Source organism: Halichoerus grypus, chromosome 10, assembly GCF_964656455.1.
Source record: "Halichoerus grypus chromosome 10, mHalGry1.hap1.1, whole genome shotgun sequence".
Taxonomy (NCBI): Eukaryota; Metazoa; Chordata; class Mammalia; order Carnivora; family Phocidae; genus Halichoerus; species Halichoerus grypus.
In genome coordinates, this window is record NC_135721.1 from 51,874,109 (window position 1) to 52,018,287 (window position 144,179).

The 144,179-nt window shown below is 41.5% G+C and overlaps 3 protein-coding genes across 14 annotated transcripts in view; 2 read left to right on the plus strand and 1 right to left on the minus strand.

Moving 5' to 3' along the window:
- The first annotated feature begins 995 nt into the window (after positions 1-995).
- On the plus strand, positions 996-58,243 carry GFPT1 (glutamine--fructose-6-phosphate transaminase 1). 2 transcript variants are annotated; one of them, XM_036088474.2, is made up of 20 exons: positions 996-1,182; positions 13,274-13,381; positions 15,730-15,837; positions 20,717-20,842; positions 22,232-22,290; positions 23,803-23,937; positions 25,333-25,394; positions 26,570-26,649; positions 26,853-26,906; positions 29,801-29,906; positions 31,938-32,101; positions 33,031-33,126; positions 36,708-36,805; positions 41,206-41,326; positions 42,187-42,344; positions 48,317-48,431; positions 48,699-48,826; positions 49,599-49,766; positions 50,410-50,571; positions 51,865-58,243. In XM_036088474.2, the coding sequence occupies exons 1-20, from the start codon at positions 1,176-1,178 to the stop codon at positions 51,907-51,909; spliced, it is 2,100 nt and encodes a 699-aa protein (XP_035944367.1). In that variant the 5' UTR covers positions 996-1,175; the 3' UTR covers positions 51,910-58,243. The 2 variants fall into 2 exon arrangements, with proteins under 2 accessions (XP_035944367.1, XP_035944369.1); XM_036088476.2 differs by lacking the exon at positions 26,853-26,906.
- A 10,545-nt stretch (positions 58,244-68,788) lies between these two features.
- The window catches only part of LOC118533304 (uncharacterized), a 187,285-nt gene continuing 111,894 nt past the window's right edge, over positions 68,789-144,179 (plus strand). For 3 of the 11 annotated variants that reach the window (XR_013441760.1, XR_013441755.1, XR_013441756.1), the window contains exons 1-3: positions 68,806-69,012; positions 69,833-69,971; positions 123,224-123,331. Coding sequence is in view for 1 of the 11 variants with exons in the window: in XM_078056457.1 (XP_077912583.1) it covers positions 68,884-69,012; positions 69,833-69,971 (268 nt within the window). In the remaining 10 variants the exon portion in view is untranslated. Of the gene's footprint in view, positions 69,013-69,832; positions 69,972-123,223; positions 123,332-144,179 lie in introns of all 11 variants that reach the window. The other 8 variants (XR_013441754.1, XR_013441758.1, XR_013441752.1 and 5 more) reach the window with 6 other exon arrangements.
- The window catches only part of ANTXR1 (ANTXR cell adhesion molecule 1), a 223,709-nt gene continuing 192,951 nt past the window's right edge, over positions 113,422-144,179 (minus strand). The window contains exon 18 of the mRNA XM_078056455.1: positions 113,422-117,369. Coding sequence (XP_077912581.1) covers positions 117,109-117,369 — 261 coding nt within the window. The 3' untranslated portion in view covers positions 113,422-117,108. The remainder of the gene's footprint in view (positions 117,370-144,179) is intronic.

The window sequence follows — 144,179 nt, forward strand, 5'->3', positions numbered from 1 at the left end:
TTGATCCTAATCTAGAGCCATTAATAGTTATGATAACCATCTACATTTGACTAAAGATACCATTTAAATCTTCCTAGAGCAAATGCTTGGATAATAAATTCTCAGAAACATCATCTCTCTCTGATTAAGTCTCTCTTGGCAGGAGTGGTGCATTAATTCACAGAATGAATCGTCAGTGAGTCAAATGTAAGGCTGTCAAATCTGGGCAATTCCTAGTCTTCTCAGGTGGGCCATCAGAAGTCCGGGCCAGAAGTTTCACAAGCCCAGGAGCACAGTGTTGTATCGTTGAGCTTTACCTTCCCCCCACCCCCGAATCCGCTCTGCCAAAATCTGGGGGTTAGGGAGGCAATGAATGGGAGTGGGGTGGGGTGCGGAGGGCGTTTAGAGGCCAAGCATATTACACAGAGCTTAAGTCCGGAACTGAATTGCCTGTCACCAGAAAGACTGGACGAACCTGAACAGCGCTTTACATCAAGAATTTTGGTTCCTTTCCTCCCTACGTCATTCAGTTTTCTTTGCAATTTTTCTTCAGCCTTATGTCCCTTTCCAGCCTGACTTGTTTATTTGTTCCCCAGAACCCCCTTCTCAGGCCTCCCTCTTTCTTCCCCCTTTCTCCGCCGCTTCGTAGCCTGGGGCCTTGGGTTGCATTGGGCGCGTGCTCCAATGCTATTTGCTTTGCTGACAATTCCATCCTCCTCCTTCCTTAACGTTCCGTCTTTCCCTGCCAGCCGCCGAGTTTCTTCCTCCCCCACGGCGTGGTTCCTCCAGCTGCTCGCCCGGGGGCCGGGCGGCTCCAGGAACCCCAAGCGGATGCGACCGCTGGCTGCTGCCACGTCTCCGCCGCCAGCAGGCCAGCGCCTGCGTGGGCTCGAGGGCGGGGCGGGGCGGGGCGGGGAGGCGGGAGCTGCGCGTGAGCGGCGCGGATGCGGCCCAATGGGATCCGCGGGAGGCGGCGGCGTCGGCGCGGTGCGCGCCGAGGGGCGGGGCCCGTCGGCAGTTGCTGGCGAGCCCGGGAGGCCGAGAAGGCTGTCGTTGCTTCGGCCGTCGCATCCCCGAGGGAGTCGTGTTGGTTTGCCCCGGGCCCCCAAGCTCGCCGATCGCCCCCGAGGCTCGTGTGTGCTCATCCGACCTCACCAGCCGTTCGCCGCTCGCCCGCGGACCGTGCCTTCTGCATCATGTGCGGTAAGGGGGCTGCGGGCGGGGGGCGTGTTGCGGGGCGGTGCTGGGGTGCGGTGCGGGCGCCGCCGAGGCCGGAGGCGCTGGCGGGAGCCGGAGTGTGAGGGTGTGAAGTCTGGGTGCTGGGTGCGGAGGCCGGCCTCTGCGAACGGGATGGGGGTGGTGGACCTAGGAGGGCACCTGAGAGGAGGGCGGCTCTAGAGTGGATCTGGGGGGCCAAAGGGGGCGGTTTTTCGCGGAGAAGGGAACCAAAATGTAGATAGATGTCTTGGAAAAGGAGAGAGGGCCGAGGGAACTGAGGTGTGGAGCGGGTTGCCTTCAAGAGTCCGTCAGGTGAGTGAGGCAACCTGTGGAACATCAGGTGAGATCGCTTGAACTTATCTTCCTTTCTTCTAGGTTTTATCTTTTTTAAAAATACTTATTTTTAGTTGCTTTCTTTCGGGCGGGCCCAATAGAAACAGAACTATATACAGCTAGAATTACAGTGGCATTCCACACAATCTTACTTCCTGCCACCCCGTCTCAACAGAAACCATTGCTAATCAATAACTTGGTGAATGGGCTTAGACCTAATCCTGTGGTGGAAGAGGCCCGAAAGTGACCGTAACATGCGTTATCACGTGCACGTGCACCCATTTAAAACACCTATGAACAGTGTTGGTCCACATTTAATAAATGTTTTACCAAGAGCAGTTAGAACATATGTCCTTTTATTCCATGTTTCGGGACTTAGTAGTTTTAATATTTCCTAAAACTGTTAGTAAAGGGGATTGTCAGAATTATATCTGAAATGATTGATAAACTCCAAAATAGGTATTTACTTGGCCATTGTTGGTGGAAAGTATTCCTGCGCTTTTATTGAAATTTACAACTAACCTTACAGTTGGAAGAAGGAACGTTTTTTTAAGGGAAGTAGGATTGTAATAGAATTGAAGCTATCTGGGAAACTTACTCTTCACAGCCTTTTGCAAGAATATCCTGGGGGGAGGTGGCTTGTACTCATTAGTGTATATTTTTCTTGTATTTAACTTTATGATAATTTCAGCTTCTGAAAATGAGGAGCAGGTTTAAATTTAGAGTAGCTTAAAAAAAAACTCAAAACAGAAACATCTATAAATAGTTTCTGAAATTATTAGATTAGAGCTGACTTTGGAATCAGTTATACTTTTGCTGTGCCTAGTTAGTAGAGTGGTTTTGAAAAACATTATTTAGGTTGTAGCTGCGAAGTAGTGAATTTGCAAACTGGTTAATCCCCAAGATGCTTCATTTGGTAATTAACTTTTCCTGAATGATGAGGTGTGTGCCTAGTTAAGTACGTGGCTTTCTGGTTGCGGGTCATTTCGTCTTCTTCTTCATCTTGTTTCAGGAAAAAAAAAAAAGTACCATAAAAGAAAAAATCAGATTTGCTTTAGAAAGGTTCAGATAAGGGTGAGGCTTTGGGGTGGAGACTAGATAAGTAGGAGTTTTCACGCAGCCAACATCAACTGCTGAGGAAACACACCAGTTATAAAGAAATAGTATTTGAAACATTTCCAAGGTCCTGCTTTTAACCCAGAACAGAGTTTTGCATGATTCCAGGAATAGAGTTCAGAATTTATTTCCTCTTTAATGTAAATTCTGAAACTTAACTGTTAGAAGAATGACTTATTTCTTTTCTTTTTTTTTTTAAGATTTTATTTATTTGACAGAGACACAGAGAGAGAGGGAACACAAGCAGGGGGAGTGGGAGGGGTGAAGCAGGGAGTGGGAGGGGTGAAGCAGGCTCCCCGCTGAGCAGGGAGCCTGATGCGGGGCTCGATCCCAGGACCCCGGGATCATGACCTGAGCCGAAGGCAGACGCTTAATGACTGAGCCACCCAGGCGCCCCTGACTTAATTTATTTTCTTCCCATATCTCAATCATTGAAATAAAATTTCTAGGCAGAGGAAGTGAGTGGGAATGAGATTAGATAGGAAAATTTAGAGGTTTACCTTCTTTTTCATTTTAATTTAATTCCAGTGTAGTTAACACAGTGTTACATTAGTTTCAGGTGTACAGTGTAGTGATTGAAGGATTCCATACCTCACTCAGGGATCATCATGGACAAGTGCCCTCCTTAATCTCCATCACCTATATCACCCATCCCGGACCCATAGAAGTTTACCTTCTGATTACCTGCTGCCTATTCCAAGTTTTTCTAAAAGATTATTTTGTTTCAACACTGTACAGTGTTGAAGCAGAAGAATGAAGGCAGAAAATTCTGTGATATGCTTTTTCCAATCAGATATACTGATAAAACTGTCATAATGTTTACCAGCTTATGTTGGGATGTTAATAGTGTTAATCAGGAAAAAAAAAGATTCTGCAGTCAAGTAAATTTGGGAAGCAATAGATTAAACAGTGTTGAAATGGCTTTTTTTTTTTTTTGGAAGGTTTCTTGGAACCTTTAGTGGGCTAATAAGTGTTGTAAATCTCCCAGAGAAGAATAGTGTGCCTGTTTTCCAAATTTATTTTATCTTCCTCTTATTCTTGGTTCTTTAGAATACACTTTGTCCTTTTTTGTTTGTACTACCTTTTGTTTTGGTGAGAGAATGGCAAGTCACTTAAGCTACCCACAGCTTTTAACAGATTGTACTGTTGTGGTTTTTTTTGTTTTTTGTTTTTTTTTTAATAAATGTAGGGTTATACCGTTCTTTTTTTCTTTTGATTTTTTTTATTACTCAAAACTGCATTTTTAAATTTAGCTTTCTGACTCTGTGCTTGTTCCTTCAACACGTTCAAAACACTGTTCTCCTCAGTAAGCCCAGCATGCCTGATCCAGTCACTGACACAACACACATGGAATCACCGCAGTCTCTGCTGATGTGTTTTTTCCGTCTTAGACAACCTCATAAGAACTGTAAGTCTCACAGCACAAACGCCTCGAAAGTTGGCCTGGGCACATGCCACATGTGGATTTTGGTGCTTTTCCAACCTCCTTGGTATAAAGGTAAACAGTTCTATTACCAGGGGTTTGGGACAGCCTAGTTTTGTTAGAGGCTGTATTTTGGACAGCCTGTGATGGTATGTCAAACATGGGACCATTCTTGGGGCGCCTGGGTGGCTCAGTCGTTAAGCGTCTGCCTTCGTCTCGGGTCATGATCCCAGGGTCCTGGGATCGAGCCCCGCATCGGGCTCCCTGCTCTGCGGGAAGCCTGCTTCTCCCTCTCCCACTCCCCCTGCTTGTGTTCCCTCTCTGGCTGTGTCTCTGTCAAATAAATAAATAAAATCTTTAAAACAAAACAAAACAAAACAAAAAAACATGGGACCATTCTGAATGCCTCTAGACATTGTCCCTGGAAGAGCGGGTATACGCTCTGATCCAATGGTGTATATAAATGGAATTTTTGTAAATGGAGCCATATTTAAAAGCAGTAAGGGAGCTTATAATTTAAAAGTATCCTGAAATGAATCCTTAAAAAGATTTTTGTAATAATACTATCTAATAGCTTTGGAGGTAATTGAGGGATGCTGAGGCTGGCTACTAGGATAAATCGTAAAACCAATTCTGTTAACATATCCTTGGAAATCATACTGGATATAAAGTAGTTGTGAAAGAAAATAATTTATTGCTTAATAAGTATTTCCTCAATTGTGTTCCCTGTAAAGAGAGAAGTTAATAGGTGCTGGTTATGAGCAATAGAAGGTGGGAAAGAGTTTTATAACACAAGTGTGGGAAATTCTGCTTTTGGAGATTCACAATTAACAAGATTAAAGTTTCTAGAAAGTTCTACAAATAAACCTGTTAACTTTAACTCAGTATTTCTTAAACCTTTAATTATGGAACATTTCACCTTATCCCTATTTAGCATCCTGCAAAATAGTGTTCTCTTTCTGTGGTTTAGGAATTTTTTTTTTTTTTATGTTAAGAGTATGTTTAATTTTATAAAGGAATTTTTGACTGTACATTTCAAGTACCTAGAAAGCATTAGAAGATATTTGAAGTGATGGCTTTATATAGTTGGTGCTTTGTCCTTCGGAGAGATGACTAACATAAGGGAATTGCCTTCAAGGAATTGCTGTCTGGTTGAAGGAAACAGTGAATACGCAGGTGCAACACAAGGCATGCAACAGGTGTGAGTGTTAGTAGGCATTTCTTGTTCATTGTTCATTGCCATGTTATGGTCTACAAGTGGGTTGAATAGAAATTCAGAGACTAGTTAGGGGAGGAATGTTCCAGGTAATGGGGCAGTACCTTTTTTTTTTTTTTTTTTTTTTAAGTAATCTCTACACCCAGTGTGGGGCTCGAACTTAATAATGCCAAGATCAAGAGTCGCATGCCCTGTGGACTGAGGCAGCCAGGCGCCCCAGCAGCAGTACTCTTAGGTTGAGGAATAGTGCCAGCTGGTAGAGAATTAGTGCACTGTGAGAGATATCATTGGTGGCATTTACCCAGCAGTGAATGGAGGCAGAAATAGGTTGAGAACTGTTGCCATGGGGTTTGAAAGAAGAAGTAAACATTCCAGGAAAAGGGGCCAAAGAGCAGTGATTAGAGGCAGAAGAGTTCCAAAGTAGTGTATTGACTTGGACAGAATCTACAGAAGTAGAAGATCATTCATGTTTAATATTGCAGAGAGAAATTAATTGCATTTGGCTGTAAAGAAATGATTAGAGAAGTTGAATATATGAAGGCAGAGGAACCTGAGTTTGTGTTGAGGAGGAGGGCATGCATACCAGCAGAGGAGGGAGTATTGTGGAACTGAGGTCCCCTGATAGAGTTGAAAAGTTGAGTTCTAGAGCTGTGGTTCTTGACCTATAAGCTGTGAAGTTATTATTGGTTTTCACTGATTGATTCATACTCTAAGCATTGTCTGTAAAGTTGTACAGAAGTTGTTCTGGATCACTGGATAATTAAAAATTCAACCCACTATTGTGTAGGATCCTCAAAATATTTTGATGTAATAAAAGGTTCTGTTTTTAGACAGTTGAGGAATCGCTTATCAAGAGTTACAGGTAGGAGAGACTGGCTTCAAGGAATAGTGTGTGAGAAATATTTCTCTATTTCGAGCTCATAGTGAAGGATAAGGCACCCTGGAGTGGGTTTGCCCAGAGGGAGGGGCCTGTGCCTTAGCTGTTCCAGTGGCGTCTGGTGAGCTCTTTTTGGCCCTTGACAATCCAGGGGAGAGGGTTGTGGATCTCTCACCAGGCTGTATCTGTATCCACAGCGTGTCTCCAGGGTGAACAGCCTCTGGCATGTTGGAACACTGTAGGGAGGGTGAGAGGGTATATACTGTTAAGATGAAGATGAAAGCTTCAATTCTGTGAGAATCTGCCAGAAATTGAGAAACTGGGAAGAGAGAAATGGAGTAGTCTAGATTCTAGTTTTAGAATAATATCTGGGGAAGTTTGAAAGTTGGTCAAGCAGTGAATTAATAGGATTGGCCAGCAGTTGGGAGGGCCCATACAAAAGTGGGCCTGAAATGGATGGATGGACTTGAACTGGATGGACTCTGATGTAGGCCTGCTCAGGGACTCGGGAGTAAGAGCATGGTGGGCCCAGAGGAGCTGACTTGTGAGGATGCTGGAAAGTTGTGGTCTGATGGGATTGGTTAGATGGAAGTGGGAAAGATGGAGTGTTTGAAGGGTTGTGAGCAGGAAGTGCATGCTTTTTCTCAGGAAAGAGGATGCCGTAGGTAGGCTGTGAGGGAGTGTGTAATTAGACATGTCAGGGTTTGAACAGTGCTTTGAGTTCCAGAGTGTTAAATGTGCAAGAGAGAAGTGTTACGGAGCTCCTTCCAGTGGCAATGTGTATTTACAACAAAGTAGGGGACACTTGAACCAGCATTTATAAATAGGGAAAAGATTTTAAATAATTAAAAAACACTAATAATTGAAATTCCTCATTGTGTCACTCTAAATGTTATAACTTTTTCTTGGTGTTTTTAGGATTGTAGATAACATAATCTCAATATTTCCTCTTTTTAAAGGAACCTTGTGTGTAGGATATGCCTCCATGATTAGAGTATTGAATATGTTTTATGATAAGCATCAAGTTTTGATGTGTATACGTTTAATTGCAGCATTGTTTGTAATTACAAAGAGTTAGAAAAACCTCAACAGGAGGGAAATGATTAGGTAAAATAAATCTATTATGGAGTAGTACGCAGCCGTTAAATAGAATAAGGTGGATGTGTATATACTGACATAAAAAGATATCCAACATTTTAAGTAAAACAATATAGATAGAGTCATCACATTTATGTGTTAAAAAAAGTGCCCTCTAAAACCATGTACATCTAGCTTTATATATGTATAGCTAAAGGACTGTACATATACGTAGGTTCATAGCTGAAGGATTGGGACAGTTTGTGTGGGATTAACAGTAGATACCTCCCTTGTATGGAGATGGAAAAAAGATAGAAAAAGGAGAAAAAGGAGATTTTCACAATTTTTTTAGAAAGATTTTATTTATTTTATTAGAGAGAGAGCACACAAGCTGGGGAGGCAGAAGGCAGAGGGAGAGGGAGAAGCAGGCTCAATCCAGAACCCTGGGATCATGACCTGAGCCACAGGCAGACACCTAACCAACTGAGCCATCCAGGTGCCCCAGATTTTCACAATTTATTCTATAGCATTTGTGTAATTTGAATCTTTAAAGATGATAATGAATGAAATAGAACTTGCATTATAAGAAAAATTTAAAAATGAAAGTTAAGTGGCATTGCAGATGGATTTTGATTCAGAAACTAAAATTTACAGAATGAATTTGAACACTTATCACTGATAAATTACAATGTCTGAGGTCTCAAAATATTGAAGTTGTCAAGGGAAAAATATGTAAAAGTATTCTTATTTACAAGGACATAAATTCAACCAGGCATATGATCTTTAATAATTTAATTAGTCAGCTAAGTTGCATTCAGTTTTCATTTCAGGAAGGTTTAATGGCCTTTCAACCAAGTGTGTGTATGATCCAGGTCATGTCTGAATATTTTGTTAGGCAAAGTGCTCATTATTGCTTTCATGTTGTTGAATTTAAGTTGCAGTTTTCCAAGAATGATGCCTGTAGGAGCAAACATCTGCATCATTTAGGGAGATATTTACTTCAAGAATATTCCATTAATAAGAAAACTTATATCCTGGAAGCTTGTGGTGATGTAGAAGTGGAAAATCTCCTGTGCTCCGTACAGCTACTGTGTGTGGTATTGGAGCAATTAACCCAAGAGCTGCAGAGAGCTGATTTTTAGGCTTTTAGCAGTTAACCTAAAGCAGAGCTGTTTATGGGAGGTTTGAGAAGACAAGTCAAAGACCTAAAATGGGGTTCATTCTAGTGATTTCTACTCTAATAAGCACCATTTTGAGTTACGAATGCCTCCCTTGTGAACATGCCCTGCATGCCTGATTGGCTGGTTATTTGCCATTATATTTTCCCAGCTACCCCATGAACACACATAACCCACTAATCTTATTAGGTGCACTGTTTAGGGGTCACGGGTCAACAGTCTTGGCAAGGGGCTGGTCTGTTAAATTGACAGGTTCAGTCTCTTCTTTATCTCTCATTTCTCTAAGCAAGGATGGTTTAGATTTATCCTCTTCCCCCTCCCTCCCCCCCCCGTTTTTTCTTCACCCAACTCTGTTACTTTTTCTTAGAAAACTTCTCTACATAGGTTGTCCTTTTCTTCCTTTCAATTCCTGTCTGGTTATATAGGGAGAAATGTTGCTCCAATTTCTTCCTCTGTTCCTCCTCTTCTTTTCTTTGTTCCAAGAGTGAACCAAAAAATGACAGGGATGATTATAGATAATAGTAGTGCTTCCTCTCAAGGAAAAGGCAGGTTTTGAGTTGGAACATGATATATGGTATTTTATTGAATCTAAGATCCCACTGATTGGGAAATGCACCATTATTTTATAGATCAAAAAGAAAGAGAATATGAGTCTTAAAATCAACACTGTCAATATCTGAAAAAGTATTCTGAAGATGCTTTCAGAATATGATAGGCTAGATGATCTAATTATCTTTACCAGTGACAATTTTAACATCACTAATAAGGGACCTATGGACAATATAAAATGCATACATACATTGTGAATAATTCTTGCTTCCATACTTTAACCTAACTCAATCAAGTCTTTAGATCTATCTTCCAGTCTACAGGAAATAGAAGGAATAGAGGAATTGGTTAGACTATACTGTGTGGAAACAGTTAGACATAGCCGGAAGGTGAGACATTCAACAAGAAAATTGGCCTCAGCTTGCCAGTAAGTCAGTGTCTTGGGGAAAACAGGGCAGTAGGGGAGAGACCATTCTGGATTCAAAGAGACTTTTGAGACATAGCAATCAAATGTGAGGTATGATCCTTTATTATATCCTAGAATGAACAAATCAGCTGTAAAAGACTTTATAATAAGGAAATTTTATTTTATTTTTTTTAAAGATTTATTTATTATTTGAGAGAGAGAGTGAGCGAGTACAAGCGTGAGCAGGCGGGGGGTGGGCAGAGGGAGAGGGAGAAGCAGGCCCCTCACGAAGCAGGGAGCCTAACGGGGGGCTCAAGCCCAGGATCATGACCTGAGCTGGTGGCAGATGCTTACCTGACTGAGCCACCCAGGTGCCCCAGGGAAATTTTAAATATGAACATTGTATCAGGTGGTGGTAGCATTATCTTCTTAGGTATGATAATAATGCAATTTTGCGGAGCGCCTGAGTGGCTCAGCCGAAGCGTCTGCCTTCGGCTCAGGTCATGGTCCCAGGGTCCTGGGATCGAGCCCCACGTTGGGCTCCCTGCTCAGTGGAAAGCCTGCTTCTCACTCTCCCTCTGCCTGCCACTCTCTCTTAAATAAAATCTTGAAAAAAAAAATGCAATTTTGCAGAAAAATGTCCTCAAATTTTATATGTTACTTTGCTTTTATTCTTAACAGAATACAATTGACCCTTGAACAACATGGGGCTTGGGGTGCCTACCCTCACCCCCCTGCAGTGGAAAATCCGAGTGTAACTTTTGACTCCCCCAAAACTTAACTACTCATAGCCATGTGTTGACTGGAAAGCTCACCAATAATATAAAGCTCAACCAAAAACATTAATACATGTTTTGTGTGTTACATGTATTATATACTGTATTCTTACAAAAGCTAGAGAAAAGAAAATGTTATTAGGAAAATCATAAGGAAGAGAAATACATTTACAACACTGTACTGTATTTATGGAAGAATTCACACATAAGTGGACTTGTGCGGTTCAAACCTGTGTTCAAGGGTCAACTGTACTCTGAAAATAATAAGGCTCTTCACCAGGTTTCCAATTTTAATTTGGTAGATACACTGTACACAGAACAAAATCATGTAAATGTTGTAACAAAGAAATGAGCCCCAGAAGTGTAGTGTGTATAGGTATTTAAAAAATGTCAAATTCAGCTGGAATAGTTCTAAAGCAATCAGAAGAATTTTCAGAAACTACAGAACATCTAGCAGGCAAGGACTGTAGATGTCCTCAAATGTCAGGCAATATGTCGCCCTTGTGCTGTCACTTTCCACTTCCTAGTAATACGTGTTGCTGATCAATCATGGCTTTCCTTCCTGTTTAGGAAATGGGGCCACTGGATCAATGTTTTCTACAGCCACTACCAATTAATAACTTGGTACTTGCTGTGAAACCTATTTTACCGCCTCTCAGTCAAACCCATTCATTTTGCAGAGGGGAAGCCGAGGCAGGGTGGTATGGTGGAAGGTTTGAGGACATACATGAGTTAAAAGAGTCACAGGATTTCTTCAGTGCCAGAGTACTTTATGAGCTAACAGATGTTTAGTGTGAATTTTATTAGTTTCTCAAATAGTTACCATTTTAGAAGTTTGTTTGGAGTTGGGTATTTAGAAGATCCCTTTCGCCATGAAATGATACTCAGGATCTCAAGAGCAGCACACTAAGCTAGTGTAAACCAGAGATTGAAGTTAGAAACAGTATCAAAGTTGAATGCTATTACTGAGTTCCATGTATTGGATATCGTGAATTTAATATTGCATCACTCTGAATTTTCTTTTAAAAAAATGTGTTGAGTCTCTAATTTGTCTTAAGAACAGTTGGTTTTATATCAGCATTTAAATTGACTTTTTAAAAATTGTTATTCACTTATTATATTTAATCTTTAATTCTCCATATGTATTACTTGTACCATCATAATTACATTTCTTAAAAAAAGAGAGATGACTTAGTAGTGAGTTTTCTGGTTTGTGCTGCATTATTGGGATTTGGCAACTCTGGATTTCCTCTTCAGGATTTCCTAGAGCCCCTCAGATGGCAAACAGTTCCTAGCAGTGTAATGTGTTTTATTGTTTAGTGACTTTCAAATGAGCTTGATTGTATCCTCCTTTAGCGGATTATTTAGCTGATGCTCATCACTGTGGTAGAGAGTAGACTAGTTGAGAATCAGTGTTTCATTAGATCATTTATATTACAGTCTTATTTTGGGAGAAGATTCATCTTCTGTGAATTCGTTTAATCTGTATCAAATGCCAGTGACCCGTGGTGGGGGAAAGTGTAGACTACAGAGAAGGTTCATTTATAGTCGGGTTATTAGTTGAGTTCATTTTCCAGATATTTATGAAGGCGTAGCAGTGACAATAGGAACTGCAGCCCTCATGCAGGGTTGTGGTGCTGTGCAAGTGACATGCTTGTACGTGATAACTTAAAAAAATCTTTACAAATGTAAGGCTTTAAAAAAAAAATGAAAGGGGCCACCTGGGTGGCTCAGTTGGCTGAGCGACTGACCCTTGGTTTTGGCTCAGGTTGTGGGATTGAGTCCTTCGTGGGGCTCCACACTCAGCGGGGAGTCGGCTTGAAGATTCTCTCCCCGATTCTCCCCCCACTTACTCGTGTGCTTACTCTCTCTCTCAAATAAATAAAATCTTTAAAAAATAAATGTATGCACAAAATACAGGATTTCTATAGTGTTTGGTCTCATACTGCCTATTTTGGGAAAGTTCAGACAGTTGTTTTCATTTTGTTTGGGATTGTAGTGTTAAATGTGGAGTTCCTTTTTTTTTTTCTGAAGAGCATGATAGTTTATCTGAAAAAACTGCACTGTATCAATCATGGTGATCATGCACATGATGGCTTTTTGTTGGATATTGACATTATGGTATTTTTTTTTTTAAGAATTTACTTATGAGAGAAAGAGAGAGTGAGCATGCACATGCACGAGCAGGGAGGAGAGGGAGGAGAGGGAGAAGCAGGCTCCCTACTGAGCAGGGAGCCCAATGTGGGGCTCGATCCCAGGACTCTGGGATTATGACCTGAGCCGAAGGCAGATGCTTAACAACTGAGCCACCCAGGCGCCCCATGCTGCTGTTTTTAAAATGTGGATTTCCTTTACCTGTGTTCTGCCTGTTTGCTTTTCTGGTTCAGTTCACATTGTAGTACTAGTCCTTTTATTCTAGTTTTGCTTTTCCAAATAAGTGCTCCTTTTTTATGAATTCTCAATAGATGTTAACATTTATCATAATAGTTGTTTATCTTTTGGTAGTATCTGGTGAACAAATGATTCATCCAACAAATGCCATTTTCCCTTATGAGGATTATATAAATATTTTAGTCCATTTTCCCCTATTATTAAATTATTTTGGTTGTATTTTTCACATCATTAATATTTATTTATGTTTATTCTTATATGTTACTGATACCATAATCATTGGAAATAAGAATAACTATTCCATTTGCCTAGTTTTGTAGGGTCCGTATGTTGCTTAAAATACTTATTTCAGAAAATGTTTTCCTTTAAACAGTGCTCAGTACATAAGACATAAACCACAAATTTGTTGATTGGTTAATTTTTGAAGTTAAATTTTACTTGACAAAGTGGCAGTGATGGAAGATATGTGACTAGCCTTATAAGCTTCTTTGCAAACGCTAAACATTTATTTTGACAGTTTTGCTTCAGTCTTTTATACTAAGGAGAAATACCCCTTTGTAAAAGTTTCACCACCTTTAAATAATTTGAAGTGATAATTTTTCTTTTTTAAAGATGACTCTAGCTTCATATTTCTGCACATCTTAGACATAATTATGCAAATTAGGATTTTTTCATAATTATGTCAATTTTGCTTCATTAGTCGTATTTTTTATTAAATATTTGTTCATTTGCAGGTATATTTGCTTACTTAAACTACCATGTTCCTCGCACAAGACGAGAAATCTTGGAGACCCTAATCAAAGGCCTTCAGAGACTGGAGTACAGAGGATATGATTCTGCTGGTATTTCCTTTTAAAAAAAATATAAGTTTTGCATGATTCTTGAATCTAAATAAAGAGGTTTTTTGTATGTTTTGGTTGACTAGATTCTTTAGTAATATCTGTTTTGAGCCTTTGTCATGTTTAAAGGGTTTATACATATAATTTCAGTAGTATTACCATTTCTACTACTTCTTAAGGATATCTGCCTTTGTTAAGAATGTTAACTGTAAAAACATAAATCACCTGGGGCATTCTCATGGTAGAACACAGTTCTTGAAGGTCTTATTTTATAAATTATCTTTTTTCTTTCCTATAATTTCTTTTTCTCCAAGGATTCCCTGATGTTGGCATATACACTTAACCTGAGATTCTTCTACCTTAAATAAATGACAAAGCAAATAAAAATAACTTTTTGTCAACTTTGTGTTCTACTCTGGCTCCTTTCCTTAACTGTGTCAGGGGTCCCCGCGACCGCCCTTGGTTCCGGTGACTCCCGAGGACGACTGAGCATATAGTGGAACTCATAGCTATGATTTATTACAATAAAAGAATACAAAGCAAAATCAGCAAAGGGAAATGGTGCATGGGGTGAAGTCTGGAGGATAATGAGGCACAAGCTTCTGAGAGTTCTCTCCAGTGGAGTGACACAGTGTGTGCTTAATTCCCCAGCCAGTTGTGACAATGTGTGTGAAATGTATATCAGAGAAGCTCATTAGTCACTCAGTGCCCACGCTTTTATTGGAGGCCGGTCACATAGACACCCTCTGCCTAATGCGTACCAAAATTCTAGACTCCCAGAATGGAAGCACATGTTCAGCATAAGCCACATTGTTTGCACAGTTAGGTGCAGTAAGCCATTCTTAATCAGTTAGGTAACCATCCTGAAATCCAAGTTCCCAGACGCCAACCAGGGGCCAACTTTGCAAGCAGACCTTTCTAAGGAAAGTGGTGTCAGGCTTGCTCTGTTAAGTCTTTATTCTTGATATGGCCAAATGTAATAGGCGTTTGTTTCGTATGACTTTCCTCGGTTAATAGAAAGTGAACTCTTCAGCTCGTTTGTTCTTAAAATTCTCTCCTTCCTTAGCTTCTCTGACAACACATACTCTCTTCCTAACATGCTGATTCTTTTCTGTCTGCTTTGAGGGTTCCTTTTCTTCCACTTTTTGCTTAAATATTAATGTTCTTTCAAGATTGTTTCCTAGGCCCATTTTTCTTACTTTGTATCTTCATGGGTGAGCTCTGACTTCATCAAGCTCCTATATGTCGGTGACTTAACAACCCACATGAATTTCCAAGCCGCAGACCTGTATTTCCAACTGGCCCTTAGAAATTTCTTCCTGGAGAAACCATGATACTGTGAACTTTGCACATCCAGAACTGAACTGAATACACTCCCCATTCTGTTCTTTCTGTGTTCCTTTATTCAGCAATCATTCAACAAGTGAGCCTAGGAGGTATCCTGGACTCAGGCTGCATTCTCACATTGCATCCAGACAGTTCTACCCGCAATATCACTGATCTCTGTCTTCATCACCACCGTTTGGTTCACGGCCTCCTCATTTTTGCTTGGCTATAGCTAGATCTTTTTTTTTTAAAGATTTTATTTATTTGACAGAGAGAGAGAGACAGCGAGAGCAGGAACACAAGCAGGGGGAGTGGGAGAGGGAGAAGCAGGCTTCCAGTGGAGCAGGGAGCCTGATGTGGGGCTCGATCCCAGGACCCTGGGATCATGACCTGAGCTGAAGGCAGACGCTTAACGACTGAGCCACCCAGGCGCCCCTATAGCTAGATCTTCTGACAGCTGGTTTCTTCTTCTCTTTCTCCCCTTCAGTCTGTACTCTGTTTCCAAAGAGAGTTTTCGAAACATTTTTGCCATGTGATTTCTTGATTTGAAACTACTCAGTGCTTTTCCAGTACCTTCAGGTCACTTTTTCAAATTCTTTAGGAACTTTAGAATTTTGAGTAGTGTGTTTCCTGATGTTCCTTCCTTCTTCCCCTTCTGAAGTGGGTGCTGACCTTCTGTGTTTCTCCATTGTGCTCCAGTTGCCACCCAACCTGTAGGACTTGTTTTTCTTTTTAAACCTGTCGCACTTTTATTATAACTCAAACCCACACTGTATTGTAATTATTTTTTCCCTGTCTTCTGAATAGACTGTTAGAAATTTGAGGGAAACAATGGAGTTATTTTCATTTTTGTTTCTAGCAGCTATTGTGTTTCTTGACATATAATAATAAGTTATCAGTAAATGTGAATTGATGAACAAATGAATTAATTAGATGAAAAAATAATTTTTAATTAAAAATTTTGCCTCACGATGATAATCTAAGTAAGTTTCTAAATCTTGCTTTTCTGCCTCTCGATGATTTAGGTGTGGGAGTTGATGGTGGCAATGACAAGGATTGGGAAGCTAATGCCTGCAAGATCCAGCTCATTAAGAAGAAAGGGAAAGTCAAGGCACTGGATGAAGAAGTTCACAGTAATGTACTTAGTTTGAATTTTGTCCCCCCTCCCCTCCCTTTGCTTCCTTCTCCCTTCCCTACCAAATTCTCTTTCTTCCCATATTTTGGGGTCCATTTTAAGTATAGTGGTATTTAAAGTTGAGGGGAGGGAAGAAAGGTAGTTTTGTTATTGTCTCTACTAGTGTACCATGTACCTTAGTTTCAGAAATGACCATATTAACTAGGGAAGGAAAATAGGTACATTGTGTTCATAGCAAGCTCAGTATCCTAAAATGAAGTAAACACCATTCCTGAGGAAGGACCTTTCATAGGACAAAAGGTATTTTTAGTGGTGCCCTTATTCTAGTGTCTTCACTTGGTTGTCTTCACTTTGGAGTAAATGCCTCCTTTGGACATGTAGTCAGTCTAGATGACTGTTTTTAGTAGATCTGATATAATCAGGTAAGTGTCATGTTTTTCCTTCAGGATTTTCTTTCCTGTCATAAAGTAGTTGTCCAGAGATACATGCTTCATTAAAGAAGATATACTTCTCAGTATTTAGTTCATAACATTATGCTTATACATTTTAATTTGTCACAGGAAACTTAAAAACAAAAGCTTTGAAGTAAATTGACTGGAAAAAAAAAAAAACATTTAAAAAAAATTTTCCACAGGGGCGCCTGGGTGGCTCAGTCGGTTAAGTGTCTGATTCTTGATTTCGGCTCAGGTTGTGATCTTAGGGTCATGAGATCGAGCCCTGCATCAGGCTCCGTGCTGGATGTGGAATCTGCTTAAGATTCTTTCTCTCCCTCTGCCCCTACCCCACTCTGTCTCTCAAAAAAAAAAAATCTTCCACAAAACCCAGGAAACAGGTGTTTTTATGTACCTGCTCAAATGGATGCCACTGTAATCATGGTAAAGGAGTGCAGGTAGAAGAGGAAAATGATGGACTTAGTCACTTTTTTTTTTTTTTCCGCATAAGCTGAATGTTTAGCTTTGTAGTACTTGCTGAACATACTTGATCAATACTTATTTTGCATGGATCGTGGGTAAGATTAGCTTAGGGATGAGGCAGGCACCCAAATAACTATACCTCAAAAACTGTAGTATAAATATTCGACCTACTGTGTGTACTGCATCCTGTATACCAGGCTGATTATAGTAGTTTCCGTAGGTGAGAATAAACAAGTTGCTTAAGGATGCAGGGGAGAGCTAGTTCCCGCTTGGGGTTGGGGTTGGAGAGACTTGGTATACGGAAGGAATGGCTGCTGATTCCATTTGGGCTGTCAAGGTGAGAAGGGAGGACCTCCTGAGTAGAATAGCACGGGCAAAGGTAAGAATAGGGAAGCCAGCTTTGGTAGAATGGTGGGTAGTCCTTTTACTCTGCATTGTTGGTAGATGAGTGTGGGAGGCTAGAAGACAGACTGTAACCAGAATCACCATCTTTGCATATCAACATATTGAAACATGCCGCCTCCTGAAGGAAAGTCAAGAAGGGAGTCAAGAAATGGGAACTTGCAGACATTACTGGTGAATTTGTCATAAATCACTTTGAAGAGAAAGCTGGCAGTGTCTAAATGGGAGGTGCCTGTACCCTGTGACCCACTGCTTCCATTCTTGGGTATCTCCTTGAAAGAAGCTATGGACAAGGAGACGTGACAACAAGATTCGTTGCAGCAAAATGTAGAAACAGCCTAAATGTCTACCAGTAAGAGAAGGGAGATTTAAGAAAACACAAAAGAATACTAGCATTTGTGAACACATGTTAGTGTATTAGATGTTTAGAGGCACAGGTGGGCAAGCTCTCCATCACCTTGAGAACCCCCTGGGGAGGAATGGCATGAGGCCAGGGCATAGGGGAGGCATCAGCTGCCTCCTTTTATTTTAGGTCTTAGAATCTGAAGCACGAAATGGTTAGATGTTCACATCTGTTAACTCTGGGTGTGGGTATTTGGATGTTTGTGGTGTTCACTTTATCACTCCTAGTAAGTTTCAGTGTTTGACCTGTTAAGACTTCCTTTGAAGGAAGTCATCAAAGAAAAGGCCATGATATTGGTTATTGGTAACTTCTGACTTAGATGGTACTAGCTAACATTTATTGTTGCTTTCTGTGTCCTAGGCACTCTACTAAGTGCCTTACTAGTCCTCAGTATAACCCATGAAGTGGGTATTATCATCCTCATTTTGCAGATGAGGAGATTGAAACACAGGAGTAAGTACTGTCCAGAGGAAGAGGTGCTGTCATTAGATGGTGTCGGCAGTAAAGGCAGTGAAGTTTGGGGACAAAGGAAGGCTGCTATTTGTAACAAAAATTTAAGATTTTTAAAATATTTTATATCATAAGATTTAAAGCATGAACTTTAGGAAGGGTCAAGGATTGGGAGTCATGATATATCTATAAAACATGAAATATTTGTTAGAAATATGCTTATTGTCATAGTAATGATTTTTTATTAGGCTTTAGATAATTTTCTTTTGGCAACAGTGAAATAGGTATGATAATTACTGTGAATTTGAATTGGATTCAGTCTGTAGACTCTTGTTATTTTCTTCAGTGTTGCTTGCCAGCATGGCCACGGGGTGGGGGTGGGGGGTGGGTGCCTTGATTATAATTAGCCTAATAACAAAGTAGTCAGATGTTTTCATTGCTTGCATTAGCCTGTTGTGATAAACAGTAATACTTTACTTTTCTGGAGGTTATTTATCAGGTCACCTTAGTTATTCAGGACACAGTTAAGCCAGGAAAGAAAACATTGATGATTTTATCTGTTGGTTGATTGAGCCATCCAACAAAAATTTGAATAACTGCCCTATATAGCTTATTGCTTGGGATTCAAAGATAATAAGGCAAGTTGCTGCTTTTGTAGAACTTAAATCCTGGTAGAAGCCAGGTTGACACATGTCATAAATGTTACAATAGTACAGCAGAGTATACCATTGTGGTTTTAATTTCCGGCTCTGGAGTCAGCCGGACTTGGGGTCACATCCTATTTCTGCTTCCTATTGGGCCTAGGGCAGGTTCTCTGACCTCTTAGAACCTCAGTTTCTTTATCTATAAAATGGGGACAAGAGTACCTAACAGAGCCTTGTAAAGATTCAGTAACAAAATGAATATTTCTTAAATACTCTGTTCCAGCCATTGTGCCAGGTCCTGGTGACACAATAGAGAACAAGATAGGCAAACTCTCTGGCCTGATGGAGCTTACTGTCTAGTGAGGGCCAGACAACAAATATATAACGTTAGTTAGTGATTAGTGCTATGAAGAGAAACTATAGTAGAGGTGCCATGTAAGCAGAGAATGCATTATTGTCTGAAGGGGGAAATTTTAGGCAGAGGGAACACCCAAGTGCAAAGACTCTATGTGGGCATGGCCTTACAGCTTATAGCTGAAAGTCAGTGGGCTAGAGCACAGTAAGTGAGGGGGAGAGTGCAGGAGATGAGCTGGAGAGGAGACTGAGGACGAGGTCATGTAGGGTCTTCAGAAAGATGGATTTTACTTCATGTGCCATGTGAAGCCATTGGGAAGGTTTTGCATTAGGGAATTGACATGATTTAATGGGATCATTTGGTTAGTGTGCAAAGACTAGATTGTACAGAAGGAAGGTTGGACATTGGGAGACCAGTCAGGATTCTGTTGAAGTAGTTTAGTTGATGGTTGCTTGGGTCATACTGTTAGGGATAGGGCAATGAGAAGTCTTAAGTCCTAGCATCAGGTAAGTTCTCAGTAAATCCTGGGTGTTGTTATTTGCAAAAGGTGTGTTGAGGGCTTTAAGGGGTGATGGGCGAGGTGGGGGAATGAGAATGTAAAGGCAGCTGGGGCCAGATGGTGGAGGGCCTCGTACCCACAGAAAGGCACTGGGGCTTTATCTTGTGAGAAAATGGCTCTCTGGCTCTATGTGAGAATTTGAGGATCTTTTTATAAATCCCCGTGAGCAGGATTAAGATGATTCATATGGGTAGCTAGGAATGCAAACCACTTTTTAAGCAATGGGCATCTGTTCAAGGATTTTAAGCATTGTGTTTTGATCACATTTATGTGTTAGAATGATGTCTGATTAGCCAGTATAAAAACCATAAAGACTGTGCTAAAATAAAACGCAGGGACTTTCCTATTTGAGACTTCTGAGCAGTTTGCTCTTCTTAATTTAGGCCTAATTCTCATAGGCTTGGTTATCTGGTTTCTTTGCCAAATGAATTTTATATTTAGGAAATCAGAAGGGGGGCATTACTAGTAAATACTAGAACTGCCTTTTTTTTCCTTCGGAAAAAGCAGGAAGAGATAGCTTATAGGGAAAAGGAATCAGAATAGCTGCTTTTCAAGATAAAGGAACATCCTTTATATAACCCCATACTTTCATGGTGTTCTATTCTCAAAGACTATTCTTTGATTTTAGAAGCTCTCCATAATTGCAGTTTATATTGTGAGATATGTTTACATTCACTGAGGACCAAAGAAATTGCAGTCATAAGGTTGTATGGCACTGAGAATGTGAATTTATTTTTACATGTTTAGTTAAAGCAGTACTGATTTTTTTTCAAGTCAGAGATTAAATATAGATTAAAAAAATCACATTAACTTTTTTTGTCCATAATCCTTCAGTTTAAAAATTATCAAGTCTTCAGAAAAGTGGAAAGAATAGTGCATTAACCACCCATATACTTCATCTAGTTTTACCAGTTGTTAGTACTTTATCACATTTGCTTTATCTCGCTGGTTGTTATTGGATTCATTTGCCCTAAATATTTGAGCTGCATTAACTCCTGAATCTTTTAATTACTATTTTGAATATGGCTGATCGTCAGTTTCAATAATTGTATATTTCAGGTGAGCAGCACTGTAATAATTATATTTAAATATACCTTCTCGCATTATCTCTACAGCGTGATTTAGTAATGGAATTTTTCATATTCTTCAGAACAACAGGATATGGACTTGGATATAGAATTTGATGTACACCTTGGAATAGCGCATACCCGTTGGGCAACACATGGAGAACCCAATCCTGTCAATAGCCATCCCCAGCGCTCTGATAAAAATAATGGTATGGACACATTCTACATGCTTTGGAATGATTGTAGAGGGGTCAATAATGGGAGAAGAATGAAGGCTCTTATGCTTTTGTTATTTTAATTTTTTTAATCTAGAAAGTTTCAGACATATTCACAAGTAGAGAGTATGTAGAACCAGATGTGTCTGTCACCCAGCTTTAACATTTATTAATACATAGTCCGTTATATTCTCTATAACCCCTCCACCCAGATTATTTTGGAAGCTCTCCCTTTGTCTCCTTTTTCCTTGCAGATTACTGTGGTGTTTGTCCTGTAGGTTTCCCTACAGTGTAGATCTTGCTAATTGTATGCATCCATGGTATCATTACCATGTTTCTCCATCTCTTCTCTTTACTATAGATTGGTATGGTATTGATTTACATCTGGAGGTATATGATGTTTGGGCATTTTTCTTTTTGTATTATTAGTGGCCATAGATGATCATTGCCAACATTAATTATTTCTTTAGGGGTTTGTAAAATGGTGATAGTCAAATACTCTCATTCCTTTTTCACTTATCTCACATACTTCTATAAAGAGAAACTTCTCCATATCTAACTGCTTAGTTACCTAGACTTAAAGATTATGTATAGGAAAGGCAGGATAAATGTTTGATTTTTTTTCCACTTTATTTACCATTTTTCAAAAATGAAGTGGTTCTAATGTTCTAAGATGAACGAGTTTCTTTTATTATTATAAACTCATGGATTTAAAATATTGCATTTATATTTTTCAGTTATTTAATCAAAAAAGATGAAAATTATCCCACTCCATATGTATTTGATTTTGGAATACTGTTTTAACATCAGCTTATCTGACATGTTAAGAATTATCTGGACCTCACCTAAGTAAATTTCACTATAAATCTGAATAACTGGTTTTTCTTATTCTTTAACTTCAGTTCTTAAACTCGTTTAATGTAAATCAGGTAATTGTTTTAGTTTGAAAGTCTTTCACTTTAAACTTAGGAAATTTTTATGCATAAAAATGAATGAACAAAGAAGCGAGAGTAATAGTTATATAATTCAGCCTTCTTGTTTTGCAAATGAAGAAACAGGCCCAGGAAATTTGCCCCTTTCATATGGTGACATTGGGTTTAGTAGTTTAGCCACAAATGAAGTTGATGTCTCTAGACCCCAGTTTATTATATTTCCCCTCTATGTCCACGTCCCCAGCACTGTGTGCTTCCACTAAACCACATAAATAATGCTGCTGATCTACCCGAGGATAATCTGATAATGAAAAGTAGAAGATACTTGATTATACTTGGAATTATAACATGTGACAAATTTTTTGACTTGAGAAAAATCTGACAGTACTGGCTATTTATAATGTTTACCAGCCTATAATTTTTTGTCATCAATAATTTTTATCTCTTTTAGAATTTATTGTTATTCACAATGGCATTATCACCAACTACAAAGACTTGAAAAAGTTTTTGGTAAGTAAAGTGACCCAAAAAGACACAGGCTTTGAGAAAGTTCTAATGAAAGCAGTGAAGTGGTTTGTTGAATTGTGCAGCACCATCTAGGTATGATCAAATAATGGTTACAAGGGTATGTGGTTTACTGGACTTGTCTTTGTTGACAGTGAAATAGTTTTGTTTCTTATGTGAATAGGAAATAATTATTGGCTTTATTATAAATGACCCCAAAACTCGAATAAAATTGGAATTTGGGGTGGGGAGGACATCTTTTGCATTGTGAGAGACCTTATCATTTTTAAAAGATTCTGGGATACATAAGAAGAATTAGGACAGATTAAATGAAGTTTCTCTGCCCTAAATAGCCATGTACTATATAGTAATAGTCATAGTGATGACCTTCATGAGTGCCTCTTGGGGCTGTCCAATGGAAATTTCTGCGGCGCTGGGAGCCTGTATCTGTGCTGTCCAGTATAGTAGCCAACACCCACCTGTGGTTATTGGTCTGCTGTGACTGAGCAACTAAATTTGAAATTTTATTTCATTTTAATCAGTTTAAATTTATTTTTATTTTTTTAAATTAAATTTTTAAAGATTCTATTTTTATTTTTTTAAGATTTTTTATTTATTTGTTTGTCAGAGACAGCGAGAGAGGGAACACAAGCGGGGGAGTGGGAGAGGGAGAAGTGGGCTTCCCGCGGAGCAGGGAGCCCGATGTGGGGCTCGATCCCAGGACCCTGGGATCATGACCTGAGCTGAAGGCAGACGCTTAACGACTGAGCCACCCAGGAGCCCCTAAAGATTCTATTTTTAAATAATCTCTGCAGCCAATGTGGGGCTCAAACTTACAACCCTGAGAGTAAGAGTCACACGCTCTACTGACTAAGCCAGCCAGGTGCCCCCTAATCAGTTTAAATTTAAATAGCCATATATATGGGGCGCCTGGGTGGCTCAGTCCGTTAAGCGGCTGCCTTCTGCTCAGGTCATGATCTCAGGGTCCTGGGATTGAGACCTGCGTGGAGCCCCAAGTCGGGTTCCCTGCTCCTCAGGGAGTCTGCTTCTCCCTCTACCCTCCCACCCCCCCCATGTTCTTTCTCACTCTTGCTCTCTCAAATAAATAAAATCTTAAAAAAATTAAAAAAATAGCCACTATAGCTAATGACTATTGTGTTGGATAGTGCAATTTCATTATCCACAAAGGAATCATTATATTCATTATGGAATTATTGTTTTGTGACTGTTATATATTATACTTTAATTATTTAAAATGTTATTTGTATGTGGCATATATATAGATTTATATAATTATAAGTGTATATTCAAAATTACACAAAATACCTCACCATTTTGGGTACACTATGATTAGATGGTGACTTTAATTTTGAACAATGGGTAATGGGGTATGGTGTTGAAAAAATATTAGAAATTGGTTAGTGAAATTTTTGAGGAAAAAAATTCTATAGAAAAGATTTGGATATCATGACTATTTCCTTAAATGTGTCAATTTTTTTTTTCCCTTTCTAATTTCAGGAAAGCAAAGGCTATGACTTTGAATCTGAAACAGACACAGAGACAATTGCCAAGCTTGTTAAGTACATGTATGACAATCGGGAAAGTCAAGACATCAGTTTTACTACCTTGGTGGAGAGAGTTATCCAACAATTGGTATTAAACCACACTTTATAATTATTGCCAGTGTTAATCACAACAAACTCTTAAAATTAAGATAAGCAGAAACTATACTAATTTCTTAAATATTTTTGGCTTTTATTTCCTATATATATATTAATATTCAGCTTGAATAATTTTGAGAGACTGTTTGATTGACCCCCTTCCTTCCCACACACTTAAAATTCTACTTCTTTCACTATAGGTTAGTGTCATGGGAATTAAAAATAATCCAAAATCAAAGAGTTTGTCCAAAAGCTATGTGCGCGCACACATACACACAAACCTAAACATACCACCCAAACATGAATACGATAGACACAGTTGGGATTCATCTCTTTCTTCCTGCTCACTCAAGTATTCTTTTCAGTCAGTAACTTAGCACAAGAGTAGCTTCAGTAAAATGCACACTCTACCCTGGGATAATGTCTGCATGTCTCTGAGCCAGTATAGTCAGCTCCTCGTTTTCCCTTATGGGGACTTTTCCTTGGCCTCGTAACACCGTAGTAAAGTATTTCCCAGCCCAAGAAAAAAATGGCCTTCTTTTTGATCCCATCCCAGTTGTCCTAGTTAAAGATTAAAGATACCAAAGATCCACAGAAGTCCAAATGCATTGTGATTTCTGCCCCCATCCCCATTCATAACTCTAGTTTTCCCATTTAAAAGCCCTTCACTTCTTTCTGAAGGTCTCACCCTCACTTCCTCCCTCTACTCAAATCTGATGATACCTGCAGCAAATGGATGAGTCAGGAAGATGGAGAAGATAGAGGCCTGTTCCTTCCCTTTACTCAAGGCAGAGTACTGTGCCTTTCCAGCCTTTTCTTGTTTCTACTCATTATATAACCCAGTCTGTGTTCTCTCCTACCTCGTGTTCCTCTTTTATTCACTCTTGATTGCCTTAGGCCCGGTCCCTGAGGAGGTTGGTTTGAGGAGGTGGTATGATATGCATGTTAATAATTGTGGTTGTGTATATTTTTATCTCCAGTATCAAGGTCAACAAGCATGGAAGTTAGCAGTGGTGTAAAATCACTGGACCGGAAAATAGGTTTTGGATATTGAGCTTGGAATCTTTTCTAATTCTCTCTTCCCTGCATTCTAACGCATAGTATGGGAGATAGGATGTATCTGTTGAGAAATAGGTACAAAATAGTCTGCTGGGGAGCTATTATCTATTGAGTATATTTCAAGAGTGGGCTTGGTTAAAAAGTGTGTCTTGGATACACCAAAGCTCAGGAATAAGTGTCTACCGAAATTTTAGACTTGTTTATAACCTACTGCCAAAGAGCAGCGTGTAAACAAAAAATTTCTGTGCTGAAGCCAATATGTTTTAGGCATTTCACATTTGATAATTGATTATAATAAATATTGCTAATGCATTTTTTTTCCCTCTAGGAAGGTGCTTTTGCACTGGTATTTAAAAGTGTTCATTTTCCTGGCCAAGCAGTTGGCACAAGGTACATACAAATTTAATAATGACTAATAATTATATGTATTTTGAAACATCTGAATTATAAGTTGTGTTTTCTGTACACAATGATTACCCTTTCACTGTAAAGACTTGCCCTTTCTCAGAGACGTCATGTGAATATATTTATTTTCATATGTTCTTCCTTGTCCGTTTTTCACCACTCTTCCATTTAACAGAATCCGTTAATAAAGCAAATATATTTTGGCATTTATAACTGGCCTTTTATCTGTAGTGGGATACCATGGTTACTTTGTGAATTTGGATATTGAGTTTTCTCTAGTTTCAGGCCCCAAACATTAACTTTCTCCATATTTTTTGGAAGTATATATTCTAAAAAGATTCCTAGATCATTGTACCATCATTACTTTTGCGAAGCTGTTTAGGCCTGATCATGACGTCCTTTTTAGTAGGACAGTGAGAAGCCCTAATACTTGGCAAGAAAGCTGTTTTTTTTTTAGAGATTTTATTTATTTATTTGACAGAGAGAGACACAGTGAGAGAGGGAACACAAGCAGGGGGAGTGGGAGAGGGAGAAGCAGGCTTCCTGCTGAGCAGGGAGCCCCATGTGGGGCTCAATCCCAGGACCCTGGGATCATGACCTGAGTCAAAGGCAGTCGCTTAACGGTTGAGCCACCCAGGCGCCCCGAAAGAGCTATTTTTAATATGAAGGCAAGGTGACTAAGGAGAAAGTGCTAAACATTCATCAGAATTCCGTGTACAGTTGAAAGGAAGGTTCCATTTGACATTTTAAAAAGGAGAAACATTTCAAATACACTGTTCTAGAACAGGCATTGGCAGACTTTTCTGTAATGGGCCAGAGAGTAAATATTTTAGCCTTTCTGGGCCATATGGCCTCTGTAGCACCACAGTTTTGCTGTTGTATCTGAAAGCAGCCATAGAAAATAGGGAAAAGAAAGAGCATGGCTGTGTTCCAGTAAAACTCTTGTGTAACAAAAATAGATAGACTTGGCCTCGGGAGCACAGTCTGCTGACCCTGTTACTATTTTTTAAAAATTGTGTTTATGTTATTCTTTTGTTATACCTGAAGTTGAGCTTAGAGGGAAAATTTAAGCATTATTTGACGAGTGTTGGCTCATGAAAATTTATATTTGTGCATTATTTATGAAAATGATTTAATTCTGTGTAATTTTGCACTAACAGACGAGGTAGCCCTCTTTTGATTGGTGTACGAAGTGAACATAAACTCTCTACTGATCACATTCCAATACTCTACAGAACAGGTAAAAACTCTTCCTATGTCATGCCAAGAGGAAACTATAAATTTGAGTGCAGTAGATATAAAGAATTGTGTTCATTAAATTGAAATAAATGCCTCTTTGGTCAGATCCACACATATGTGTATATAGTTCTGTCTAGATATGAAAAGGATTTGTTGTTGTGATTTCTCTGACGAGGAGAATTTTTTTCTGTTGTATATCCTTAGCTAGGACTCAGATTGGATCAAAATTCACACGGTGGGGATCACAGGGAGAAAGAGGTGGGAAATGCACTCTGCATGGATGGGGAGGAATTTTATCCTCTTTTGTTCATTCTTTACTAATTCTTTGTTCTTGGAGTGAATGAATGTGCTGGGCCTCTAAAAATGTGCTTTTTTATGGGGGAACATATTTTGACATTTTTCTAATTTGCAGAGTATATTTTGTCTGTCTGCTTTTGGCATTTAGAAAACCGCTTTTGTTTTTTGAAATTTCTGAGATTTGAAATTATAAAGTTTTTTTTTAATTAAAATCGTGTAAGATAACATTATTATAAATAAGATGTTTAGATTGGGAAAAGAGCATTGTGTGCTAGGCTGTTGTAGATTGAATTCAGTGGTAGTTATTTAATTTATCCTAACTTTTTACTAAATTACGTTTAAATGATCTTTATTTTATGCATGACATTTTACTTTTAGATTTACATTCAACATCTTGATTGCCTTGTTTGAAGTTGGAGTCTTTTTTTGTTTGTTTGAAGTTTATTTTTCTTTATAGGACTTTCAGCCATACAAATTCTGGATCATTTTATTGATATAATTAGACAGAAAACAAATGGCATGCTCTTTTCATTTACTTATCATTAAAAGATTTCCAAGTAAAAGGGAGTGGTAAATTCAGAAAATTGAAACCCATATTATTAACGTATAATTCTTGGTTTCTTGAAAAAAAATTAGCAAAGGACTCTAAACCTGTTCATCTTTAGATAGTGGCTGCTTTAGCTCTTTTATCTAAAACAGAAAGTTTGTTCCTTAATGTAGCCTTCAGTCATGAAATATTAGGATTTCTTCTTACCCTCTCTCTCCTTCCCTTTTCAGAAGAAAAACTAGTTTACCAGTAAGAGTACAGGATTTTGGATCCAGAGTTCCAGATTTCTGTTAATAATCCTGCTCTTGAATACATTACTTTTATGTTACCTTGTACATTTTCTTAGGCTGCTCTTAGAAAAAAAAAAATGGAAAAACGTTGGCTAAGGTCTTAAGAAGTTAGAAGAAAAACTTAACATGAGACATCTTTTTAAGATTATGAATTACATTTTAGTAACCTTTATTTCTCTAGCTCCTAGTAGGTAGATAATGTGTGGCTCAGCAAAGTTTAGTTTCAAAAGTTTAGCCTCTTATTGAAGAGTCTGTCTAAAGGGGGCTTTTAGATTTTTGCTATTTTCTCCAGGTGTAACTACTGACAAAATAAGGGGGGGGGGGGATGGTAATGATTGTGTTCCACTCAAATCAGATGAGAAAATCGATGTACGGCAAAACATTTTATAGATTGTAACAGCCCTATAGGTATCAGGTGGTAATGTTCTTTTCATTTAAATAGGCAATGATATCTTAATTCCTTTTAGGTATAATAATAAAATATACCTTGTTACTTGAAAAATAAATATCTGGAGAAGGAATGTAGTGAAACTTGACACCATCAGGGCATTGTATAACTTAAAGCTGGTTGTATTTATTTTGAAAATATCGGTGCCTATCCTTCTGTATATTTTTTAATTCCTGATGTAATTTTTTACATCAGGAAAATTCACTCTTTTTGATGTGCAGTTTCATGAGTTTTGTCAAGTGCAAACAGTTGTATAACCACCATGATCAAAGTACAGAACAATTCCATCCCCATGAAAGTTCCCTCCAGCTGGAGCCTTGTAGCCAGTCCTTGTTCCCATACCCAGGCCTTGGCAAACACCGATCTGTTTTCTCTTTTTGTAGTCATAGGATGTCATCTTATACGTATTTTTTAAAGTGTGATACCTTTTTTTGCTATCGAATTTGGATGGAAAGAGCTAAAGAACTGTTTTATTTTCATGTCTAAAACACATCATACTAGCACGATTGTGGAGGACTTTGGATGTACATTATAAGCAAGTCTTTCTAGACGTGCATTTTAGAGGATAGATACAATATGAATTTTTACAAGTATATTTATTGTGTCCTCTGGCCATTGTGTCCATAGTTACAAGGTCTGTAAATGTCCTGATCTCAGAAAAAGGTGCTTTTTTTTTTTTTTTTGGTCTCTGTGACATTTATATAGTCTTCAATTAATGGATTCCTCCCCCTATATTTGGCTAATTTGTCAAACTTCACTTTGCTTTCCAGTTTTGACTTTTGTTGTAAATGAGCAAAAAGGAAAAAAATTCTTCATTCATGACTTGACAAATAGAGCTGCCGGAATTCTAAAGTTCTAGGATTAAAAGGATATTATTATTGTAGAAGGACCGTATTTTATCCTAATTTAAAAGAAATGTAAGAAAACCCAATTTTAAGAAAGAAGAGGTTCTAGGTTTATGATATTTCCGGTCCTTAGCAGTAGGTGCCACATATGGTATATGATGGTTAGAGAATTATAAGTATCTTTGTTTTGTTTTGAAATCAGAATTAGTGTAGCCTACAACTTGATTTGTTGTGCTGACTTACTGTTAAAATCTAGAGTTTTAAGATAATAAAAATTAATATGCCATCAGTCTTCATTTTATTCATTGCACAATTTTGATATTTTTAATGTAATTTTTATGATAAGCTAGTTACATAAACTTATATGTATTCTATCAAGTTTTGTATGAAGTTAAATTAAAATTAGGTGATACATACTTTGAGTGATATTAGTGAATTATTTGCCTTTTACCTGGAAAAGAAATATTCTGTTTTAAAAATTTGTAATGTAGCACTCTTACCTGCCATGCTCTCTTGGATAGTTGCTGTTTCACTCTACACCTTGTGTCTGTTGTTCTTGTTGGCTTTTTGCATGGAAATAAGGTGATCAACCTAGCATCTTAAAGTTGCTGAAATTATTTTGTGTTGCTATGGTTTTTTGTTGATTTTATAGAAAATTAGGTCTATTTACACATTGGCCATGGTTTCCCACATGATTGCTGATTTGTGTTAACTCCGTGCTCTAGGGAAGGACAAGAAGGGAAGCTGCAATCTCTCTCGCGTGGACAGCACAACTTGCCTTTTCCCTGTTGAAGAAAAGGCAGTGGAATATTACTTTGCTTCTGATGCGAGGTGAGCTTCCTTCATTGGTTCAGAAAATTTTAGTAAAACTTCTCATGTTACTGAAACCAAAAGTCATTTTGTACCTATCTAGTCATCCCATGTGGGAGAATTTTGTCGATTAGGGAAAATGTAGGTGTCCTTTTTGGAGATGGGGTTCTAAGAATACTTTTCCTCTCAATTCAAAGCCCCTAGGTCAGTTTACTGAGAAAAGAGAACAGTCCTTGAGACTTGTTCCTGCATATTTACTCTGAGCTCTTGTATTATTTTTCCTCTTCTTTCTGGAGCCTTACCCAGGTTTTTATGGGGAGGAGAGATTTTAGATTGGGGAACAGAATGGCTTAGTGTCCCACCAATTACAGTATGCTTGCTAAACCATTATAGTTTTAGTCCAATAAAGACACTTGCCTTTTTTAATTAGGAAGTAATTTGCAACATAATCATTTTTATAAAAGAAATAGTACTAGACTAAGACATTTAGAGCGAGAAATACCGTGGGATGCTTAGATGCATTTATAAATGGAATACTAACAGTGATGAGGATCGAGTGGAATCAAGTTGCCAGCAAGCATTTGAGTCCTTCGTTGTGCCTGAAAGTGAGGGGATCTGAAGATGAGAAAGTGTCGTAACTTAGGACTGCTGGGAATGCATCATCTCTGTGGGAGAATAAGCTTCACTGTTTCCTAATCTTTGCAGGAGTGTAGTCAGTGCTAGGATGTATCATTGTTGTCATTAAGTATGTTTGTTACAGAATTGACTGTTATGGCTTTAATAAACTGGAAATTGCGAAGCTTATCATCCTTTTGTCATTCACTCATACGTTCATATTGAACATTCTGAGCAAAGCCATGTGCTAGGCTTAGGAGATAATTGTGAGTAAAAATAAAAATATACTTGTCCGAGGAGGGTCTGGCTGGCTCAGTCAGTGGAGCCTGTGACTCTTGATCTCAGGGTTGTGAGTTCGAGTCCCACGTTGGGGGTGGAGATTACTCCAAAAAAATAAAATCTCAAAAAAAAGATATATATGTACATATATTATAGACACTTGTCCTTGAGGAGTTTTTCCTTAATGGAGAAGACAAATTTTAATCAATCATACAAGTATAGAATTCCAACTGTGACAAGAGCGACAGAATGCCTGTAACAGGGTGACTTACCCTCCTATGGGTGAATTTCTTTAAGGGAGTGACACTTGAGAGGTAAGGAGATGTTAGGAGTTAGGTGAAGAGGTAGAGGGAGGAACATTTTCTGCAGATCAGTCTGTGAAGGCTCGGGATGGGTGTGAGTATGGCTGGAACAGAGAAAGTTTGGTGGGAGAGGAGGCTAGGGAAGGAGGTAGGGTGTGTTAAAGTGTTTTGTTGTTTTCAGAAAAGCCAAAGGAAAGCCATTAAGTGGTTTGTTGGGTGAGAGAAATGTTGGTTTGAGTTACCTGTTGGTACTCATTTTGGCAGAAACAGAGAATGGATGGAGGGGGGACTGTGGTTGGATAAGTTAGCAGGTTGCTGCAGTAGTTCAGCCAAGAGCTGATGGTAGCTTGAACTGGCTTGTGGTCGTGGACATAGAGAGAGGCTTTGAGAAATATTTAGGAGTTAAAATTGAAGGATTTTCGGGATAGAATGAGGAGGAAATAGCCACGGTTTCTGATTTGATCGAGTCTAATTTGGTTTAGGGTGCTGCACAGAGATCCTTTTGTTCATTGTCCACAGTCACTGCCCACTGCCCTGTAGGGAATGGCTTTGGTAACCAGAAAGTGATCAGAGATACTGCAGGATGATAGATTTGTATTTTTTATTTTATATTATTTTTAAAGATTTATTTATTTATTTGAGAGAGAGAGAGAGAATCTCAAGCAGAATCCCCGCTGAGTGCGGGACGACCCTGAATCATGACCTGAGCCGAAATCAAGAGTCACATGCTCAACTGACTGAGCACCCAGGTGTCCCAAGTTTGTATTTAAACTTGGTCTGTGTGTCCTAATGATAGTTTTATTTATAATAATCATCCTTGATTATTGATTGTAATATCTTCTTGAACATTTTATAGCGCCGTCATAGAACATACCAATCGTGTCATCTTTCTTGAAGATGACGATGTTGCAGCGGTGGTGGACGGCCGTCTTTCTATCCATCGGATTAAACGAACTGCAGGAGACCACCCTGGACGAGCTGTGCAGACCCTCCAGATGGAACTCCAGCAGATCATGAAGGGTGAAAGTTTTTGTCATGTGGTAGCTTGGTGTTCTTAATGGAAAGGAGACCTTCTACTTGCTGTGGTAGTGTAGGAATCTGGTGACACAGTGTTGACTGAAATCTTCCACACGATTAGTGAGGGGAGAACCCCAGGAAAAGGGATGATTCTTTGGAAAAATTACCTGCTGGTCTTAAAGTAGTTCTTCAGACTAATTCGTGGTTTGTTGTTTCTAACATTAAAAAAGAGATTTATTGTTTAAATAGTAGTTGATATTTTTAAGATACTTTATAAGCATGGTTTGTGTTCTGTTCTTTATTCCTCTCTTATTCTTTCTGTGCTTCAGTTTTCTCATATATAAATAAATGGGGATAATAGGACCTGCCTCATTAAGGTTGTTTTGAGGATGAAGAGAGCTAATTTATGTATAGAGCCTTCAGAACAGTGCCTGACACACTTAGGCCTACATAGTGTTTGCTGTTGTTAACTGTTAAGATTATTTGCGGTCATGATTTTTATTCTCCTTTCTGATGGGGTTGAGGTGGGCTAAAAGCTAACATTTATTGCATAACTGCTACATGTCAGGTCTCTCCTATATTAACACACTACAGTGCTATGAAATAGTTGCTGTTCTTATTTTACAGATGAAGGAATTTCCCTAGAGCCATTTAGGTGTTCAAGGATAGAACCATAATTTGAACCTAGATCTGACTCAAACTTAAGTCTGTACCCCTCCTCTGTTTTGTTCTAACTGCATATTTTAGGTATGAAGTTAAGAAAGCGCGTTTTCCTCATTTTTCTTCACATAGGGCAAAATGTCATATGTGAATATTGTACTCTGTTGCATGAGCTCTGTTTCATTTACTGAGATTATGTCACAGAAGGTAGACTTTAGTTGGTACAGATTTCTTAATTACATAAATTAATGATATAATTTATGTTACTTCAGGCAACTTCAGTTCATTTATGCAGAAGGAAATTTTTGAGCAGCCAGAGTCCGTTGTGAACACGATGAGAGGAAGAGTCAACTTTGATGACTATACTGGTAATTAAATTCACATTGTTATTTCGGAGCCTCCTGCGGGGTTTGGCCTCAGCAGCCTGAAAGCTCAGTGTCCTTGATAGCCTCACAGAAAACGGTGGCTGCCAGCCGCCAGCGGTGCCCTCTTACAAGCCTTCCCGTATATTATTCCACTGAAGTGAGGTGCACCTAGAGTCGTCAGAGACGTAGAGACAGAAGGTCGATGAGTGGTTGCCAGGGGCAGGGAGAGGGGACGAAGAGGGAGTCATTTAATGAGTGTAGGGTTTCAGTTTGGGAAGATGAAAAAAGTTCTGGGGACGGATGGTAGTGATGGTTGCACACCAGTGTGAATGTGCCTAATGCCATGGAGCTGTACACTCAAAAATTGTTAAAATGTTAAATTTATGCTACGTATATTTTACCGCAACAAAAAAGGGGAGATAATAACTAATGGTTGCCAGAGGCTGAGGGGACGGGGGTGGAGAGTGATGCTAATGGCTGTGGGGTTTGGGACAGGTGATGAAATGGTCTAAAATTAGATAGTGGTGATGGTTGCACAACTCCGAATATACTGAAAACCACTGATCGTACACTTTAAAAGGGTGAATTTATGGTGTATGACATATCTTAATAAGGTGGTTATAAAAAATGTAAAAACTGGCTAGAAAGTCACAATTGAAAATTGTCAATTAAAGGAGTATTAGCATGATTTTGCTGGAGGGGGGGATGTCCTCCAGTGTATCATTAAAAACATTTAACTTCTTTTCACTTCAGAAAACCTTTATTGGGCACTTGCTATGTAGCAGGGATTGTTCTGGGCACTGTAAATTCCAAGAGTAGTGAGACCTGGTCCTCTCTTTGGGAAGCTTGAGATGCAGTTGCCACTTAGGATGTTGTCCTGTCTGGGCTGAAGCGATGGGGAAGGGGAGAAGAGAAGCAGGACGTGTATCTGCGGATGTGGGAAGAGGGGGCTGTTAAAGGCCGTTGAGCCGGAAGAACTGGGAGAGCAGCAGTAAGGGCCACCTATGGTATTTATGGAAGAAAGATCTGGAAAAGGATTTATTTCACAAGGGAAGACAGATAAACTTTCAGAAGTTCAGAATTTTAAAAAGCACTTTTATCGATGTTACCTCCTTCATAAACATTCTATAATACAAACAGGATAGCTGTTATCTTTTTTTATTGTTAAGGAAATTGACGCTCTGTCAGTTTGATCGTCTTGCCAGAGGTCACATTGCTGATCCTTTGTGGAGCCAGACTAGCCTCTGGTATTCAGCAGTGTTCCTGAACATGCTCCATCCCTGCTCCTGTCCTCTGGGCACTCTTGCTGCTTCTATTTTTGTTTTTTTTTTTTAAATTTTTTTTTTATTTATTAGGGAGAAAGGGGGGGAGGGAGAGAGGGAGAGGGAGAAGCAGACTCCCCACTGAGCAGGGAGCCCGATGTGGGGCTCGATCCCAGGACCCTGGGATCATGACCTGAGCCAAAGGCAGACCATTAACCGACTGAGCCACCCGGGCACCCTCTTGCTGCTTCTAGTAGCTGTGGCCCACCTTATTAGAATTAGGCTTTTCTCGAAAGCATCATCCATTCAGACCTTGGATGACTCCATTCAGAACTACCTCAAACCTCCTTCAGTTAGTAGGGAATTTGCTGGTTTTTAGGGAAATAGTTGTCACCCAGCTAATCTCACCATCTTACTTCCTGTCATTCTTGGTCATCATCTGAAATACACGTCTCTCCGATTGTCTGCTTTTATACTGAGTCATCTCCAAACTGATTTGCCATTGCATGACTTTAACCCAGCCTCTTAATATTGTTTGCTTTCTTCCCAGACCTTTGCAGTACATGCCAAGGTCTGTGGAAGAATACTATAGGCAGGGGTGCGCTTGGTCAAGGGAAGAACAGCAAGAAGGCTAGTCTGGCTGCAGTGCTTGGGTGGGAGGGACAGTACTAGGAGATAAGGTCAGAGTTAAGCAGGAGACAGGGCATGTGGGCACTTGAAGACATAATAAGGAGTTTAGATTTTATTCTAAGTTGGGAAGCTGCTGAAGCTTTTTGTGGTTGTTTTTTTTTTACTTTGCTGATTTTTTAAAAAATAGATATAATATGCCCTCTTAGTATTGAAATTTAAAAGGGAGACCATAAAGTTACTCAGAAAAATAAAAAGCAAAACATATGCTTTGGTTTTATATTATGACCAATGAAGGTAGAAAAAAGTGTGGGGAGACAGCAGGGGCAGAATAGACAGATGGAGGGTGTGTCAGAGGCAGGAGGATGCTGCCCTGGGGGCGTGCATGTCTGTCTTCTCAGACAAGCCACACAGTGCCTTGGAAGTATATTCACTTGGTGGGTGCTCAGGAAATATTAGTAAATGGATGTTGAATGAAAATTTCTCACAGGTAGAAAACAAGCCTTGTGTTGAAGTATTTTTACGCAAGATGCCCTTAGAAGAACCCATAAATAGCCATAGGGACAGAAAGAGGACAGACTCATTGGAAGGTTTTGAGATCATTTAATGTTTTTATTTTTATTTATTTATTTATTTTTTAAAGATTTTTATTTATGTTTTGACAGAGGCACAGGGAGAGAGGGAACACAAGCAGGGGGAGTGGGAGAGGGAGAAGCAGGCTTCCCACGGAGCGGGGAGCCCGATGCGGGGCTCGATCCCAGGATCCTGGGATCATGACCTGAGCCGAAGGCAGACGCTTCATGACTGAGCCACCCAGGCACCCCTCATTTAATGTTTTTAAAGAATCATTCTAAAAGATGATTTTATTCAGGCTGTGTGTGGAGGACAGGCTCTAAGAGGCGGGGATAGAAGAGAGAGTAGTTAGGAGAGTGTTGCTCTGGTCCGGGGCGGAGATGTTGGACTACATGATGGAAGGCGCGCTCACAGGACCTTTGGGGTGGTTGTAGAGAGGGATAGGAGCAGTTGAGGGCACTGCCATCTGGTTCCTGGGGGTGGCATTTACTGAGATGGGAAAGACTGAAAGGAGAGGGGGTTTTTCTTGTGTTCAGAGCACTGTTCTGGGGGTAGGGGGAACACTGTTCATGTGGGAAATGAATGTAACTAAGTCCATTTTTTCCCAGGTAGCTTAAAGAGATATAATCAGGTATAATAAAATTCACCATTGTTGGTGTATAATTCTATAAGTTTTGACAAACCTCCACCACGTGATCATAACCCTAACCTCCACAGCAGCCAAGATGAAGCACAGTTCCATTGCCTTCCATACCCCCTGTGCCCCTTTGTGGTCAGTCCCTTCCCCACCTCCAGCCATTAGCACCTAGTGTTCTCTCGTCTGTGCCCCTGTGGTTTTGCCATTGAGATAAATTGTAATCTAAAGAGAGGAATGGAAAAATGACCAGACAAGGTAGAGTGAGATAAAAACTGTAGGTGTGTGGGCCTGGGAGGGGGTAAGTAACGTTAGTTACAAGTTTGGGTCGGACAGTTTAATTTAGTTTTCAAAACCATGTATAATTCTTTAAAATGGTACTGTTGTTTCCCAGATTGGCAGTAGACACTCACGAAAAGTGATTACCTATTTCCTGTGGTTCTTTCCTAAATAATTATATTCACAAATTATATTCACTTTTATTTCAGTGAATTTGGGCGGTTTGAAGGATCACATTAAGGAGATCCAGAGGTGTCGGCGTTTGATTCTTATTGCCTGTGGGACAAGTTACCATGCTGGTGTAGCAGTAAGTGGCTTCTTAAGATTTTAACTGTTTGATGTTGGGTATCAGAAGGTGTCTGTAACACACCATGTAAAATTATGCTTTCTTAAAACATGATGTTACCTTGTTATGTTGCTAAGACAAAAATCAGGAAGGTTGGGGCAGAAATGTTAATATAGCTGCTTGGAATTATTTATCAATGGAAGATTTGCTTTAGAAAGATCTTTAGATATACAGGTAGACCTGCAGTGACTTCATGGAAGGCAAAGATTGGGAAAGTTTTTCTGTAGGAGCAGTCATTAGGTTTGGTTATCATTATTTTCTTGGCTCAGACAGATGGCTGGTAACATGTATGAACCTCAACAGGATTTTACTTGGTAGGCACATTTCTGCAAATGAAGGAAGTCTGCTTCTTGTCAGACTTTGTTCTTTATATTTTTGGAAGCTAAATTAAAAAAAAAAATTATTTAGATTTTTTTCTAGTTTTACTGAGAAATAATTGACATCATTGTCTAAGTTTAAGACCTATAGCTTGATGGTTCAACTTAGATACATTGTGAAATGATGGCCACAATAGGTTCAGTTAACATCCATCTTCTCATAGAGGTACAGGAAAAACAATAGAATAAAGGAAAGAAATTTTTCTCTGTGGTGAGAATTCTTAGGATTTACCATCTTAACAGCTTTCCTATATATCCTGCAGCAGTGTTCGCTATAATCTTCATGTCGTACATTACACCTCTAGTGCTTGTTTATCTTATAACTGGAAGTTTGTACCTTTTACCACCTTCCTCCAATCCCCCCTCCCCCCACCCCTACCTCTAGTAACCACAAGTCTGATCCCTTTTTCTATGAGTCTGTTTTTGTTTTGTATTGTTTTTTAGATTCCACATATAAGGGAATCATACAGTATATGTTTTTGTCTGTGATACTTATTTCACTTAGTAAAACGCCCTCAGATCCATCCGTGTTGTCATAAATGGTAGGATTTCCTCATTTTTCATGGCTGAATAATATTCCTGTGTGTGTGTGTGTGTGTGTGTGTGTGTGTGTGTGTGTGTGTGTACACCATAGCTTCTTTATCCATTCAGCAATTAGGGACACTTAAGTTGTTTTTGTGTCTTGGCTTTTGTGAATAATGTTGCACTGAACATGAGGGTGCAGATACCTTTCCAAGTTAGTGTTTTGTTTACTTCTGGATATACTCCCAGAAATGGAATTGCCGGATCATATGGTAATTCTATTTTTAATCTTTTGAGGATCCTCCATAGTGTTTTTCATGGTGGCTGCACCAATTTACATTCCCACCAAGAGTGCACAGGCATTCCCTTTTCTCCACATCTACACCAGCGTTTGTTAATCTCTTGTCTTTTTGATGATGGCTATGCTAACAGACATGAGGAGATATCGCATTGTGGTTTTAATTTGCATTTCCCTAATGACTAGTGATGTTGAGCATCTTTTCATGTACCTGTTGGCTGTTTGTATATCTTCTTTGGGGAAATGTATATTCAGGTCTTTTGCCCATTTTTTAATTGGGTTGTTTTTTTCAGGTGAGTTGTATGAGTTCTTTATATGTTTTGGATATTAGTTCCTTACCAGATACATGGTTTGCAAGTATTTTTTCCTGTTCTGTATTGTGACTTTTCACTTTGTTGGTTTCTTTTGCCGTGGTTTGATGTAATCCCACCTTTTTATTTTTTATTTTGTTGCTTATGCTTTAGGTGTCATATCCAAGAAATCATCACCAAGACCCATGTCAAGAACTTTGTTCCTTTGTTTTTTTCTGGGAAGTCCCTGGTTTCAAGCCTTACATTTAAGTCTTTAATCCATTTTGAATTAATTTTTGGGAAGCTGATATTCTGTATCAAAGATGTATGTTGGTTTTCAGTGCAGAAGCTTAGGAGTATAATGGTCTTTTAGTCCAATAAATCAGGATCCAGATATAGTTTTCTTATCAAGACACCATTTATAATGCTGTTGTGGTCAACTCCCGTAAGTACAGAAGACCCTTACACATTCAGTTTCTACTTCTAGAGTTGATTCCAAAGTTTATGACATAGTGATTTGGGGGCAAAAATATCTATGATCTGCACTTGTGGGAGCCAGTCATGTAACTAGTGATGGAAACTGGGTGGTTGTCCAGCCCTTGCATCTCAGTTCTCTAACCCACCCACTTCTCAGATCACATGGTCTAAAAAGGAAAGTCTAGGCAGTATTGAAGGGGAGAGTTCTAAGAAAGTGCTTGTTTCGGGGTGCCTGGGTGGCTCAGTCTTAGTTAAGCGTCTGCCTTCGGCTCAGGTCATGATCCCACGTTGGGCTCCCTGCTCAGCGGGAAGCCTGCTTCTCCCTCTCCCTCTGCTGCTCCCCCTGCTTGTGCTCTCTCGCTCTGTCAAATAAATAAATAAAATCTTAAAAAAAAAAGAAGAAGAAGAAAGTGCTTGTTTCAAACATGGGGAAAAAAAATAAAGACATGAGTGTAAATGAAGGGATTGGCCAGTTCCCTGGTAGCTTAGATCTGTTGTTACAGAGTGAGCCCTCTATTCAGAAATTTAAAAAAATGATTAAATGTTTCATCTAATGCTAAACCTGAATTTTAGGGCAGAAAGTATATGCTATGTTAGAATTCTCCAATTATGAAATTTGAGAAAATGTAAGGTTTGTTTTGTTTTGTTTTTTGGTAGATGCTGAGACTACTATAGTTAACAAACATTAGAAGTCCCTTTGGGGTTTATCATACAAAATAGTGTCGTCAGTTCTATTGTATCTGGTTTTTGGTTTTTTTGGTGGACTCCAAAGTGAATGACACATATGCATAAATGATTTTTTAATATATGTATCCTGAAGAATAACAATCAACTAAAATCATTCTAAGTATAGTTTGCTTTTCAAAATGTTATTTGTCTCTCAGTTTTTACAGTGACATACAATAGAATTTTTAACAGTATATTCTTTTAAGATGCAAATATGTCATGCTGTGTATTTATAAAGAGTTGCTTCCACTGAAAGAAAAAGACATTTATTAGCACAGATACCTTGAGATTACTTTTGTGGGCTATATTTTAAAATATCTGGTAAGTTGCTAGATTGGTATCTTTCTCTTTTTATTTTGAAGAATATAATTTCAGTGTAACATTTATATTGTAAATGAGGCGGTAGAGTTTGATTTTTGTTTGTTTGAGGAAAAATGTCCAGCATTTTAGGGTCAGTAACTTATTTATGTATAATTAGTTAAGTAAAATACAGCAATGGAAAAGATTAGTTAAAAATAAGATTTTATCTTTGAAGACTTTCTGTAAGTGATGTTATAACGTTGTTAAAAAGTGCCAAACCAAAGTTATAGAATAAAACCATTTAGTTTACTTTTGTGGACAAGAAAGTTAAAGGGATATGAAGTAAGGAAACCTATATGTTCTTTACTCCGGTGAAGGAGGAATGCAGTGATGGGGCAAGAGATGAGTGGGGCCCTTTGCCTAAAGAAGCTTGTGATCTCCACTACAACGAAATGTATGCATCTGTAGGGCCTAAAATTTTTGCTGCCTAAAATTTATTTTTTTCTATTGTTTAATTTTCACATTTAGAGTAAAAGGAATTGAATTAGAATGGAAATTAGTAAAAAAAAAAAAAAATGCTAAGGTGCTGTTTGAATAGAAGCATACTACCCCCTACTTCATCCTCCATCCTACAAAATTTAGAAATAGTGGGCTTTCTTAAACAAGAGTTCTAAAGCGTATTGACTTTTTTTGGAAACTACTAATTTATGAATACATAGTATTTTTTTAAAAAAGATTTTATTTATTTATTTGACAGAGACACAGCAAGAGAGGGAACACAAGCAGGGGGAGTGGGAGAGGGAGAAGCAGGCTTCCCGCGGAGCAGGGGGCCCAGTGCGGGGCTCGATCCCAGGACCCTGAGATCATGACCTGAGCTGAAGGCAGACGCTTCATGATTGAGCCACCCAGGCTCCCGAATACATAGTACTTTTGAAGTGTTTAATTTTTCACGGGGTGTTTATATACCTGTGGTTATCTCATTTGAAATCTCTCAGTGACTTGGTATTGTATGAATTGTCATTTCAAGATTAGAAATTGGGAAGTTAAAAATAATATACAAGCTAACTCAGAACAGTGCTTTTTCTACTTCTCGAGACAGTTTATTTGTGTAGGTGTATTGCTTTTAAGAATACATGCATTGATAACTATCCAAAGAGACTTGTACTAAAATGTTAACAGTGCTTATATCCTGGCTGGTGGGATTTTGATTATTTTTTATGCTTTAATAGGTATTGTTTATATTTTCTAACAATGCATGTGTATCATTTTTGTAATCAGAAAAAATAAAAAGTGTACACTGAATCCAAATAGTCCTGTGAGAATAGAGTATTTGAAGTCAGGTGATATGACCAAGTCATCTTTTCTGTGCAGACACGTCAAGTTCTTGAAGAGCTGACTGAGTTGCCTGTTATGGTGGAGCTCGCCAGTGATTTCCTGGATAGGAACACGCCAGTTTTTCGAGATGATGTTTGCTTTTTCATTAGTCAGTCAGGTATGCTAATTTTAAAGACTTGAAGGAAAAGGAAGTCATTCAGTTATAGCATATCTTGGCAAAAACTGATATTTAATGATAAACAGGTATTGCAGATGACCTGACAAATATAGTAATTTATATTGATACTATGTAATTCTCTATGAATTAGTAAAATTAACACATTTTATACTCAAGGAGCTGAGTTTTCAAAGACAAAGAAGGAAAGGAGATCCTAAAAAGTAGGAACTTACTATTCAAAGTTTTACAAATTTATTAAAGTGCATGTTTTTTGTTGTTGTTTTAGACTTATTTATTTTAGAGAAAGAGCGTGCATGCGAGCTGTGGGGCAGTGTGGGTGGTGCAGAGAGGGGAGAGAGAGAGAATCTCAAGCAGACTGCCCGCTGAGCACGGATCCTGATGTGGGGCTCGATCTCAGGACCCTGAGATCATGACCTGAGCAGAACAAGAGTCGGACGCTCGACCAAGTGAGCCACCCAGGCACCCCTAGTGCATGTTTTAAATTTTACTTAAAACAAATGATACTGTTGGGACACCTGGGTGACTCAGTTGATTAAGCATCTGCCTTTGGCTCAGGTCATGATCCCAGGGTCCTGGGATTGAGTCCCACACTGGGCTCCTTGCTCAACGGGGAACCTGCTTCTCCCTCTGCCTGTCGTTGCCCCTGCTTCTGCTCTCTCTCTTCTTTCACGCTGTCTCTCTGGCAAATAAATAAGTAAAAAATCTTTAAAAAAAAAAAAAAAAACCAAAAACCAAAATAATACTGTTGAAAGTGAAAGTGAAACTTTTTTGTTTTTGCATCTAAGAAACAGTGTCTGCTGACTGCTCTGTGTGTTACTTTTGTCTTCCTTTTTACATAGGTGAGACAGCAGACACCCTGATGGGTCTTCGGTACTGTAAGGAGAGAGGAGCTTTAACTGTGGGGATCACGAACACCGTGGGCAGCTCCATATCGAGGGAGACAGACTGTGGTGTTCACATTAATGCCGGGCCCGAGATTGGTGTGGCCAGCACAAAGGTAAGTTCCTGACTTAGTTCTCTTGGTTATCTAATCATAGTACTGGTGGAAACACACTAATCCATACCGTATAGTTCATTTGTTAGCACTTATAGAACTCCTGTAGTTTACCAATCATTGTAATTACTGTAAGGTTTAACGGTTAATAGTAGATAAAACACTTATCTTTCCGTCCCTCACTCCCATCTTAAGAGGTTAAAAGGGACAAGTGTATATAACATACATGCTGGCTGTTTCCATTCATCACTTATATTCCTCTTGCTGGTGCAGCGGGGTACATGGTAAGTCTGATGTCCTTCTTTTATTAAGTATAGTAGGGAATTAGAAAAATAACAGATTAGAAACCTCCAGCTTAATTCTAATCATTTTTGACATTTTAATTTACATACTCATAGCTTCTAATAAATATACGAAAATATACATATTACCTGTGAAAGTTTGTAAGGGGGTGTACACTTTTTGGTATAAAATTTGCCGATTTAAAAAAATTAAAATGAGTATTATATGACAATATCTGTTTCTCCACTGTACCTGTGGAGACTTAAAGCACCTTTTTTTTTAAGGCCTATTGAGACTATTTGGCTCTTTGAAATTGGAATATCCATAAATTTAGTATTAGTAATAAAAATAAGAATCTTAAAATACGAAAGATGTTCTCTTTCCACAGTTGTATTACTCTTTATGATTTCAACATTTCTGGTTTTCTGCTTAAGCATAATATTTACTGCTGATGGTCTAATAGGACGTGTAGATACTGGTGGATTTGATTCTAATTAAGGGTGTGTGGAAGATGATGTTAACATGTACAGAACCACATTTGAATTTTTTTTTTTTTAATTTGTGATTCTTATGTAAAAACTCTGAGGTTTTTTGTTTCTTGGTTACTTTGATGTTGCTAACACTATAATTTACAGAAAGCTGAAACCTGAATTTTCTCCATGTGGTAATTAAAACATGTAAGATGTTTGTGCTTGGGTTTCCATTCTGTGCCTGAATAAATAACCAGCTGCCCTCAGCAGCAGCTTATGGATTTTTGGAACAGTATCCAGACAGCTTTGATCAGGGATTGGAATTCCAAGGCCCCTTTATTCACAACACATGGTGAAACAAGGCCTTCACCATAGTATATGTGGGATATGGGGCCATACCACTGAATGGGTGCTCTTGACTTACCTTTTTAAAAATCTTTCTTGAGTCTGTGTTGGTGGTATAGTGGTGAGCATAGCTGCCTTCCAGAAATCTTGCTTGAACTGTGAGCTGCCAGGGGAAGTACAATTTTTTTGATTTCTAATTCTATTGTTCACAAAAACTTCAATTTTCTCAACATTTTATTAAATTTATTTTTAAGATTTTTTATTTATTAGAGAGAGCACAAGATGGGGCTGGGAGCAGAGGGAGAGGGAGAAGCAGACTGCCCACTGAGCAGGGAGCGCAAAGTGGGGCTTGATCCCAGGACCCTGAGATCGTGAGCCGAGCGGAGGGAAGCAGATGCTTAACCATCTGAGCCACCCAGGCGTCACTTCTCAACATTTTATTATGATTATTTTCAAACACACAGCAAAGTTAAAGGAATTTCATATTAACACCCATATACCCATCACCTAGATTCTACCATTTTTTTCAGCTCTATTGAGGTATAAATTTCACCACTGTAACATTCACCAATATTCAGTGTATAGTTTTAGTAAATTTGGCTGTGTAACTGTCACCACAGTCCTGTTTTAGAAGACTAACTCACTTGAAAAAAGTTCCTTTTTGCCCTTTTACAGTCAACCCCCACTCCTACCTCTCAGCCTCAGCCCGAGGCAGCTACAATTGCTTTCTCTTGCTACACTATGTCATCTTCCAGAAATTTCTTATAAATGGGATTATATAATACAGGTCTTTTGTGTCTGGCTCCTTCTGTTTAACATATGGTGAAACAAGGGTTTCACCATTGATGTTTTTGAGGTTTTTTTTCATGTTGTTATTTCTAGCAGTAGCTCCCTTTCTTGCAGGTCCTTTTTTAAAAATCTTTTTATTTTGAAATAACTATAGGGTTTATAGGAAATTGCAAAGATAGTAGAGAAGTCCATGTACTTCTTACCCAGTTTCCCCCAATGGTTATGTCTTTTTTTTTTTTTTTTTTTTGGTTACATCTTGTATAAGAAAAAAAAGCATCTTTTTCATAGCACATATTTTAATTAATGTCTTTAAAAAAATAGCTCCCTTAAAAATTTTAGTAAGTATGGCAGTTTAGTCTTACTTTAATTTTTCTTGGACTCCAAAGTAATTTTGTTTTCTTCAACTGCCTTAGACATTCTGGGCTTGGAGTTAGAAAAGTTTTGCAATGTTTAGTCATAGAGCGTTTCTGAATGGCAAATATAAGTTTATATGTTAATAGGTGATCAAAGAAGTTCATCATTGGTCCTAATCCCTGGCCCTGTGATGGACCTAGCCTAAGAATTCTATAATCTTGTTTATAAATCCCGAACTTCACCTGAAAAACTCAGGGGTAGAGAGATTACTAAGTTTCTCATAATATCAGACCATAGACAGTTTGATATTTCTGTAAGAATTGATGGGCATAAGTGTGCAGATGTAGCAGTTTTTTATGTTATTGCAGGTGTTTAAAATTTAACCACAGTACTGACTTATGTTGATTTTTAAAAATAAACTGATAATAAGCTTTTGGCTGAATATAAAGTAAAACCAAGTTTAAAAGTTCAGAGTCAACATTTTCCTGGTGAATTCTTTCAAACCTCAGTAAATTCTAAGTGTGAGGTGTAACTTACTTTTCTCATAATTGGTTTTCTGGTATATATTGGTGAAATGAAAACCATGAAATTGGAAATTAAGCTGTAATGGAAATGCAATGGAAAAATGTATCCGTTAAAGCTATTTAATATTTATACTTAAAAATCAGTGTTGAGATGTCTTAAGTCCAAATAAGGAAACATTACTCTGTAGAGTAATATTTTTAGTCACGGGCTCGAGGAACTGGAACTCATCTGATTGGTTTGAGTTGGAAAGAGTTTAGGTATGCCAGGGGTCCCAGATATTGGGTCTCTCCCCCTGTCCTGATCATATGTTTTGTGATTAATTGGTTTATTGAAAAGTAAGCGTCAGTAGGAAAAGGTAGACTGGAAGGGATTGCAATTTAGAATACAGATGTGCTCATTAGCCTGAAGGCAAGAAGACTGCAAATCCACACTGGTGCTATGGGGAAAAAAATCCCAACCTTCTGGTAGATCACATCATAGCACAGGGACAGGTAGCTGTGGAGAAATGTATGAGCAGCTGACCGCTGTGAGGCTCAGCAAGAGGAAGTAGGGAGTCTCATTTAACTACTGGGAAGGTCAGGAGCATTAGCAGATAGTGATTTCATTATACAGGAGGCTCATTATCCTCCTATTATGACAGGAAAATAGTCACTTATGAAGTGATTCCTTATCCAGAGAAGAGTAATAGAAATTCAGCCTGTAATCTACAAGAAAACCCAGAATAAATTTCCTAAGTTAAAATTATACATAATACTGCAGCTGGCCACACCACAATAGTCCTAATGATTCAATAATAAAAATATAAATAAGAAAACATATGCCTGAAATGTAAAATTTAGTTTCTTTAAATAGCTGGTGAATTAAAAAGGTATCAGAACTACTGTAAAAAAGACTTAGTACAGGGGTGCCTGGGTGACTCAGTCAGTTGAGCGTCTGTCTCTTGATCTCAGCTCAGGTCATGATCTCAGGTTCCTGAGATGGAGCCCCGCTTTGGGCTCTGTGCTCAGCAGGGAGTCTGCTTGAGATTCGCTCTCTCTCTCTCTCTCCCTGCCCCTGTCCCGCCCTGTGCGTGCATGCTCTCTCTCACATAAATAAATCTTTAAAAAAAAAAAAAAGTAAAAGGAAACCCAATAAAGCAGAAGGAGACTAATAATAGAGAAGAGTAAATGAAATAAGATTCTCCTTATTTGCAATTGATATGATGGACTCCTGTAGAGCTTAAGAATAGCAAGTGAAAGATTTCTTAGAATGAGGAAGAATTCGTATAAAGTGTTTTATATAAAATATATACAAATATTTTCTCTATTAACTGACAGTGGCTACTTCGAAGAGATATGGGGGTGTGTGTTTGGAGGCGGGATTCTATTTTCAATAGCCATAAAAATGCTTAAAAATAACTTTACTAAGCACTGTATAAGATGCTCCATAAACACTTGTTGAATAGATGAAAACTATATAACTTTATAGACTTTTAGGTTTTTACCACAAATTGATAGAAATACCATATTTCTGGATGGGAAGATTGTTTTGTAAAGAAATGGCAGATCTGTGGGACAGAATCAGTTCTGCAACGTGACTCTAGGGTATCAGAGGACTGAGACTATAGGAAATGGCACAAGCCAATAGAGAAAGGGTGGGCGAAATGGAGGGAAAATTGGCTATGTATAAGAATAAAAACACAAGTTAACACCTTGCACTAAAATCAATTTCAGATGGACTAAAAAGAAAGAAATCAAAAAGAGACAATGAAAACAATAGAATTAAAATTTAATAATACTTAACTGATGTTAGGATGGAAGGATTAAGCTTAAAAATACTACTTAAAAGTTAAAAAAATAAAACTTTTAATTTAATAAACACCATTATAAAAGGTTTAACCCAAACTGGGAAAAAGTATTTGAAACATAACAGTAAAGACCTTCTTAACACCAGCTAAGAACAAACAAAAAAACCCAAAAACTCCCAAGTCCAGAAACAAGAACATATAGTCACTTCTTAAAAGAGAAAACATAAATGGCTGATGAACATGAAAACAATCTTTTCAGATTTAAGATATGTATGATAAAGTAGTAGTGAGAGACCATTGTCTAGCAGACAAATGGTATAAATTTATTAAAAAGATAGTTTTCAGTATTGCAAAGAATGTGGCAAAACACTCATCTCTCACATTCTCATACAGCTAATGGGAATGAAAATAGTCTTGGTAGTTGACTGCATGTTTTAAAACATTCACAGTTCTCTATCCTAGGAAAATAAATGTCTCTTAGTTCAAGCTTTTATCAGTAAAAGTTTGTTTTGAGCCTGTGTGTCAGGCATTATGCTGAATGCTTTACGTTGGTCTCATTTAATTCTCATGAGAATCTTGTAAATGTACCTTTAACAGATGGGCCATCTGACACCTAAAGAGATGAAAAACTACTCTGGTTTCAAAACTGCATATCAAACACTAGTAAACAAGAAAGAAGGCACTCTTCCTTGGGAAAGTGCTTGCGATTAAATTAAGAATAAGAGCAAGTTATAAAATTATACTTACCAATTAATTTTCTTAACCATTTAAAGAAAGAAGAAAGGCAGTAAAGATTAGGAGGCGGTATTCACAAATGCTATTAATATCATGTTATTAAAATGTAATTATTTGTAAGAATGATGATTATTCTTATTTCTACCCACTTTTCTACAATTAAGGTTAAAAAATTTTTTTTGAGCTGAACTGGAAAAAAAAAAAGGTGGGAGTGAGGAAAAAGCAATAGGCAAAGGTGAAAAAAAAATCAAAGAACAATCAAAAAAAAAAAAACCAAACAACCAACAAGTACCTTAGGGAAAGTCCTTCAATGCTTTGCTTTTGACTTATATGAAAAACCTAATCTGGTTATGCATGTGCAGATTTACACTCTGCTCACCTTCCTTTGCATGTTTCTGTTCCTTTCTGAGGGTGTTAGGGATTTGGTAAGCATCCAGATTATAAGGAACTTTTGTATTTGGAAATAAAAGTTAAGTCATTTGTTCAAATTCAGAAAAGGAGAATAGTGATAGATTTCCCAAGTACTGGTTCAGTTTGCTGTCAGCTAACACTGTTTTTTTTAAATGGACAATATATATTTATAAAACCAATCGGAGGGAATTCTTTATTTTCATCTTTTTTTTTTAATTAAAAATTCCAAGTTCTTAAAATGCAACTGCAACTAGTTCTGCTTTTCTGTGGTGTTCCAGGCTTACACCAGCCAGTTTGTATCCCTTGTCATGTTTGCCCTCATGATGTGTGATGACAGGATCTCCATGCAAGAGAGACGCAAAGAGATCATGCTTGGATTGAAGCGGCTGCCTGGTACGAAGATCTCACACAGTAGATTTTTATTGTCTAAGGGAGTGGCTAATGGGTGAAGTCTCTTCTTGTCCTTGAAGCTGTGGCTTTTAGCTACTTAGTCAAAAAGATCTTTCTTCTTTGGCACCTATGTGTTTAAAAATCCTTTACTGATATTACAGAATAGAAACATTGGTCTTTTGTTGGTTGCTGCCAATATATCATTGTTATTATATCGGTTCAGTTTATTGCCCTTTTTTCATAGACTTTGTTAATATTACTTCTTAACAGATTTGATTAAGGAAGTACTGAGCATGGATGATGAAATTCAGAAACTGGCCACAGAACTTTATCATCAGAAGTCAGTCTTGATAATGGGACGTGGCTATCATTATGCTACTTGTCTTGAAGGGGCACTGGTAAGTCTTCTCACTTATAATTATGTCTGTGGACTTAAGGACCTGGCACATAGTCATACTTTTAGATCCAGTGAAATAGGTGGCACTTTTGAAAATGTCTCTGTATTTATGCACTCTGATTTGTTATCTTGAGAAAGGGTCACACAATATTCAAAAGTGAATATCAAGAAAAGTACATTTTACCACCATGATTTGGGTTTAGCAAGTTACTTGGGTTAATTTGTTCTCCAAATGTTAATAAATAAAAGATTAAATTCTCTAGGTGTGGGATTTCATTGAAGTAAACATGAGGCAAGTAAAAGAACAGTTACAGAGTAATAGGAATATATTCATGATCACCTAAAATCTTCACAAAGTTTTTGTGGTTTTAAAATTTCTAATTAATGAACAAACTTCCAGTTACTTGTTGATAGTTCAGAAATAATCTATTAACCTATATTTACAGGTCAGAGGTCCTTTTATACTTTTGGATAAATAGTGACTTCAGACAACAGATTTTTTTTTTAAGATTTTATTTATTTATTTGACACAGAGAGAGATAGTGGGAGAGAGCACAATCAGGGAGCGAGGGAGAAGCAGTCTCCCCGGTGAGCAAGGAGCCCGACTTGGGGCTCGATCCCAGGACACTGGGATCATGACCTGAGCCGAAGGCAGATGCTTAACCAACTGAGCCACCCACGCGTCCCTGGACAGCAGATGTTTTATGTAATATTTACGTAAGAATGGGTTTTTGAATAACAGACTGAAGACTAATCTAGTTCTTTCCTGTTAGAAAATCAAAGAAATCACTTACATGCACTCTGAAGGCATCCTTGCTGGTGAATTGAAACATGGCCCTCTGGCTTTGGTGGATAAGTTGATGCCTGTCATCATGATTATCATGAGAGATCACACTTACGCCAAGTGTCAGAATGCTCTTCAGCAGGTGGTTGCCAGGCAGGTAAGTATGGGCTGCTGGGAGGGTGCTGGGAATTATCTAAGAGTTGGGTCACTAAAGCTTATTTGAATTTCATGACATTTAAAGTGATAGACCAGTGCCTAGTGGGAGGCTTACAAAACATGTTGAAGTTTACGTGTGAAGAATCTGAGATACTCAAGAGTTTTGACAGGACCCAGCTCCTAGATCTCATAATAAGCAGAACCAAGACCAAAACTGAGGTCCTAGTCTCCAGATCCTCTCCTCTCTCTTAGTGTATGCTGCTCCCTTTTAAGTTAATATTCTTAAAAGTATATTTCAGGAGAAACTGGATTTTACGTTAATATTACAGGTGTTGTGCTTAACTGCATTTTCTTCAGATCATTTGGCTTTTCTATAAAGCCCTGAAGATATTACTGTCTGGTAACTGAGCTCGGTATTTCTCAGTTGTGTGAGTTTAAACAAATTACAGAATCCCACAAAGTTTCCGTTTCCTTGGCTGCAAGTGAGCTCAATCTGAGTTATCCCTAGGATTGTGAGTCAGGGAGGCCACGTGTATATGTGCAGTGCAGAATTTGCACGTTCATGTGCAACAGCTCTGCCTTTGCTTACCAGTGATTGTGTGTGTGTGTGTGTGTGTGTGTGTGTGTGTGTGTTTCTTTCCCAGGGACGCCCAGTGGTGATTTGTGATAAGGAAGATACCGAGACCATTAAGAACACAAACAGAACAATCAAGGTACCCCACTCAGTGGACTGCTTGCAAGGCATTCTCAGCGTGATCCCCTTACAGCTGCTGGCTTTCCACCTTGCTGTGCTGCGAGGCTACGACGTAAGTGATGGGCCCCTGGAGAAATCTTGAGTTCACGTTTTACCTGGTTCAGTCTTAGTTTTCCTTCTAAATTTTTAGCAGTAGCATTTGAGAAATCCTTCAGATATTTATCTGTCACCTGTTACATTTGCACAGCCCAGTGTGTAGGTTACGTCATAACCTTTTCTTACCCGCTGAACCTGAAGGAACCTTGGAGCCTACCTCTATGATTGGAGATTTACCTCCTTGGGGAGTCTCCATGTGTTTTCTGTTTCCTTCCGGGTGGCTGGCAGTTCTTTGTTTGGGACGCCCCTGCACATTGCAGGATTTAGCATTCCCAGTCTCCCGGTCATCATGACAGCCCAACGTCCTGCTCTTACACACAAATCATAAGTCACTACCGACTGGCATTTCTAGTAAGAAAGGATTTAACGTGGGGAATTGGGCTTAAACAGACATTAGATGGCCTGGGGAAAGGCAGGGGAGGGAGGCCCCTGTGCCATCCGCCAGGGTAGGAATTGCAAGGAGCCACTACTGTTGGGGGTCTTGGCTGCTGTAGCACCAGGGTGGGCCACTGCCAGAAAGATTCGTGGAAGCTTTTGGCCAGTCTTACATTAGCTGCCTGAGGCCCGTGACCCTCCAGGTGGGCTGCCCCTTTTATAGAGGACCAGAGAAGCACTTCCTGTGCTGAACTGGCTCCTTTAGAATGCTTTTCCCTCATTTCAAGATTCTTAAGATACATTATTTGACTCTATTTTCTTTTTTTTTTTTAAAGATTTTATTTATTTATTTGACAGAGACACAGCGAGAGAGGGAACACAAGCAGTGGGAGTGGGGGAGGGAGAAGCAGGCTTCCCACCAAGCAGGGAGCCCGATGTGGGGCTCGATCCCAGGACCCTGGGATCATGACCTGAGCCAAAGGCAGACGCCCAATGACTGAGCCACCCCGGCGCCCCTTGACTCTATTTTCTTCTTTCTTTCTTTTTTTTTTTTTAAAGATTTTATTTATTTGACAGAGAGAGCACAAGCAGAGGGGGAGAGAGGGAGAAGCAAGCTCCCTGCTGAGCAAGGAGCCCGATGTGGGACTTGATCCCAGGACCCTGGGATCATGACCCGGGCCGAAGGCAGCTGCTTAACTGACTGAGCCACCCAGGCGTCCCTTGACTCTATTTGTAATGTTAGTTTTTTGTAGTCTGTAATTAAGACGGTTGAGGAACGTGTTGTTTTCTGGTTTTATACGCAAAAGTAATTTGCTTAGTCACTGCTCCTCTCACCCCAATCTATACAGTCTTTCAAATATTGCTTCTTTTGCAGGTTGATTTTCCCCGGAATCTTGCCAAATCTGTAACTGTAGAGTGAGGAGCGTCTGCAACTCTGGGCGATTGAGCAACACAAGACACCTTTTGTATTTAACACCTTGATTTAAAATTCACCCTTTGAAGCCTTTTTTAGTAAATCCTTATTTATATATCGGTTATAATTATTCCACTCAATTTGTGATTTTTGTGAAATTACCTCATATTTTTCCAGTAATTTGTGGGGGAGTTTAAATAATGGAATTTATATTGGAATCGTTACCACAGAGATTTAGCTCTCATTTTCTTTAAAGGATGCTGGGTGTTGGATTTCTGGGCCCTTCACTTCAGTCTGGGAGAATTGTGTGTTTTTAGAATAATTGGCCTTTGTTTTACCATGGTTCTATTCATTCAGCCCAAAGAAAGTGTAGTACATTTAATTTGGAATATCTAAAGCCAGTGGCAATGTATGCTAATGGTTGGACATTTAATTAAGGTTTTGTTAAGTTTACATATAAAGAGAAGATGCTGTGATTTGTTTTTAAATTTGTGTTTTGTTTTTAAATCAAACTGTAGAACTTAAAAACTGAAAGCTTTTCTTGGTGGGATTTCTATGTAAGTTAGGTTAACCTGAGTGTCTCAGACCTGTTGCTTGTTATCTGGAGGTCGAGTTAATATAGGAAGCTCGAGTATGGTAGTACATTGGTTTTCTCCACTCTTAACAACAAGTATTTGCACAATTTCATAGCAGAAACTTTAAATTTGAGCTGCTTTGGACAACTGACAACATATTTTTTCTTGTGAAGATGGGGGACCTCCAGGTGGGGTGTCCTACTCCTAGTTTTTCCATCTTCTAAAACTGATTTTTATTTCCTTGTATCTGTAGTTTTTTGTTTCATGTGTTTTTTTTAATGACTTGTTCTTTGAAATCACCACACAATGTTGCTGTCATATGTCTGAGATTAAATCAGTACTGATACATGTAGAATTCTCTAATTTTTGTCCCGAGGAAAAATTTCCTGCAGTGAATTTTAACTTTTTACTGCCTTTTTGCATAAAACTAGTACCATCCTGCCAGTTGGAAGTTCTTTGTAGTTTGGAAGATTTGCAAGTCTTTTGACTAATCATTTATTTGACTGTAAAGGTATATGCTGAGCTAGGCTTAGAGAAAGCTATATGCTTTACACTGATGCTAGTGAAGGATTGCATCGAATATAGTATTATTTCCTAGGTATATTTCTCTATTGTCTGTGTTCTACCCCTGAAATATATTTAGGAATGAAGAAGATACAAATAAGTAAAGTGATATCAAGGTGCCTTCAGCTGGTTTACGTCAGAAATGGAAATTAACATTTTAGATTAAAATAGAGTAGAATATTAGTTTGACATCCAACATGTTGTGAGTAGTAATTTCTTTACGGGGCTTTTTGGCCAAATCTTGGGGGTTATAGGGCAGTGTGTTTGTGTTTTGGTGAAGTCCTTCTCTTTCTAGAGTTTTTGCCTTTCAATTGTGAAGGTAAGATATTTAGCATAATTATTTAAGTAAATTCATGTTTTTTCTTTGTGTTTGAATTTCTTGGTGAGGTTAAGATTTTCTAATAGCTATTGCTGCAAGGGGAGCACAGAATTCTGCTTGTGTATTAGGGTTAGAAAAATACTTTGCATATTTTGAGGTACTTTGGAAGGACTGTCCTCCTAGGTGGAGACTAGAAACCTGTTTGTTTTTAAAAATAAAATAAGGTTACTATTGATATCATATATATATGTAGCTACTATAGCTATATTTATCCATTTTAATTGTTTCTGAGATTATTTTGTTTAGGCCTGCTAGTTTTAGTATGTGTATAGTGTCATTTCTTATGTTAAATTAGCATTTTGTGTCTGTGATTTGTATGGGTTTGTAGCATTTCTTAATGGTCTGAAGTTTGAGTCAGCATTCTAAGTGAACAAATACGTGAAGTCAATCATTAGTTTTCAATTTCTCTTTTTCTCTTCCTCTTTGTCTGTCTGTCTGTCTCTCTCTCTCTCTCACACACACACACACACACACACACACACACACACACTTACACTTCAAACTAGGATAAGTTCTGAACTGGATATCAAAAGCTGATATTGAAGAACAAAGAAGTGATATTTTCCAAATAAACATGGTTTCTCCTTCTTGTCCCTTCTTGCTTCTTACTTTATTTAATGTAGTGATTTTAAAATGCTTTTATGTATTTATTATGAACACAAAAAAAAGATACTCTAATGAGGCAAATCACTAATAAGTGTGCATGTCCAGTTAAAATGAATGTAATATTAACAGATAAGAAAATCTGATTTTTCAAGAAAGGTATGCTACAAAGGAGTCTTTTATATAAAAAGTTCTTTCTTGTAGTACATTTAAAGTTTAAATTCACTCATATGTAACTTAGAGTTCCTTACCTCAGCCATGAGCCCTTTTTAGGCTGGGGTCATGGGTAGCATCTCATACATGGCCCAGTAAATGATGGTTACTTTGCAGTCAGTTGGCTTTTCTGTCTTTTTTTAATTCCCTGTGTCAGGAATGAATGGGAAGAGGAAAATTAACGTTCACTGTTTTTAGTGTGCTGTAATTGTGTCAGCATCCTTTTATGGGCAAGTCACTGTGCCAGGAACTGGAAAGGACATCTTGTTGAAAGCAAAGTCTGCTTGTTGGGCAGACTTACCAGTGGTGAAGACCAAGATCATTGCGAGGCATAGGGTGAGGGAGTGGAAAAGGGGAGGTGAGCTGGGTTGTTAAATAATGGTCCAAGTTTAGGGGCGTATAATGTTCACAAGAGGTGGAAGATGCATTTTGTAGAGTGCACTCTTACCGCACACTGCGTAGACCATCTATCTGTGGTACGCTAAGGAAGGTAAAGGCGAAATGCACAAGGGAGAAAGAAGCAAGCATCAAATACTACTCAAGGGGAGTGGACACAGGGTGGTGTGCAGCTGGGGCTGGGGGTTAAGAGAGCTAACACAGATTTTCTCTCTTAGTTTTGTGAAAAGTTGTTTCTAAGATGATACCGTCTTACCCTTCTGAATACAGGTCTGTTGACTTAAGCTAATCGTGAGGACAGGAGGAAAAGGAGCCCTGTTTTGTTTTTTTTTTTAGCTCTTTGGTAATGTTCATTTGGCACTTACTTATATTGTCTTCAAAGAAGGAAGACCAGCTGAAATGTTTGCTTTAACAAACATATTTTAAGAAGTCCTTTGGAGTCAGTGTTTTATCTGTTTAAAAACTTAGGATATACTGTAACAATAAAAGGGAAAGACTAATGTTAACTATTGTATGTGACAAGTGATTTTTCTAAAAAGCACAATGTCACTGAAAAGTATTTGTCGAAAAAGAAATCATAGCTCACATGGAATTTGTGAAGGCCAAAGAAATGGAAGGGAATGGTAAAGGAAGGTATTTTAGCCTTATGTCCACATATTTAGTGGGTTTTGTTTACCAGACTGCCAGGTAAGAGCGTCTTCTTCATGAAAACGTACTGCAGATTACTTTCTTTGTTCTTCATGTTAGAATCTCAAGTTTAGAAGAATTAACACATCAGTTTTTTCTCACAATATTTAAGGATTATTAATATATCAGTATTTCTCTAGCTTGGTGAGTTTAACCATATCTTCAGATCTATGACATGACAACAAATAGGACTGATAACATTTGCTTTGAACCAATAATTTCCAGGCTTAAAATGAAAATCGTAGTTGACTAGCAAGATTGTAAAGTTATGCTGTATTAACTTGTAAGTCTGTAATAGCTTGATATCAATGTTATGGAATCTACCATAAATGATGGCTAATGAGAATGTTTTAGGAAATTCTTGAATTACCTTTCTTATGGTACTCAGAATGAATACAGAAATGATCCTGTTAGCTTTTTAAATGTTCTGTGGTTGACTTTTTGTGTTTTTTTTGTCTTTTTCTTTTTTTTTTTTTTTTTGCTAAAATAAAACTTTTGGTATTTGTTTAAATTATACTGCTTGTGAGCTGGAGATTTTAGAATCTTTGCTTTGTTTCAGTTTTCTGCTCTTTAAGATAAATGTGTAGTTTACTGAGCCATTTGGTCATTTCTTCCTCATGTCTTTTAAGTCCAATAACTCTAACCTTGAACTGTGAATAAATTACCAAAAGTTACTGAGAATTGCATTTTGAAGCAATTTGCCAATATTTGAAGTGTATACATGCTTGTAAGTGTGTTAAAGATTGTATTGCACTAAGAATGTAGCCAGTGTTTAGTTGTTAGTAAACTTTTCTGATGCTAGAATTCATTACTATTGCTTTTTAAAAGTAGAGATGATTGGATAAATATAATCAAAAGTTTCACATCTCCACTCCAACTTGCCAATTGTTTTAGAAAGGATCATTAGATAAAACAAAGGCTCTACTTTTTGATGTCATACTCCATAGATATTATACCTTCTCAAGTCTTGTAAAAATTTTTTGCGAGAATATTGTTTCTAGCGAATTTCTAGTGTATACAGTGATCAACAGCTTTGCGTAAGTGAATTGATAGTTGCAAAAGAAGGATATTTAAGATGGGTGAGTAGCAAGACTGCATGTACTCTAAAGTTTCTGTAGTATCTGGCAATCTGTTAATTATAGAACAAAGATTCCTTTTACAGGATCCTTTTATAAACAGCAAGAGAAAATCTCTATCCCTAGTGCTTACAGCCCTCGCTGTGTTCTGCAGGAGACAGAGTTATGCCAGGGTAGTTTGAATGAATAGCTGTGCTGTTTTGCCTTCTTGTAGATCCAAGCCCAGTCTAATCTCTGTCTCAGTGTTGCTGTGCAGCAAAGCCTGGGGCTGCCAGACAGCGTGGGTCATTTTTTCCATGGGCCACATTTTGGCATAAAATCCAGCTTTACTTTTATTAAACAGTTATCTTTGAATTCTCCTCAGTTGGCTAGGAGTATTTACTGAGTACTTACTAAAGGCCAAGAAATAATTTCCCTGAAAATTTAGAGGCCTGTTTTTCATTGGAGTGGCATTTAAGAAAAAGAAATTTTTAACTTTTTTGGATGAGGAAAAGAAGTAAGAGTTAAGTTTCTCTCATTAATCTGAAGGTAAATAGTTCTCGTTCATTTTACAAAATGATGTAGGAAAAAAATGATGTAGGAACTTTATTAGCTTAAACATCCTGGGGCTATAAACTAATCTTGTAATAATATACAGACAGGTTGCCAGGTTATAGGTTATTTAACCATCTTACCCTTCCCTGGAAGTATGTGTGTAATAAGATAAATTCATTATTCTCTTTTTGGTTAGCATGTGTACAAGAGATTATTTCCAAGATTGAAAGGCCACGTTTTGAACTTCATACTAACATGATTTATTGGCTCAAATTCCAAGATTCACGTATGTGTTTTCTTATATGTATTTCTCCTAATGCTGTTATGTAGCCATATTTTCCTTTTCATATTTCAAGAGATTTTTGAAAATGAAGTATGGATGTACAGTTGAAAATATGGAATAAAAAATGGAGCTTGTAAACAATTAGAGAAATGCTTTTTGGATAGAGTTATAGTTCTTTCCTTCCACTCACTTATCAGTCTACCTCTGTTTGTATAAGATTAAAAAGACTGTTTATACATATTAGGATGAAAGCTTTTGGCATGTTTTCATATGCTTTTAATTTCTGCAGTATACTGAGTGATTTAGAAGCATCCAACAATTTAAAAGCCAGAGCCTTAATAAGGTGTATCCTGGAACTCACAGCTGTTGCACACCCTGGGGAGTCTTTAGGAGCTCATTTTTGCCTCTACCACTCAGCTTTATGTGTTCCGAAATGGAGGTGAATACAGCGAGGTCTTAGAAGGAGAATTGCCAGGATATTTATGGAGAATTCTAGATTCATTATACCTAAAGGGGAAATGACCCCGTGGTTCTTAGCTAATACATTCTTAATTTGTGGGATGCAGAAGTGGCTGTCCATTAATTTTAGGTTGCCCTACAACATCCAGGCTGCAAAGGTCCACATGTACCAGGGTCACTACAGTTTGTTTCTGCCAATAGCTCCTTTCAGGTGACACTCTTGTCCTCATAATGTCCTCACTGATGCCAGTGTGGCATTCTCAGTCATGGATGTTCTGTGGCAAGTTCAGTGTGAGATGGACTTGTTAGACAGCTTGGTCTTCAAACAGTGCCCCTAATGGGATGGAGAATTTCTGAGACAATGAACGCTGGTAGTTCTCGGGCAAGGGAAATAGTAAATTCAAGTTTCTGGTAGACTTGAATACAGGTAGCCCATTCGATTCATGGGGGCTTTTTTCCCCCATTTGCTTTGTATGTAGAGTTATTTTGAAATATTGAGCATATTTGCTTTGACTTTTATCTCTTGCTTTCCTAATTTTGTATTTATCCTTTGAATAAAATGTAAACCCAATATTGAATTTACTTTTACTGCTGCTATGTAGAAACCTAGGAACTGTGGGAAATCCTTGTAAGATTTTTATCTCATGTTCTTGGTTATTAACTTGGAGCCATGTACTGTTACTAAAGTCCAAAGTATTTATTTGTTTGAAAGAAACGAATTAACTTTAAAACTTCTTAATATGTAGGGTTTTTGTGTTTTTTGTTGTTTTGGGTTTTTTTTTTACGTTTAAGTGAAGTGGCCTCTGCAAGCAGAATTGACTTTACTGACACAACATTAATAACTTAAGTGCTTTGAGTTATTTTCTCAGCAGAGACATATTTGTGTAAATTTGCTTGAGAATGCCTGGTTCCAGGAGTGAAGGGGACAGAATCTGGAGTTCCCCAGAACAGACAAAAGCTAGCTGACTTGTAGACACATTGGTCTCCTCAACTTGGCCTTCCTGAAGGGTGACATTCCTATGTTAATTGTCCTCAGTTCCTTTGGGCTCAATATGCTGAAACTGAGAAAGGGCAGCTCTGAGAATGTTGACATCCTATCAGAAGATAAGGCTGATTTTTAAGTTATTTTTTATTTTATTTTATTTATTTATTTTTAAAGATTTTTAAGTAATCTCTACACCCTAGGTGGGGCTTGCACTTATGACCCTGAGATCAAGAGTCACATGCTCCACCAACTGAGCCAGCCAGGTGCCCCTTAAGTTATTTTTTAAATTAAAGAAATCTGTCATGGCTTGGCTTATGCCCAAATAGGATGCCTCAAAACTTGGATCATTATTTAAATGGACAACGCTTCACAAAACAGTCAGTTCTTGCTTTTCCCTTCTTACCTTGGGCTGCCCAGTGTCCTGGGTACTCTAGGTCCATAGATCATATGAGAAGGGCTTGTGGACAAATGGGCTCTGCTTAAATGACACATAATATTTCTCATTGCTTAAGCACAATGACTTTGCCATAGGAGTTGCTTAATAAAATGCTTGCTGACCTTAAGTTACACTCTAGCATTTTTATTATTTTTTCTTTCAGTGCCTTTACTTGCTGAGTTACGAGTTTGATCAGGAAATCATAAATCACTACCAACTGGCATTTCTAGTAAGAAAGGATTTAACGTGGGGAATTGGGCTTACACAGCCATTAGAAGAAGGCCTGGGGAAAGGCAGGGGAGGGAGGGAGGCCACTGTGCCATCCGCCAGGGTAGGAATTGCAAGGAGCCACTACTGTTGGGGGTCTCGGCTGCTGTAGCATCAGGGTGGGCCACTGCCAGAAAGATGTTTGGAAGCTGTTGGCCAGTCTTACATTGGCTGCCTGAGGCCCATTAACCTGTCTGCAGTTTACCACCGGAGAATCCTTATTTCTACTTCTCTTTTCCAAATTCTGTACAAGTGGCTCTCGCTGGTGAAATCTAATTGGAACTCTGTGGCTAAGTATCCAGTAGAAGGGAGAACTTATATATCGACCAGTGCAGTTCACCCTTTGGATTACCCAGCATCTCTACTCACCCTTGTATCCATATGTAAATTTCCAAAGAAGAGAAAGAAGAATATCGTGGTTTTGCTTGACATGCTGCAACTATCCCTGTTGGAATAAAGACACACCCTCTTCGCAAGAAGAGAAGATACATTTCACAGATTTCTCCCTATGAGATGTTCACTTTTCTCCCTTAGTCACAATCCCCCTTGATATAAAAGTCATATAGTCTGGGGCACCTGGGTGACTCAGTCGGTTAAGCATCTGCCTTCGGCTCAGGTCATGATCCCAGGGTCCTGGGATCGAGCCCCGCATCGGGCTCCCTGTTCAGCAGAGAGCCTGCTTCTCCCTCTCTGCCCCTCCTCACTGCTCGTGCTCTCTCTCACAAATAAATAAAATCTTTTTTTAAAAAAAGGTCATATAGTCTTAAGTAGAATAATTAGAAGGGGGGAGGGGGCAAAGTTAATTACATAAATGTATATATATCAAGAAAAGACAACATACTAAGCCCTCATTTGTACAACTAGTCAAGAGTATATAGTTTATGTAAATCTATACAAGTACACACACATACAAATATATACATTTTCTCTTCCATTACCCATTTTGTGTTCCCTTTGCCCTCAGCAAGCACCCAGGTCGTTATGACTCTTGGCCAGAACTTTTTGCTTCTCTCTCTTTTAGCTAGGTTGGGACCCTCCCTCCCTTCTCCATTCTTGTACCTAAATTGGGGGCCCATGTGTGTAGAAAGGTGGCAGCAGGAATTTCTGGCAATATTGTAGAGATAGCATGAGGAAATTCCCGAGATAGAAAAGTTAATGCTGGATAGAAAAGACAAAAGCAAACTCAAGGAAAAATTCTCCAAAGCAAAAAGTAAGAAAGCATTACTTGGAGAAGTATGGAAGCCCATGGCAAACCTGGGAGGGGGGCGTCTGTTGATCTCCCAGCGGCTAGATCTTTTCAATGCTAATGGGCTGCACATGGGGGCCAGGAGACAAAGCCACAGTCTGAAGAAAGGAGGGGAAGTCAGCAAAATGGAAAACATTCTTGGCAAAAGAGTAACCCAGGAAGTATGTCAGAGAGGGTTATGACGAGGGGAAAAAGCCTTGGTTGTGGTGGGTGGGGGATGAGTCTCCCACGGGAATTCCTTACCACAGCTAGACCCCAGGCAGGTTTTGTGTCCATGTTGGCCCCACCTGTTTGTCCTAAAAAGCCTCAATCTGAGAGATTATTCACAGTGACCCTGAGTTGATGGAGCCCTCAGGCACCTGGCAGAAGCAAACCTGAATGTTCTGGAGCAATGAACTTGCAGTTACAAGCCTCAAAGCCTTCCCATGAGTATTCCAAGAAACAAGCTCAAAATGCAAAATCACAAACATGCTATCCTAAGTGAGAAAAAAATGACAAATGACAGAATCAAATTTATAGACTATTGCTCTAAGTGGGAGAGAGATTTGACAAAGAAGAAGCTGTCCGGCATTTTGACCACAGAGGCAGATTCGGGAAGGGTACACAGCCACCAGAAGCTGAAGAGACAAAAAATGGATTTTTCCTTAGAGTCTCCAGGGGGAGTGTGGCCCTACCAACACCTTGATTTCAACTCTGTGATACCGATTTTGGACATTTGGCCTCCAGAACTGTAAGAGAATAAATCTGTTGTTTTAAATCACCAAATGTGTGGTAAATTACTACAGCAGCCGCAGGGAAACAGATTCAGAGAACTTGCACATTTTTGTTGTATTTATTCCTAGGTACTTGATAATTTTCTTATAAATGTTATTTTTTAAAAAAATGTACAAAACAAAAAATTTACATTTTCTAGCTCTTTTTTTGATGGTATAGAACATTCAATGAAATTCTGTATGTTGACTTTGGTTTGCTGCAACTTTGCTAAATTCGCTTATTTCTCAGTGGATATTTTCTATGTGCACCATTATGTTACCTGTGAATAATACCGGGTTTGTTTCTTCCCTACGAATACTTACACATTAAAAAAAATTTTTTTGCCTTACTTTGCTGCCCAGGACATCCAGTACAATTTGAATAGAAATGGTAATGGGAACTTCTTTGTACTTCTAATCTCAAAGGAAAACTTTCAACGTTTTACCATTAGGTATTATATTTGCTGTAGATTTTTGTAGACACCCTTTATCAGGTTAAGGAAATTTTTTGTTGTTTTGTTTTTTGTTTTTCCCTATTCTTAGTTTGCTAAGAGTTTGTTTGTCTTTAGATCCTATATGGCTGCTTTATCAAAAGCTATTGACATCACATTATTTTCCTCCTTTAATCTGTTAATGAAATGGGTTTGTTGCCTTCCTAGGAGAAATTCAATCTGGCATTTTTAGGCTTTAAATTTCCCCTACAAATTGCTTTACGTTGTGATGTGTAATATTTGGGTTGCTCATTGCAAGATATATTCTTATTTCCATTATGAGTTCTTTGACTCATAGGTTACTTAGACGTGTTTCTTAATTTTCAAACATACCATTCTGGTTACCATTTTGTTATTGGTATCTAACATGGTCAGAGAACATGCCCTGAGTTATTTTAATCTCTCCAGTACTTGCTTTTAGTATGGTATATGGTCAGTTTTTTCAGGTGTTGTGTGTGTGCTTGAATTTAGTGTATGTATTAATGCTGTTGCTGGAATGGTATTCACTAGGCCCATTAGGGTTGTCAGTTGTGTTGGTCAGATCTTCTATACCCTTGTCGGTTGTTTTGTTTGCTTGTTCATTCGGTTCCTGAGATAGGTGTGTTAACGTCTGCGATGGTGGAATTCTCCCATCTCTTCTCATGCAACTGCTTTGTAGATTTCTTCTCATATATTTGCTTTACATATTTTGATGTTATAATGAGATGTATGCACACTTAAAGCTATTGTTGATGAATTGAAAATTTTTCTTATGAAAGAACCCTCTTTGTCCTCTAGTTATAAACTTTTACTTTAAAATTCAGCTTGTCAGGGCACCTGGGTGGCTCAGTTGGTTAAGTGACCGACTCTTGGTTTGATCTCAGGGTCATGAGATGGAGCCCCACATCAAGCTCTACGCTTAGTAGGGAATCCGCTTGGGGACACTCTCTCTCCCTCTCCCTCTGCCCCTCCCCTCTGCTCACTCTCTCTCTCTCTCTAAAATAAATAAATCTTTTAAAAAACGAAATAAAATTCAGCTTGTCACCGAGTAATATAGTCACAGCAACTTTGTTCTGGTTAATATTTGCATGATACATATTTTTCATCCTTTGATTTTCAGCCTTTTTGTATCCTTATGTTTTAGATTTAAACTCTTATAAACAGCATATTATTGGAGTTTTAAAAATCCAATTTGAAATGTTTGTCTTTTAAATGGATCATTTAGTTAATTTACATTTAAAAACATACCTTAGGTTCATATCTATCATTTTATTTTGTGCTTTTCTTTTTGACCTGCCAGTCCTGTTTGGTTTCTCTCTCCCCCTCGCTCTTTCTCTCTTTTTTGTCTCTTCTTGGATTAAATATTTTTTCATCATCCCATTTTTTCACTTCTGTTTGTTTGGATATTACAGTCTGTTTTTGTTCTTTTGGGGGTTACTGTAGAAATTACAATATTCATTTATTAGGAATCAAATTCTAAAGTTAATCTCCATTGTCCTTGCAGATTATGGAAGGACTTGAGGAAATTTTAACTTCATTTCCCTCCTCCTAATATATGTTAACATGTTATTTTTAACATATATTTTAATTATATTTTTTAATTTAACCTCATAAGACCTTATTATTTATACAATGTTCATTTAGATTTATCCTCATTACAATGTCCAGCAGCTGTTTATCTCTTTATATTCATGGGCCAACCTGCTTAAGTCTGTTGTTTAGACCATGGTATGGGAAGGAGCACAGTGTGCCCTGCAGATAAGACTCTGAGTGAAATAATAAGAGCAAAAGTACCTTGCATATTGTGGTATTGTGGTTTATAATAAGAAATATATATTTGGTTTTTCATCCAGTTTCTGGCACAGAGCTCCTAAAATTCTTGGAATTTCCTAAGTGATAAGTGTCCTAAAAGTGTCGTTTGTTATGTTATTGAGGTGACGTTTGGAAAGCCCCTCGGTCACCTAAGGATAGGGGCTGGTTACCAGGGGAAACAATCATGTGCTTAGGTGATTGAACTTTATCAGTTCCATCCCTTGATTTCCAGGGAGGGGAGTGGGGCCTCCCCTCCAGCTGAGCCAATCAGCATGGCTAATGAATTAATCAGGCCTTTGTGGTGAAGCCTCCATAAAAACACAAAAGGATGAAGTTTAGAAACCTTCAGGGTTGGCGCACCCAGGGCGGTGCAGGGAGGGCGGCGTGCCCAGAGAGGGCCAGGAGCTGCAGGCCCCTTCCTACATACTTGCCCTATGTACAGTTCACTTCATCTGGCTGTTGATTCATATCCTTTAATATCCTTTGTCATAAACCGGCTGTCTAGTGAGTATATAGGTTTCCTGAGTTCTGTGAGCCGCTCTAGCAAATTAATTAAACCCAACGAGGGGGTTGTGGGAACCTCTGATTTGTAGCCAGTCTGGTCAGAAGCACAGGTGACAGCCTGGGAACGCAACTGTCACGTGAAGTGGGGTTAGTCTTGTGGGACTGAGCCCTTTCCCTGTGGAATCTGATGCTGTCTCTGGGTAGATAGCGTCAGAATTGAGTTAATTGTGGGGCGCCTGGGTGGCTCAGTCGGTCAAGCATCTGCCTTCGGCTCAGGTCATGATCCTGGGATCGAGCCCCACATTGGGCTCTCCACTCAGCAGGGAGTCTGCTCCTCCCTCTGACCCTCCCCTCTCTCGTGCTCTCTCTCTCTCTCTCAAATAAATAAAATCTTAAAAAAAAAAAAAAGAATTGAGTATTTGCTTGGTGGTGTGGGGAATCCCCCTGCCCCCCCAAACACATTGGAATTTGTATCAAATCATTAATATAGTTCAAATATTTACAACACTTTGAAGAAAGTAATGATGCAAAAGGCCTGATTTATGCAGAAGGTTATTCAGCTTCTCTTCCCGCTCCTCAGTTGGTGCTAGAACTAAGCAGAGTCATCATTTTCTTGGTGTGATGCCTGGATTGAACACACCAGGGTAGGCCAATTTGCCGTTCTCTAAAAGTCATTTTTGGCTCCCACCTACCCTGGGTTGAGTTGGAAACGTGTGAATTGAAGCCTGAGTTGAGAATGAACTGGGGCCTTGAAGCTCTTAAACACTTATTACTTGAGAGAATGTGTATGAAAGGACTTTTAATCCTGTAATATGTGTAACATATGTAATACATACAGCATATGGAAGGTGGAACTTACCAGAAATGTGAATGGGAAGTAGGTAATCGAGAGAGAAGGTACTGCATATTCTAAATTAAGAACTTTATGTGTAACATATGTAATACATACAGCATATGGAAGGTGGAACTTACCAGAAATGTGAATGGGAAGTAGGTAATCGAGAGAGAAGGTACTGCATATTCTAAATTAAGAACTTTATTTTTTTTTTTTTTAAAGATTTTATTTATTTGACAGAGACAGCGAGAGAGGGAACACAAGCAGGGGGAGTGGGGGAGGGAGAAGCAGACTCCCCGCTGAGCAAGGAGTCCCATGCGGGGCTTGAAGGCAGACGCTTAATGAGTGAGCCACCCAGGCGCCCCTAAATTAAGAACTTTAAGAAGTAAGCAAAAACTATAGCAAGCCAAGTTAAAAAAAAAATCCAAAAATTTGACCAAACTTAGTTAATAACTTTAACTCGATTTATTGCAACATCATTGTATGTCTGCAGGTCTGGTTTCCCTGGTATCTTGAGAACATTTTGGGTCAAAGTCATACTTGATGCTCAGCCATAAGTCTCAGGCTTGAAAATAATTAAGTTCTTGATTCCAGTTAATTTTATGTCTTTCTCTTATATTATTAATGCTCCTGTCCTTTTGGAAATTGGAATGTAGGATGCAATATGGCAAATGTTAAGAAGTGGGAAAAGCTGCTGGAAAATGATCTGATGTCAGTTTACTTTTGTCTTTGGAGCCGAGCAATCCTTTCCCCAGTGCTTGAGCCAGGCGGCAGACAGGAGGGTGGCTGTCCCTGCTACATTCACTAATGGTCGCTCTTGGATGGATGAGGGGTCCCCACTTGGGTATAAGTGGGTCAGACATGTTTGGACATGCCTGAACGGGGGGGCTGGGCCCCCCGGAAGCCTACTTGGGTGGAGGCCTGTGTAGCCTCGTGTGGATTAGACAGGATGACTTTGAGCTTAGCTGCTGGAGAAGAGCCAGGTGCCCCCACCTGGACCAGCCCTTGGATATGTGCTTGGGTTCTTTGGATAGCAGGGGCATCTTCCGCTAAAAGTGTCAAGAAGACAGTGGGTACAGTAGTCTGGTTTCGGGCGCATTCACTGAGCAGAACACAAGGGAAAATAAGGGGTTCTCCACAGCTTCACCACACACCTCCAAATGGCCTGGCTGCCAGGCAGGGTGTAGAGGTGACAAGCGAGCCCTGCAGAGACAGGCTACACTGCATCTAGCAGTGGATCTGTTCAGGGGCACACGACACCTCTTACTCAGCAGCACTTCCTTGGAGGCCAGAGTCCCCCGGGAGCGGGTGGGAGACAAACCCAGGGCCAGTGTGGGTTATTGCTGGCCATATGTTGAGGTTATTTCATTGGCCCTGCAGGCCTGTGGGGCCCAAGGAAACTTGGGTTGCATAAAAAAGGAAAAGTGTACTGTAGTTGGCAAACAAAATGTGTCTTTGTGTGTGAGACCGTGTGTGTGAGAAATGAGCTTTCATTTAGAAGCTTTGGCAGTGGTTTCAACCGGTTCCCCAGCACTTTTGAAACGATATTTTCTGAGCCTGGAAACCAAGCAGGCAGATCATGGAATTTTGGCTGGGGATGTTTTTTTAAAAATGTAGGCTAGCAGCGAAAAAGGAGGCGGGAATTTGGCTGGGAGGCCTTTCTGGGCTGCAGAGCAAACCGAGCAGGGTTACCATGGTGGTGCTTCTACTGTTTATATAAACAAAGGTTTTTCCTGACAAACATACTTCATATTTAATAATCCTCAATCCACAGGGGCCTCTGCTCTTTGTGTGTAGCTAGTTCATGCCATTTGGACTTGGGTAGGATTTCATTATTGTGTGTGGGTTTTTTTGAGGCACCCAATACACTTCACAATTAAGTGTGAAGTACTGAGATCTGAAGTGCAAGGGCAAGAGGTGTTTAGTGATTGGAAGAGAGATTGACCTGCCGTATGAAAGTGTAAAACAGACCTTCCGTGATCTGAAGTCTACTGGACCAGCCTCCACTGAGCATTCGGAAGCACAGGCCTGTACTCCCACTACCTAAATTCTTCATCTCTCTTGAGACTGGTGCCCGCCCAGTCACACTTCATATTGCCATTGCCTGAGATGTCACCCTCTTGTTAGCCCATATCCAATCCTTTGTGAAGTCTTAACAAGCTCTTGTAAGAGGACTCATTTGGTTATGAGTAAAGAAAAATCCTACTCTCTTGCACTGAAGCACAAAAGCAGATTTATTGGATAGTGTCACTGGAAAGGCGGGGTGGATCTGGCAAACCTCAGGAAATGCTGGATCCAGCTTACATGCTCATTCCTCTAGAGGGTCCCAGATTCTGGCACATCAGACACTATTTGCTCCCCACAGTCTCCGGGAAGACTCAGTCCTTCTAGAAACGTAAGGTATGAGATAAGGAACTTAAAGAGTGCTTTCAGGCACCCTTTTTCTAGGAGCATGGAGTGACCAGGAATCTCTGCAAGCTTGGGAAACGCTGTTTGCATTTTTCTCCCTCCTGAATATCTGGACATGTCTCTAGGCCTGTTCAAAGGCTCAGCAGCCTGTGGGCGTCTCTTCAGCTCTTGCCTCATCACTGCCTCCTGGGGTCTCCAAAGCCAGCAGGGAGCCTGAGGATCCATGTCGAACCATGAGCTCCAGACTTCTCTACTGATGTCCCTTCCTGCGTTTCCCTAATGAATAAACTGGTTCTATTCTAAGGGTGCCAGAGTGCATGATATATGTCTGCGTGGCACCAGGATTCCAGTGATCCAGATGAACCCCAAAAATGTCTCCTGGGTATCCCCAGGGGCAGCCAATCTGCAGTCTATCTGTTAGCTTATTTCTTCAACTTCAGGGTCCCTTAGTGTTCCCCACCACCCCGAATGACACAGGCATTTCAGAAAGTCCTCAGGAGTTTTGCTCATGTTTTTGGGAACAGATCCATTCACGTCTTCTGCCAGGTCTAGTTGGATGTCTGCCATGGCTGTTGTGCCCCCTTCTTGGGGCCAGTGTGCCTGGCTTCATGAGCTCCTCCCCAGTCACCCCAAAGTTCCAGACCCTCAATGTACTACAGGGCTCAGTGCCTGGAGGGGGTGAGCCTGAAACACCACCATGATGTCCACTGTCTCATCCTTTGCTGTACCATCTCCTTTTCAAGTTTCTTCTCCAGGTACCCCCATTCCCCTCTCCCCACGTGAACACCACCCGCCCTACTATTCCAGGCTTCTATACTCACTCCTTGCCATTTTAACGGGTGACCAGCCAGGCACAAAGAGACCTCCAGAATCAGAGTTGGTTGGTGACCACCAGTGCTGGGATCCAGATGTCCTCATTCTCTGCTTTTCCCCTTTACAACCAATTAACACTTTCTCGGCAAAAATAGTATCCGAGAGTACTGTTGATTTAAAATGTTAAAAAAAAGGCACCTAGCCAATATAGCAAGGATTTTAGTTTTGATTCTAATTTGGGAACCGCGGGGGGCGGTGGAATAATACTGAAGGGCTATTTGCATGAGGGCCCAAAGGAATGTCACTTAGGGTGAGAGGGAAAGGGCAGCTTTGAGCTCAGGGGTTACTGAGCGGCAGAGCTTTATTCCGCGAGGGCCTTGGCCAGGGGCCATGCTAGAGGGCAGAACTGAGTACTGGGAAGAGAGGGAGTGCAATGCTCAGAGAAAGGGTCACCTTATGTCACTGACTGGCCCAGACTCCCTCGGATTTGTTGAACTAATTGGTTTGAACTTGCCCGGGTCCACAGTATCCACAATTCTGCAGATGGGGTTGAACCAGAAAAGTGCTATTTTGTGCTGTTATGTGACCCTCTCGTACCACCCCCGGGGAGGTGTGACGGGGGTTGGGGGGAAGCACAGTCTCGCTCGAGAGGACCCAATAAAGCTCCCTGGGGGAAACCGGAATGGTGCCCAGGGCGAAGACAGTGGCCGTGACGGCCAGAGGCCACCAGGGGGCAGTGCCTCCCCGGCCAATCTCAGAGCGGGCACAGTCCCACAGCAGTCGGGAGGAAGGAGACAAATGCGGCCACCAGGCAAGGCCCTTTCTCCCTCTTTCTGTCCTTTCCCTCCCTGCGGGGCGCAGCACGCCGGCCGTACCGGGGCGCGGCGCGTCCGGAGCCCGGGCTGGAGCGGAAGCGCAGGGCCGCCCCGGGGAGGCAGGAGCGCTGCGGACCGGGGCGCCCTCGGAGCCCTCGTCACCTCTCGCTGCGCGCGCGCACCGCGGCCTCCCTCCGCGCCTCCCGGAAAACTGGGGAGCAGCCTCCGGGCGTCAGGCGCTTCTCAGGCCCTGTGGGCGCCGGCCGGCCGGGATTGGGGTCCAGGAAGGGAGGGGCAGAGGTCCCCCCGCGGCTCCTCCCACGCGGCCGCCGCCGCCGCCGCCACCACCTGTGCCCGGAGCCCCAGACGCACCCGGCGGAGCGGAAGGTGCTGAGGCGGCCCAGACCTGCCTCCGGGAGGGCGGCTGACGGGGCCTCCAGGCTGGCCACAGACTTTTGTCTCCCGCACCCCCGGGTGTGGCCGGGACAGCCGGCAATGTGGCCGAGCCACAGAAGCCGCAGAGGCGCGCAGTCACCACAAGGGGGCGTGTGGAGACTCCAAAGGGCCAGTGGTCGCAGGGACCGGCGCTTCCTGGCGGCCCCAACCCGCCGCAGTGACAGGGCGAGCACGGTGCTGCTTTGGAGCAGCTCCCTACCCCCTCCTGGCTCGGAAAACCCCCCCGAGTGCCCTGAACACAGAGAGAGTCGCCTGCGAGATGCGGCCGTCCTGCCGCAGGGTCAGGGCAGGGGTGAACGAGCTGGTGTCCGCAGGGCACGGGCCCCTCGGCTGAGAGCTGCGTTTCTCTCTGTCCTTTAGATTTCTGTGGTTTCTTTCCGACTCCTTGACTGGATCCAGGAAATGGCTGTGGCCTGGGTGAGCGGGGCCTGGAGTCCTGGCTTGCTGGGGAAAGAGGAGCCGCGGAGAAGTGGGCTCCGGCTGCTGGGTGACCGCTCAGGTGCGTGTGTAAAATTACGCGCTGCATTTACACGCGACACGCCCTCCTACAGTTGTGCAAAGCCCCATGCCTTCTCCCTTTCCTGCCTTTTGCTGGCTAAAGCCCATCTCGTGCCCACCATTTTAAATCCTTAGGAAGCTGGTTTTGAGAAGAGAATTCGGGAAGCTGACACAACTACCTCTCGCAGCCGGAAGGTTGCGCTTTTGCCATTTGATCGTAAATTGCAGTTTTCTGGGGCTTTCTAGTTCAGGTGTTGAAAGCAAGAAAGTGAAATTTAACTGTAAATATCTTTCTCCTTAAAATTGTCTTCTTATGCCTGTTTTCTCCTTGGCTGCTACCCCTTTGGCACAAGGAACACAGTCAGCCAGGCTGGGCGGATGTGTCAGTGCACAGCCCAGTGGGGACCAGAAAAGAAGGTTGGTGTCCCCAAGGCAAGCGCGCCGTCTGCCTCAGGACCCTGGGCTGTGGTGTGACCAGGGCACCGTTGTCTTATGAACTGAGAAAAGGAGGCAACACTGAAAAAGAACAAAGGCCTTTATTTGGGTTCTCGGGATTGCAGTTTGGGCGGAGCACAGATTCTGAGGTAACCAGAATCCTGTGTGAGGAAAGCAAGGATTTTTTTATGAGAAAGAAGGAAGGGGGTAATTACATGATTTAGATAAAGAAGAGAAACAAAACCCCTTTTCATTTGGTGTGGACTGGTTGAGCTGCTTCTGATGGCGATCGTATTGATTATTTTATTGGTGCTATCAAATGAAACTATCCCTGGTATGTATTAATTAGCTTTACTGTCCTCATATGATCTAAATGCCAGTTGCTCTGCTGAAATTTTATGAGCAACTGCTTGTAAAACTATTGCCGCTTCTGGCCCAGTTGAAGAGTTCATTAGTTGGAAAAGAAAACGGAACTTCAAAATGGAGTCTCCTATGTCCAGAAGTTTATACAATTCCACAGTCTCTGGCTGGAGCTAAAATGAAGGTCCAAGGGGAGCAAGATTTCTGCCCTGATTTGGAAGTTGGGTCTGCTGATTCAAATGCTTGCTTCTTGCTCAGTGAGCAATGCCCCGGGGCAGAGAAGGGCGCTGTGTGGCCTCTGAGGCAGCCAGCTTGTGGGCTCATCTTTTTTTTTAAGGTTTATTTATTTATTTATTTGACAGAGAGAGACACAGCAAGAGGGGGAACACAAGCAGGGAGAGTGGGAGAGGGAGAAGCAGGCTTCCCACGGAGCAGGGAGCCAGACGCGGGGCTCCATCCCAGGACCCCGGGATCATGACCTGAGTTGAAGGCAGACGCCCAAGGACTGAGCCACCAGGCGCCCCGCTGTGGGCTCATCTTCATGGCGGGCTTGGAGTAGCTGGCTTGGTGGCGGTCTGGGGGAGAGCTGATCTGACTGAGAGGAGCTGGGCTAAGAGATGCAGGCAGGGAGTGCCAGCCACATCCATGTGTAGGTACAAATGGGTCAACCGTGCCTTGGCCTTGATCCCCAAAATGCCTGAGCCACTTGCCATTGTTTGACCGGTATTGTGTGACTTGAAGCAGTTTCCTACTTGAGTCAAACCACGTTCCAGTCAACTTCACAGCCCCCTGCCCACGCAGGGCCCCGGCCTCCACCCCCACGGCTAGCCTCAACTCTCCTGAGCCTCACTTGGCGCACTGTCGTAGAAGAGCCCGTCTCAGTGGTCCTGGCTCGGCCTCCACATCGCATCAGTATGAGGCTGCCCTGGCCTGGAAAACCGGACACGGCTGTCTTTCCTGCTATCCCCTGCAGAGGGGTGGGGAAGCTTTTCTCTTCGTGCCAGCAATGCAGCTGAAATCAGGCTGACATTTTGAAGAGGGCTGTACCGGAGGCCTGGACAAGCGGAGGGCAGTGAGATGCAGAGCGTCCTGCGTGTCCCCCCCACCAGATGTGGGGGCTCTTTAGGGCCACCAGCCCGTCTTCGGGAGCATCTCCCTGCAGCAATGTAATGGCCATCCTCTTTCCTCCCAAGGGTGGGCCCTGTCTATACTCACTGCACCCAGGCCTTCAAGCAGGAGAGAGAGTGGAGACTTGACTTCACCCCTGGGACAGAACTTACTTTGTCCCCAGGCCCAGAAAGAAGAGGAAATGCCTTTTCACTGCAGCTTGGGACTCAGATCCCCTCATTCCCTGTGCGAGGATCTGCCTTTCCCAGGACATCTGACAGAGAGGTTGCTCGTCCAGTTCTGGAGAGGGATAGCAGCCCCACTGGAAGGATGGCCCTATAAGGTGGGCACCGCAGGGCCGAGGTGCAACAACAGCCGCGTGGCCTGTATCCGTGTGTGGAGAATGGCACGAATCCAGCCCCTGAGCATCAGGGAAACTCACGTTTGCCCAGAACATCCACATTCAGGTTCCTGGTGGCTGCCCACTTCCCCTCGGGATCACGGATGGACCTTGGCTGCACACAGGTGGTTTTCTCAGAAAAAGGCGAATCTGCCTCAGGGCTGGATTTCAGTATGGACTCCTGCTTTGGACCCAAACTGCTTGGAGCCTTAGGATGTAGCTTCTCTGGAGCTTAAGGCCTCTAGGCTCAGGTCCCAGCTGGAGCACCACACGGGGTTCTTTGCTCATGTCTGTCCCCTTTTCCCCACACCAGCAATTTTAAAGCCCTCCATTCCCTTCAACCTCCTATGGTACCACTTGCTCTCTGTTCTTGGCAGCTACCCTAATTTCGGGAGAAAATAGAACCAGTAATGCACCTGCCTCAGGTTCCAACAACATAAGTACACTACACAACATAACGACGTAACTACACATAACTACACAGGAATAGCAGCTCCCGGCCTCTCCCCCCCTTTCTCCTGTCACACTGGAGGAGGCTTGCTGTCCTACCAAACCTGGCTCCCCCATATTCAGACCGATGGCTGTGTGGGAGGCAGCCTTTAAAAAGTCTTTGGTTCTGTCTTGTCCTCTCTTGCTCCTTGACTTACTTGCTCTCCTAGAAGCAGGCTGCCATGTTGTGAGCTGCCCCACGGAGAGGCTCATAAAGCAAGGAACAGATTTCCTCAGTCCAAGAGCCTGAGAGGAACTGAGTCCTGCCAGCAACCCTGTGAGTCAGCCTGGAAGCAAACCCTCCCTCAGTCAAGCCTTCAGATGAGACTGCAGCCCCAGCAGACACTTTGACTGAGAGCCTCTGAGCCAGAGGACCCAGGGAAGCCCATCCAGATTCCCAGCTCACAGGAACTGTGAAATAATCAGTGTTTAGAACTATAAACTGCTAAATTTTTGAGTAATTTATTAGACAGCTATAGATAACTAATACAGGGGCTCTCAGGCTTGTCAATTTTTCAGCCCTGAAAATTTTGAAAAAATTTCGGGATCCACATAAGTTTGCCTCCTTTTTATTTTCCAAAATACATCTTGAAAAAAGACAACCCATTTTTACTTTCCTTAATATTTTTATAAAAGAAGGAGCACTTTTTCATTGTCATGATTTTTTTTTTTTTTAATCACAATCACAGTGTTGTTTGCCTACAATACAATTCATCCATTTATAATTTGAGGAATTTTGATGACTCTAAGTAATTGTATACTAACTTCCATCATTAGGATATGGAAGGGCTTCCTCATCCTAGAAAGTTTTCTCATGCTCCTTTACAGTCAGTCCCCTCCTCTCAACCTGGGCCTCACTCAACCTTTGATGTGCTTAAGAGGAAATACATTTGAATATAAAAAACTTAGGAAGGCTGTCATCTCAAAATAAAAGGTGACATTTAAACTGAATACATTTAAATTTGTAAACCAAACTTTAATCCATTCATACATGGCCTCATTTACTCCTAGACTGATGGCTTTTCTGCAGGCTGTTCTGCCATCTGTATTAGGAAGCTAGGCTGCTCTCACACAGTTCCTGATGCAGGGGCTTAACTAAGACAGAAGAGTTTTTACTCCCTCACATTCTGTTGCAGAGGTAGGTGGGCAAGTTAGGGCAGGTGGAGGCCCCACTCTACAAGGTCAGGGTCACCCAGGAACCCAGGCCAGGGGGCCAATTTGCCAATCTCTGTGAGTGATGTCCTTCTTGGGTCCAAAGTAGCTGCTGCAATTTCCCAGCAAATAGGAAGGGAGAGAATGTGCAGAGCAAGTGTCTTTAAGGAAAAAACCCTGAAATGTCACTTGTAAGTTTGGGTAGTAAAGCATTGGCTCAAATAAGTCAGATGATTACACCTAGCTGTATGGGAGGCTGGGAAACATGACCGTCCTGGGAAACCAGTGCCCAGTTAAAAGCTGGAGGATTCTGTTACTAACCAGAAAAAGGAGACAGCAGGATCCTTTTTCTTCTAAACTGTCAACCTCTGCCTGTCTTCGGTTCCAACCATCAGCATTTCAAGTGTTTCTCATCTTTAAAAATACCTCCTTGGACTCCTCACACTCTATCCCTTTCCTCCTAGTCTGTCCTCGACCTGGCATACCTCTGAGACCCCGGGGTCTCATTTTTGTTGAATTCATGCTTCCCAGTGCTTCCCTTACTGGATGTTTCTTTAGCTTCTAACTTACTGATGTTCTTTCCTTCATTCATTTGCTATCATAACTTCATATTTATTTGTTTTCTATTTTTTAAAATTTTAATTCCAGGAGAGTTAACACATAATGTTAGAATAGTTTCATGTGTACAATGTAGTGATTCAACACCTCTATACATGACTCAGTGCTCATCACAGTAAGTGTACTCTTAATCCCCACCCTGCCCTCCACCTCCCCTCTGGTAACCATCAGTTTGTTCTCTAGATTTAAGAGTCTCTTTATTTTTCTTTTGTTTTGTTTCTTAAATTCCACATATGAGTGAAATCATATAGTATTTGTCTTTCTCTGACCGGCTTATTTCACTTAGCATTATACTCTCTAGATCTGTCCATGTTGTTGTAAATGACAAGATTTCCTTCTTTTTTTAATGGCTGAATAATATTCCATTGTGTGTATATATACAAATGTATGTATACACACACACACACAATCTTCTTTATCCATTCATCTATCAATGGACACTTGGGCTGCTTCTATAGTTGGCTACTGTAGATAAGGCTGCAATAAACTTGGGGGTACATATATCCTTTCAAATTAGTGTTTACATATTCTTTAGGTAAATACCCAATAGTGTGATTACTGGATCATATGGTAATTGTATTTTTAATTTTTTAAGGAACCTCCATACTGTTTTTCATTGTGGATTCACCAGTTTGCATTCCCACCAATAGTGTATAAGTGTTCCTTTTTCTCCACATCCTCATCAACACTTATTGTTTCCTGTATTTTTTATTTTAGCCATTCTGACAGGTGTAAGGTGATATCTCATTGTGTGTTTGTGCTTTTTTAAAAGATTTATTTGAGAGAGAGAGCGAGTGAGCACACGTGTGTGTGCTTGAGCAGGTGTAGGGGCAGAGGGAGAGGGAGAAAGAGAATTTCAAGCAGACTCCCTGCTGAGCGTGGAGCCCAATGCAGGGCTTATTCTCACAACCCTGAGATCATGACCTGAGCTGAAATCAAGAGTCAGACACTGAACCGACTAAGCCACCCAGGCGCCGTGTGTGTGTGTGTGTTTAAGATTTTATTTTATCAAAGATTTTATTTATTTATTTGACAGAGAGAGTGCAAGAGCACAAGCAAGGGGAGTGGCAGGGAGAGGGAGAGGGAGAAGCAGGCTCCCCGCTGAGCAGAGAGCTGGATGTGGGGCTCAATCCCAGGACCCTGGGATCATGACCTGAGCCAAAGGCAGACGCTTAACCAACTGAGCCACCCAGGCGCCCCAAGATTTTATTTTTAAGTAATCTCTACACTCACCATGAGGCTCAAACTTCCAATCCCGCAATCAAGAGTTGCATGCTCTACTGACTGAGCCAGCCAGATGGCCCTCATTGTGGTTTTGATTTGCATTTCCCTGATGATGAGTGATGTTGAGCATCTTTTCATATGTCTATTGGCCATCTATATGTCTTCTTTGGAAAAATGTCTATTCATGTCTTCTTTCCATTTTTTTTTTTTTAAAGATTTTTTATTTATTTATTTGAGAGAGAGAGAATGAGAGAGAGCAAGCACATGAGAGGGGGTAGGGTCAGAGGGAGAAGCAGACTCCCTGCCGAGCAGGGAGCCCGATGCGGGACTCGATCCAGGGACTCCAGGATCATGACCTGAGCCGAAGGCAGTCGCTTAACCAACTGAGCCACCCAGGCGCCCTTCTTTCCATTTTTAATTGGATTATTTGTATTTTTTTGTGTTGAGTTGTATAAATTCTTTATATATTCTGGATATTAACCCCTTATCAAATATGTCATTTGCAAATATCTTCTCCCATACAGTGGTTGTCTTTTCGTTTTGTTGATTGTTTCCTTTGCTGTGCAGAAGCTTTTTATTTTGATATAGTCCCAATAGTTTATTTTTGCTTTTGTTTCCCTTGCCTCAGGAGATGTGTCTAGAAAGATGTTGCTACAGCTGATGTCAGAGAAATGACTGCCTGTGCTCTCTTCTAGGATGTTTATGGTTTCAGGTCTCACATTTACATCCTCAGTCCATTTTGAATTTATTTTGTGTATGATGGAAGAAAGTGGTCTAGTTTCATGCTTTTGCGTGTAGCTGTCCAGTTTTCCCATCATCATTTGTTGAAGAGACTTCTTCCCATTGCATATTCTTGTCTCCTTTGTCAAAGACTAATGGACCAAGTAAGTGTGGGTTTATTTCTTCATAACCTCATGTTTAAAACATTCATTTAATCACTCCTCATTAGTCCCTGCTCTAGGTGACTCCTGCTGCCTTTTGTCATCTCCCAGCAAGTCCCAGGGCACCCCTCTCTGGTCTTCTTTCATCTGCACACTCACCTGAGTGGATCCACTCCCAGGATAGGTCAGTTAGGATTGTGTTTGGCTGCATGTGATAGTAACCCAACAAATGGTGGCTGACAGAAACAGAGGGCTTATCTTTCTCAGGGAACAGGGAGTGTGGGGGCAGGCCATCAGTCCAGGGCTGACTTTTACACACCTGCTTTGCTAGCCTTCATGCATGGCTCTTTTCTCTCTGGCACAATAGGCTGCCACGTCTTCAGGCATCACATCTGCCTTCCAGGTCGGACAAAGAAGACGGGAAAGTGGCAAAAGGAAGATGCTGGCTGAATGTGTTACATTTCATCAAAGCTGTCTTTTTCTGATTCCCCCCAGAACTCGTGTTTCAGAACCAGGTCCGCAGCCTCTTCTAGCTACGAGAGTGTCATGGGAAGTGAGAAGTCTAGCCAGGCACAATGCAGACCTGAAAAACAAATCAAAACAAAACAACAAACTAGCAGTATTAATAAGAAAGAGAAGAGATGAATACTGGGTGGGAAAGTCGCAGTGGGCACCACTCATGATGTTAGCACCTATCTGCTGACAATTCAGAAATTCATATTTTCTATACAAATGCCCAAGGAGCACATGAAACAATCACTCATCATCAGGGAAATGAACATCGAAACCACACGGAGATACCACCTCACACCCATTAGGATGGCTACAGTGAAAAACAACAGACACAAGTGTTGGTGAGGATGTGGAGAAACTGGAACCTTTGTGCCTTGCTGATGGGAATGCAAAATGGTGCAGCTATTATGGAAAGTAATATGGCAGTTCCTTAAAAAGTTAAGTGAATGATTACCATATGATCCAGCAATTACTTGTCTAGGTATACACCCAAAGGAATTGAAAACAGGGACTCAAATAGATATTTGTACAACCATATTTATAGTGGCATTATTCACAGTTGCCAAAAGATAGAAGCAATCCAGATGTCCATCGACAGATGCATGGATAATCAAAATGTTGTATACAGTTGGCCCTTGAACAACATGGGTTTGAAATTAGTGGGTCTGCTTGTATGCAGTTTAAAAAATAAATATGGTACAGTATGGTAAACGTAGTTTCTCCGACGATTGTCTTAATACTTTTTTCTCTAGCTTACTTTATTGTAGGAATACAGTATATAATACATATACAAAATATATGTTAATTGATTGTTCATGTTATCAGTAAGCCTTCTGGCCACCAGTAGACTATTAATAGTTAAGTTTTTTGGGGGTAAAAGTTATGTGCAGATTAAAAAAAAAATTTTTTTTTTAAAGATTTTATTTATTTGACAGAGAGAGAGATAGCGAGAGCAGGAACACAAGCAGGGGGAGTGGGAGAGGGAGAAGCAGGCTTCCCGCCAAGCAGGGAACCCGATGCAGGGCTCGATCCCAGGACCCTGGGATCATGACCTGAGCCGAAGGCAGACACTTAACGACTGAGCCACTCAGTCGCCCCCCCAAAAACATTTTTTTGAAAGTAGGCTCCACATCCAGATGAAGCCCAGTGCAGGGCTTGAACTCACAATGCTGAGATCAAGACCTGAGCTGAGATCAAGAGTCAGATGCTTAACTGACTGGGCCACCCAGGCACCCCTATATGTGGATTTTCTTTTTACTGTGCTGAGGGTCGGCACCCCAACCCCCAGTGTGTTCAAGGGTCAACAGTATATGTACAATAGAATAGTAATAAATCTTGAAAAGGAATGAAGTTCTCATCATGCTACAACAGGCATGAAACTTGAAAATATTATGCTAAGTGAAAGAAAGACATAAAAGGACAAATGTTGTATGAGGCCACCTATATGAGGATCCTAGAATAGGCAAATGCATACAGACACGGGGGAGACTAGGGCTGGGCAGTTACTAAGGTAGTGACTAAGGGCTGGGGAGGCAGAGGGCTGGGGAGTTATCACTTAGTGGACACAGAGTTCGCTTTTACAAGATGAAAAGAGTTGTGCAGATGGATGATGGTGGTGTTTGCACAACAGTGTGAATGTGCTTACTGCTACTGAATTGTCCTCTAAAAAATGGTTAAAAGGGTAAATTTTGTGTTATGTATATATTACCACAATGAAAAAAGTCCTTATCTGCAGTATTGAACTCCCATGATTTCAAGACCCATTTATTCAGGTGCTAGTCATTTTAATTTGGAGATCTCACCTCCAAAATCTGCTCAGAACTGAACTCATGACGTCCCACACTGTGCTCTAAATTTAGCCCTCTGAGAACACACTCACAAGCTTAGTCACTGGCCTGCAAAGCTTTGCACGCCAGGACGGGAGGGACAGGAGCTCCGAGCTCCCTGCCACGAGGGAATGGGAGGGTCTGGACAGGCTCCAGCCTCAGCCTCAGGCTCATGGGAACTAACCTCCTCTATGGCCCTTGGCTCCTTCAGGCCAGCCCAGATTACCTCCCCTCCAACAAACATACAAACAAACAACTGCTTCCTCTTTTCCTTCTGGTGAGTTCCTCTTTGGAGCCCTTGGTGTCTTTTCCCAATTTGATCTTCAGAGAAGACCATCCATCCTGTCCTTGTTGCCAGGTTTGGGACAAGCAGCTGGGCTCTTCTTTGGCATGCAGCACTCCCTTTTTCCAGAATGCTGCCTGTCACAGAATGTCAGAGAGAAGAAAGCCTTGTCAAGCCTCCCCGAGTTCTGGCACACCCTTTCCTCAGGACCAGGGGTTTACCTGGGATGTGATGGATCAGCCAGTGTCCGTCCTGGTCCGCTCTCATGCCCGCACCTGCTGTGAGACTTGTTGAATAACCCTAGCCTGAGTCTGCAGGTCGCTGCTCTGTGCATCTGTGCAAAGAGGTCATCCACTGCCTCCTATGAGAAGGAGGGTTTTCTCCAAAGGGACTTGCAGTGTCTGCCTAAATATGGAAGAGTCAGTCGGCATAATGTGAAGCTTCCCGCATCCCCTATCCCATTTCTCCACACACAAATTAATTCTCAAGTTGAGCCATCTGAAAGCCGCGTTCTAAATTTACTGGGAGACGTGCTAGTTAACAGTGAGTTTGGGAGAAAAGATTTAGCTTCGGGGATCATTTCTGGTTGTATCTGGTATGGGCAACAGCTCAGGCACATATACAATTTCATTAATAACCACCGAAGGCCAGATCGGAGAGTGGATTTGTTATCTGTTGCTGTGTAATAAATGACCCCAAAATTTAGTAGCTCAAAACAACAATATTTATTATCTCACAGTTTTTATGGGTCAAGAATGGCTTGACTGGGTCCTCAGGCTCAGGGTCCCACAAGCTTCAATCAAGGTCCCACCGGGGCTAGCGGCATCTCTAGGCTCAGTTGGGCAGGGTCCTCTTCCAAGTGTACTCAGTGGTGGTTGGCAGGATTCAGCTCATTGATGGCAGTCGGCCAGAGGCCACCATCAGTTTCTTGCCACGTGGCCCTCCCCATGGGGCAGCTCACAGCGTGGCAGCTGGCTTCATCGGAGCAAGCAAGCTAGAGGAGCCAGAGAAAGTGTGAGCAAGACAAAATACCATCTTATAATCTCAGAAGTGACATCCCATCACTTTCGACTATTTTCTCCTAATGAGAAGTATGAAACCAGGGGACGCCTGGGTGGCTCAGTCAGTTAAGGTCAAGATCCCAGGGTCCTGGGATCAAGTCCTGCATCAGGCTCCTTGCTCAGCAGGGAGCCTGCTACTCCCTCTGCCTGCCGCTCCCCCTGCTTGTGCTCTCTCTCTGACAAATAAATAAAATCTTTAAAAAAAGTGTGAAACCAGGTCTAGCCCACATTTGAGTGGAGGGGCTACACCCCTCCAGGAGGTGGGGGTTCTTAGGGAGCCATTTTAGAAGCCACCCACCACAGAGCTCTCTTCCGGCTCAGGATGTTTCATCTTGCAGGGAACTTTGATGGATCAGTGAAACCAATGAAAGATTAGGTGGATAAATAAGCTGACAAATCTTTGAGCAGCTCTCCCCGGTTCTCTGCAGCTGTCTCTCCTACTAACATTGATGTTTTTAAGCACAGATGGTGAAGTTGCAGAGAACTGGAAGGACAAGGTTTCCTCCTTGGACTTTGAAGAAGGAGAGAGCGCTTGTTCTCAAGCTGACTTTCCTCTCCTTGTCTGACTAGCTCCCCGTGGTTTGGCTTTGCTCTGTGGTTTGTTCGCATGGCTGGGCAGGGAGATGGCTTAACCCGCCCAGGCTCCTAGGCAGCATGCAGCCCTGGCAGGGCTGATTTCAAAGTGAATCATCAGTCAGAATAAGCCATCACCAACGTAATGAGCAGAAACCCATGTCTTTGCTACAGATGCACTATGATAGATCATACTCTATGTTTTTGCATGAGCTGTTCCCCATCTGAAATGCCCTCCCCACCTTGCCCATCCATCCTTCCAGGTGCTCCTTCATGAACCTTCCCAATGATTCCTGTCCGCACAGCGCCTTCCATTTCTTCTCTGCAGTTGCAGGGCAGCTCATGTCCGTGCCACCTGGTTTAGTTCCTGGTTACATCCTGCCTCGTGAGGTTCTTTATTTTCCACGTGTGGGCCCTCCTGCCCTGCCTCCAATGAGAGGCCAACTTCTCCAGGGCAAGAACTGCTGTCTGATTTCCTCACCGATACCCAGCCCAGGGCGGAGCTCACTGATATTTGAGGGCAGAGGCCCAGTCAGGTCTCATATTTCGAGCCTCCCCAAGCTCCTTGCGCTGTACCTGCCCGCGGCAAGCTTTCCCTGAACTAGTGGAAATTGGATGTGTCTGTGGCATCTGCAGGGACGGCGCCTGTTACGGAGGAGGATGAGGGACAGGACTGTGGCCTCTCCCTCAGGCAGCAGTGCTGTGGGCAGAACTCGCTTCCACTCACATCCCACTCTGCTCCTTTCACGTGTCCTGGTCCACAGGGTCCCTGTGATGCCGGCATTCACAGGGCATCTCGGTCAGGCCTGCTGTCCTGGGGGCCCTGGGGTGCATTGCCCACGTGGTGATGCCCGGCCTGGGGAAATCTCTCCGGCTGGGAAAGGAAATCTGAATCTTTACTTCTGGGCAAGCAACTCCCAACATTCCTGCCTTTTGGAAAGGGTGGTTGTTTTTCTGCTTTGAAGGCAGTCGAAGGGAAATGTGGGAGGCGCGGCCTGGGGGCTGGATGGGGCGGTCCGGGTGCAGTGCTGCGGACGCGGGAGTTGGCCTCTTGCAAGTTTCATCCTGTGGATTCTCTCTCCAGCTGTGCAGGTCCAACTCAGGGGACAAGGCCTAAAGTGTCCTGGTGCCTCGGTTTGCCGCCGGGAACGGGAGGCTCTGTGGTCCTTCTGGTGGAACTGGGGCTCCCGTGACTGTGACTGGTAGCGGGGGGGTGGGCTGGTCCAAGTATTCCTCACGTTCTCCTGGGCGCGGCACCTACAACCAGCGTTTACTGGGCACCCACTGTGCTCCCGGCTTTGGGAGGGTGGACACTGAAAACACACAGTCCAGGATGGTGGGCCTTGCCCTGGAGGAGCCCTCGCAGCCTGAGGGGAGGAGGAGAGGGTGACATCAGAGCTTTGCATCTCTTGCTGTGGGGGCTTGGGGCCTTGAGGAGGGGCCACCTCTGGCAGGAGGCAGCAGGGAAAGCCAGAGGAGGCCACGCTTAAGCTGGGTCTTGGCAAGTAGGAATTTGTTGCCTGGAGCCGAGGATTTTTGACAGAGAAAATGGACTGTGTGTAAAAGCCCAGGGGCCTGACATTGCGCAGTGCGTTTGGGGATGCAGAGTGGGTTTGGCCGGGCTATCGTGTGAGGCTTTCAAGCAGGAGGGAAACATTCAGGCTTGTGTTTTGGAACGATCACTGTGTCTGGTGTGGAGGGAGGGCCGGGGGGCGGGAGAGCAGTGGGCACGCCTGTAGATGCTCTGGAGCGACGCTGTGAGAGGATCGGGGGAGCAGGAGGCCATGCAGGAGATGTGAGGGGAGAGCGGCCAGGGTTGCTGCTGGCTGTTTCGTGTGCATGCGTGTGCACCTGTGCACGTAGGAGTGCGTGCGAGTGCACACGCGTGAGCGCATGTGCCTGCACGTGTGTGCACGCGGGTGTGAGTGCGTGCACGTGTGCGAGCATGCGTGGGGACTGTGCGAGGGTATGAGAGAGAAGAGCTGGGGAGCCGACATTTAGTGACCTTCGTATTGTATGCTTAATTGTACGTTTGAGTAAACTGAGGCTCTGATATGTTAAACAACTTCCTTTCTTCATTCAATGAATATTTGATCACCTTCCATTTGGAGGGCATATTTTCTGTATTTTGCCACTTTTAGTCCTTCTGGAAACATTTTAAAGGAGTTACTATTATCTCCTTATTTTATAGATCGGGAAACTGAGGCTCAGAGAGATAAAAATCCCGATAAGATTGAGTGGGGCATCAGGTACTCTACATGGCGACCGTGACAAATGTCAGCTGGGACTCTTTCAGACACATGGGCTTCTCATTTTGGAAACCCCAAGTCGTTTCCCTCTCTCTCTCTTTTTAACAAGGGGGTAATCTGGGTGCCTTTCAGAGTCCTCCAAGGATATAGGCAGGAAGGACTGAGGGGACAGGTAAGGATTTCTTAAAACAGTAAGAAGTCTATCGGCACAGCGTCCTCCTTCCGGCACTTCCTCTAAGATGGAGGCGGGAGCAGCGAAGGGGCAGACCGGATATCCGGGCGGGGCGGAGCTGTGGGGATGGGGAGCCCCGACGCTGGCGTGTGTTAACACGGGGTTAAGTGGAAGAAGGAATGGTCGCAATACATGCCGTAAACGAGCCCTTCTCAATTTGACTGTGAATCTTGGCCACCCTGCTATCTTGTTAAAGTGCCGGCTGGGGCCTGAGATGCCGCGTTTCTAACGCACTCCCCGGGGCGGCCATACCACAGCGTCTGGACGGCGCCGTGAGCAGCAAAAGATTGTAAAGGAAAAGAAATCAAGGTGCCCGCGGTTAATGAAGAGGGAACATGGACAAGAGTCTGAGGGAGAAGAGAATGGGTTTTGTTTTGGATGTGTTGTCCTGGGGGCACTCACGTTTTTCCTGCGGGGAATGGCGTGATGACCAGTGGGGTTAGCGTTCAGTGAGAGGCCAGCAAGAGGTCAGCGAGAGGTCAGAGGTGAAGATGCAGATCTGGGTCAGCTCCACCTTGGAGGTTAGAGTGGGTGCCTTGTGGGAAATGAAATTGCTTAAGGGGAGAGAGAGAGAGAGAGAGAGTGAGAGAGTGAGAGTGAGTTTGTGAAGAGAAGAAAGAATAGGCACAGGATCTGAGACAAGACATTTAAGATGGTGGAAGAAAAGAGACCAGTGAAGCCTGACCAAGAGTGGTTAGAGTATTAGGAGAACAATCAGGTCGGGGGACAGAAACCAAGCGAGAAGAGTTGGGAGGAGAGGGAGTGCTGGGTCCTTCTCTCCCCTCCAGACCCTCCATGCCCACTCTCTCACAGTGCCCTGAGCCCTGGGAGGAGTGCCTGCCACACTGCAGCAACGGGCCCTGAGGAGGGCAGGCAGGGTGTTGGAGGGAAGGAGGAGAGCTGGAGAGTGTACTTGCCAGGCTCTCAGCCACCATCGAGGCCTCTGCTCCTGCTGGATGGCCCTCTCACACACAGCCGCTTGCTCTGGTAGCTCTTCTCTGTCACTGGCCCCGGGGTACTGCACCATTCCCTCTGACTAAAGGGACTACTGATAGAGGAGTGGGCTGGTTTGAGAAAGGCAACCAAGCTCGTGTACCGTCCATATCCTGTTTGGACCATCCCCAATATGGCAGGGATGGTCCGCAGCACCAGAGGTTGCCAGAGGAAGCCTGGAACCAGGACATAGCGTTTTGCAATTGAGAGCTTTCCTTGTATCTCCAGAGCCATTTCCCAAATATGATGGGCATAGTGAGTTGAGGGTTGAACGAGACTTGGGGAAGTGTAGACTACTCCTTCAGGAAGTTATGAAGAGACTGAGGGAAGCCAGGCCGTCGCCAGAGGGAATCCTGGAGTTGAGGAAGGGGAATGAAGGGCTGGAGACCCTGGAGCCCACTTACAGGCAGACAGGAAGGTGCTGTCAGAGAGGGAGAGATGGAAGATGGATGATGGGTGGAGGGGTCCTGGGCGTCCGAGGCCTCAGGATCAATACACGATGTGGAAGAGTCAGCTTTGTAAAGGAGGAAGCATATTTCCTCAGATGTGGAGGAAAGGATGGGTGGGTGATGAAACAGGGACTTTGTGGAGGGCAAGGGGCATCGGCAACCCCCCCCCCCCCAGGTGCTTTGATTTTTTTTACTGACAGAGGAGGCAGACCTCCAGCTGAAAGTAAAGGGGGAAGGGCTGGGGAGGAAGGTTAGTAAACACTGTTGTCAGGAGAGACACCAGAAACCTCTGGAGAGAAATGAAAGGAGAGGTAGCAGCCAGGGGGCCTTTTCCATGTTCTGTGGTCCCTGATCTCTTCACCGTGTGGGCACCCTTTATGCATTTGCCCATGCCTTCCCTTCTGACAGGGCTTCTGCCACAGCAGCCTGCAGTGGATGCCCTGTACTTGCGAGGGCTCTGTCCTTTGTGGGGCAATTACTTGTCTTTCAGAATTTCTCCTCCTTCCCCACTCTCTTCCAACATGGTATCTGCGTGCAGAGCGAAGCGCATGAGTCCTCCTCAGTTTGCTTCCTGGCTCTGGCTGACCTTAGGAAGCAGCCTCCTCCTCTCAGATCTATGGACATCTGTCTGCAATTCACTCAGCTCACCAGGGCACAACTCTGGCCCAGTCTGGAATTCCAGATGCAGGGCCTACCTCCCTCTTACCTTCTGGAACTCTCTTTTGAAAGGGAGAATCTGATTGGCTCAGCCTAGCCAGTGGGTTGGTTTCTCCCGGGCGAGGTCTCCACTCATGTTTCCATCAGCTCTGGCCCACCTGTGGGGTCAAGTGTTACAAACATGGGCCCACAGACTCACCCTTCAGCAGAAATTGTGGCTGGTGTATGAGCAAGTTTATATAAGAGGCTCTTAATGAGATTAACACCCTCAAAAGAATTTAGTGCATCAGGCTTTGGATTGATGTGAATGTAATTGTTTCAGGAAAATTCCTTTGGTTATTTCTCTGGGATGCTGAAATCTCCCTAAGGGATAGCAAGGAAGTAGCTAATGGCTCCCCAAAGATACTGCACCATGAGGTGGAACTCCTTAAGAGAAAATAAGTGAGTTTTCTCATCCTTCCTATTTTCTTTATGACTCCAGCAGACAGATCTGACTGGTGGGGATGTGTATTCAGTGGAGGAGGTGGTGGAAATTAAACCTGTGAGTGTTCACCACCGATGCCTGGCCAGAGCTCCAGTTCCCATAGACAGAGAAAGCTCAAGATCACAGGCCTGTCTGGGCCTCACAGCTCAGAGAAGAGGCTCCAATCTACTCTTTCTGAAATAGTGGTGAGGTTTGGAAAGAGGTTGGGATTTGGAGTTGGAGGGTCTCATCTGAGCCCTCACACTGCACCATAATTTCAGGTGAATTTTTATCTCACTGAGATGATAATTTTCAAGAGACAGCATCTCCGGATGGATAATACATTGGGTTAAATTCCCACTAAGGTGTGAATTGACAGATTACTCAAACTTTCCCTTGGAGCCAGTTTTGACTCTAAGGACAGTATTGAGCTTTGAAGAACAGGAGTGAAAGAAATACCACGAGAGGAAGACGTCAGTAAGGCTAAAGGCCAGGAGTTCTGTGAAGGAGATTTCTACACAGTTAGTCTGGGGCTGATTATTCTCAAGCCTGGGCGTATTGGTGTGGTGCCCACTGGGCTTTAAACATTCGTGTACATGTAGCAGAAAACCATCACTGGGAATGTTGGTAAGGGGTTTGTCTCTGTAATGGACTTCAAAACCTGGGGTCTGTTTTTCTTGACCTTCCTTTCCTGAGATACTTGCTGACTTTCCTCTTGACTTCCCACACCAATCCTGTTTGAAAGTGATCATTTAGAACACGGTCAGAGTACTTCGCTATGACCCTTTAGCCTGCTGACCCCTGAAGGTATGTGTTCCCTCCACAAAGAGCCAAGATCCCTGGTTTATTGCTATTTTTCTTTAAAAAATAAAAACACAAACTTGAGGAGCCTCTTTCCCAAAGCAACAATATAACAACAACAACAGCAACAACGAAGAGACCTGTCAGGTTTGTTTCTTAAGACGACAGTACTTCAGCAAGTGTCACATGCTCTGTGTTTCTTTTGTAAAAGATTCCTGACTTAATGTCTCCCCAAGGATTTTGTGAGGATGATCTCACCCTCTGAAACTGGCAGAGAAGAAGCATTCCGATTTCGTTCCAGCACAAGAACAGAAAGGTGGTTGTTAAGCAGAAATTGTCCAGTCAGTAATCAGACAAGCCCAGCCCCTTCTTCCCAAAAAGATTCTGGCCAAATTCTGAAGATACTTTTTGCAGGTAGGATCTATCCTAGATCCCAGCGTCATCTGCTTCTGGTCTCTATAAGAGGTTTTAAGGCCTGGTTGGTTTCTGGGCCTCTGTGAAGGAAAAGGGGACCCAGGAGGAGTGGGCTAATGTGGAATCCTTCCTACTACATAGAAATATGGGATAAAACAAAAACCAAATGAGTTCAGTTGCTGGAAATGAAGAGGGAATGGAAAAACATAGCCGGAAGTGGTGAGTGGTGCTGCAGAGAGCCAGGGGTGTGGGTGTGTCTGTCTCTGCTCTTATTAGGCTGGGGTAGGGCCCATGCAGAGATGAGAGTTAAGGCCTTGGGCCTGTGCCATGGAGAGGCCTGAACAAGAAAGCAAAAAAGGTGGGGCAACTGCAGGGCTGACCTCTCCATGAGAGGAGGACTAGGAAAAAAAAATCCATCCATTGAATCAGGAAGATGTCAGGAAAGTTTGCCTCTGCCTGGGTTCTGAGTAGAAAAAACAAAAGCCTTTTGAGAAAAAATGAAATCCCAACGTTATGCTTTGAGAGGTTCTGGAGACTGAATGTATCCTGCCTATGAGTTGTGGATATCCTAAATTAAGAAATGCACATAAAAATTATGTTACTGGTAGGATACATGCAGAAGCAGTTGGAAAATCACTCTGGTCATAGGAGAGCTTGATTTAGCTCAGTTGAAGATGAGCTTTCAGTAAAAAATGATAAAATACCTATTGAAAGATCCACTATAAACAAGAACTTAGACACACAACAAGCAGGAGGATCAGCAACTCCAAACTTGAGATCATAGAAATACAATCTGAAAGAGACCATTGATATAAGGATGTTTAAACGATTAAAGAGATAAAAGGAAAATGTAGAAGTCACAAAGAAAGAATAACACTAATGAGAAAGAATGGGCATAACGCTGATAATAAAACATATTTGAGTTCATGTTCAGTTTAAGAATCAGTAGCCTGGGGCTCTCGGGTGGCTCAGTTGGTTCAGCGTCTGCCTTTGGCTCCTGTCACGATCTCAGTGTTCTGGGATCGAGCCTCGTGTTGAGCCTTGCATCGGGTTCCATGCTCATCGAGGAGTCTGCTTGTCCTTCTCCTTCTCCCTCTGCTCCTCCCCACCAATTCCCCCATCCCCTCCCCCCCGCTCATGCTTGCTCTCTCTCTCTCTCAAAAAAAAAAAAAAAAAATTAGGCTTAAACTGAGGAAAATAGGTTGCCACCAGTCAACCAACAAATCAATAAAAACCCAACAACATCCTCTGAAACTCCACTCTCCCCACCACCAAAAGAACAAAACCAAAAAGTACAAAAAAAGTCCAAAAGTCAGAACTTGGAAAGAGAAAATGGGAGGCACACATCTTGTCCTGGCATATTTCAACGCACTGAAGCTTAGCATGGTTTATGTACTCTTGTAAAATGTGCTAGCTAGCATCAGGATTATCATGAGAATAGGAATGTAGACACTAAGCTTGGTTGCCTAGGACACCAAAATAATCTTTCTGTTATAAAGACATGATACTAGAAAGAACTGGAAATGCTGGACCAGCAGGGTTCCTGTGAGCAGCCCCATAAGAGCAAACAGTGGGAGAGAGTGAATGAAGAATCTGAGTGGAGTCATGAGATGGAAAAAAGTTATTTATTTATTTATTTTTATTTTAATTTTTTTAGTGTGTTTTTTAAAAATTGTACAATTGTTCAAGTCAAGCATACATAGTAGAGAACTTGGTACTGGACATGCCTGATAATCAGCCACCATCAGTATAATGAATCGTTGTTAGCTTTGCCTCCTCCACCTGCTCATGTTCCACCACAGTATTGCTAGAGACAGTAGAGTCCACTCTCTTGTTAGTACCCTGAGCTTGGTTGGGATTATTTTGGTTGTAGAAAAAAGCCAAAAGTGGGGGAGGAAAAAAAAAAACCTGTTATTGTTTGAGATGATATGATGGCCAACATGGATGATCCATGAGAATCTATAGGCAAAATATTAGAAATAATGAGAATTAAAAAAGGTTGCTGGGAACAAGATTTATATACAAAATCATCAGTAACAAAATCTAGAAAATTTAATTAAAAATACTATTTACAATAACAGCAGCAACAACAAAAAACTGTGAACCCATATAAATAAATATAATAAGAGTGTGCAAAACTGTTATGGAAAAATCAAAACAATTTATTGAAAGACATAAAATAAGACCAAAGTAGTTGGAGACAAAATACCATATTCATGGATAGAAAGACTTGGTAGCATAAAAGATGTCAGTTTTTTGTCTAAATTAAATTAAAGTTAATTCAATTCCAATGAAAATTCCCAAGAGAGTTTTTCATAGAACTTGACAAAATAGGTCTAAAAATTCAAACAAAACAGGGAAGTCCAAAAATATCCAAAAAATCTTAAATCATGATGATAATAAGAGGTTTGCCCTACCAAATTAAAAAAAAAATTATACAAAGCTATATAGTAATTTAAAAGTGTGATACTGGCATAAAGGTAGAGAAATCTACAATGAAACAGAATAGAGAGTGTAGAAACAGACTCATGTATATTAGGAATTTGGCTTATGTCTGATAGCATTACACAGCATCAGGGAAAGAATGGACTATTTAATAAATTGATTTTGGACAATAAACTATGAAAACAGATAAAATGGGATTCCTATCTCACCACACAGACAAACACACACTTCTAGCTGGATTAAAATATAAATGTAGAATTTGAAACTTTAAGATTTTAATAAGAAAATATAGAAAACATCTTTATAACTTCAGGGTTCGGAAACTTAATAAATAAGACAAAATAGAAAAAAGTAAAAGGAGGGGCGCCTGGGTGGCTCAGTCGTTAAGTGTCTGCCTTCAGCTCAGGTCATGATCCCAGGGTCCTGGGATCGAGCCCCACATCGGACTCTCTGCTCGGCTGGGAGCCTGCTTCTCCCTCTCCCACTCCCCTTGCTTGTGTTCCCTCTCTCGCTGTGTCTCTCTCTGTCAAATAAATAAAATCTTTAAAAAAAAAAAAAAAAAAAAAAAAGAAAAAAGTAAAAGGGAAAAGATTGATAAATTTGATTTCATGAAAATGAGAGAAATTCTCAACAAATATAGCTAATAAAGAATGTGCAGAATATACAAAAAGTCTTGAAAATGAATAATAAGGATACAGGCAATAAATCTGGAAATTTATAGAAAGGAAAATTGAGTGGATGATGATAACATGAAAGGAATCTTACTTCGTTAGTAATGAGGTGAATGCAAAATAAAGTAAGAAATAATTTCACATCATCAGATTGACAAAAATGTGAAGTCTGATAACACTACGTGGTGGTTAAGATGTGGAGAAATAGAAACTTTAATAGTGCTGGTGGCAATGTAAATTCATACACCAATTTCTAGGAAAATTTTACAGTATCTATTACAGTTAAAGAGATGTAAGTCTTTGACTTAAGCAATTTCACCTCCATTTATGTATTCTAGAGAAACTTTGGTGTTTATATGTAAGGAAGTCCACTGCAGGCCACTTTGGAATAGTGAAAATAGAGAATCAATCTAATCATCCAAAAGGAGAATAAGGTTTTGAGGGGTGCCTGGCTGACTCAGTTGGTAGAACATGTGGCTTTTGCTCTTGGGGTTATGAGTTCAAGCCCCACATTGGGCATAGAGTTTACTTAGGTAAAAATGAATCAACTGGATCTCCTATGTCAAAATGGTTCTAACTCTCAAAAAATATTAGAATGAAAATATAAGGTCTAAGATGCTATTACAATGACATCCTAATTATTTTTTCAAATTGTTGGTTATAACCCATCCATAAGTTGTGAAATCTGTTTAGTAGGTCACTGCCAGCATTACAAAATAAAATTAGAATAGAAAGAAAATATCAGAATGTGCTAGAAGTAGCTGAACAGGAAGTATTTCCATGACCCTGTTGTTTTAGATTATGTACACGTGCACACATACAGATATATATGGATACCTATACACATGTGTACGTGTGCATGTGTATCAAAATGCAGAACACATTTCTTACACTGAGTGTGGTAGAAAAGTCCAAAAGCCACTGTTTTAGATACATTAAAGTGCAAAACAATATTATATGTTTACAGATCCCATAGTATGCATGGGGGGTGACAAATACCGGTGTTAGGATAGTGGTTACCACTGGAATGGGAGGGAAGAGGGAAACATAGGGTCTGGGTGTGAAGATTTTGCTCCATCTACATTGATGCAAGTTTCATTCATGTTGTTGCAAATGGCAGGATTTCCTTCTTTCTTATTCTTTACTGAATAATATTCCATGTATATATGTACCACATCTTTTTTATCCATTCATTTGTAGATCGTCATTTAGGTTGTTCCCATATTTTGGCTATCGTGAATAATGCTGCAATAAACAAGGAGTGGAGGTATTTCTTTGAGAGTCTGATTTCATTTCCTTTAGATAAGTACCTAGAGTAGGAATGCTGGATCATATGGTAGTCCTATTTTTAATTTTTTGAGGAACCTCCATATGGTTTTCCATTTATATTTCCACTAACAGTGCACAGAGTTCCCTTTACTCCACATCCTTGGCAACATGTGTTGTTTCTTGTCTTTTGATAATAGCCCCCCACCTTTTTTTTAATGATTTGCCAATCTTTTATCATGCTTGGAAATTACATTGTATTCCAATAGCAATGGATTAAAACTAATGAAATCATTTACATAGGTTAAAAACTGTTGGCCTACTTCCCCTACTTTATATTCAGTGATGATTACATTCTTTAGCAATCAGGGTTAAGTCAGGGAAACAAAAACTACTCCAGTTATAATTTTTGTTTGTTTTCAATAAACTGTTTTGGGATACTTTTAGATTTACAGAAAAGTTTCAAAAATAATACAGAGAGTTTATGTTCTATTCCTTTAATGTTAACATCTTATGTAACCCGGGTGCATTTGTTAAAACTAGCATTGATACAGTACTACTGACTTTTAGAGTTCACCAATATACCCACACATGTCCTTTTTCTGTTCCAGAATCCAATGCAGGCTACCACATTGCATTTATGATCTTGCTTAGTCTCTTCCGATCTATGACAGTTCCTCTGTCTTGTCATGTCTTTCATGACCTTGACAGTTTAAAAGAGCATCATGGGTCAGATATTTTTTGTAAGATGTCCCTTATTTTAGGTTTGTCTGATGTTTTCTCATTGTTAGCATGGCATTATGGAATTGGGGATGAACACCCTATTTATTTATTTTTTAAAAACGAGACTCAGGACTTTATTTAGATTTGACCAGTTTTTCCAATATTGTCCTCTTTCTATTCCAAGCTCTGACGTAGGGTAACACATTGTATTTAATTGTCATGTCTCTCCACTCTCCTTTAGTTTGTGATAGTTTCTCAGTCTTTACTTGTTTTTCTTTTTTTTTTATTATGTTCAATTAGCCACCATATAGTACATCATTAGTTTTTGATGTAGTGTTCAGTGATTCCATAGTTGCCTATAACACCCAGTGCTCATCACAACACGTGCCCTCCTTAATACCCATTACCTGGTTACCCCATCCCCCCACCCCCCAATAATAGCCCTTCTAACAGGTGTGAGGTGATATTGTGGTTTTGATTTGCATTCCCCTGATGATAAGTGATGTTGAGCATCTTTTCATGTACCTCTTGGTCATTTGGATGTGTTCTTTGAAAAAATTGTCTATTCAGTTCCTCTGTCCATTTTTTAATTGGATTTTAATTTGCTGTGAGTTGTATGAGTTCCTTATATGTTTTGGATATTAACTCCTTATCTGATATATAATTTGCTATTTGCAATATATTTTTCTTCCATTCTGTATGTTGCTTTTTCATTTTGTTGATTGCTTCTTTTGCTGCGCAGAAGTGTTTTTTTTTTTAAAGATTTTATTTATTTTTTGACAGACAGAGACACAGCAAGAGAGGGAACACAGTGGAGGGAGTGGGAGAGGGAGAACAGGCTTCCCGCGGAGCGGGGAGCCCGATGCGGGGTTCAATCCCAGGATCCTGGGATTACGACCTGAGCCGAAGGCAGACGCTTAGCGACTGAGCCACCCAGGCGCCCCATGCTGCACAGAAGTGTTTTGATGTAGTTCCACTTATTTATTTTTGCTTTTGTTGCTTGAACTTTTGATGTCATAGCCAAAAAATTGTTGCTAAGACCAACGTCAAGGAGCTCTTCCCTATGTTTTCTTCTAGGAGTTTTATGGTTTCAGGTATTATGTTTAAGTCTTTAGTCCATTTTGAGTTAATTTTTGTGAGTGGTATAAGATAAGGGTCCAATCTCACTTTTCTGCATGTTATTATTCAGTTTTTCCAGCACAATTTAGAGACTATTCTTTCCCCATTGAGTATTCTTGGCTCCCTTGTCAAATATTAGTTGATTATATATGTTAGGGTTTATTTCTAGGGTTGCAATTCTCTTCCATTGGTCTGAGTGTCTATTTTTAGGCCAGAATCATACTGTTTTGATTCCTATAGCTTTGTAATATAGTTTTGAAATCAGACCCTGTGATGTCTCCAGCCTTATTATTCTTTCTCAAGGTTGCTTTTGCTATTCAGGGTATTGTGTGGTTTCATATGAATTTTAGGATTGTTTTTTTCCTTTCTGTGAAAAATGCTGTTGGAATTTTGACAGGGATTGCATTGAATCTATCTATAGATGACTTTGGTTAGTATAGACATTTTAACAATATTAATTCTTCTGAACCATGAACATAGAATATCTTTTTTTGGAAAGTTTTTCTCTTTCTTTTTTTAAAAAAAAGATTTTACTTATTTATTTGAGAGAGAGAGAAAGAGAGTGAGAGAGATATCACGAGCAGGGGGGAGGGGTAGAGGGAGAAGCAGTCTCCCTGCTGAGTAGAGCCCGACATGAGGTTTAATCCCAAGACCCTAGGATCATGACCTGAGCTGAAGGCAGACGCTTAACTGACTGAGCCACCCAGGCGCCCCATAGAATATCTTTATATGTATTGGTGGATGACTTTTATTTCTCATTTCTGTCTAATTTCTCTGGCTAGGACTTTCAGTGCTATGTTGAATATGAGTGGTGTGAGTGGGCACCCTTGTCTTGCTCCTGATCTTAGAGGAAAAGCTTTCAGCCTCTCACTGTTGAGTATGATGTAGGTAGTAGATTTGTCATTTATGGCCTTTGTCATGTTGAGCTATGTTCCTTCTATAGCCAATTTGTTGAGAGTTTTTATCATGAAAGTATGTTATATTTTGACAAATGCTTTTTCTGCATGAATTGAGATGATTATATGCTTTTTATATGATGTATCATATTAATTGATTTGTGTATGTTGAACCATCCTTGCATCCCATGGATAAATCCCACTTCCTCATGGTGTGTATTCCTTTAGTTGCATATTTGCATTGCATATAAATGTTCTTATTTTCAAGAACCATATTTAAGATAAAATGGCTGTCAGTAATTGAAATGAAATAAGTTAAAGGAAAAATTAGCTATAAATTATTGTATCATTTACTTTTATTTTCCCTATCAGTGTTTATTGCATTGCATCCCTTATGATCCATTTTCCTTGCTATTGGTTCCACTGAGTATTGCCCAAAGTTGGTACTCATATCTCCTTAGCTGGGCTGTCCTCCTAGTAAGATCTCCTACTGACTGTTTTTCTTTTTTCCCAGTAAAAACTTACCTGTTCTATGTCTGAATCTTATAACAGAGATCTCACCCAGCTTTCCTGGTTAAAAAAAATCAATGAAATAAACTTTTCTGGGGCACATGTGTTATAGCGCTACTGGGTTCGTAAAGGCTGCACCGCTGTTAGGCTGGGAACAGGGTCAGTGGGGTTTACATTTAGGGACAAGTGAGACGTGGTCGTGACTGGGCAGGCTTGGTCAGGGTTTGGAGGTTATGAGCAGTTTACCACCTCCAGCTTCAAATCTAAGTCAAATTCCTCGTCATTTCCGGGTGGCTAGTCCTATCTCTCCATCAAGGCCCTGCAAAAGCGGTCCTCACCCAGGAGATTCACTCCTTCAGTCCTATTTGGGAAGCCCTTCCCTTACACGGCAACATCTTGGGGTCCAGGAAAAGAGATCTTGCTATAAATTCAGATGCCATCAGGCACTGAGGCATTATGACTCTGTTTTTCTTTTTTTCCAATGTGGTTCGTTGTGTAGCTAATTCTCATTGGTTATGCTGAGGTGAGGATTCTTTGGGAGTTTGGAAGAAAATATCCTCACATTTTCCATTCCTTTCTTCCCAGAGACAGCTTGCTGGCAGAGTAATGGCCACCTCTCTCGGCAGCCAGATGAGAAACAGAGCTTAAGGCAGAGGCAAGAACAATGCCTATGTGGCCAGCACCATTCCTTGGTCTTTTTTTCTCCCCCGCTTTTTTTTTGAGAAGTGTAGGAAAATGCAAAACTTAAAAAGGACCTAATCACAAGAGGAGTGGAAACTGCCCTTTGGGGAGAGAAGACTGTGGCTGAGATGTCAGATGCCATGTTCCTCTTTCCTCCTGGGAGATGGATGCTCGCTTCCCACATCACAAGCCCTGGCCTGGGGGTCTGATGGTGGAGGCTGCACGTTCAAGTGCTCTGAGGCCTGGTCCTCTGCCTCCTTCTCACCAAAGACAGACTCCCCCAGGCCCCGGCCCCAGGGATCTCTGAGAAGCGCCTCTGTTGTGGTGACAGCCCATCTCCCAGGCGGCGGCCACCCAGCGTGCAGGTGTTGTGCTGCCCAGCCACGGTCCCCAAATCACCACTTGGTGCTGCTTCCTGCTGAAGTCACCTGTGATGCCAGAGGGACAGTCCTCACCTCACAGGGCTTCTGAAGGGCGTTAACACATGCTGCCTCACACGGGATCTCTCACTTTCCATGGTGCTTAAGGAATTGCTGTAAGTTTTGAAGAAAATGATAAAATAAAGACAGTATGTGTACACTACTAAAATAAAAAAGCAGACAATATTCCAGAAAACCAACAATGAAAAGCTCCTATCTCTCAGGCCACCCACCCCAAGCCCTGCCTCCCAGAGGAAGCCACTCATAATTGTGGCTTTCTTTTTTAAATTTAGTTTTTATATTATTTTATTTTATCATGGTTTAACGAGTGAAATAGTCCTACAAGCCTTGTTGTTAAAACAGCAGTACAAGTTTCTTTTTGAGATGATGAAAATGATTTAAAATTAGAATGTAGTGATGATTGCACAACTCTGTAAATACCCTGAAACCCATTGAATTGTGCACTTTCAATGGAAGAACTTTACGGCATGTTAATTATATCTCAATAAAGCTGTTAAGAAAAGGAAGGACAATAGATACTTCCAACAAAAGCAGTCTCCTGACCGCCCCCCCCAACTTTCCCGCTTCACGAGGCAACCACTTTCAAATTTTTTTTTTTTTTTTTTTTTAAGATTTTATTTATTTGTGAGAGAGACAATGAGAGACAGAGAGCATGAGAGGGAGGAGGGTCAGAGGGAGAAGCAGACTCCCTGCTCAGCAGGGAGCCCGATGTGGGACTCGATCCCGGGACTCCAGGATCATGACCTGAGCCGAAGGCAGTCGCTTAACCAACTGAGCCACCCAGGCGCCCACGAGGCAACCACTTTCAATTAGTGTGATCTCTTCCTCCACATTTCTAAACTAATTTGCTTGCAATGCTATTTCTTGATTGTTGGGTTTTAGTCATTTACTATTGACTTCCCATTAAAAAAAGATGAGGTTTTAACCTTCTTTCATATCACTTACCCTGGCCCCCACTATTCCAAATGCGCACTTCCCATCCCCCATCTTTCTAATACAGTGTTAATTATATTTTGGTTAGTTCAGTATTCTGTGTTTACATTAGTATGAGAATAAACACTCCATTGGCAGCCACTCAGTTGTGTGGCGTGGAGGAGGACTTCCAAGGGTTTAACTGATTCTTAGTTTGTCAGCCTCCTATTTTTTCCTCCTCCCTCACTCCCACTTCCCCTACTGGTATGGCAGATTCCCAGATCTTTTGAGGCATCCATAGTGTAAATCGTTTCGAGGCTCTCTCTACATTGTGGTCTTGGAATACAGTTTTTTTTTGTTGTTGTTGTTTGTTTTTTGAGAGGATCTGTGAGTTATTTATCACTCATCCCTCTGCTGTCCAATTTCTGAAATTTTGTCGCTGTTTTCTCATCATCCATTCTCTTGCATTAAAATCAAATTTATTGAGATACAATTAATATTGCATACAACTCCCCCATTTAAAGTGTAGAATTCAATGGATTTATTATATTCACAGAGTTGTGTATCCATCACTTCAACTTATTTTACACTTCAGTTTATTTTTCTTTGTGTGTTTATGCCTTAAAAAAAAATTTTTTTTTTCTACCGTATCTGTAGTTGGGTTTTGGGAGCTAGGAGAGGCTAATGTGTGTGTTCAATCTGTCATCTTTCATCAGAGCTTCTACTTAATATCTACTTACCACTTCTTGATATATTAAATTTAGACATTATTTAATGGCTTCTTGCAATAATAGATGAAGCTTGAACTCAGTGATATAGTTATAGTACTATTTTTAGTTCCTTCATTAACTATCTTTATAACTTTAAAGACTTTGGTCACCTTTTTTTTCTTGTTCTGTCAACTATAGACAGCATCTCTTCTCTTTTTTTTCTCTTTCTTTTTTTAAAAAAAATTTATTTATTGAGAGAGAGAGAGAGAGAGAGCACGTGAGCCGGGAGGGCAGAGGAAGGGGCAGAAGGAGAGGGAGAGAGAGAGAATCTTAAGCAGACTCCTCACTGAGTGTGGAGCCTGAGACAGGGCTTAATCTCAAGACCCTGAGATCATGACCTCAAGCCTAAAGTAAGAGCCAGACACTGAACTGACTGAGCCATCCAGGCACCCATTGGCTTCTCTTCTTTTTCATTTACATCTCTCCTTCACTTACATCTCTTTCACTTAAATCTCTTGTCATCTGTAATTTTCCCTCTGCATTTTTTCCCCCTTACATTTCTAAGGCTAATACATTCATAACTATAGCCATTATTAATTTTTTTGCTTTGCCTATATGTTGATCCAAAAGTTAAAAATCCATAATAAAAATTGTTTATATTATAAATATGTACATACTTTTATTACATATTCAACTAGAGGATTGATTACATTTTTTTTTTTTTTGGCTCAGTTTTAGTTTTTTCCTGGAATTTTCAACTGACTTTCTTTTCTTCTTGCATTGTCTTCCTGAGTTATAAGCTTCAGCTCTTCTAACTAACCGAGAATAGTATCATATCTATATAATCCACCTTTCTCCTTGATTTTCATTCTCTGAGGGGCCACTGCTATCTTGCTCCAATCTCCTGATTCCTTTCTCACTGTGCTGAATAGCTTTTATCCTGGATCCTCAATCTTCTGGGTTGAATCTCTTGTTTCCAGGATCCTGTGGATCTTTCTTGTTTTATTCTCTCTCTCTTTTTTTTTTTTTTTTGTTGGAGCACATCCTCAAATATATTAATAAAAAGGTAATAAAGTTTTCTTTCCTTGAAGGTCTCAAAATATCTTAATTTTATAATTCAGTGATAGTTTGGCAGGGTATATAATTCTATGTTGATTAAATTTTTCTCAGAAATTTGAAGGCTTTGTTCCAATGTTTTCTAGAATCCCATATCTGTGATGTAATTTCTCGTACCAGTCTGGTTCTGTTCCCCTGTAGACAATTTTATTTTTCCTTTCTAGAAGCTTTTAGGATTATTCTTTTTATCCTTGGGGGTCTTGAAATTTCATAACATGTATCTTTGTCTCTTTTCCTCCCTTTCCTTTTTTGCAGTGCATTTGGTTGACCCTTCAATCTAAAGATTCTTCAATTCTGGGATATTGGGGTATCCTTCAACTCTGGGATATTGAGGTACTATTTTAAAAATAATTCTTCAGCCTGGTTGGCTCAGTCGGTTAGGCAGCTGCCTTCGGCTCAGGTCATGATCTCAGGGTCCTGGGATTGAGCCCCGTATTAGGCTCCCTGCTCAGTGGGGAGTCTGCTTCTCTCTCTGCCTCTCCCTCCCACTCGTGCTCTCTCTCTCTCAAATAAATAAATGAAATCTTTAAAAAAATTTAAAAACTAATTCTTCAACTCTGGGTTATTGGGGTACTACTTTAAAAATAATTCCACCCCTTCTCTGTTTTCTATACTCTCCCTTCTTTCCCCTGGGACTTCTACAGTTCAGATGGATTGATCCTCTATGTCTTTTGTCTTTTTTTCTTTTATTTAACATTTTCTTTTACTTTTATTCTCTTTGCTAGGAAATTTTCTTAACTTTATTTTCCGATCATTCTGATGATTTTTAAATTTCTTCTTGGATTATTCCCATTATTCATAGTATCTTGTTACTATTTTATGTGATGTCGCAAATCTCACTGAGGATCCTAATTAGAGATCTTCTTGTCCCTGAATTACCCATTTCTTAAAGTTTATATTGGTCTTTCTCTTTCACAGTGTAGGTAGGCTTCTCTTAAAAGTCTAGTGAGGTTTTAGTTATATTCAAGGATGAGGCAATAGAAAAAGTCTACATGTGGGGGAGGAGCTTTTCTCCTCCAAAGCTGGTAGGTTTGCTTTAAGGAAGGACAATGGACAGGAAGTTGGATCTTACCAAGGAGACTCCAAATGCCCTACTCTGGCCACCCTAGTTTTCCCCAGTTTGTCTACTCTTAAAAGGGAAAACCCCTCTGTTTGGTTTGTCTGGAGTAGAGAGGGGGTGATTAGAGAATGCTGGTCTGCTAGGAGTTCTGCACAAGTTGGGAGACAACTCTTCTGTATACAGACTTTCCATTAATCTCCTTGTTTTCAGCCCTTCATCTTCTATTCTCCTCCCATTCTCTAACATCTGGCATTTCTGAGTCAGGATCCTCTCTGGGGCTATTCAGGGCAAGGGTCTCCCTCTTCAGCTGCAGACCTTCCATGAGTCCTGTGGGCTGTAGCATCTTCCATCCTGTTTCATCCCTTGCCAGCTCCTTATGTATGGTTTTCTGTCTTTCAGAAATGTATTGAACTCCATTGTCCATTGTAGGGGTGTGACATGATCAGTGTTGTGTTTTAGACATAAAACTCTGGAGCCCCTGTTTGGAAGGCCAAAGTCAGAGAAACTGAGAGCAAATTAGGGGATGGTTGTACCATGTATCAGGGAATGGATGATGGCTCCTGAAGTTAGAAGGGAAATGGGGCTGCAATGGAAGAGGTTATTATTTATTCAGAGGCAAAATCAACAGAACTTGGTCACTAACTAAATGTGGCAGTAAGGAGAAGATGGGGTCAGGATTAGGTGGCTGAGCCACTGGTGTTCAAGATACGCATGCTTTGGAGATTGGCGAGAAAGAGGATGTGGCCATGGAGGCGATTGTACCATAGCCAGGTAGTCATGTCCAGGAGTGGTTGGAAGGATGAGATGATCTGGAATGCTTGGGAGACATCTGTGTTGGCTGTACAGAGTTAGGAGTCACTAACTCATTTTCCTCATAAGGAAAATTGAAATCATGGGAATGGATATGAAGAGAATATGTGGTATGAAGAAAGCCAAGGTCAGAGTCTGGGGAAGCATCAGAATTTGTGAGGACCATGCCTAAAAAGTTGGTTGATGAAATCCTTGAGAAGAGGTGGAGGGGTGTGAGGTGGCAGGAGAAGTGAGGAAGATTCCAGTACTGCCTCTGGGCAGCTTTGGTGTGTGGGGCCAGGGCTGTGAGGGAGGTGGCCTTAGGGAAGAGCCAGGTCTCCGAAAGGCAGGGGGAGGAGGCCAGTGGTGAAGCAGGAATGGAGAGAGGTTTTCCCAGAAATGAGGACTCCAGGGGGAACAGAAGAAAGGGAGGATAGCATTCAGAAGCGTTGGGGTGGAGAGAGGCCACTTGACTGAGAGTTCAGTGACCAAGGGCACCACAGCGGGGGGCGGGGGTGGTGGTGAAGGAAGGTTGGGAACGATTCCAAACTGGCCTCTGTTCTCTGAGCTATTTCCAGCCTCTAGTCTGCTCAGGTGGCTGCCTGTCGCTGCCTTTATAGAGCTGTAGCATGGACCTGAGTCCCTGAAGTGCTGATGTGTAGATCCACTGTGTACATTTACATCCACATATTTGGCTTCCCCTGACCCCAGGACAGATGTGGAAACAGTAAGTGTGGCCAGCCAAAGTAAGCAGAGAGGCTTACAAATCCAAACCTCCTTTCTGTTTTAACTGGAATGTCGGACCCAGCTTCATTCCTCCAATCTGTTCCAGTCCAAAGGAAAATGGGCCATCTCTGGTCTCACATTTTGGAGCAGAGCATGACAACAATATGCCACATGCCCGATTGGCTGGTCTGGACCACCACACATCCCAGTGCCTGGCCACTCCTGAAGAGGCCTCCTTCCAGATTCCATGCAGGTGTCTTGATTGGTTTGAGGGTCTTCTGAACTTCTCACAACAGCCCATCTAGTGGATATTATATTGGTTTTGTTTGCAACTAGAAAAAAAAGGAAACTCAGGATCACACAAATACTAAATGGGAGAAGTGGAATCTATTAATCTTTTTTTTTGTTATGAAATATTTCAGACAAACAGAAACATTCCAAGAATACCATATGATAGCTCTATAAGACTTTAACCTTAAGCCATCCTGGCATCAGATTTTTAGAAGAAAATATACACAAATCCAGTTGAAGCTCTCTGTGTCTCCCTTCCTGATGTTTTTTTCTCCTCCCTCTCTTTAGAGGTAACTACTATTTGAAGTTGATGTTTATTATTACTATGGGAATGTTCATATTTTTATTATATATACTATATAAAAACAATCTATGGTATTATTTTGCATGCTTTCAAGTGTTTCAAGAATGGTATCCAAGTCTGCTCTTTTTTTTTTTTTTTCTGGATTCCATTTGAGTGCATTTAAGATATCCATTGGAGGTTGTAGGTGGTTGACTTCAGCTTGCATTGAGCAATCAGCTACTGTCAGCTCTGACGTGCAGGGACCATAAGCTCTGAAGGTTCAGTGTTTCACAATTCCCTTCCAGCCCTGTTAAGTCAGAGTTCTAACTCCTTAGCTCCCTAATTTGGATGTTTAAGTCAATTTCCTTACTTCCTTAGATAATATTACAGGCTTTATTATTGGTAGCTTGTTTTGCTCAAGCATTTCTTGCCAAACCATTAAGTGTAATGAATGAAACATGAACAGTATTTTCCACAGTGCAGAGGTGGGTGTGGAAAGTCGGAGGAAATGTGGATCAACTAAGAAGTTGGAGGACATAGGAGTATCAGAATCTTCTTGACAATGCTTGCAACAGTCTCAAGGCTCTTGTTTTTTTTTTTTAATTTTTAAATTAAAAAAATTTTTATTTAAGTCATCTCTACACCCAGCTTGGGGCTCGAACTCACAACCCTGAGATCAAGAGTCGCACGCTCTTCTGCCTGAGCCAGCCAGGCGCTCCTCAAGGTTCTTTATACTTCCATTTCTTTTCGATGAGTTTCTTCCATTGGGCAGAAAGAACTCTCCTAATATTGAATCCTACAGAAAGTGGAATGTTTGAGTTTTATTGGAGGTTTTTTTCTCATGTTTTGTCTGGTATTGTCCATGAGTCAAAGAAAATGAAGTAAAAAAAATCACAGCCATCTTCATTAGTGATGAACTCTTCAGCTTCTGGAACAGTGATGTACAATGTTTTCTGTAGAGTTCCAGAATGTCCAGAATTTTCTGCAATGATGGAAATGTTCTATATCTATGCTGCCCAGTACAGTAGCTAGTAGTCAGTAGTCACATGTGGCCATTGAGCCCTTGAAAAGTGGCTAGTGTGACTGAAGAACTGAATTTTAAATTTTCTTTCATTAAATAATTTAAATTAGAATAGCCTCATGGGTCTAATGGTTATAATTTAAATTAGAACATCCCCATGGGTCTAATGGTTACTGTACTAGACAGTAAAATTCTAGAGGATTTAGACCAATATGTGTTGGGAGAGTTTCAACAAGTCTTAATAAATCAAATGAGTTCACATTACATTGCAACTGATTTATTCGCTCTTTCTTTTCTGAAATCTGAAGTTAATACGAGACACTGGATAGTTTGGAAACTATTGTACAGACTATTGTTTCTCCAAGAGCTTCTGTTAATCTGTTGTTCGTAGTCAGCATATCTTTGTGATTTTGTTGCTGTTCATAAGTGCCAGGTATCAGTGGCACATCTGCCTGCAACCCTCACTGTCCCTCGCCTCTTAGCTCATTCAGTCCATGTCGTTCTCCAGCACCACTGATGCTGACTCTGTTCTTAGTCTTCCTCTATTCTGGCATAGCCTGACTCCGGGAGATGGGCAAGACTGGAGACCAGGACCAGACCTACTTCCAGTCTAGGTTCTGGACTCTGTCCAAATCAGCTTTCATTTCTTTAACTTTTATTTTGAAATAATTTTAGGTTTACAAAAATGTTCCAAATAAAACAATGGTGCAAAGAATCCTGGAGTATGTTCTTTACCCAGATTCCCATGTGTTCATGTGGTTAATGCTTTACCACTTCTGTTTTATTCTCTCCTCCCCTTCTATATACCTATATCTACATCTATATCTGTATCTGTATTTGTATCTATTATCCATCTCTCTCTGTACATCTACATATCTATATAGCTGTGTATATCTATCTCTATCATCTATCTATCTATCTATCTATCTATCTATCTATCTATCTATCTATCTTTTTTAAGATTTTATTTATTTATTTGAGAGAGAGCAGAATGAAAGAGAGAGAACACAAGTTGGGGGGGTGGAGAGGGGTAGAAGGAGAGGGAGAAGCAGACTCTCCGCCAAACAGGGAGCTCAACATGGGGCTCAATCCCAGGACCCTGGGATCATGACCTGAGCTGAAGGCAGACACTTAACCAACTGAGCCACCTATCTATCTATCTATCTATCTATCTATCTATCTATCTATCTATCTCCCCTAAAAACAGGGACATTCTCTTATGTAACTATAGTACAATCATCAAACTCATAAAATTAACATGAATAAAATACTATTAATTAATCTATAGGCCTCATTCAAACTTTTTTCAGTTGTCCCATTAATGTCCTTTATAATAATAATAGCAACAAAAAGCTTCTGATCCAGTATCCAACCCTGGATCACAGGCTGCATCTGTTTTCTTGTCTCATTAGTCTCCTTTAATCTAGAACAATTCTACAGTCTTCCTTTTTCTTTCTTTGGTCTTGGATATTTCTTTCTGAAGAGAATAGTTCAGCTATTTTGTTGAATTTCTCTCAATTTGTATTTGTGTGATATTTTTGCATGATTGGATTTGGCTTATACATTTTTGGCAAGAATATCACAGAAGTGATGCTGTGCCCTTCTCAGTGCATCCTATTCAGAAGCACATGATAACAGTTTTTCATCTGTGATTAAACTTGCTGAAGGTGGTATCTGCCAAGTTTCTCCATTATAAAGATACTATTTATCTTTTTGTAACTACTAAGTATGTCTGGTGATATATTTTGAGACTATATAAATATCCTGTTTCTCATCATACTTTTGTTCATTAGTTTCAATATCTCTTTATCATTCTTGCTTGAAACAATTATTACTATTGTGGTTGCCAAAATGCCAGTTGTCTAATTATATCATTCTTTCTGTAGTTGGCATTTATTTGTGGACATTATGTTTTAAGGAAGATTTTTAAAAAGATTTTATGTATTTATTTGAGAGAGAGGGAGAGCATGAGCAGGGGGAGGGGGAGGGGCAGAGGGAGAGCAGACTCCTCGCTGAGCAGGAGCCTGAAGTGGGGCTCGATCCCAGGACCTTGGGATCATGACCTGAGCCGAAGGCAGATGCTCAACTGACTGAGCCACCCAGGCGCCCCAGGAAGATTTTTTTTTTTAAAGTAGGCTCTACACCCAATGTGGGGCTTGAACTCACAACTCCAAGGTCAAGGGTCGCTTGTTCTACCAACTGAACCAGCCAGGCCCCCCACCCCCCAAGGAAGATTTTTTTAAATCAATCTATCTATCTATCTATCTATCTATCTATCTATCTATCTATCTATCATCAATCATCATTCCTTTATCTTTATTGTACATCTATGTTCTAGTCTTATCTTGCACTTTTTTGGTGTACCAATCCTGGAATCAGTCATTTCTTTAAGGACCAGCCTTCATTTTGATGATCACATGTTGGTTGAGTGAACAGGAGACAAAAGCCAACGTAAGAAGCTGAGACCCTAAAAGGCAACTTAGCTTATGAATGAACTAGAAAAGTACTCTGACTTACAGATAGGAATAGCAAGGAATAGCTTGCTTGTCCCTGTTAGGTTAAGGGAGAAAATTTTCTCTTGAGAATTCTTAACCACAGGCTGGCACTAACTCAAGTTTGTAACCCAAATTTACACTACCTGCATGATTCTAAATACCTTTAGGTTAGCATTTATTTTAAAAGAGTTCTGGATTGGCAATGATTCCAGATTTTTGAAAGAAGCAAAACATAAATTTTCTTTGGAGAAATGCAATCACAACACAAACCTCAGAATTTTCCATGAATAAAGTTCTGAGGAATGTGGGCTCAGAGTCAAAGTCAAAAAGCATTTAAGGAGACAAGGCACCATATGCAAAAGTCAGCAGGAACAACAAACCACAGAACCAGGCCAGAAAAGCTTTTAGATATGGGAATTATTGGACACAAAATATAAGTTAAGCATGTTTAATATATTTAAAGAAAAAAAAATTTAAGGTACAGAGATTATGAAAGATAAACAGGCATATTTGAAAGCCAAACAAAAAGAACTTTTAACAAAAGACAAACATAAAAACTGAAATAAAAAGAACCTCAAATGATGATTTAAAGAGAAAATTAGATATAGGTGATACGTTCACGAACAGGAAGACGGATCTGAAGAAGTGATCTGGAATGCATAAGAGAGAGACAAAGAGGTAGAAAATATGAAAGACAGGTTAAGGGATATGGTGGACAGGCTGAGATGGTCTGACATATGGCTAATCCTGGAAGGAAAGGAGAGAGAAAGGAAGAGAGGCAAATTTCGAAGGGATAATGATTGAAAATTATTCGGAATTGATGAAACATACATGCATACTTTCAATTCAGGAAGCCCAATAAATTGATAGCAATAGAAACAAATTTTTCCTTAGACAAATAGCAGTGAAACTGGGGAATAGCAAAGACTATGGACATCAGCTTATATTCCCAGCGACTGGGGGTGTGGATGGCATTTGTCAGCCTTGAAGAGGGGATCTGGGCAGAGTATCATACTATCCACTTTGGTGTATGTATCCATTATATGTATTTTTATAATATTAAGTGAGAAACACAAGATAAAAAGTGTATTTATAGTATGATTTCAATATTTTAAAATGGGTATATATATAAAAAAAGACCGAGAGGGGATAAATGTAGATGTTTAAGAAGTTTTGTCTTGGTGTTGGAATAATGGATAACTTTCATTTTCCCCCAACCTGTATCTTTTAAACACACACACACACACACACACACACACACACACACACACACATCTTGGAATAGTTTATGGAAAACATAAAGCCACCCCACTGAGTCCTCTCTATGCACCATTCAAATCAGTGAGAAAGTGAACATGGTGAATGGTGAATGGATAAACATCCAGACAATGGAGTCTTACTCAGCGATAAAAAGATGAGCTATCAAAGAATGAAAAGACATGGAAGAAACTTAAATGAATATTGCTAAGTGAAAGAAGCCAATCTAAAAAGTCTACACACTGTATGATTCCAGCTATATGGTATTCTGGAAAAGCAAGATGATGGAGACAGTAAAAATATCAGAGGTTTCTGGGGGTTCAAGAGGAGAGAGGAGGCGGAATGAAGAGGTGAAGCACAGGGGATTTTTAGGGTGTTGGAACTATTCTGCATGATACTGTATGATACAGAGTGGATATGTGTGCATTTGTAACCCAAAGAGCGACCTCTAATATAAACTATGCTCTTTAGTGTTGGTTTATCAGTTATAACAAATGTTCCACACTAATGCAAGATGTTAATAATTGGGAGAACTGTGTTCAGGGAAGAGGGGATATGGGGGAATTCTCCACATTATCTGGTCAGTTTTCCTGTACACCTAAAACTGTTCTAAAAAATTAAATCTATTCATTGAAAAAAGAAAGGGAGTATCCGTTCCTGTTTTGGAGGCAACAACATTAACGGTAGTTGAGACTGAACCAAGCCGAGGTGAGGAGATCTCCTTACCATGAACTGAACAAAGCCCTTTCAGGCAGTTGTGAAATATCAGAACATAAATCTACAAATAAACAGTTGCTTTAGTGACTGATAACATTAATGGGGATCACAACAACTTGACTGCTGATTTTGGATTCTTGCTATTTCCTCAATGAGCCAGGACACAACTGTTGAGTCTCGCTCTATGCATTTGTAGAAGGGCAGGGAATCTGGTCCTGAGACAGGACATTTGATAAACAAACGAGGCAAATTGGAGCTTATTCTTCTGGTGACTGCCAGTGCTGGCGCCTTTTTTTCCTTCTGGCACCTACCCGAAGTTCCTGGCATCTACTCTTATTTTTCGTCCCAGGCCAACTGCAAAAAAAAAAAGTACTTGACCTCAACTGACATAGAATGTGGAAGAATGTGTATGCATTGAAAAGCAATCCAGGGAGCTGACAAAGTTAATGAATTTTTATAGGAATTCATTCAATACCACCCAGTGAGAGCCCATGCTTTGAATATTTGCTCAAAGGCAATGGGGAAATGAGAACTTGCTTATTACCTCTGGTTCTTGAAAGAAAACATTGTCTCAGATACGGCTTCCATTTCTATTGTTGATTTGCTTAAACATTTGGACATGTTGAGATTCTTCATTGGTATGTTTGTTCATTTAACTAGCATTGGTTAACTACCATGTGACAGACACCAAATATATGGGATTGTTACTGGAAAGGCTACACCAATGTATGTTCTACCGTAGTGCCCCAGTGTGGGGGTGAGAGCTCCCTTTTTCTTTTTCCTCCTTACTCTCGCCTGGACAACTCCTGCCCTTCCATTTTTCTCTCTACCCTTTTCTTGCTTTTTCCTGGGAGTTGAGACCTGTCTGATTGGTAAGATTATAAGAGCCTTCCATCTACAGACAGTGCTCCTACGGGGGCACAGTCACTATTAATTAGAAGTACTTCTCTTGTATTCTCTTTTCTTGAATCCATCTGAAATCTATTTTTCTTTGCAGCAGAGATAGGAATTTCACCTTATTTTTTTCCCCAACCAGATAGCCCTTTATTAAAGGGCTTTATAAAGTCCTTGGATACTCCACCATTACCATAAACTAAAGTTCCATATATTTACAGGTCTGTTTCTGAAAATTATTCTGTTGTATTACCATATACTGGCTATGTTGTCCATTTTCTTTCTTTTTTTAAAAAAGATTTTATTTATTTATTTGACACAGAGAGACACAGCGAGGTTTGAAAGAACACAAGCAGGGGGAGTGGAGAGGGAGAAGCAGGCTTCCCGCGGAGCAGGGATCCCGATGTGGGGCTTGATCCCTGGACTCTGGGATCATGACCTGAGCCGAAGGCAGACGCCTAACGACTGAGCCACCCAGGCGCCCCATCCATTTTCTTTTCTAATTAAAACTTAGAATCTGCATTTGAAATTACTTAAAAATCTTGCTAGATTTTTTTATTGGCCTTCATTTGAATTTGTAGATTATTTGTGAGAGAACCGATATCTTTTCAGTATGTTTTCCCATTCAGGAATGTAGTACCACTCTCCATCTATTGAGGAGAGTTCATAAAATTTTATAGTTGTCTTCCTATAGATTTTGTACATTTTTTTGGTAGGTTTATTTCTTTTGAATTTATATGTACAATTTACATATAAAAATATAAGTATATAATATGATTACATATAATTTATATATTTTTTCAAAATATAAACATGTATAGTTTTATATATTTTTTTCTATTATGAATGGATAGTTTTCTGACTGGTCATGGTTATTGATGGTGCTGATGATGTACCTGGCCAACTCACTGGCCTCTTTTATTAGTTCTAAAAGTTTTAAGTTGATTCTCATGGAATTTTTTTTTTTTTTTTAAAGATTTTATTTATTCATTTGAGACACAGAGATACAGAGAGAGAGGAGAGCATGAGCAGTGGGAGAGGCAGAGGGAGAGGGAGAAGCAGACTCCCCGCTGAGCCAGGAGCCCGACGTGGGACTCGATCCCAGGACCCTGGGATCATGACCTGAGCTGAAGGCAGACGCTTAACCATCTGAGCCACCCAGGCGCCCCGATTCTCATGGAATTTTTAAGTAGTCAGTGATACTATCCGAAAATAATGACAACTTTTTTTCTTCCTGAAATTTACAATTGCTTTGTAATTTTGTTTGTGTTATTGCGCTGACTAGAACCGAAGGTGAACAAGAATGGTGATGGCTAGAATCCTTTCTTGTTTTTTATTTTAAAGAGGCTACTACTAGCGTTACATGGTCCTCGGTTCTTGTCCCAGATGCACCAAAGAATTGGAGATCCGAGACCAGAACGGGTAGATAGAGTTTACTGAGTAGATAAGTATAGTATACTTTCAAGAGTGACAATAGCACCGCGGAGCTCTAGCTGCATCCTTTTAAGCCTGCTTTGTGTACAGGTGAATTTGGCCTTGATAGACATTTTTGATTGACAGCTGGTGGTTATATAACATTTTGGTTTCTGCGCATGTGCCTGCCCATGATGCATTGCTATAATTGTACTTATTTATGTAGTGTATATTTATGAGTGTCTAATGAGCTTTTGTTTGTGACCTTAAAGGTACTATAGGGCAAGTTGCACCCTTTGTACGCATGTTCACAAGGAAGTCTCCTTGTGGCTTTTGAGCCAGCTCTGTATATTTCGACATTAAGTATGATGTTTGTGTGGGTTTTTGGTGGATACCTTTTATCAGGTTAAGGAAGCTTTTTTTTTTTTTTCCCTATTCCTAACTTGCTAAGGAAATTAAAAGCATTTTTAAAAAAAATTTATCAGTTACTATTAATTAGAAGTTAGAAAGTATATCCTAGACATAGTGCTGGACAGGATCACTTCTTGTTTTTATTAACAGTTTAAGAATAAATAATCATTATTTATCTTTTAAGAATTTTATCTTAATAATTATCTTTATTTTTATCTTTTAAGAATCTCCTAAAAAGAAATATCGAATAGGCTATAAAAACATTGAGCTAAGCATCAAAACCAAGTCTCAGCAGGTAACAGATGGAGTGGGTACGGCCCGCTCAGAGCGCGCATGTGCTGTGGTACCTTTGGGGCGGCCCATGGAAATGTCCGGCAAGGGGTGGGCCGGAATCAAATTCTCCTGGACCTCTGCAGGTCTTATTCCTCATAGCAGTGATTACATCATTGGAAGAGATACAGATGTAAAGGAGTCTGAAAGTCTGTTCAGCCTTATTGAAACACAGGAAGCAAAAGCACGGAAATTGAACATGTGTTTCACAGTTACTCACCATGTGTCTGTGTGAGCACCTAGAGATCACTACACCCAGGTCTGCACCGAGAGGAGAGAAGGCAGTCAGTTGAGGCATTAGAAAGGGATATTTGTAGCAAAAACTTAAATGCCTGTTTGAAGCAGGAAAGAAAATTTATCTTCCAAAGAGATGACTTGAACCCTCCTCTCACCTTCCTTTATGTCCTGTTGTCTTCGCTTTCACCCTTGGGAGCCTGACTTTTGAATCGCTGGGCCACAGGGGCAGAGACAGAGGCTGCTTCCCGTTTGGAATCCACCCCAGCTGGGGAGAAGCCCGTTACTGCAATTTCAGATGCATGTCAGAGCTTCTGCATCACCTTAGCTACGAACCACTTTTTGCATTCATGTGGAATATTTATCTGTTTCTACAAGATCTTGGTTGGAAATGCAGATTATCATTAATTTCAAGTCAGTTTCTTACAGAATCTAAAGGTGTCCAGTAAATACTTTCAAGAGTAAAACTAAGCAAAAAGACAGGCGCTCCGTCTCCTGCAGAGTTGGGGTGCGGCTCACAGGGAGGGGAATGTCAAAGTGCTTGTATTGTTTAAAAAAATGTGAAGATAGATGGCTTTAAGTTTTCCACGGCTCTTGGGGATGCATTTTTGAAAGGGGCTAGTGATGGGTGGCTGAGAGGTCTCTTGTCTTACGACTTCTCTTTCAGAAGAAAATGAATGTTTTCTGGACTCTTAGCACTCATACCAACACTTCTTTACTTTTAAAATGTTTTGCAAGAATGCAAACCACTTCACTACACAAAGGAAAATGTGTTTTATGAGTTGCATTTATTTTAATGTTTATAAGCAACTAGTAACTAAAGATGCCGGTTAAGCTACTGAATGTGCACAATTAATTAAACATCTTTTTAAATTTATGATTTATTTTATTTTAGAGAGAGAGAGTGCTCGTGTGTGTATCGGGCGGGGAGGGGTAGAGGGAGACAGAAAGGGAGAGAGAATCCAGCAGACTTCCCGCTGAACGGGAGCCCAAAGGGGTGGGCGTGGGTGGGGGGGCTCAATCGCAGCCTGAGATCAAGACCTGAGCGGAAACCAAGAGTCAGATGCTTTACCAACTGAGCCACCCAGGAGCTGCTAATTGAACATCTTTTAACAGAATTTTGTTTTGAGCTCTCAAGTGACTTAGGCAGAATTTTGTTAGCTGTTCTGTTGCCTTATAAGGACATTGTGAAATGATATTTAAAAGTAAATAAAGGAGATGTTGCACAGTTTCGAACTCCAGAAATTAAAACGGTCCCACTTTTAGCAGAGAAGGAAGAATTTATATAATTGACCATTTGAATGTTGAATAAAAAGGAGAGGCGATTATACCTAGTGGAATTATAAGGCTTCTAATTTGTTTAGGTATAAATTTGATGAAGACATGGTGGTTCAAGCCAACACAATACAATTGTAATCAGAATAAACCCATCTGTTTTGCACATGCCAACTCTATAGCTTTGTACCCAATGCTTGGTTATTGTAAGCACTTGTTTGCAATGTATTTAGAAGGCCAAAGTGTTGTATGGGTAGTTCTACACCTAAGTGAGACTCCAGAGAAACACATTTATCTGAGGGCAGAAAATTGGATATAGTGATCTCCTGCTCAAGGTCACAGTCAGCACCTGATCAATGACCTTATTTCTGTCTGTAATGGTTCCTTTGTTTATTCAAGTTAATGCAAGTTAATGCATTGGAGCGTTAATCAATGCAAGTTACTCATTGGAGCGTTACTCGGTTGAAGTGATTTCATGAGAAAGTTGGTTGGTAATATAAGCAATATGTAGGATTTAAAAATTCTTCATATGATAGAATAAATATTTTTTTCCATTTCTAATACTTGCCTTATTTTATGTTACACTTAAAATACAGCTGAAGTTAATTTTGGTGTAAGGAGTGAGGTAGGGCTTCAAGTTTTCTTTTTCTTTCCAAATTGCTAGCTGGTTATCTCAAAACTATTTAATGATTAAGGATGTAATTTAAAAATGTGCCTGTGCCCAAAAGGCTATTAAAAAGTAAATACTATTGCAATCTTGGAAAAAGTCGTGGCATGATTTTCTGTTTGCAGTTGGTTTTATTCCAATTAAGATGCATTCAAGGCTTAATGGAGACTTGTGAAAAAAAAAACAGACTCAGGAACTAGTAAGAGACACTCAGTTACCTACAAAAAATTTAAATGGAGGAGCTGAATCGAAGCTGCTAAGAAGAATAAAATGATTTGTGTCAGAATTGCATAGGTAATAAAAATATTTTGAGGTGTATACAGAAGGAAGGGTATTTACTTTCACACGATCTGTAACACTGCCTGGTTTCTTTTCCTTTCTTTCTTTTTACAGTTTTATTTATTTATTTTTTAAAATTTAAATTCAATTATAATTAACGTATGTATTATTTGTTTCAGGGGTACAGGTCTGTGATTCATCAGTCTTATATAATACCCAGTGCTCATTACAACACATACCCTCCCCAAGCAGCTGCAAACCTCTGGAGTCCTTGCTATGTGAGTCAAATCAGTCATGGCCACAAATCTTGTGACAGGCAGCCAGCCACAATCCTAGCTGATCCAGGACATTTTTTTCTGTGTGCTTCTCTGTCTCCACTTTTTACTTTATATTTTTATTTAGCTTGGATTACCTTTTAAATTTTAAAACTGTTACCAGAAATAAAGAGTATTTTGAATGTTGGACAGCTGAAGAAAAAAATGACAGTAATCAAGACAGTAAAGAGCTTAGGGGAAATATAATGATTTGAGAAATGCAATTTAATTTGCGTAACAACAGTCATTTTATTATCATCAAGATGTTAAGCACTTGAACAATCTACACTTTATTTTCATAACAAAGAGACGAATAACCAGTAAAAGAGATGATTTTAGGAATTTATTATTTTTTTAAAAAAGCAACTTCCAGAGTTTGTCATTGTGCGGGGTTAGCCCAGTCTCCTATAGCACGGTACAGTGATAACTGATTTTTTATAACAATGACTCACTGAAGATCCATAACTGTCTTCTGAATTATCGCAGAAAGAAGAAAGGACTAGAAGAAGAGTTTAATGTTAAGTGTATTTAAAAAATCATATTCTAATTCTTTTAAATTGGTTATCCAAGTATGATAATATAGTAGAGCTCAGATAACTAGAAAAGGCAATTGACTAGAATACCCCATTCCCATCTGGTGTGCATTAACAGGCTTTTTACTGCGTATATCTTTATATAGTTCGCAAGCTAATTCAACCCATTTTACACAGCATTAATTGTTTTTATTGAGTTGGCATTGGGCTGAAACTTGCTCACTATGTCATAATTATTACTATCCTTTCTAGTTCTTTGGTGGATTTTTCTCATCTGACAGTGTTTGGACTCTAAGTGTTTATGAGACATAGAAATCATCTCGGCCCGTTTTAGTGATACTTACAATGAGGTTACCCATGGCCAGATATCCAAGTCTATTAATTAATTTGCCGACCTGCTCTGTTCTTGATCTTGGTCAAAGAGAGAACTTTTACAGTCTCCCTGGAGTATGTGCAAAGCTCCAGGCCAGAAACTCTTTGTGAGCTGGTCTTCAATGGAGAGGACCACGGAACTCAACGTTCTTATTAATGCTGTGCAAACAGGGGTCTCGTCATTTTGGTAACTATTTGTACATTTAGAAAAGCAATACAGTCTTGGGAAAAACCAACAAGCACAGCTTGGTAGAATAACCTGCCATGAAATATCATTGGCTTTATAATAATTTACTACAACCGTTCTTTTTATTCACACTGGATAGGAAATGCTTCCATCTAACACATGGAATACGAATATATACAACAAAAAGTTGGCTTTTATTAAAAAAAAAACTTCACAAGGACAATAACATGGGGGTTGAAAAAATAATTTTGTGCAGTTTCCTGGTCACAATCATATGTCTGCTGCCTTTTACAGGGAATGATACAAGTACCGGTAGATTTTATAAACCAGTCAAAGAATTTTGTCTGTACTAGCCTACTATTGCCTTATTCGTATAGTCTAGAAGTTTCACCTTCTCAACTGTAATTCTAAATGACTAGGGATGACATGATGAGTCCCTTTTAAGGACAAACCCTGCTAATCCTCTTGGAAATCAGCATATATTTGCAGTTCCCTATTCATCTGAAAGTTCACCAAGACATCGTGGAAACTGCACAGGGCTTCTCACTGATGTGCTGTTGAGATCCCGAATGGTGCCCGCCATCTTGTACAACGTCTGCATCTTGGCTTGAACTTTCTTATGGCCGCAGTGAGTCAGGCGGCAGTGGTGTGGGGTGGACTGTTCTGTACTGCCAGCAGTCAAAACAGTTGCCATGGGCTCAACGTCTCTATGCTGTGAGCCCGGGGAACCCATTCTCCTATGGAATGGTTTGCTGGAGTCCAGCAACGTCACTGCAGGCGGCTGAGACATTGCGGCCCCTGCTTCATGAGGGACTATACTAAAGAAGAAGCCTCATGTTGTAAGAACAGACAATACAGGCCAGGTTGAGGGGGTGGCAAAGGGAGGTTGCTTTCAAAAGTCCTGGAAACCATCTCTGATTTTACCTCTGTGAGAAGGCTGGGCATTTGGAAGTGGCAGGCTGGGAGAAGGGCTGGGTCTGAGGTACACCTAGAGACGTGTCAGTTTGGCATGGCACTGCAGATTTAGTGCCTGTGGTCCCCCACTAAGGCGCTCTGCTGAGACCTACGTTCCCCTGACTGTACCTTTTATGCCCAACGATTCCCCATTCCTCCATCAATTCCCGTTTGTTTCTGCTTTCTAAAGTGGGGATGGAAAATAGGGCTCATCTCTCTCTCAAATTCTGACCGAGGAATGGTGGCTCTTTGAAGTTGTGATGTGAGGATTGTGAAGAAATTGTTGGGCTCCTTGGATAGTGCTGTGATTGATGAGCAATGTCTGCCATGGCTACAAGAATTGGTGTTGACGGATTGATGAGCAATGTCTGCCATGGCTACAGGAATTGGTGTTGACGGAACGTTTGTGTTCTAAGTAAGGTACAAGAATCAGGCTGGCTTGATGGGTTCTTGAAGGATCTTTGGAGAGCATAACTCAAAGCACTAAGGTTATATTTATTTTATATTCTGCTTTGTTCCAGAAAAAATTTAAGACTTTGAGCAGTTTGGGAGAGGAATTTTAAGACCTGTGGAAAGCTGGAGGGGAAGATAATTTTGAATAGGGTGGTGCAGGAGGCCCTCTGTTTTCATGCGGGATGATGAAGCCCAATGTTTAGAAAGTGATGATAGGGCTTACTGATGACAACAGATTCAGAAAGACTTGGAGGAATGGGGTGGATCCCAGGCCTGGTGGGAGTTTCAGGCAGAACATCTAGTATATTCCTCCTGAGTTGACAGCTTATATTTATGAGTATGTTGAAAAGCCAAGGAGAAATACATTTGCATCTACTCATACGTGGCTTTTTTTGTGGTTAATTAAAGAACGTGGAGATGGTTTCCATATTATGTTAGGACCATTGTCCCTCAACTCTACCTAGAAATCTCCAGTATACAACTTTACCAAGAAAGAAAGAAAGAAAAAAAACCAGTGAGATTGTATGGTAGGTGCTAGAGATGCCATTTTGGGAAGATCAACTCATGTTTGTCTCTGAAAAATGGGATCAGTCACTTCTTTATACTTCTTAAGTGATTTAAACTGAAGCCTAATCTGGATTTTTAACATGAATCATTAACAGGTTGCTTTCAACAGTGCCACTGTCTGTTGATTCGTGGACCATGTCGGGCCAAAGCCAGCCACCTCTAGCTGCTGGTGGCCTGTGGGTTTTAGAAACTGTCTGATGCTCTCATCAGCACTTGCCAGTCAATGCACACACCTGATTTCACTTACACAGCAACGTGGCAACATACCTTTTTCCATCTGTAAACACCTGCTCTCTTCCTCACTTGGAAACTGGGAGAATTTGAAAGGAAAATAAGGCATATGTTTTTACTCCTTTGCAAATCCCAGGTGAACATGCTTTTGGAAACCTGTCTGATGTTGAGTTTCTTGCCACAATGGGGACCCCAAGCTTTTCCCCAAGTTGTAGGCAAAGGGTTTTCACCTTCTTGGGTGAGGATTCCTTGGTTCCTAGGCCAAGGGTCCAGGGCCAAGTGATGGATATGGAGTGGAGGAGGGAAGGCAACATTTAGAAACCCAGCAATGTTATTTCTCATCCATCGACTCTGCGTTTCACCCTCAGAGAAATGATTTTCTTATTGGTCTCCATGAGACACAATCCCATTTAAGAGCATCTCAGCAGTTTCACTGTCTCTGGAACCTTCTAGAGGTGATGGCTGGCTATAATTGCGACTGTAGGTGCCTCATCATTTGTTTTCAGGCGTTTCAAAATTTCTGTTTCTTTCTGCTGATCACAATTGTTGATGTATTGACATTACAAACCAATTTTTAAGGTGTGTGAAGGTCAGTGGGCTTTATCACCACTCATTTCCAAAGCAGAAGCCTCCCCTAACTGGAAAGGCTTATTCTAACACCACAGAGGAGCCTTCTCCCCAAAGTTTCTAAGAGCCCAGAGCATGAACTTTGGGTTCTAGACAGAAGGCCTAGGAGGAGGTCGGGAGGGGGGTGGTGCCCTGTTGGGAGGTGGAGCTTGAGGAGGAGGGGGAAGGATGGAAGGTGGGGATGGAATTGGAGGGGTGGGGGCACTGGGGGGTGGGGGAGGGCAATGAGGAGCAGGGGGCGGGGGGGTGTAAATGGGGGCAGGAGGCGGTGAGGTGGTGTGGTAGGCGTTGTTGAGGGGGTACTTGGCGGGCTGATTGTTCTTGACTCTGGTGAAGTTGATACAGCGCCCCTGTAAGAGAATCAGAGAGAAGGAAATGTGAGCTGATGTTGGCTGTTTACAGCAGGGCAGGTGGGAGTGGTGGGCAGCTTGAAAGAGATATGTAGGAAGCAGACATGATGTTTACGACAGTGCTCTCCTGGCAAACGGGAGAACTTGACAACAAATAAACTCCCCATTTCCTTTTTTCTGGGCTTACCGTGTTGTAAAATGATTTGTTAAAATTCATTTTCCTGGATGCTCTTTCTCAAAGAGGAGGGAGAGGAGGGGACTGAACTTAACTGGACGTGTGGGGTCAAGCTGTCTACAGAGGTCATCACATTTCATCTCAACAGCCTTGCCAGCCAGGAACTGTTATCAAATGTCCGATTTCATAGATGGGGAAACTGAGGCTCAAAAACATTAAATCTCTTTCCCAAGGCCACACACCTGTAAGAGGTGGGGTTGGTGATTCAAATCCCAAATAGGCTCCAGAACCTCTGTTCTTCCTGCTACACTCTAGTGTCTTCTAAAGGGGGGGGGGCTCCAAATTTTTTAAACAAACAGAACTTGTTTCAACTGATTTCAGTGATCCTCCTGGAGGCAGGAGCAGGTTAACACCATGAGCTTCTCCTGTACTGTAATTCGAGCTGAGTCAGTCTGTGATCTGCGTTGTCACGAATGTGGCAAACTCGGGTGATTCTCATAGGCACTCATGCGGTTGCCTCTTCCCAGCAACTTTTGCCCCCTTCAGCCACTGGCGCTGAGTAGTGACTTAAGGAGGGAGCTCCCCCTCCTGCTGTGAACAAGATACCAGTCGATACAGCCCCCCTCCATGGCCCTGCCTTCCCCGAAGCTCTGTCAGGAACAATTTCTCCTGCCCTTGCTCTGGTTGGGGCAGTCCTGCTTCTTCCAGATGCTGCTGCCCCTGCTCAGGCACGCTTAGGTTCTTAAGAAAATACAACGTGGGGACATTTTATTGCAAAGCAGACATCTACCCTGAATTCTGCTTTTCCCCCATCCTTCCTGGGGACCTGACTGGACAATGCAGAGCAGATACCTAGAGCCCCTACAGCAGTCTCTAGAAAGTCCAGAATCTGCAGCCTGCCCTATGTAGCCCTCTCTCCTTTGTGGTGTCACCTCTCAGCTCTTCAGAGTCAGTCCTGCCGGCCCTGCCCCCTCAACAGATGACATTTTCCTTCTGGTGCCTGTGCTGTCTTCACTTTTGGCATCAGACCCTCCTGCCTTGCCTGGGCAGGGTGTGGACCACCCTTGTGGGGTCCTAGCCTCCCTCCAAATTTCCCGGGCCTGCAGGGCACCTTGTTGTCCCCTCTACTGTGTGTCCTGGATGCCTGCAGAATTTCCCCCCAAAGAGGTGGGGTGGGGGGGCATGCCTTTGAGGCTGCCCTGTCCCTTTCCTCCTCTCCTGCTCATCTTAGACCAGGGCTGGAGCTGGTGTGTGGGTTTTTCCCAGCTTCACCCTCTAGGATGGACGCCCATCCTATGGCATCTGCTCTGGCTGGGATATGTCCAGAGAGGCTGGAATTTCCCTTTTCAGGCCTTTGGAGGAAGGGGCCGAGGGAGAATGAAGAGGGCAAGTCTGTGGAATTTAAGGCACAATCAGCTGTAGGAGATACAAGTGTGTGATTTGAGACGTGGCTCGGGCCGAGAGTCATAGCAGGGACACCAGGCATGTTTGTGGGAGACAGTGAGGGCTGAGTCAACCTTGCCTCACATGCACACACCCCACTCATCCGAGTCCTAAGTCAGTCCCTTCCCTCCACACATCTTTCCCTGATGACTCCAGCCTCCATGTATCCTTTGCTTCCGTCCCTGAGTTCTCTGCAGTCAATGCCACACAAAGAAGCCTGCAAACTATAGTCTGTAGTTGTTTGATTGGGGAATGCCTTGCCTCCCTGACCAGATGAGAAACTTCTGGAAGGCAGCAGCCTTGTTTTGCACTCTGCTGCTCCACTATTGGTTTAGGAATTACAAGGCCGTATTTAGATTCCAGCACCCCATTCCTCTGAGTGTGCATTTCATGAGATTAAAGCAGGGCCTAACCTTGTTAGGTTCTGACTGGGGGCCCACTAACTGCGGAAATAAGTTCCTATCTTCTCATGGCATTGCCCAGAACTCCCAGATCAATGCAAAGCTTTCACAGGTTAGGTTGACTTTGTAACCCAGTGCTGTAAGTTCCCAGTTGTCCAAGCAGCCCTCTTTTTTTTTTTTTTTAATATTTTATTTATTTATTTGAGAGAGAGAGAGGGAGGGAGAGAGAGAAGGAGCAGGGGGAGGGGCAAGGGGAGGGGCAGAGAGAGAGGGAGAAGCAAGACTCCCCTCTGAGCAGGGAGCCTGATGTGGGGCTTGATCCCAGAACTCTGGGATCATGACCTGAGCCGAAGGCAGACACTTAACCGACTGAGCCACCCAGGCGCCCCCTAAGCAGCCTTCTTTTACAGCTGTTAGAAAAAGAGAGACACCCAGCCACCCCATCCCTCCCACCCCACCCCCCACTCCAGCAACCCTCATTTTGTTTCCTGACACTGGGGAGGGTATGTGCTATGGTGAGCGCTGTGAATTGTGCAAGACTGTTGAATCACAGATCTGTACCTCTGAAACAAATAATGCAATATATGTTAAGAAAAAAAAAAAGAAGAAGATAGCAGGAGGGGAAGAATGAAGGGGGGGAATCGGAGGGGGAGATGAACCATGAGAGACGATGGACTCTGAAAAACAAACTGAGGGTTCTAGAGGGGAGGGGGTTGGGAGGATGGGTTAGCCTGGTGATGGGTATTAAAGAGGGCACGTTCTGCATGGAGCACTGGGTGTTATGCACAAACAATGAATCATGGAACACTACATCAAAAACTAATGATGTAATGTATGGTGATTAACATAACAATAAAAAAGTTAAAAAAAAAAAAAGAGATAACAGGCCTAAAATGGAGTCACCTGTACTAATGCCCATGTCAGCAAATCAAGACTCAATACCTAACCTAATTGCAGTTTCAAAGTTTCCCAGAAAAGTAATCTTAAACCTGTCAATCTGGAGTTTCCTGGTCAGCATTAGTGAGGTAATCTGCCTGATAGGCCCCTTCCAACCCCACAGAAAGATGAGGTAACCCACTCTTTCCTGTCCCTGCCCCCTTCTGCTTATAAAAGTCTCTCATTTTGTACAGCTCCTCAGAGCTCCTTTCTATTTGCTAGATGGGATGCAGCCTGATTCATGAATTATTGAATAAAGCCAGTAAGATCTTTAAATTTTATTCAGTTGAATTTTGTTTTTTAACACAGCTTTATAAATCTAAGCCTTGGGAATAGTTTATTTATAATTCTGGATAAAACTCTTTCCTTCAAGAATGTTAAAGTCCTAATGATTACCATCTGTGATAAATTCCTTTAATGGACAACTCAGAGTTGGGATTTACTGTACTACATATTCTGCCCTTTGTTCCTAGACATGCCAAGTCAGACAAAGAGACTCAAAAGATTCATTTCCTCTGAAGATGAAGGAGAATTCTGGTCCTGAAGATGGAGCTGCTGGTGCCTGGGGTCAAGCCCCATATGGCTTCAGATTTCCCTGAGGGCTGGCCATCCCATGGCTCCCTCCCTGGGTGGAAGGGGGGGCCACAGTAGAGAGAGGAGGCATGCTAATTCAGAGCCTGTTTACTTATTTCACATACTTAATGCTAATATTTTTACCAGAGGCTATCTTGTCCAGAGACAAAGTCAGGATCTCCCAGCCTTCTACCAATACATCCGTTCATAACCCAGAGTAGGATCCCCAGATGTCTTTTTTTTTTTTTTTTAAAGATTTTATTTATTTGACAGCGAGAGACACAGCGAGAGAAGGAACACAAGCAGGGGGAGTGGGAGAGGGAGAAGCAGGCTTCCTGCAGAGCAAGGAGCCCGATGCGGGGCTCGATCCCAGGACCCCGAGATCATGACCTGAGCCGAAGGCAGATGCTTAACAACTGAGCCACCCAGGCGCCCCACCCAGATGTCTTTAAGAAAGGATCCACAGAATAAAAGATGTTCTCTCACATCTATCTGTCAGCTGTGGAGGTGGGGGATGGCAGTGAGGTAGGAGAAAGACCTCCTTAGGTCAGTCCCTCCAGCTGCCGTCATGGCCTCTTGGCCAAAGCAACAGAAGGATGGGGTGGGGTGGGGAGGGAGAGAGGGAAGAAGCCCCTTTCCTGTGGTCAGTAATAGTCCAGGGGTACACTCATGGGTCTCCCGCTCCAGAGCACTAGGCTATGGTTCACTAGATACCCCAGCCCACTGGAGCTGAGCGCAGTAGCCCGGGGCTCTTAGTGAGCAGCCAAGATGGGGTGGGGGCCAGCTCACAGTCTCCTCCATGTCCCCACTGTGTGACATGGGGTAGGGGTAATAATACTGCCTGCCACTTAGAGTCATTAGGAGGATTAACTTAATCAATGTTGATGAAGGCCTTGGAACAGTGCCTGCCACATGGAGTTTGTAAATGAAATTGAGTCAAGATGGAGAAACAGATGCTCAGACACAATAATGACCTTGTCCAGGGTAGGAAGGCCAGTTGGAGGGAGTATCAGGTTTTCTGACTCCTAGTTTAGTGCCTTCTAAGTGAGCTGCAGACTAGGGCCTCCACACTCCACACCTGGCTTCCATAACAAAGCTGGTATAGAGGGGAAAAATGTAGCACTGAACATGTGACCGGAGCTGTCCCCAGAGCCCGCTGTCTTACGCACTTACTCTACCTTCCTGTGGCACGCAACTCCTGCACCGATTCTTATAGGACTTCCCACCATGCTTTGCACACACAGTTGACTGATGATGCATCTACACATATTTATCATCCTGAAGAAAGGTGCAGACTTGGCATAAACAAATCCCTGGGGTCAGTTACAGTAAGATGCAATTAGGACTCCAGGGAGGGGTGTGGCTACAAATTAAGCTCTTAAAACCTGGAACCAGAAGAGCCAACACAAACACTGTAACACTTAGACCATATAATTGGCCTGAAGATCAGTTTACACGACATCATTTTTTGCTTGTGAGGGGATAATAGAAAGGCCAGATGTTCTCAGTGTCATATATGCCAGCAAATCTGCACCAGTGTTTGCTTAAAAGGTTGCTAGGACGACCGGAGTTCTCAGTTCGTACACTGGTCTTTGTAAACCAGTTAAATTCTTTGCAGGATTGTTTTTGGGAGGTTTGATTTGGATCCAACATTTGGCTTTGACCTCAGTTTACCTCGGCTTGCTCATTTACAAAGTACGAGTGCCAATTATTTTCACACATTAGCAACAAAATACTCTGGTTAAATTCTAAGAAGAAAATGCAACAATATCTCCTGCTAAGTGGTGGCTTAGCAGGATGCTAGGTGGCTTTTTTCCTAGGCTGTAAAGCGCCATTTTGATTTGACTGAATCTAATGGTGTTGAGAGGATTATTAGAAATATCTAGGCACTTCATTTTTACTCATTATTTTCACTGTACAGAAATGAGACTGAGGACTCAGGCTTATTTAAATATGGCGCCCAAGATGACAGAGCAGTAAATGGTAGAAGTGGGATTAAAACCAGCTCTGCTTGCCTTAGGCATTTATCCTCTTTCCCTCTATTATCCTGAATATAGACTAAAAATGCAAATATTTTCTTGAATCACTTGTAGATGGTATCACACAATGTAGCTCTTGGCCACAATCCATCAACTCTTGATATAGCTGCCAAGAGATCTTTCCAGAACACAAGTTTGGTCAATTCAATGCCCAGCTCAAAATCCTTCAAAGGCTCCCCATTATCTTTAGAATAAAATCCAAATACCTCTGATGGCATGTGTAGCTGTTTGTGATTAGGTCCTTGCTTACATATTTAAATTATTATTATTATTATTTTTAATTGCAGGATGTCCATCTTGGCCTACCCTAAGCCCTCTGCAAAAATTTGTTCAATGAAAGAAGATAATATGCCATTTGGTATTCTTTTCAGTCAACATTGCTTCCCAACTGGTGGGTAAGTGTCTCTGAGGCGACCTCTGGGTCTTCTCCTTTTTTTTTTTAAGATTTTATTTATTTGTTTTTACAGAGAGACAGAGAGACAGCGAGAGAAGGCACACAAGCAGGGGGAGTGGGAGAGGGAGAAGCAGGCTTCCCGCTGAGCAGAGAGCCCGACGTGGGGCTCGATCCCAGGACCCTGGGATCATGACCTGAGCCGAAGGCAGATGCTTAATGACTGAGCCACCCAGGCACCCTGGGTCTTCTCCTCTTGAGATATTTATAGGTTCAAATTTAAGTTGGTGCTCAACAAGTACTGCTTATATCCCCAAGGGTTTCTGAGGTGGAGCAAGCCTTCTTAGAAAGCTCAGACTTTTCCCTGCAAGTTTAGGTTCTCAAAGGATCAAAGGTCCATGAGCTTGCAGTTGTGAATTTAGGTCTCCTTAGTCACCTCCTCATGGTCTCTTTGGGCTATCTTCTAGGCTCTTGGGGAAGGGGTGGCAAGAATGCTATGTGCTCCCCTTGATTTCCAACTAGAAATGTTAACAAGAATACTTTGGGGGGTTACTTTTGATTGATTTGTCAGATGAAACCGTTTTTCAACAAAACTCTTTATCTAAGTTGGAGGTGACACATTCTGAACAATCATGGTGTAGTCATGCAAGATGAAATCTTGTTGACCAGGTTCTGGCTTCTTCTCAGCTTTGAACCATAGACACTAATGGTCCACAGGGAAGAGAAACAGGAGACTGGTGGTGTGGGCTGTCTTCTGCTCTGTGGGTCAGGGTTGGGAGGCAGAGTTGTACCACCAGTTCTACGACTCACACGCTCATTGTAAACCCTTGAGTAAGTCCCTTTCTCTCTATGGGCCTAAGTGTCTTCATATATAAAATAAAGTTTTGCACTAGCTAGATGACATCCATGGGCCTTTCAGCCCTAATATTTTATAACTCCATCAAAATTTGAGTTGCTTTTGAGCCTTTTGCTCCGATACTGTAATCTGAATTCTTCAGGGACAGCCAGTTTGCAAGTCTTTTCATACTACTGAATTTGGCTAACTCTTTGTATTGCATTGGATTTATAAAATATTAATAACTTGAAAATTCAAAATTGGACTCTTCATCTTCTGCTCTTTGGTTACTGTGGTAAGAACTCAAGCTTGCCTCTGAGTCCTGAATTTGGGTTTGTGGCATGATGGGGGAGATGTGAGAAGAGCTGTGGGCTGATCGTGTGCAGAAAGACTTGCCAGTGGTGAACTCATGTGTGCTGAGTGTTATAAAACATCTGTTTGGGCATCAGGCATGCTCATTGGAGAGGGAGCTAGCCTTTGGAGATGGTTAAAAATATACCATGGCTCCTAGAGATTAAACCAAATAGTTTCCTATGAACAGAGGTCACTTAAGGGAATTGGATTTCACAGGAAGAAGACTAAAATAATCAGATAGAAAAAGTATAACATGTATGCCAAATTTCTTCTGACAAATACTTTTTCTCTCTATCTCGGTTCTTCCATTGATTGTCTTGTTTGGAGGTATTTTTCAAGTTACAAATGGATGGGGTTTCCAAAGTTTGTTTCAAGTCAGTTGTTTAGAATTAGGAGCATAGTTTCTCACTCTAGTCACTCTTGTAAATGGGGATTGGTTCTTAGGCTAGACCACAAAACCTCACTGGGGTATTGAAGGCAATTGACGTAATCCTACTGAAGTTGGTGCTCTAGTGATAAATGAGACACATGAGTAATGAATGGATGGAGGGCTGGATTAGGTGACTTAATAGTGCCTCCTATCCCATGTATGTTTCTCTCCATTCGTTATGTGTACATTCATCCTTTTGACAAATGGTTTTTGAGTGCTGCCTATGTTCTGGACACCTTATATGGTGTTGAATTCAGTGATGAGCAACCAAAACCAGCCCGTGCTCTCTTGAAAAATATAGTCCACAGGCAGAGAGAGATATCAGTCAATTAATCCCACAAACAAATGGACCGTAGCAACCATATTTGCATTCCGTGACACTGGCCTTGACCATAGTTGATTGGACTAGAGGTGGGCACCTAACCTGAGCTAGGCCAATCAGATTCTCTCTTCTCTGAATTTGGAATTACAACTGAGTTACTAACTGAGGCAGTCAGTTAGGTTGATCCTTTGAATAGAGGGGATCAAAGTGGGAACTGGGAGGTGGCTATCTTCTGCAAAGTCAGGGAGAAGCAGAGTTCTGATTCTATCTCTAAAAGATCCTTCATATCCATTCACTCCTCCCTACTCTTACTGTCACTCAATCTTCTATAACTTGGGCCACTAAGTAAACTGGCCTTCCTGTTTTCAGCTTTTCTCTTTTCCAGTTATATTTTGGTTCCCAGAGGAAATTTATACACATGCACACATAAATGAAAATGTGTGTGTACATACATAGCTACATGCATGTTTGTACACGTATACAAGATGTATATATGCATTTATATACACATAGACACACATTCAAAGTTGTCTTCCTGCTTAAACTCTTCAATGCCTCCCACCTTCTATAGGAAAATACCCAAGTTCCTCAGCATGCACAGACCACTGCTCCCTCTGTGTTTCTTTCTGCCATCCCATTTTCTCCTCTTTCTTTGAACCCTACACTTCAGCTTTGGTCCATCATTTGAAACGAAGCCCCCATACTCTGGCTCTTTGTTTGACAGCATTCATTCATAGGCCCAGTTCCATGACAGGGACAAAATGGCATAGAGATATACCTGTCTTGCTTCTTTCCCCTTCCCCAGAGCTGGAGCTGGGGGCAACAGAAAGGATGTGGTGCCAGAGTCCTTCTTTACTGCCTTCCCTCCACCTCAGACTTGCCAGGCCTATAAATCCCATACAGCAGCCTGCCTTTTATGTGCTGTTCATGTGAAAGTATCCAAGGTCAACTCTTTCAGTTGTTTGATTCATTTTGCTGACACACATGCTGGCACTCTTTCCATAATAACTTCTTTGGAGGCCAAAACTGAGGGTATGATGAAAGCAGAAAGGAAATATTTGGTAACAAGAGGAAACTAGAAAAATGAAGGGGCAGAAATAAAAATGGCTCATCCTTTGTGGGACAGGTGCAGGCATAGGACTTCTGAAGGATTACTACTGAGATTAGACTTATTTAAGAATAAAATTCAGGGCATCTGGGTGGCTCAGTTGGTTAAGCATCTGCCGTTGGCTCAGGTCATGATCCTGGGGTCTTGGGATCAAGCCCCGCGTTGGGCTCCCTGCTTAGCGGGGAGTCTGCTTGTCTCTCTCCCTCTGACCCCCCACCCCCCCACTTGTGCTCTCTCTGTCTCAATGAATAAATAAAAAATCTTTTTAAAAAATTAAAATTCCCTTTTTTTCATCCAATTACAAAGTTCTACATTTTCTTTGTGGAAAATTTGGAAAATGTACAAAAGAAGGAAGAAGAAGAGAAGAAGAGAAGGATTGTAAGGTCTAACCCTCAGAGTATTACCATGTAGTGCTTATTCTTTCAGAGTCCCCCCCCCCACACAGAGTGGTGCATGAATTTACAAAAATGGGAGTCATTCTGTACAAAAGTTTTTAAATGATATGCTGTGACCATTTCTCCCCTGCCATTTTCAGTATGATTTGCTATGATTGCATAATCTTCTATCACATGAAAGCACCGAATGCCATTATTAAATTCTTTATTGGGCATTAAGAGTACATCTAACTTCTAATTTTCCCTAACACGTCTTCAATAAACTTTTGAGAAGTTCTAGAATCAACGGTTGACCTTTGACTAGGGATCTTTGTATCCAATTTCATATGTGAGACTGGCCACTTTTCTTTTGTTGTGTGCTATTTTTGTCATCAAGATTATGTTAACTTTACAAAAGAAATGGGGAAGATTTTCATTTCTTAATATATTCTATATTTTTGAAATAGCGTAAGAGTTATTTGTTCATTAAAAGCATGAGAAAATTCTCTCTAAATCTTTCCAGACATGCTGTTTTTCTAGAATGCAGTTCTTTGATGACTTTAAAAGTTTTTGCCACAGGTGTTGACCTATTCAGGTTTTGTACTCTGTGTGAGTTCATTTCCATGATTTATCCTTCCTTAGAAAACCATTCATTTTATCAAGATTTTTTTTAAGCATTTGTTTAGGTCTGTGGTTTGCACAAAGGAAATTCTCACAGTTAATTCTATTTGTGGTGATATCTCTTTTGTAATCATTAACATTATACATATTTGTATGTTCTGACTTTTTTTTTACTTTCAAAGATTTGCCAATTATATTAGCATTTCCAAAAAAGTTTTAAGACTTATTTCTCAGTTCTACTGATTTTGCTTTATTTTCATGAATTTGTTCTTATATTTGTAGATTTCTTGTTTCTGCTTTCTGTAGATTTGTTTCATATTCTTTTCTAAGTTTTAACTGAATACTTAGCTCATTTATTTTCATTTTTCTTGTTTAATAATGAAAAAATTTAAGGCTATGATTTTTCCAAATCCCTTAAGTTTTTATTGTGGTGTTCCAATTTTCATTATTTTCTAAAATCCCATAATTGTAGTTTTGATTTCCTCTTAGACTCAACAGTAATTTATGAGTGTTTTAAAACTTCTAGGTGCTTTAAAAAAATGTTTAATCTCTTATTAACTTCCAGCCTTTTTCTTTCTTTCTTTTTCTTTTTTTTTGTGGTCTGTAAAAACTATACTTTCTCTCTTTTTCAGATTTTCTTTGTTGCCTAAGTTATAGTCAATTTTTAGTTTTAAAAATAATGTGAATTCTCAATTTGATGGCTGCACTGTTAAATATTCACTAGCCATTTTTTATTAGATTAAAGCCTCTATGTTGTTCATTTGTTTGTTTAACCTGCTTGCTCTACTGAAGTCTAAGGGTGGTGTGAGTTTATTAACTATTCCCTCTCGATATTTTAAACAATTATATTCGCTCAAATTTTACTTTGCTGCTTAGTCATTGGGCTACTCAAGAGCAGTAGGGAGTGGGTCTCCCTCAGAGCAGTCGAGGCAGAGAATTTCTTTGTTCTAAAAATTCTCTCTTCCTGTTTGGTGGTAGCTTGTCTGGAAAGATGTCTGCCATTAATTCCTTCTCTCCCATGCTCGGGGGCCATGCCCCCGGGGAGGAGGAGTCTATTTCTCCACTCCCTCCATGCTGGGTTGGCTTGTAACAATTTTGAATAATGGAATCTGATAGAAGTGATGTTGTGCTAGCTTTGAGCCTGACATTAAGATGCCTGGAATTTTCTGCTTCCTGGTTTTGGGGCCCTGAGCCTCCATGGAAGAAGTCCAGGCTACTCCATTGTCCTCTGCCCTACTCTCCTCTACTCCAAGTGGAGGATCTCGGAGGACAGACAAGTGAGGGAAGCAACCTTCTTGAATGTCTAGCCCAATCAACCTTCTGATGACTCTAGCCCTAGCCACTCACTGATGGCAACTTCATCAGAGATGTAAAGTGAGAATTATACAGCTGATCCTGGTCAACCCACAGAACTGTAAGAGAAAACAGCAAATTGTTGTTCGAAGCCACTGTGTTTTGGAGTGGTTTGTTACAGAGCAATACTGAAATGAGCAGCAACTCATCTCTTTGTCCAGGAGGGTCATTCCTGGTTTGTGGAGCTGAAAATGGTGGTTGTTGTAGGTTTCCTGTTTTTTGGACTCTTAACTTGGTACCCTTCCCAGCGTTGCTGGTAAAGATCCAGATCTGTGCTCTATTTATTGCCTGCTTGCCTGGAACTTCACATCGCTAGAATCCAAGGGCCCCCTGGAGAAAGATGAGATCGCTAGATGAGACAAAGATATAACCCCAAAGGCAACCATCACACATTTCCCCTTCTGTTTCTTGATATCACCCTGCACTATTAATTATGAAATGTAGGCTGTTATGATGATGAGCAAAGGCCGGACTGGGAGAGGACTGGGAAAGATGTTGCAATAATGAGAAGACGTTGCCTATTTACACACTTGCAAGCCTCCTTGTGTGAGCTGGGCCTGAGACACCCTATCACCTCCTCCCAGGCTGCCAGGGGGTAGCTCTTGGCCGAAAAGTCTGCCCCGATTCTGCAGTCAAGTGAAACACGTGTGTTCAAGTTGCCGTTCTGACATGACAGTCTTTTAAAGTTTGACAAACCATTGCAGGCAACAAAGACAGAAACCCACATGGTGCCATAAGGAATTGTTTTACAAATGAAACTTCTCCTTCTGATGCTTAAATACCCTCTTTCAAGTCTCATCATTATATATAAAATCATGGCATGGTCGTCCGCATCTGTCTAGTTCTGACAAATTAAAAAAAAAAAAAAAGAAGACAAAATAGAATTGGAGAAAGGAGATCCAGGAAGAGTGATCAGGTGGCCAAAGGGCTGTTAGTGGGGACTTCTCTAAAAATTCAGACTGAATTTCAGGATAATAAGACAAAGACGTATGCAGAGATACCACAGAGAGTACACTTAAGAGGGGGAATTAGTTGAAAATATTTGTTGGCTCAAGAGGAAGTAAGTCTGAAAGGTCTGACCCAGTGTAGCATACTCTACTGTTTCTTAATTTCACTTTTTAAAAAAACCAGGCATGAGTATTGACCATCCCCTCTTCCTTGGTGGCACCGAGTCCACTGTGTGCATCGTGGGTCCTGCTAAGCTGTGTGGCAGTGACTTCTCCAAAGAGCCTGGTTTTAATTGACATTTTGGATGAATCTCAGCAATAATGTTGCTTTAACTTACTTTTCTAAGATTTAAGAGAAAATACTGCGGCATGGTCCTGCTGAGTGAGTGGAAGTCTGACCCAGGATGAGCTAATTTTATTCAGAAGCTTCTCTCCCAGTTTACAATCTTGAGAACATTTTCACAGCCCTGTCCGTGTCCCCAGTTAAACGGTTCTCCCTACTTAGAATGGTCATTAAGATAATCATTATTTTATTTATGTTGAGGTATTTGCCTTAAAAAATTGGTGCCGGAAGATAAGCTGACAGAGATGGCTTGGCCAGCAGCATTATTTAGCTTGGCTGTCAAAATGTAATATTATGAAATTACTTATTCCTCTGTTGCATAGCTCCAACCTCATCCTGCTCCATTTATGGAAGCTCATGCATGAAGTTTTGTTTTCTTCTTCGGTACAATGTGAGGAATCCCACATTTAGAATGAGTTCTTTTCCTCTGCCTGTAGCTGCCAAAGTGCTTTCCCCAGACTGGAGGGAACAGTAACTTCAAAAGAGAACAATTTTACTTTTACGATGACAATATTGTGTTGGCGAGTGGCATCCTCAATGGGTATGGGTTCCCTAGGTTCTCAGCACCTCACACATGTGCCATTTTCCTGTCCAAGACCCTGTCCCAATGGCTAGGCTCCCTATCTGAGGGACTGGTGCTTGTGTTGAAGCGAAAAGTTTCATGCTAATCACCTCTACCTTTCACTGAGTGCTTCTCCTGTGCTAGGCTGGGTACTAGTTCTTTTACAGATATCGTCTCATTTTGCACTCTTCATAGCATGAGTGGTTAGTATTATTACCCTGATTCAAAAATGTAGAAACAGGCTTGGAACAGAAAGGAATTTGCCCAGGGTCTTTCTGCCAGTAAATGACGGAGTAGAGATTTGAATCCAGATCTGTTTGACTCTCAACTCTTTCTTTTTTCTTTCTTTCTTTCTTTCTTTCTTTCTTTCTTTCTTTCTTTCTTTTTCTTTCTTTCTTTCTTTCTTTCTTTCTTTCTTTCTTTCTTTCTTTCTTTCTTTCTTTCTTTCTTCTTCTTTCTTTTTCTTTCTTTCCTTCTTTCAAGATTATTTATTTATTTACTTATTTGAGAGAGAGAGAGAGAGTGTGCAAGAGAGAGCACGAGAGGCGGTGGGGAGGAAGAGAGGGAGAGGGAGCCCGACTTGGGGCTTGATCCTAGGATACTGGGATGATGACCTGAGTCGAAGGCAGACCCTTAACCGACCGAGCCACCCAGGCACCCCTCTCAACTCTTTCTTTTGAGCAACATGTGCTTTTAGACTGGAACGAATCTAGGGCAAAATGCATCAAGAGGTATAGCTACTTTGTAGAGTTGGCCACCAGTAATATTGTACATTTGAGAATTTGCTTTGGGTCCCAGTACATCCCTGCTGCCACCATTCTCTTCTAGCTTTCCACGACTCTACTTATTCCTTCCTTGGAATTTCAGTGCCCTTCAGCTGCACTTCCTGGAGAAGGGCCCCCTCTCCCTAGTCTTCCTTCTAGTCAAAACTTGCTTGTCCCTTGTGCCTCCCCTTTCAAACCTTCTCGGTGCTTTCTATGTGACCTATCTCTAATCTGATCCATGTGCTGGGTCCACCATGAAGGTTTATTCCTTAATAGGAACTTCCTTTCCATGGACACAAATATAAACTATAACAGAGATGGCTAATTATCTTCCATATCCATTTTCACGTTCTTCCTTCAGAAGGAGAACCCCTGAATTTCACTGGGCACAGGACCATCTAGCATTGACTATATTTTCCAGCCTCCCTTGCATAAATCAGTTCAAGAGGTAGTGAATGCTGCTGAAAGGCCTGACCTACTGTGGCGTGTGAATTTGCAGATGGGGGTGGCTTCCTTTGCATTGAGGTGTGGCTATGTAACCTATACTCTGACCGGAAGTGATGCATACAAATTCTAGGCCGTGCCTTAAGAGGAAGGGGATTACCCTCCCCTTTTCCTTTTTGGGACTGCGGATGAGAGCCACACTCTAGGGATGAAGAAACATGAGAAGAAGCCTAGGTGCCTGATACCATGAAGCCACCATCCTGACCCTGGATAGATTCTCCCCAGATGGTTACATGTGTGAGAAAAAAGGTTCTATCCTGTTTAAACCTATATTATTTTGAGATTTTCTAGATCAGCTGAACCTCTAACCTAAATTATATTACTCCTAAAAGGAAACTCCTGAAAATAGTGTGTAATTCTAAAGGAGTTGCCCCAATACTGGGCATCTGGGGTGCTGTCCTGGTGATCTTCTGGGAGCAGGCTGGGCTTTGGTGTGCTTCTTAAATTTTGACCATGTAGTTGGGTACCTGCTCCAAATTTACATAGGCTGATCTCTACCCAGCTGGCTTGGAGGAGCCCCCTCAATTTTCTTTCTTTCTTTTTTTTTTTTTTTTAAAGATTTTATTTATTTATTTGAGAGAGAGAATGAGAGAGAGAGAGAGAGCATGAGAGGGGGGAGGGTCAGAGGGAGAAGCAGGCTCCCTGCTGAGCAGGGAGCCCGATGCGGGACTCGATCTCGGGACTCCAGGATCATGACCTGAGCCGAAGGCAGTTGCTTAACCAACTGAGCCACCCAGGCGCCCCAAGCCCCCTCAATTTTCCTGGACTCATCTGCTCTTCACGTAGGGGCTGGTATGATCCTGCCAGAGCGCCTCTCAAATCAAACCGAAGGAAGATAGTAGTCAAAACCCTGAAATATCATGGCTGATGTTTGCGATCGGCCAGACACAGAAATGGAAAATTTATAGCACTGAAAATCTGGGTTTCATTTAGGAGTAAAAAGGCATTAATTTTAAGTTATCCAACCTCAAAATTGGTTTCAGGCCTCCACTGGGACCCAATATTCTTCCTAATTATGAGACCATGTAGAGTTGGATCTGAAATGAGACCATGACCCAGTATCAAAATGCCTCCTTTCCATTTTGGAAACACCTCACAAATTTAGGCTGCACTAAGGAAATATTTGCGATAATTCTCCCCAGGCTGGGCTGAGCCTATGTTCTGTAGGGTCTGAAAGAAATGGTTTGTTAGACTGATATTTAGTGAGAGCATAGGAGAAATCTTTAAGAGGAAAAAAAAATACACCTCGAATCCTTTGGAAAGAGGCAGGCTATCAAATATAGCAAAGCTTGTGGGGATCTCAGCCCCTTAAATATAGATAAAAGATGTTGTTAATGACCGGTTAATCTTATTTGTTCAGTAAAAGCGGACTCGGCAGAGACCTCCACTTGGAGACACCGTGCGTGGCATCCCCTGCTTTGCTTCCGTCTATTTAAATGTTCCCTCCTGGTTGCAAAGCCCTTACCAGGACAGCAAAAAGTCACCCCAGGTGCCCGTGTGGGCCTGGTGGCAGAATTCTTCTCAGTCTCCTCCCACGGGTTACATTGCTGCTTCTGGCTGTAGCATTTCTCACTTCTTGAACAATGTTTTGGCCCCTAGGCTCTGCCATTCCTGCACATTGTTGAGACCCTTGAAGCCAGCTCGAGCTTTGTCTCTCCTGGTTTCCCCAGTCAACTGGCCTTTCACAGGCCCTGCTCGACAGGGGCGGGGATGGGCTGGAGCAGGTGCTTACGTTCACCTGAAAGGAATAAGGCTGCCTTGGAGAGATGGACAAGCCGGGGTTTTGGTTAATGTGCTATATTGTATAAACAAATCCATCTGCTGGTGTGGCAAGGGCAGTTTGGGAATGTAAGTTGCCATGTGGATAGAAGCCATCTTCCTGCTCACCTGATTTAGCAGAATTGAGAGCTCAGGACTAGGAGGCTGTGTGGACCACAGGAAACAGAGCCTTCACCTCCTGACTCAGGAGGAGTATGGACATGAAGGTCTCCAAGACTCGGCCTTTATACACAACACTGAGGTCTTCACCTCTAAGGAGTGTGAGAAAGGCAAGTTTTCCAAGGGGTCCTGGTCCACACTGGACATAAGCAAAAGGTAAAGGTCGTGGTCCTCCAGCGGGCCCATCTGCCATCATCTGCTGTCTCCCAGCTCATCTCTGTGAGACGTTGTTGGCCTCCCTTTTCAGTCCATCCTGCTGCTGAGATGCCAATTGCCAACATGGCTGACAAGGCGCTTGCCATCAGCCTCACTTCCTGCCGCGCTCCCTCCTTCTCCTCACCTGCCAGCTCCCGCAGCTTCTTTTCAAATCCACGATCACCTGTACTTCATGACCTTTGCCTGTGCACTTCCTGGAACATGATTTCCCCTAAACTTCGCTTGGCTAAATTCTACTTATAACTTAGGTCTCAGTGTAGCCTCTTCTTCAGAGACGTTTGCCTGCCCATGTCCTACCTCACTCGGGCCCACCTGCGTATCTCTCTCATGGCCGCCTGGCCTTCTCCTCTTCAACCTCTGTCATCATCTATTTGTGTGTTTGTCTTTCTCTTTGCCACAATACCACAAGCTCCCTGGTGACCATTGAATTTCCTTCACCACCCAGGGCCTGGCACAGAGAGGGTATCTGTAAAATAAAGGAATGAAGAAGCAGACCCTGCTTCCCAGGAACATGGGGCAACATTTGTCCAATGCTGCATGAAGCCCCATGAATATTATGATACTATTTGTATCCTGTGAACAAGCTTAAAAGCCTATCGAATGGGCACAGGGTGGTCGTTGTTATAATTGCCATGATTTATCCAAGCCCTATCTGTTATCCTAAAACCTCGCCACAACCTTGTAAGGTAGATATTACTATCCCCATTTCAAAGACAAAGCAATGGAGGCTCTCAGAGACTGAGCCCAGGGCCACGTAAATAGTGAATGGCAGAGACAGGATTGGACCTAGGTTGGTCTGACTCTGAGCCTTGCATGCTTTCCTCTCAACGCTGCTGCCTCTGCACTGTGTCCCTTGGTATTTCCCCAGACTCTAGGTTACAGATTGTGTTTGTGTGTGTGTGTGTGTGTGTGTGTCTACCTGGAGGGGTGTCTCCTAGCTGGGTCCCTGGCCTGCTCACAGAGATCAGGTCCGGAGTGAATTCAGGCAGAGAACCCAAATAAACCCTGTGAGTCCAGATAGTCCTGAGGAAAGAAAGGTGACCTCATGCTGAGTAAGAGCCATCTTTGTTCTGTCTCCAAAGACCCTGCACTGTGTGTGTGGGGGTGCTAGTGGTTTGGCCTGCTCCCCCTTCTGCTGCCATGCTTACCACCCCCTCCCAGTTCACTGAGGAAGCAGATTCTTGAGGCTGAGAGATGTGGCTGGGACGGAGGCAGAGGAATGCAGCGGGGAGGCAGTATGGAGACGCACCACAGTTCCCCATGGCTAATCTGCTCTTCTGGGAGCTTCAGCTGTGAAGTGACAAAATAAGGAATAAGCACAAAGCCCAATAGCAATCGCAGTACTCCTTGTCCTCTTTTTGGCCATCATGATTTCTACCCAGTCCTTCCATGTTTTCCAGCATTCTTTCTTTAAGGGCCGGGACTTTGTCATATTATCTGATCTAAAAGAAGCTTCTGGAGTAGCATCAGACACTTGGTAGATGTTTGATAAATAAGCTGTCTGCTGGGGTTACAGACCACACTGCAAAGTTGGAGAGGGAACTGAGGCCTGCGTTGTTAGTTTCTCTCAACTCGTTGTTCTTTCTCAGCTCATCTCTCTCCCAGCCTCTCCCTTTTGCTTTCGCCTTCTATGACATGGATACCCCTGGGAGTGGGCTCAATAAAACTCCAAAACCTGTCTGCCTTGAGACATCCTCTTCCTACCCCCCACCCCAGACATGTCCAGTCTACCACTGGGTCTGCCATTCTCAACATTAGGGGTCCTCTGTGGGCATCTCACGAGATCCCTCTTAAAATGTCAATATGTTACCTGGGGAGGATACCCCTTCAACGCTGGCACCTAGTGCAATGATCCGTCCTTTTGAGACCAAGGAAAGGGCACTCTGGGTCGTTAAATCTGGGGGCGGTGGAGAAGGTGACACAGTGGATGGGAATGGGAGGAGGCAAAGGATGAACATGTGCAGCAGAACACTTAAAAAGGAGGAGTAAGTACACGAGAACATGAGACAGGGGAGCACAGAAGGGAAGTTAGCACAGGAGCTCATCCACCTCAGCTGGGAGCGTCACAGACAAAGGAGGGAAGGTGGCACCAAAGATCTGTCTGTGCATCTTTTGTACCTAGTGCTTACCTTCCCAAATTTGTTCAAAGACCCAAAAGAGACTGGTTTAATCTCCAACGAGATTTGTTCATTTGTCAGTCACAAGGTATAAAGTGGACTAGTCACAAAGTTGTTAATATTTTAGGAATACTTTCACAAAAGGGATTAGGGTTGAACTCCTCTGCCCCTTGTGTCATTTTTCAGAGGAAAATGACACTTTCAAAGTTGTCAGAGCTACATGTTTTGGGAAGGAAGAGCAGGATATGATCCAAGAGATGCATGCGTCTGACGACTGCTGTGCAGGATTGTGCCAGGACATCTGACAGTCCTTATGTTCTCATGAAGAGAGTGCCTAAGTTAATGGTGGGGCCTTGTAGGCACTTTCTAGAAGCGTGGAATGCAAGTCCATTTTCTGAAACTTTGAACTAGGGCATTTACTGGCCTACAGAGGCACCTTTTCACTCTTCATCCTCTTCCTCACCATCCAGTGAGTTCAGGGTCATTCCCTACTCCCTTGCAGCCTGCTGTTGTTCTGACTGATATGAGAGTAGCCCACTAAATAGGCTCCCGGGGAAAAGACAGTTTTCTTGGGTTGTTTGTTCATTACTAGAGTTCATTGCTACTGTTACAGAGAATGACTATAATTTTGCAGTGGGGACAGATGGGGACAGTGATTGTTCTGTCACTCTGGAATTAACATCTGGGAAAACATTACTGTCTACTCGAGACCACTGAAAGAATACTGGACACTAGCTTTTTAAGCTCTCAGTATTTTTCACTTTTAAGCGTTCAGATCTTCGACCAGCATGCCAGAAAACATGACTTCATCATACTCTCTCACTGGGTAAAGAAAAAAGTTATGAATAAATGAAGATTGAATTTCATACCAAAGCTCTGAGTCCAAAAACCTTGGGGGACCACTAGACAAACAGAGTAACAAGAAGACCAGGGGGTGAATTTTAACGATGGTGACCTTGCAAATGAATGTCCCAGGAGACCTGGGCCATGGAAGTGAAGGTGATGCTGGATGCTGGATGTACTGGAAACAGAGGAGACCACAGCAGAGAACCACGGCATCCTGGTGTGACCAACCACTCACACCTCCTTACTCTGATGTAAGCAACGGGAACATTTTTCTACCCACCGGGGAGTCTAGCTCAGACCTCATAGATCCAGCTCTACGATCATCCTTTAAAACTCACATCTGCTTCTTTCTCTCTCTTTTCTTAAGTTATCACTTTTCTCACTAAATAAAAGCAATTGAGGGCACTAACATTTTTATGGAAAAAAAGAAAAGAAAACCCCAGGCTCACTATTCCAACATAATGACTATTAATATTTGGGGGCTATATGTTTGTTTATTTATTTGTTTCCACATTTCACCGTTTTCACATTTCAGTGGATCCCCTAATTTTGGGTCATGCAACAGGAACCAAGGATGATCTTCATCTTCTTCCTCCTCTCCTTCTTCCCCTTCCTCTTCTTCCTCCTCTTCTTCTTCCTCCTCCTTCTCCTCCTCCCCCCCTCCTCCTCCTTCTCCTCCTCCTCCTCTTTCTTCTTCTTTTCTCCTCCTCCTCCTCCTTCTTCTTCTTCTCCTCCTTCTCCCCCCCCGCCCTTTTCCTTCTTCTTCTAGATGGGAAACTGAGTCCAGGCAAAATTTAACTGACTCACTGACAGTCTCCTGGATGAGCTGTCCTGGGATTAGAACTGAGACCCCACTGAATGCTTTTTACTTTATTTTTAGGTCCCCTTTTTACTCTCACTCACATTAAAAGTTGAATTATGATATAGGAACAAGGTGGGGCTTTATCTGGAGAATTTAAAAGAAATAATCTTTCATTTGGGTACACAGGCTAATAAGACCCCCAGACTCTGATATCTCTTCATGTGAGGTTTTACTGTATTTTACGTACATGAAATTGTATGGATACTTTTGGAAAAGTACCTTAAGTAGGTCTCAATGGGAAGTGACTATTTTGGGGAGAGTGTCCACTGGCTTCGCGTCTTCTGTAATTGGGGAGTCTCTTTGTAGCTCTTAGTCAACAAGTAGCTGTTATAAACATGTAGTGTCATTTAAAAGCCACACTGTGCCTTCCCAGGTGGTTCCACTTCTCAGTGCATAAATGAATAAATATTGTTTAAGTCTTTTCTGTGACATTCCATCCATCTTCTCTATTGCTTGAACGATGTTTTATTTAGTAGATCTTCATTTTGTTATGACAGTTCAGATAAGCTGTATTTCCAGGATATATCAAATAAAATCACCCGTTGTATTTGAGGTAATGAGGATCTCTTTAAGAGTCTCAAAACAAATTTGGCACAGGGGAGAGGAATCACTGGAGCATAGGGACCTCCAGGGGCCCAGTGCTCCATCTTTCAGTTTTACGGTTAGCTAGGATCGGGCCTCTGCAATGTCTGCAGAGAGAAGACGTGGACCCTGTCTGTACCACCCATCAGAGGGCAGTCACATGCTTGCTACAGAAGTTCATTCTAAGCAGTGCATTCAACGGAAGCTGAGGCATGTCCAAGTTGTTTTAAAGAAACAAAACAATATACACAGACTTGCTTTAAAAGCAATTATTATAATTTGTAAATATGATATAATTCAAGGAGGCCTTTTCTGTTGTATATACAAACTGTAATTTTCCTAGTGTCTCAGACCTAGAGATTTCAGACACAATGACTTTTGATCCCTCATCATATGGGGGAAAACTCCCCTCTAATTGTCTGTTTACCTACATGGAGGCATTACTCATCATTCCAGGCACCAGTGGTAACACTTGGTGGATGAAGAAAGCCAGTTTCGGGGAACCATACTACAATGGTGACTGTTTAATTTTGCCCCAGAAATTCAAAGTCCTGCGTGGCCTTGTCTACGGATACCTCAGGAGCTCTTCATGAGGAGGAGGCAGCAAGAGTCCTCACACACTCACATGGCTGGAAAACCTGAGCCACAATGAGGAGGGTGAGGGCACAGGTCCAAGGTTTCTTTGCAGCCATGAGACTGTCTTGGCTCTCTTTGTGGACATTTCTGTTAAATAGCTTTGCCTTTTCCATAGGTGGGACCATCAACAACATAAATGTTAACCAAAACAGACTTCAAGGTAGTTGGCCTCCCATTTCTTTAAATCATGGCTCTAATGCTGAAAATTTATTAAGATGCAAAATGGTACCATGTGGAGTTTGGGTTCCTCACAGAGTACTACTTTGGTTTTCAATAGCTAAAAGCCTGTTCAAAAAATACCCTAATTTTCCTCAGTTGTGTGTGGTTTGTGGTGTGTGTGTGTGTGTGTGTTTTCTTCTGCTTGTGGACACTGGGATGTTAACTAGGCTCCAGGCCTTCAGTCAAAGAGATTAGCCTTTCTCCTTTTGGAGAATTTCTGGTAGGTAGTTGGAGGAGATGCATATGCACGGAGGAGTTTTCTGATCACAGCAGGGGCCTACAGCCCATTTTGTTTACACACGCTCTGACTACGAGGCAAATCTAGTAGTAGGACTACAGGAACCCAATAAAGAATCTGGGGACTTCTCAGTAAGAGGCAGGCTCTGGGAAAAGTAGCCCATCCCTGGTGGATGAGGAAGTTGTGGTCTTGGGCCTTAACTGGTTTAATTCTTTTAAGCATTAAGTTCATGAAATAAAAACATAAACTTTGTACATCACAGCCATTAGCAGAACTAAAAATGGGTTTCCTGATGTCAAAATCGGGCAGCTGTTCAGGCTCCTGGCTTGTTTTAATTGGACCTGGGCCTTTCAGACCAAGCTCTCGAGCCTCGGGAACCATTTGTGTCCCTTCTGCCCTGAGAGCCCCCTCCCCAGTTAGGGAGCGAGCCGGGGTGGGCTGGAGGCTGGTTTTCCTGCTAGCCTTTCCTTCCTGCTGTAAGCCACAGCAACCAGCCGCAAAGCCAGGCTAGGCTTCCCTGTTGCTGCTGGGTTCCTGGCCGTCGTGGTTTTTTTCCTGCTGTGATTTCGGACTCCTGCTCAAAGTTGGTCACAGTCAAGGCCGGAAGTACCACCCCTCCTAGCAGAGCTCCAGGCTCCCTTCCCAGCAGTTACTGCTTCTAACCTACCCTGGCCACTCTCATGCCGCCCCAAGGAGGAGGGCTGCTTCTCCTGGGCTTTCTAAGCAGTTTAAATCTGTGCTATGGCACACTGAATTGCTTATTTTTTAGACTGACACACACACAATAAAATCTCCCTTATTGACTTATCCTTAGTATGAAAATATAAATGGATACCCAGCCCTCTTTTTTTTTAGAACTGAAAATAAAACTTAAAAATTCTCAGCTGTCATCTATTACTATTGCCTTTAGTTCAAGTACTTTGAAAATAAATGAGCTTTAGAAATGGACCCAGAACCTCTCATATCCACTGCAGCTGAGTCCTGCCAACTTAATTGTAGACAACAAAGTCATGGAGTGATTCTTCTGCAAGTTTCCCAGGAGGGCTGGGAGCATGGACCCATAATAGCTTTTGCCTTTTGGGTTGACATTCTTCTGAGGGGCCTACCACGCTGTTCCTCGGTGTCTCCTTAGGCATGCTCAAAGACAAGAATCACTTGTACTGAGTTCTCTGGGGGTTTCCGGGGCCTCCTGAAGAACCTGCCCCTGAGATAATCTGTGTGCCCTTCTGAGAAGCAGCTCCAAGAACCAGCCCGGGGCCGGTGTTCTGGGACTTCTGTTTGACCCAAACAGCAAATTCACAACCATGTGACTGAACGGGGACAGACATGTCTTCATCATTTGTTCTCTAGGAGACTCCAACTCCAAGCTTTATAGAGAAGAAGGTCTTTCCTGTATACTTCCTAGTGCCTAGAAAAATAACGCACAGGGGCACCTGGGTGGCTCAGTTGGTTAAGCGACTGCCTTCGGCTCAGGTCATGATCCTGGAGTCCCGGGATCGAGCCCCGCATCCGGCTCCCTGCTCAGCAGGGAGTCTGCTTCTCCCTCTGACCCTCCCCCCTCTCATGTGCTCTCTCTTTCTCAAATAAATAAATAAATAAATAATCTTTAAAAAAAAAAGAAAAATAACGCACATTGTAGGAATACGCCCCTGTGAATATGTCTATGAATATGCCCCTCCCACAAAGGCCGTCCTTCTGGGCCTGATCCTTGCCTGGTCTCCATCCCTGACCTGTGATACGGTCATTTTCTTCTAGTGACAATAAGGATATGTGCCAACCACTGTGCTAAGCACTTCATGTAGGATATTGCCTTTAATTCTCCAACCTTCTCGTGAGCTCCTTTTGCGGGTTCAGAGTGGGTAAGTAGCCAAAACCGCACAGTACGTGGTAGAGCTGGATTTCAAAGCTAGCGTGCTTCATTGTGAAGCCTGTTCTTAGGCTCTCAGCTGAGCGATCCTGAGCCCTGAATTGGTGTGGCTGATACAGAAACAATGACACTACCTTGACTCTCCACACATTGTAGTCTTGTTACATGAAGAAGGACAAGGGAGCCATTTCTATGACCTGGACATTGGCCAGCGGTAGGGATGGGAGGCCCTGAGGCCCTGAGCACTTTTGGTGGGAACTGCTGACTGATGAGAGAGACGTCAGGCCTTGGCAGGAAGCTAGAACCGATTATTAAACAGATGGCTTATAAGTTCCAAAGACAGGAAATGGTGGTCATCCCTGTGAGCAAAGGTTTGCAGAGAGTGAATCGTGCCAAACCTCTTTTTTTTTTTTGCAAGTCCTACTCGATTTGTGGATGGGGGCTGACAGATGGAGTTTATCTGCGTTTTAGCAAATCATTTCACACGATGCCTCACAGCATATTTAGAGAAAAGATGGACAGATGTGGGTTGGATGTTTTGTTGCCGTTTAGATGGTTCAGAAAAGGTTGAACAGCATCCAGAGCGTTGATTAACGTAGCAACAACGATGGTCATTTGTTCTGAGGGCCAAACACAGGGTCAAGGATATAGCAAGCACTTGGTAAATATTTGTTGGTCATATTAAACTCCTGGGGAGGTCTTTAGTGGCCCCATGAAAGGGCTCTTTCTTTGATTCAGCAAACATTTACAGAGTAGATGAGGAGTTTGGGAAGTGGAGGGAACAAGAGGTCTGATTCTTGACAAAGGGAAGCAGAAATTGGGTCTAGTACTGTCCTTTTGTTTTGGCCTCTGGAGCCCGGCCTCGCAGACATGGTAATGATCCAGGGCAAGCACAGGTCTCGCACCATGTTAGGACACACTGTGTTTCCCGAGCACTGAGGAATTCTGAAGTGGAGATAGCAAGACTACTGTGGGAAAACTGCCTGTGAGTGTTTGGTTTCCTGCCCACTGCCCATCTAGAATCAGATAGTCTCCCTTATCTGTTTTTCATATTTGGGCTTCTGGTAAGATTTTATTTAAAGGAGTTCTCTTTTTGGCTTAAAAATGACTGAAAACTGCAGACTCTCATGCTATCTAAGATTCCTGTTAGCTCTAAAAATTAAGTGGTTCTCTTTTTTTTTTTTTTTAAAGATTTTTATTTATTTATTTGACAGAGAGATAGAGAACAAGTAGGCAGAGCGGCAGGCAGAGGGAGAGGGAGAAGCAGGCTCCCCGCTGAGCAGAGAGCCTGAAGCAGGGCTTGATCCCAGGCCCCTGGGATCATGACCTGAGCCGAAGGCAACTGCTTAACCGACTGAGCCACCCAGGCGCCCCAATATTAAGTGGTTCTTAAAAACGGTACTGGAGGAGGGAGTGTTAAAGGCAGTCTCCAAAAAAATATTGGCTTAAATTCCCATTTGCCTTTCCCCTCCTGGTCCTCAGTCTCCCTGGCAAATCTCTACAAGTGTCCCTACCTTGAAGCCTGCATCTTCTCTCTCGGGTGCTCCCTCCTAGCACCCTCTCAGGTCCCCAACAACTAGGTTCCTGGAAGTTCCTTGTAGCAAATTGCCTTCTTAAGTGTAAATGACTGATGGCTTCCATTCAGCCATTGTTAAAGAAGACTCGGTTGGCAGACAGGATCTCTGACTGATGGAGTTTGAAGCCATGTGGCCATGCGAAGAATTTGAGGAAAGGAGGGAGAGGTGCTTTGGGCCAGTGGAGCCTGCAGGAATCTTGCTTGGAGAAATATGGGCTTTCACCAGATTCGTTAGTTCATTCAAGACTATTTTTTAAATCATCTGCTATTGGCCAGTGCTCTACTAGACACTGGGGGTAAATAATGAGTAAAAATAATTGCAGTCCCTATGCTCATATAATTTAACAGCCTGGGGGGAGGTGGCCAACTTTACTTAAAAATTAATTTATTAATTCAACAATTATTCATTAAGTGCCTATTATATAGCAGCGAATCAACCAGATGAAGTTCGTGCCCCCGTGGGGCTGATATTTAAAAGAGTACATAATTAAAATCTGACATAAGTGTCTAATGCATGTTAAAATGGAAGTTTTGACTAGGCTCCAAGGTGCAAGCGATTCTGATGAGGTACCTAATCACCCAAAGCAGATTTCCAAGGCAATGTCTGTAAACTGGCCCCATGACGCTTGGACCCCTCAGGCAGAGGAGAGATATTAAAAGGGGTCGGGGTGGGGAGGATTGGTAGGGGTATTTCTTGGAGAGAGCTGCTGCTGTGCTGTGAGTCCCCCGCAGCCCTCCTACCAGGTAGAGGGGTGTGGGGAGGGCAGGTGTCCATGGCTTTCCCCTCAGGCCTAGTGAGGTGAATGAGGCTGAACCCAGAGGGAACACAGAGCTCTCGTGTCTGAGAAAGCGGAGGCAGCCTGCGGCAACAGGGTAGAGAGACTGCTGTGGTGGGGTTGGCCCGGCCACATGTGGTGTGTGTGTGTCTCCCGTGGAGCAGAGGTGGCTGTGTGGAAGGAGGTCCAATGTCGGGTCCTCTTGGGTCCTGGCCAAGGCCATTGACTGGGATAGAGGGACTTTAGCAGCAGGAAGATGGAGGAAACTGCCAGGTCCTGAGGAAGCAGCCACAAGCAAACACTGGGAATAAAGAGACATCTGCCCATGTCAAGGAAATTGCAGGAGAGAGGATCCAGAAGGAAGCTCCAAAGAACATCCCATGGGAGAAACAAGTCAGCATGAAACCGGTGCTGGGCCCAGAGAGTGCAAAGCCAGCTTAATGGTCCCAGTTCAAGGAGGAG

What these genes read in the sequence shown, in the direction of transcription:
- GFPT1 (XM_036088474.2), top strand. An exon ending in ACTGGATGAAGAAGTTCACA is followed by an intron (nt 15,838 to 20,716) that starts GTAATGTACTTA and finishes CATATTCTTCAG; the next exon opens with AACAACAGGATATGGACTTG. An exon ending in TTGGTGTGGCCAGCACAAAG is followed by an intron (nt 42,345 to 48,316) that starts GTAAGTTCCTGA and finishes GTGGTGTTCCAG; the next exon opens with GCTTACACCAGCCAGTTTGT.